This window comes from Pan troglodytes, chromosome 13, assembly GCF_028858775.2.
Source record: "Pan troglodytes isolate AG18354 chromosome 13, NHGRI_mPanTro3-v2.0_pri, whole genome shotgun sequence".
NCBI classification, from domain to species: domain Eukaryota; kingdom Metazoa; phylum Chordata; class Mammalia; order Primates; family Hominidae; genus Pan; species Pan troglodytes.
The window spans coordinates 124,431,087-124,575,265 of NC_072411.2; the positions used below are offsets into that span (position 1 = coordinate 124,431,087).

The 144,179-nt window shown below is 41.5% G+C and overlaps 2 protein-coding genes and 1 long non-coding RNA gene across 7 annotated transcripts; 1 reads left to right on the forward strand and 2 right to left on the reverse strand.

Moving 5' to 3' along the window:
• Nucleotides 1-20,005: 20,005 nt before the first annotated feature.
• On the reverse strand, nt 20,006-119,303 carry PAX3 (paired box 3). 5 transcript variants are annotated; one of them, XM_009444403.5, is made up of 10 exons: nt 118,140-118,607; nt 116,593-116,828; nt 115,145-115,274; nt 113,783-113,917; nt 51,357-51,562; nt 40,471-40,636; nt 39,389-39,603; nt 21,180-21,426; nt 20,642-20,672; nt 20,384-20,471 (listed from the first exon to the last, which is right to left on the reverse strand). In XM_009444403.5, exons 1-10 carry the CDS (start codon nt 118,222-118,224, stop codon nt 20,405-20,407), a joined length of 1,518 nt encoding a protein of 505 aa, XP_009442678.1. In that variant the 5' UTR covers nt 118,225-118,607; the 3' UTR covers nt 20,384-20,404. The 5 variants fall into 5 exon arrangements, with proteins under 5 accessions (XP_009442677.1, XP_001165390.2, XP_016806074.1 ...); XM_009444402.5 differs by having other exon boundaries at nt 20,006-20,672; nt 115,145-115,271; nt 118,140-119,303; XM_001165390.7 differs by having other exon boundaries at nt 20,006-20,672.
• Nucleotides 119,304-122,060: 2,757 nt separating this feature from the next.
• On the forward strand, nt 122,061-124,770 carry CCDC140 (CCDC140 lncRNA). Its single transcript, XR_008546711.2, has one exon. It is a non-coding gene; the product is annotated as a CCDC140 lncRNA (long non-coding RNA).
• A 12,110-nt stretch (nt 124,771-136,880) lies between these two features.
• RNF228 (ring finger protein 228) lies at nt 136,881-141,049 on the reverse strand. The gene has a single exon (XM_054679418.1). The coding sequence runs from the start codon at nt 139,724-139,726 to the stop codon at nt 138,686-138,688; it is 1,041 nt and encodes a 346-aa protein (XP_054535393.1). The 5' UTR covers nt 139,727-141,049; the 3' UTR covers nt 136,881-138,685.
• Between the last annotated feature and the right edge of the window lie 3,130 nt (nt 141,050-144,179).

Below are 144,179 nucleotides of genomic sequence, written 5' to 3' on the forward strand. Positions count from 1 at the left end.
AACAGAAAGCTTTTAGGGCAGGATTTTTAAACTGTGAATCTTGGCCCTTTTAATCAGTCCTGAAACGCATGTACGGGTCATGGCCGGCATTCTTTGAATGAAATGAAATGGATAGGATAGGAAGGGATGGAATAGAATAGAATAGAATAGAATAGAATAGAATAGAATAGAATAGAATAGAATAGAATAGAATAGAATAGAACAAGAATAGATCAAAGGACACCACATGCACACTTAGCAAGAACTACACACTTGTCCAAAAAAAAAACCATGCAACCAATTATTTGATCTTCTATTCACCTGCATCTCATTTGACTTTCCAGTAGGTGATGGTTTACCATAACAGGATGGTTCATGTTGTATACATTTTCAGTTAAGACATAGGAATTGAATATAAATAGATAGAGAAAAATCCCTGTGTCACAACCTAAAGCTAGTCCTCCCTTCACTGTCCCTTTTCTACCTTGTTCTCTTTCTTTAGATGAGTTTATAAGCCATCTGGGATACATAATACTACAAGGACCAAAAGGCCCATCCATGACCACTTACCCCATGGTTATTTTCGCATGTACTCAAGAATCTTGATGACGGTGTCATTTTTGTGTGTTTACATCCATACCTCCAGTCATATTTGTGTGCCTCCATTATTTGAAATCATAAAATTAATAAACCCAAATTTTCTTTCTCTTCTTTAAAATTCAGGTTTTATATATGAGATAGGAAAAAGAATGAAAGAATCTCCATGACTTCCATACATTTGAGTGGTTGCTAACTGTTATCTCCTATTATAATAAGATTCATATGAACAAGCACTTACATTCAAGTTAAATGACTTGAAATACTCAATCGACAACAAATATTTATGGAACAGCCATTAGGCTGCAGGAAAATTATCTCAGTTGTTTCTCATGACAACTTTTGGTGGGATAAATTAATGTCTCTATTTTATAGTTGAGAAAACCAAGACTCGTGCAGTTTAATGAGTTGCCTATTCAGCTAATCAGTGGGACTTGGGATTGCAAACCAGATCTTTTTGGAGTCAAGCCAAGCTGGTTCTTGTTACACTATTATCACAACAGCTTCCTCTAAGTGTGCTGTTGGCATTGTTTGTCAAAGGAAGAGATTGTAAGCAGCCTACTTCATTGTCAAAAAGGGAGTGGTTAAGTCAATTATGGTACATTTAATCAATTAAACACTAATGCAAGAACAAGAACTATTTGATATGATATAGAAAGGTCTCCAACATATGCTATGCAGAAATAAAATGACAAAATAATCCAACGATCAAAAAAGACAGAATAGTGTTTATTGAACGTTCTTATTTCAGTAGCAAAAAAAGGTTATATACATATATCCACATACACACCACATATGCTTATACATGAAGAGAACATTTTAAGCATGATATATGAGAGCCTGCTAACAGTGGCTGCCAATGGTGAGAAGGATTGAGGGTCTAAGGTAAGGAATAACATTACTGGCCAGGCATGGTGGCTCACACCTGTAATCCCAGCACTGAGAGGCCAAGGCAGGCGCATCATTTGAGGCCAGGAGTCCAAGACCAGCTTGGCCTACATGGTGAAACCCCATCTCTACTAAAAATACAAAAAAAAAATTAGCCTGGCATAGTGGTGTGTACTTGTAGTCCCAGCTACTCGGGAGGCTGAGGCAGAAGAATCAATTAAGCCCAGGAGGCGGTGTAGTGAGCCGAGATCACGTCATTGCACTCCAGCCTGGGTGACAGAGTGAGACTCTGTCTCAAAAAAAAAAAAAAAAAAGAAAGAAAGAGAGAGAGAGAAGAAAAAGAAAGAAGAAAGAAAGAAAGGAAGGAAAAAGAAAGAAAAGAAAAGAAAAGAAAAGAAAAAAGAAAAGAAAAGTACTTATTACTTTTCATTGTTTCCTGTGTGTGCTTCTAACCTGTGTGGTAGTCATGAGTGGCAGTTCAAATAATTTCAAATCTCTTCCCTGGCACATGGCAAGAATGCACTCCTCCCACCCTTTCTGAGGTTAGTCTGTGTGGCTTGTTTTGGTCAATAAAATGTGAGCAGATGTGAAATGTGTCATGTGTGGGTCAAAGTTTTAGGTATCAATGTCCAACTCACCACATTCCCTTCTTTTGTCCCAACCTCAGTGAAAGCATGTGTAGCGATAAAGCTTTCATCAGCTGGGGTCCCTGAGTGACTATGATGAGCAAAGCTCCGCTGCCAACTCATATCAGACACATAGAATGAGAAATAATTCATGTTGTAAATAATCCTTAGTGAAGCCACTAACATTTGGAGTTGTTTGTTTTGGCAGCATCACCCAGCCTATCCTGCCTGATAGAACATTACAAACCCAAGCCTGTAGTTCCAGTGCTTTTGGAGGTGAAGTGGGAGGATCATTTGAGGCCAGGAGTTAAAGACCAGCCTGGGCAACACAGCAAGATCCCATATCTACAAAACATTTAAGAAATTAGCGAGCATGGTGGCACGTGCCTGTAGTCCTAGCTACTTGGGAGGCTGAAGTAGAAGGATTGCTTGAGCCTGGGAATTTGAGGCTGCACTGAACCAAGATTGTGCCACTGTCCTTCAACTTGGTGACAGAGAGAGAACTTGCTTCTCTCTCTCTCTCTCTCTCTCTCTCTCTATATATATATATATATGTATATATATATACATGTTAGCTGGGCATGGTGGCACACATCTGTAGCCCTAGGTACTCGGGAGGCTGAGGCAGGAGGATCGCTTGAGCCCAAGAGTTCAAGGCTCCAGTGAGCCATGATCCTGCCACTGCATTCCAGCCTGGACAACAAAGTGAGACCCTGTCTCCAAAAAGATTTTTAAACAAAGAAATGCTAGGGAGTGCAAAGGAAATACAAATCTACAATTACATTGTAACATTTTCATACTTTTAAATGTTAAGGAAAAACATATGTTTTAAAATAATATATCAGTTTATTTACTTATTAAGCAAATATTTATTGAGGACCAAATATGTCCCAGGCACTACAGGCACAGGGGAAATACCATTAAAAAAAACAAACATGCCGGGTGCGGTGGCTCACGCCTGTAATCCCAGCACTTTGGGATGCCGAGGCGGGTGGATCACGAGGTCAGGAGATTGAGACCATCCTGGCTGACACGGTGAAACCCCGTCTCTACTAAAAATACAAAAAATTTGCCGGGCGTGGTGGCGGGCGCCTGTAGTCCCAGCTACTCTGTAGAGCCGAGATTGCGCCACTGCACTCCAGCCTGGGTGACAGAGCGAGACTCCGTCTCAAAAAAAAAAAAAAAAAAAAGATAAACAAGAGCCCCACTCTCACAGTTAACACAAATTAATAAGTAAGATGATATCAGGTAACGATGCAAGCTCTGATGGAAATAAAGTTCCATGATATTATCAGAAAGGACTGGGTGGGTAGTTGGTCAGAGAGGTTTCTGGGAATAAATGGCTTAAGCTGATGGTTGCAATTACAATACAGTGGACCCTTGAACAACATGGGTTTGAACTGCATGGGTCCACTTATCTGTGGATTTTTTTCAACCACATGCAAATCAAAAATACAGTATTGCAGGATGGGAAGCCCACATATAGGAAAGGCCAACTTTTCAAATGCATGGGCTTGAGTTTGCATGGATATACTTGGGGGTTGAGGGGAGCGTATACCGAGGGACAACTGTGGTTATAAAACCACAAAGAAGTTTGTTTAAACTTTTCCATAGTCTCCAAATTTTCTCAAGTAGGTCTATGTTTCATTTTAAATCAGAATAACACCATAAAATAAATAAATAAGAGTGGGTAAAATGGTGGGAGTAATAAAGTCCTCAGCTAGAAAACCCAGGCGGCCCAGCCTTCATCTGGAAAGTGAAGGACCATATTCAGTTACACCTGCAGATGGAACCGATAGAGTCATAAGTGGATACAGAAACAAACGTTGGCACCTCTCTAAGTGGAGGAGGACACAAATGGGAAATTTATCCCATAAAACATCAATCAGGATGGCAGTAAAAGGGGTGAAATGTGTACACACGTAAAAACAATTGAAAACATATTTGCCTAATTATACAGACAAGGATATCAAGATGAGTGCTGAAAGGGGATGAAAAACTAGGAGATATGGAATCTCTGTTCTAATGGAACCCAACTCCAAGGCTGGCAATATGGCCCCAGGGACAAACACCGCCAATTACAAAAACATTAAAGAGTTAATAAAGCTTGTGAAGTGTTCCCAAAGAAAGGAGAATCTGAAAGAAGCCACAATTCTGCTTTTATCAGCAATTACTCTCATATTTTTGTATCAAGCTAACTTTGTTAAATCATTCTGCAAAGGTCAAGTGGGATGTGTCTTTTCTGGACTATTTTCATATTTCATGACACAGACTAAATAACTGCATAGTATACACTGTATTTCCAAAGACTGGAAGACATTTACACCCAAATGCTGATTTCCTTTGGTGTGATATTAGTCACTTAGACAATGGGGTTTTATATGACGCTGTGTACGTACCGTCTCTCAGCCAGTTTCTTCTTTGGTGCCTGAAAATTTTCCAGTTACCAGCTGTCAGAAGTCCATTTTAACTGTTTCTCATTAAAATAAGACACCAGTTTCAATTCATCTTGAAAGCAACAGGGCATGATATCCTCAGGTTGCCATAGTCAACATGTTTCTTGAGCGAAATAATTTATTCAAAAGGCATGAAATCCATTTAGCTCCTAGGATAGTAACTTTTGAGCTGTCAAAGTTCTGTTAGTCAATATGCCTTCTTTTTCCTCATATTAGGGCAAAGTTGGAGACACTGAATAGCTGACCAATGCAAAAGAGGACCCCAATAGTTAAATTATTATATCACTCTTATAATTTTGAAAGTGGCAATGAAACAACAGAGCACCGTATTTATGCAGTATCTTTTACTCAGAAATTATGAAACTTTCTGCAAACACTATCTCATTTTCCTTTCAGCATCCCTAATGAGTGGGCACTATCAGATGTTATTATCCCCAGTGCAAAGAGGCAAAGAAAACAAAACATTTTTGGTGGATGTGTTTGGACTGTGGCTCTTTAATTTTTTTTAATCTTTCTACTCTTCTGTATTTTTCAGTTTTCTTTAATTAGTTATTATTTTTACAATGAAAATAGAATTTTAACATTTTGAAGCAAATACTAACAGATACATCTCACCCCATCGCATACTACCTAAAACATGGATTTAATGTCTTTTCTCTGCCTTATTGTCAGCAACCCATTGGCCTCTATGCCACACATGCTTCCTCATTAAGGAGCAGAGTGTCATACCCTTTATACCCACGAAGGAAGAAAAGACAATAACATCTTAGAAAGGTCACTATATGTGCCAGAACTGTTCTAAGACACATAAACTTAATCCAGTTAATCTCACCAACCTATGAGCTAAATATTCCTTAACTTTCACTTGGTAGATCTGAAAATGGCAGCTCAGAGAAGCTACAACTCAATGGTATAAGTCAGCCAATAATAAGAGATCCAATCAGGATCCAAACTCATGCCTGACTGAGTCTAAAACCAACATGCTTTCCAGTCCTAAACACGCAGCTCAAGTCTCTTCTTGCTACTTTCTTAGTGTTTCCAATTCTGCCTCCCTTCAATGCGTCTTCCATCAAGGATGGAAATGAGATAATATCCCTCTTCTGCTTGAAAGCCTTCAGACAAGCTCCCACTGCATATAGAATCAAATCTAAGCTCATTACTGTGGCCAGCCTCATCATATGCCACATTGCACCACCCCACCCCATTCAACCCCTGCACACCTGACGCAAGCACCTAATTTCAGTACCTCAAACAGGCAAAGCTCTTTCTCAAATCTGGGCCATCACACACACTGTTCCCTCTGTCTAGAAAACCTCTCTATTTTCTTCCCAGGGCTTAATTTCAGGACCTTCACTGACCAGTCGGCCTAAGTAGGTCCTGCTATTTTCTCCTCATCCTATTCCTTTCCTTTTAACACTAAGCATAATATCAAATTAGATGTTCATGTATTTATTAATTTATATCTATCTTCCCCACATGAGCTTCAGAAGCTGAGAATCAAGTCCGTTTGTTGACCAAAACAGCAAAGACACTAAAACAATTCCTGGCTGGTAGAAGATTTTCAAGAAGTATTTACCACATAAATGAATGAAAGAGTTAAATTTCAAGTCTCACTGACTCCCAGTTCACATTCTCATTGTTAACATGACTTTTTAGTGTTCATTCAAAAGGTCATTTGTCCTGCCTGGGTCCAACTCTGCCATCAATTAGTATTTGCCTTGCTTTCATCTTCAAGAGTGAGTTAATAGTATTACTGAAACACCATTCTTCTTTCTTTCTCCATCATTTTCATGAATTCCACGAGGTTCATCTGAGCTAAGCATATGGCTGCCATGTACCTTCTTTTCTTTTAGCAAAGAAGATAAGAATGGCCACTTGGGTGGTCAAAAAAATAAACCACTTCTTGCTGTGGACCATAGACCTGTGCCTGCAAAAATCCACTCACAGTTTCTCCCTAAAACTACAGATTTCTGGCTGGGCGCCGTGGCTCATGCCTGTAATCCCAGCACTTTGGGAGGCCGAGATGGGCAGATCACGAGGTCAGGAGATCGAGACCTTCCTGGCTAACATGGTGAAATCCCATCTCTACTAAAAATACAAAAAAAAATTAGCCGGGCGTGGTGGCAGATGCCTGTAGTCCCAGCTACTCAGGGAGACTGAGGCAGGAGAATGGTGTGAACCCAGGAGGCGGAGCTTGCAGTGAGCCAAGATCGCCCCACTGCACTCCAGCCTGGGCAACAGAGCAAGACGCAAGACTCTGTCTCAAAAAAAAAAAAAAAAACAGATTTCTGTAAAATTCAAACAAACAAAACTAGAAAAGTCTTTCTACCAGAGATTTTGATACTCCTAGTAACTGCTCCTCCAGAACTCTTATGTCACTCTTAAGAATCAGTCTTGCTATGGAGATATTCCTCAGCGTACAAATGCAAGGGAGGTGGGGAGGCTGGAAACCACTGCCTTGAACTGACTCTTACTGCACTTTCTCTGAGCCTTAGATACATACCTGTTTTCATGACTTAAGTTGCAGTGATAAATAAGCTACCATCAGTAAACACTCTTTGGAGTAGAGATAAGCTTATTTTTTTCCTTGTTTGTAGCTTTAGTCCCATTATTTTTGTAACTCTCTGTGATAAAAGAGAGTTATTTAAAAACCATGACCACCTATGGTGTAAAAAAGAAACTATGGATATATCTTCTCAATAAATTATGTTCATATGAAATAGATATTTTGTGGCTCACACCTGTAATCCCAGCACTTTGGGAGGCCGAGGCAGGCAGATTAGTTGAGGTCAGGAGTTCGAGACCAGCCTGGCCAACATGGCGAAACTCTGTCTCTACTAAAAATGCAAAAATTAACCGGGCATGGTGGCAGGAGCCTGTAACCCCAGCTACTTGGAGGGCTGAGGCAGGAGAATCATTTGAACCTGGGAGGCGGAGGTTGCAGTGAGCTGAAATCATGCTATTGCACTCCATCCTGGGTGACAGAGGGAGACTCCATCTCAAAATAAATAAATAAATAAAGCTATTTTGTGACTTCTTCACTCATGGTCATTAAAAATAATCCCGTCATTATTTTTGTAAACTGGATAGATTAATGTGTAAGTTTAAAAGCTCAGGAACACATTTTATAATCTGCATTTTATGATTAAGGTGATCAAATAATAATATTAATAGCTAACATTTATTGATTGTTCACCATAGTCCAAACAAATGCAAGATTTCATTTAATCTTCACTAGTGTATGATAAAGAAATCATCACCATTTTTCTTTCTTTACAGAACTGGAAATTAGACAATTTAGATAACTTATTCAAACTCACACAGCTAGCAAAACATTTTAAAATTGCTAATCCAGAATTTTAAAAACTAATCCTATCATTCCCTCAAAGTTTTGCTCTTTAGCACTAGGCTGCACAGCCTTGAGAATATCACGTTCAAAGCAATATGACATTGTTAAAGACATGGAAGGTAGAGAGGGGAGGAGTTGTCTCAGAAGAATGTCTCTTGTACATGGCATCCTATCAAGCCGAGCAGCTTGGGGTTCATTAATGGATCTGTGGAATCCTTAGGCAGAGATGAGGCCATCTCTTCTCTGGCCATTCAGTAGTTTCCATCTCATGTATTGTCACAAGCACCAAAATGCATCTCTCCAAAATGATGTTTTCAACAACATATTTTAGATTGTTTAGATTGTGTTTCTGTCTGCTTCAAAAGGCTTGTCTAGCAGCTTTACATGGACTTAGGAGGAATCCCTTATAATATCCCACAAGGTCCTACAAGACCCAGTTTCTGCCATTCTCTCCAGTGGCATTTCAATCATTTACTCCTTGCTTGCTGTGCTGGACATTGCCCAGAAATAATCAATCTAGTCTTCAGTCTCAGTCCTTAAGCCTGAGCCATGAAGTTCAACTGCAGAAAATCACTCCCTCCACACCTGGGTGTTCAAGGCTGTGCCACCATCCTTCCCTGTGTCCCAAGACAATGCCTTCAAGCAATGATTTTATTTATTTAGTGATTTATTTATTTATACTTTTATTTTAGATACAGGGAGTACATTTGTAGGTTTGTTACATGGGTATTGCACACCTAGGCAGTGAGCATAGTACCAAATAGGTAGTGTTTCAACCCACACCCATCTCCCTCTCTCTCCGCTCTAGTAGTCCACAGTGTCTATTTCCCCTGTTTATGTCCATATGTACTCCGTGTTTAGTTCTCACTTGTAAATGAGAACATGAGGCATTTGGTTTTCTGTTCCTGTGTTAACTCACTTAGGATTATGGCCCCCAGCACCATCAATGTTACTGCAAAAGACACAATTTCATTTTTTAGAGCTGTGTAGTATTCCATGGTATATATCTACCACATTTTCTTTATCCAGTTCACCATTGATGAACACCTAGGTTGGCTCCATGTCCTTGCTATTGTGAATAGTGCTATGATGAACATATGAGTGAATGTGTGTTTTTAGTATAATGATCAATTTTGGGGGTTGGGGTATATATACTTAGTAATGAGATTGATGGGTCAAATGGTAGTTCTTTTTTAAGTTCTTTGAGAAATCTCCAAATTGCTTTCCACAGTGACTGAACTAATTTTCATTCCCACCAAAAGTGCACAAGTATTCCCTTTTCTCCACAGCCTCACCAGCATCTGTTGGTTTTTTTTTTTTTACTTTTTAATAACAGCCATTCTGACTCTTGTGAGATAGTATTTCATTGTGTTTTTGATTTACATTTTGATGTAAATGATGCTGAGAATTTTTTCACATGTTTGTTGCCTGCTTGTGTGTCTTCTTTTGAGATGCCTGTTTATGGTCTTTGTCATTTTTTAATGTTTTTTTGTATGTTTGTTTGTTTTTGCTTGTTGATCTAAATTCCTTATAGATTCTGGATATTAGACTTTCATCAGATGTATAGTTTGCAAGTATTTTTCTCCCGTTCTGTAGGTTGTCTGTTTACTCTGTTAATAGTTTCTTTTACAGTGCAGAACCTCTTTAGTTTAATTAGGCTCCACTGTCAATTTTTGTTTTTGTTGCAATTACACTTAGCCAAAAATTATTTGTCAAAGTTGATGTTGAGAAGGATATTTCCTAGGTTTTCTTCTAGGATTTTTATAGTTTGAGGTCTTTCATTTAAATCTTTAATCCATCTTGAGTTAATTTGTGCATATGGTGAAAGGTAAGGATCTAGTTTTATTCTCCTGTCTATAAGCAGCCATCTTAAATGCTACTCCACCCCCACCCCATCACCATTACCCCCATAAACATCTGCTCTCAACTTTAGAAAAAATAGAGGCAGCAGAAATGAACTCCCTCAACTTCAAGCTTTCCTCTTCCACCTGCAAATGTGTCTGCATTCTTTCCCACTTCCTTTGTTTAAGTAGAAAATATTTAAAAGACTCATGTATTCCTGGATAAAGCCAGTCCTTCTGTATGTGCACTGCATCCTATTCATTTCCTTCCTGCTTTGCAAGGACTTGCTTGCTTCCATCCTTCGGCCCCCTTTCTTATAACACCTCTGTTAGTCCTCTGGGGCTGCCATAACAAAAGTACCAAAAACTGGGTAGTTTATGAAAACAGAAATCTTACTCTCACAGATCTGGAGGCTGGAAGCCTGAAATCAAGTGTCTGCAGCGTTGATTTCTTCTGGGTGCTCTGGAAGAATCTGCTCCATGCCTCTCTCCCATCCTCTGGTGGTGGCTGACAGTCCTCTCCATCCCTTGGCTTGCAGCTGCAGCCCTTCACTCTCACCCTCTGTCCTCGCATGACATTTTCCCCTCATGTTTCTGTGTCACTTCTCTTTTTATAAAGACACTAGTCATATTGGATTAAGGGCCTGTCATACTCCACTATGACCTCTTCCTCATTTACATTTTAATTATAGCATATCCACAAAGACCTAATTACCAAATAAAGTCACATTCACTGGTATCAAGGATTAAGACCTGAACATACATTTTTTGGGGTTGCAAAATACAAAACACAATAATTTCCCATGCTATCAACCTATTCCCCTCAGCCCACGAACATGGTTAAAGCTCTCCAATCTTATGAAAAAAAATACCCTGTTTCCCGAGCCATCTATGACTTTTAAACAAATATCTTTGGCCAGACATCACTTCATAACTTCAGGTTTATGTATCCAGCCACCTATTAGACAACTCCCCTTGGAGGTCTTAGGGTCACTTTACCACCTGTAGGTCATGCACAAAAAGAAGGCATTACCTTCTTCATGCCTACTCCTCCTCCTGTATTCCCTGTCTTGAGGAGTAGAATCACTGCCAGCCCATCACCCAGGAGAGAATCCTGGAAATTACCCTAGATTCCTCTCTGTGCTAACCTTGCACAAACATCTGTCAACAAGACCTATCAGCAGTTTACCTCTAAATACCTCCCAAATCCCTTCCCCTGCTCCACGGTGCTGCTCTGAGCCCTTTTCATCTTTCCTTAAACTACTGCAATAGTTTCTTAAATTAGAATCCCTGCCTTCAGTCAATCCTATTCAAACTGTTCTCCACAATGATTTTAGATACCACATCAAAGACAACTGTGTCCTGTAGACCAGTAAGAACAATGCTCACTTAGAAGCTTTGACACTTACTCTATGATTGTTGTTTTTGTAAACTACTGTAAGGTTCAGGAGGAAAAAATCCAAGAAGAGTATGAAGGTCTGCCTTTGGGGCAGCAGGACAGGAAAAGAGCTAGTCAGATTTCATCTTACCGGGCATCAAAGCTTGCCTGTTGTTTTAGGAGAGTACTTAAACTCTCTGAGCATGAGATGATATCACCACATTGTTGAGTTGCTGTGAGTATTTTTGGATAATATATAAAGTCCCTTTCATAATGCTGGAGAGGCCATACTTGTAAAAGCTCAGTAAAATACAACTATTATAATTATAGAGTTATTTTTAAATTGGCAATCTAAGTTGTCGGTCTTCTACTTAGAGCTCTTCAGTGGAATGTTTTCTTCTTTAGAATAAGATACAAATGTGTCAACACAATACAGCACAAGGCATTGTGTCACTGGGTCCTGGCTACCTTTACTGGTAAGCTTTCTCTAAAACTGGACTGTTGTCTTTATTTTTTAATTGGAATGAAATTGAATTGATAGAACTTTTTTTAAGAAAAGAAAGGTTACTACTATCAAACATATATAGTAACTTCAGCTGCCAACTAAAGAAGTGTTGCCAAACACAAATTTCTATGTCCTTTTAAAAAAAATACATGCCCTCTGAATTATAATTGCCATATAACTTTGTTCATTCATAAGTAGTTCTTCTTGTGATCTTGAAGACTTGACTTTATAAAGTACTCTTATTATTGACAGAATAATCATATTGACATCATAATTTTCTTGGCAAGTTCTTTATTTCTAGTATAAAAATTAAACTTTAGCTTTTATCATATAATCATACAAACTATATTTTAAGTTTATCCATAGATTAGAGCTTCTTGAATGTAGGAATCATGATTTGTTTTGTCTTTCTATCTCCCAAACACCTGGGATGTAGAGTAAACGCAGTGAATTCTATAACATCCTAAATGCCTTCTGTATTTTCTTCTCCAATTGTAATGGACCATCTCTTTTACATTATCAGAAAACCACAAAGACTAAAACACTCAATTACAGAATTTTAGTATTTAAATCAATTGCAGCTGAAAACAAGTAAATCTGTTATGTTTAAGGTGTAAAGAACTATTCATGTGCTGCATAATAATCAAGCATACATGGTAAGCAACAATTTAATTCCATTCAATAAGCATGTCAGACAGGTTGACAGTGAAGAACACAAAGTTGGAAATGCAAGAATGACCAAAACACTGTCCTTATCTTCCAAAAACTTAAACTATGGAGGAAATAGACAAATCTAAAACAGTTATGAAACTGTTCCTATGGGTAAGTCTGGTGTTCCAGATCTCCTGGTATGGTGACTAAAAAGGACCATTCTCACTTTCCTTTTCATATCCAGCTTCTTGTAGTGCAAAGAGCCATACTGCTTACTGATAAGAAGTACAGCGTTTGAACAGGTTCCTCTCCTCCAAACACTTCTGGGAATTCCTGAGAAAAGATTGTATCTTTCCTAAATCTCACTCTGTCATCTCAGTCAACCAGCTGACTTTGAATGGCTGCTGCACACAATGCTGCTTGCCCTCTGGAGATTAGCCTTCCTCCAGCAGCGTCCGTATGCATTGCATCATCTCTCCCCAACTTGGGCATGGATCCTTCCCTGAATTCCTTAGGATGATGGCTAAGGCTGTCTAAGCCTTTTTAAAGGGTTGGGTATAACTGAAAGGGACTGTGTTATAGTTCATTCAGGCTGATAAAACAGACTACCACAGACTGGGAGGCTTATGAACCACAGAAGTTTATTTATCACACTTCTGGAGGCTGGGAAGTCTCAGATCAAGGCGCTGGCAGATTTAGTGTCTAAGGAGAGCCTGTTTCCTGTTTCATAGATGGCACCTTCTCACTGTGTCCTCAGATGGCAGAGAAGAGGAAGCTAACTCTCTTGGGACTCTTATTGGTAAGGACACTAATCCCATGCATGAGGGCTTCACCTTACCGACCTCATCTAATCCTAATTATCTTCCAAAAACCCCACCTTATAATACCATTACCCTGGGGATTAGGATTTCAACATAAAAATTTGGGGGCAGGGTGGGTAGGGGACGCAAACATTCAGGCCATAGCAGACTGCAAAACAGAAAACTCAAGCCTAGGCATAAGCTGCAGACTCTCCCAGATCCTTCTCTGTCTTTCTCTACCTGGCTCTCTCTCTGCAGGGGATTGGTGTATGGAGCACACGCTTGACTCCTGTGCCCTCTGGTTCTAACTGGGTTCAGTCAATGGAAGCCCCAGCAGGAGTTGGGAGACGAGAGGAAAATTAGACCAGGACATTTGTCCCCTGGATCCCTCCCTTTGAGGTTTCCTCTGGATGTCTGCATCCCTTCCTCAGAGGTCACTGTCAGAACCACTTGTGCTACACGGCTCTTTATTTCCAGGTTTCAGTAAGCTCACCCTCCCCACTCCTTAGCTGTCCAACTATCCTCAGGTTTCTACATCATCCTTTGTGATTTCCCTCCACCACTTCACATTTGTAAATAGTCTCTTATTAGAAATGCTTCTCTAAATTTCCAATTCAAGTGTGGCGGCTGTTTTCTGTTGGGATACTGACTCAGCCGTGATTGCCAGAGAGGACAGCAGCTCTCCCAGACCCACATTCCTCTGCTCGAGTCCTCAGCCTGCCCCTGTGTTTCTGGGAGTAGTTTCCTTCCCTTGAGCAGGCCTCTACTCTTCCAAGCCAGAAAGAAGGAGTTGGTTTCCTACAACTAAATATAATCTGCAAACATAAAACTCTACCTACGAGCTTTGACATGCTCGTACAAAGCTGCTTAGCTTCTCATCATCTCTATGTGCATCTACGTGTAGTCCACCCTCCATCTCAGAGTCAGATATTTGCTTTCCCTTTACACAATCAAGAGACCCACTAGCGTGCTTGCAAAGGGGAAAAGTGCCCCAAAGAAGAATTTAAACTTGGAGCTCAAAATAGAAGAGAAAAAAAACCGCAGTTTTTCTTATTTTGACCCAACAAAGTTGAGCAAAGAGATCTTGGGGCCTGTCCTCGGCAAAGCGCCAGTTATACACAACTGGATAATTAGTAAGAATGGATCATCCCAGTAAGCCTGGAACAATCTGTAGAAGTATTGAGGAACATTGCAGCTTCCCAGGCAAATGCCAGGGACAAGCATGGAGCAGCTTCGAGACCTCCAATAAAGAGCTGTCCACCTATAAAAATGCAGCTGGGCCACTAACAGTGAGCATTACCCCCCTACCAAATTTTGGGGGTCAGCTTAGGAAGAGGATAATGATAGCAGACATATGTTCCTTCACCCATGAGTTAGTTTCTTTCTTTCTTTCTTTTTTTTTTTTTTTTTGGAGATGGATTCTCACTCTGTCACCCAGGCTGGAGTGCAGTGGTGAGATCTCGGCTCACCGCAACCTCTGCCTCCTGGGTTCAAGCGATTCTCCTGCCTCAGGCTCCCGAGTAGTTGGGATTACAGTGCCCGCCACCATGTCCAGCTACTTTTTGTACTTTTTTAGTAGAAACAAGGTTTCACCATGTTGGCCAGGCTGGTCTTGATTTCCTGACCTCAAGTGATCTGCCTGCCTCAGCCTCCCAAAGTGCTGGGATTATAGGCTCACCCATGAGTTTCTTAACTGGCCCTTGAGATTGAGACTCTCTCAATCTGTTTTTAGGAAAGAAAAAATTGCCCCACTGCGCCTCATCTCAGACCTTCTGGACCCTATCAACCAGGATTTCCCAGAAGGCTCTGCCTGCGGACCCTTCTGATTAGAGAATCAGTGGGGGCCAGCCCCTGTCTGATCTCCTGGCTCCTTTAATCTGATAACCTAAGAGCTGGCATCATGTAAAAGTGAATTGGCATGCCCTTTGCCACTGCATCTACCCAATAAATTTCCACTTATCCTTAGAGATTCAGCCCCAGGGCCACTTCCTCTGAAAAGTGCTCCTACGTCAGGCACGTTGGTTCTTATACTAACTTTTGCTTACATGTTATTTGTGTTCCAACTCTTTCCTGAGTTATCCAGCTCATTCCTCTGCCCTGGGGTCTTTCAACAGCAGGAACTGTGTTTTATTCACCGTTAGAGTTCCACTGCTCCTACTTGCACAATAGGAGCTTGGTTAGTATCCAATGCATTAAGCAATTAATTAGGAAATAACAATCACTGCCCATTTCCCTCAACTCTGCAAGCAGTGAAAAGAGTCAGGGTTTGTGGGGATTATTTTTGAGAGTCGGGAGCTCTATGTATGTTCAGCGGCATGGAGTGGGGGATGCCAGACAAGCAGAATGGAAAGGCAGTTAGGTTTTCAGCTCCATGCTTTACACTCTCCCAAATGCCACAGAAGCACATGAGCCTGGGGAAAAAGATGTCGCCACGCCTCTTGGGGAAGAGCTCAAGCATTCCTCATTTTTGCATAGTGGGGCTTTGTAGGCCTCCAGCTGGGAAAACGATGGGATCATAACACAACAGCAACCAACTTGGCATGACTCTTCCTCCTAACTCCACCCCTCTTCCTCATGCACCATGGCCAGAACTCCTGCCTTTCTATGTCTCACCGTCTGGCTTGAGAGGGGGTAGTGAGGTTTGTTGGGAGATAAGGCTAAGCTGTGTCCATATTTCTTATCTCAGGTGTGCTGTGGTAAACAGCCCTGACTACTTCTTCAAGCCCCGGAAAACTTACCTAGTCAGGTGTGGCCACGGTTGCAATGCAGCCAGAGGCTTCTCCCGGAGCTCCTGCTTTGCCAACTTTCCTGGCATTTGTCTTTGTGGATTCTGAGTTCAGTAGTCTCAATGGTCTCTCTCTCTCTCTCTCTCTTTGTTTTTAATGTGTAGATTACTAAACAGCCAGGGCTAATAGTCACTTTTCTAAGCAATAAACCAACTGGCTATTTCCCTTTTCTGTTCTAATCCTCCCAGTGGTGAATCCCACACATCACCACCTTGTATCCTCTGCTACAGTCAAAATCATCAGAAATATGGCTTTTGAGTGACTTGTTAGGCCAGCTGCCTCTCACTCCTTCCCTAAGACTTCATACCAATCTAACCTGGTGGCAATCTGTGCACCTTTGGTCATGCAAATGTCTCCCTGCTCAGAAGATCATGTAGCGACAGTATAAGAAAATCACTTTTCATCTATTTATTTATTCATTTATTCAACAGGCATGTATTGAGTACCTATAATGGATCAGACATGGTGCTAGGCACTTGGGACACCATGGTCAGCAATTCCAAACGGGGATCTATGCAATAAAGAGAACTAACTCATATCACAGGCGTCTGGTGAGAAGTCCTATACACAGCTCTGCTTTCTTCCTTTTCTCTCATACGTCATCTACCACTGACTTCCAGCTCCATGAGCACTTTTCTGAGGCTGAGGCTTGCCATGTGGAACTTTTTGCACAAATACTGCCACTCGTCACTTACTGTGCCCACCATGTTTGACACCGGCTTTCCTTATCCATGAATGACTTAACACCAAGACTCATTCACTCAGAATGGTTGAGGCTCAGGTAAATAGATTTCCTTTTTATAGATACTTTGGTTCTGGTCCTGTGTATTAATTTTAACTCTTAATTATGTAGTTTTCAGATAGATTCTTCCATGCCATATTCAGATAAAAGGCATTAATGAATCCATCTCCTTCTCCATTTAAGACTTCCTAAACTTATAGCCATGAGCCAGTGATCTTGTCTCTTACTCAGGTTCTATATGCCAGCACTAATGAAGATCCCTTCTAACCTAGGATGTTTCCCAAGCATCCAAGTGTGTATGAAAACACATTTCCAGACTGGGCTAAATCAAAAGCATAAAACAGTATGCTTGTTTCTGTCACAGATGTGAAATGTATGATATCTATTCCTAGAAAAATTGCTGCCAAGGAATGGCTCAGCAGCTGACAATGGTACATCCACAATTTAATAATTTGGGTTTTAATTTTCAGCTCTTACTTTTAATTTTTCAAATGAAATCAAATAACTACATGGACAAGGGGGAACCCCCCACATACAATCAGGTTCAAGTTCTGTTGAATGTCAAAGGGTCAAAGTTCTTAGGGCTGCTTGTCCCAGCAAATGAGGGTAGGAACTCTGACTGAAAGAAATCAGGTCACATTTCCCCAGAAATTGATTAGATATTTTAAGAGTCTGGAGAAAAAAGATCTACAGGGACTTTCAACATGAGAAGTAACAGCACAGAAATAGATTTCAAAGACATGCAGAAATAAGAAAAGGACACAAAGAAGTATATCAAAATAAGATATAAGCCATTCATGGCAAGTTCTGATATCAGGAGACAGAAAGGAAAACTGATCATGTAAAATGAGTTTCTCTTGTGTAATCTGAATCCTGGCAGCATTCCTCTCATGTATTGGGAGTGAATGATTTTTTTAAATGCCTGTTTGCAACTTGAGTTTGGCATGAGGATAGACTGATATAATTAAGTGGGTATTGCAAGCAGCATTTGGAAAGGCAAATAAAACAAACAGGTTCTGCCACATGGTTGCATAGAAGTCAAAGCCTTCTTTTGCCATTTCTGGCTATATGTAATGTTGGCCCAACTGCTTAACAGCTTTGGCCTCAGTCCATTCATCTATAAGTTTGGGTTAATAACACCCATCTTACGGGACATTGTGAGGTTTAAACAAGACAATAAAAGTAAATGTGCTGTAAAGATTAACTTCCTTTCCTCTTAAATTATTTTTGGAATAATTGTCAGAAGAAGAGCAACACATTTGATCAGAAAGATGAGTGTGTGAGCTAAAAAAAAAAATAAAGCATTTTACAACTTTGGAAAATGTTACCCACTGCATTTCAAGTTTTTGATATTGTTAAACTATGAACTCACGTGCATTCAATCAGCTGACCAGTCAACTTTCCTGTGATGTGGAATGTTCCACAGCAACAATCCCCAGTATGGCAGCTTCTGGCCCCATGTGACTATCGCACACTTGAAATGTGGCTAGTGCAACTTAGGAACTAATTTTGTCATTTTATGTACTTTTGTTTCTTTAAATTTAAATAGGGATACATGGCTAGTAGCTTCTGAATTGGACAGCACCCTTTTAGATCTTCCTGACTGTAAGGTTCTCTCACACCAGTCTTGAGGAAGCAGAAGAGCATGAGTTTAAACACCTTGGGCACTGAGATTGTACTAGGTTCAAATCCTAGCTCTGCCACTGAGTGATTCATGTAAGTTCCTTGAGCCTCAGTTTTCTCATCTGTACAAAAGGAATGGTAGTGACATCACTTGCTGCATGTGACATGTGGAGAGTAATAAATAAGTTAATACAAGTAAGAGCTTCAAAAGGTATTATGATTATTCCTTCTAAAATAACAGTCCTCACACTTTATTGAAACTATGCATTTACTTCTCTGCCTTCTCTACTAGGCTACAAGCACCGCTATAACACAAGTGCCAATCACCATGCCTGGCACATTTGGACTCTCATTAAATACATTCAGGAATAAGGGAAGGAGGGAGGGAGAGGAGAAAGGATCAGGAGAGGGAGGGAAGGAGAAGGAAGAAAGGAAGAATGAATGAAGTACGCAGTAATACCTTTCATGAAGAATAAAGTAGGCTGCTAAAATAAAATACATAAAATATGAGAGTTTTAAATAAAAATTTCCGTGGAGATGACTTAGAGATGAAGATGGAACCGGGTACTCCAGGGAAAACATATCTCTAAGTGACAGTAAAGGGACTGGATAACTCTGAGAGAACCAAAGAAAGATGAAGGAAGCTAAACTGAAGGGTTTTTCTAGATGCTACACTGATAAAAACATAAACTTCAATCCTTAAAAGTGTGTTCAACCAAGCTTCTTCAAGAGAATACAACTGTGGGTTGTGTGACTTTATTTGTCGACAGAATACTCTCATAGAAAGGGTCCACCAGAAGTGAAGTTCATGTACATTGGGCTCCCCATTGCCAAGTTTTCATTTATACTACATTCACCAGTTCCCCCAAAAAAGCAGTAGTGGGCAAGTTTTCATAACTGTTTATTCATTATAAATAGTAAATATTTACTGCACTTTTTACATGAAAGACATTTTTACAACACATTGTTGTTGGTTGAGGCTGCAAGACAAAGATAGTACTTCTCTTGTTCCATCACCCTCTAAGACCAATGCATGAACTAAATTCGGTACTATGTCTAGTCTCACTAACTCGCTACGTCATAGTTCTTAACTCTAAAAGGAATGTATTTGTGCCTACCTCATTCGTGGTTCCAAGAATAGAAAGAAATAAATAACACTGCCTTCCACCTTCTTGTTCCTCTCAACATCTCAAAAAGCAAATTTATTGACATTCTAAAATGTCACCACACAAACGTATGTAAACCTCAGTTCCTATAATCTTTTAATATTGGATATCATTGTATAATTTAAAAGTACATGAGAGCCATGTGAACATTTCTGTTCTTGCCCTGCCTTTCATAGAAAAGAGAAGAATGTAAACGTAATCAGTTTAAAAGCATAATTATCTGATCTGGTCTCTAATCAAAGGAGCAACCCGGGTGTTGGTTGTCCAGCAAATGGCAAACATCACTGCACTCTATCACTATGAATTATGGGCTGTGAAAATAAAAGCACCTGCAAAAATATACTTCTGATTTTGTTTATATCGCCTTGGGCATTGCCAAAGCATCCATGAGGTACACAGTATTGCACACTGATAAGCAGATATGTGAATGCATGTCACTTTCTCTCCACTGTGCCCTTCCTCCAACCCAGGTGGGCTACCAGATAAATGTGAACTGGAAAAACATCACACACCTCTCCCCACACAGGAAAGGGAAACAAGTCCTTCTTCCTGGTAGCCCATATCCTGTTAGCAAGACATGTCCGGGCCATTTATTGACAACTAGATTACAAATGAGGATACAGTAACAAATAATTTATTTAGGAGGTCCTTTACAGCTAGTCTAACTTCCTAAAAATGGTTGCATTTATCTTTATTTCAATTTCCAGTGTGTAAGAGTCAAGGATTCCTCCATTCTTGCTTCATGAAGTGAGCAGTTTTAAAGTTGTAGAAGTATCAGCATCGAACATCGACATGTTCTACTTTAGGGTATTCTATTATATTTTAGAACAGTCTGCTTGCCCAAACCAGTCTGGGTAAATCTCAATACACACACACACACACACACACACACACGCACGCATGCACGCACACAAGCAAATGGAATGTTCTAGCTCCTCGATGATCAGCACTAAAGAATTGGGATGTTTTGATATGTAACCACGTGAAACTATTGCCTTAAAATGTTGCATTTGTCTTTTATTGCTCCAGGTCTTCCTCTTCTCCACTGCTTTTGTCGAACGTGTTCAAAAGGATTTGAAACCAACTATTGGAGGAAGAAAATCAATCACTCTCCTTTGTCTCCTATTGGGACCACCGCCCCACCCCCCCCAACAAAAGGGTAATTTTTTTTGTTTTCAGAGCAGATTCTTCATATCTAGGCTGCGAAGACCAGAAACAGGGCCAGTTTTAGCTCCAAGTGGACAGTTCACTTATGCGATATCTGGCTTGAGATAATGAAAGGCACCTGTAAGGAAACACACGCAGCTTTTTAGGTCATGCTGGGACAATTCACAGTCAGGGGCAAGATCAGCTACAGGCTGACAATGTCATATTTAATACCGTGCTATCAAAGGCTTGAGACTAATATTTTTATTCCTGAGACAAGTTTGACACAACTTTGTGTCCCTGGGATTATCCCCCATATGATCCTGGAGCTGACCTCATTAAGAACATGTGTTTCTAATGTCAGGGATTATTTCATTTTGGCCAACCCTTGTGTTTTACCTAGTGGCAATCAGGTTTCACGTCTCAACAATTAATAACCGCAAGATGTTGTTGACATCAGTTAAGAAAATAATTACACAAGGAAGCCCCTGCTGGAACAGTCAGCTGGCTTTGCAAAAAAAAAAAAAAAAAAAAATTGATACCGGTATGTGTGGCTTAATCTTGCCTCTAATTCACCTTTCTTAAGGAAGAGTTGAGTTTATCTCCCTTCCAGGAGAAATTGCCCCCTAAAAAGTCCAAGGCTTACTTTGTCCATACTGCCCATATTGGTAGCCTGTGACAGGGTCCATACTGTAGCCTGTGGTGCTATAGGTTGGTGGACAGTAGGACTGAGATGTTGGCAGACTGTCCAAGCTCTTCATATGGTCTAGTCTCTGACTGCAGCTGGCCGACACCGTGGTGGTAGGTTCCAGACCCCCGGTGAGAGGGGAGAGCGCGTAATCAGTCTGGGGCTGATGAGGTACCCCACCGTGGTTGGTCAGGAGTCCCATTACCTAAAAAAACAGCCAGATTGGGAAGAGGTTAAAATGCAGAGAGATCCAGATTGCAGCCTACAGCTGAAAGAATAACTTGACAGTCCAGTTTTTATTTCTTTGGAAATCTGTTAAAGAGCTGTCCAGGAGACTATGACCCCAATTCTAAGTGGCAGAGATATTACATCATGCCCGACGATAACATCTGACTGCAGTTTCAGAAGAAGGAAATGGGGAGGGAGAAGAGGGGAGAAGAGGGGGAAGAGGAAAAGAAGGAAGGAGAAGAGGAAAGAGAGAGATTACACCACGTCCCTAGTGATAAAATCAGACTGGAATTTCAAAGAAGGGGAAAAAAAGGATGAAAAGAGGGAGAAATTGTATCTGTTCATATAGAAAAATGTCTATTCATACATTATATCTGGAAGTTTCACATGTGATTTTTAAACAGTCATTTGCTTATATTTTTAAAAGATAAATGAATCCAAATCAAGTTATTTTTCATGTACTTTGAGATCTCTGTGCCTTTTTTTTTTTTAAATAGTGTTCCCTCTCAAGAAAGCCCCTTTCCTTATCTTGGCCATCCTTTGGTAATTAGAAATATTTACTTATTTCCTGATGGTCTCTGGTACTTTACTTACCCCTCCCACTGTATATTCATTAGTTCAGTCACCTGCTTTGACTGGTGAGAGCTTTGAGAGGAGCAATCTATTCATCTTTATATCCCAGCACCTAAAGCAGTGAGTGCTTGATACATATTAAGTGCCGAATGAATGAAATGTAAATGATTCTCCAAGTAAAAGCCTCCATTACCTATTATTTTATTTCTTCTCTAAACCACCATTTCATATATATATATATATATATATATATATATATATATATATATATGAAGTGTTAAAAGGAAAGGTAAGCCTGAAATGCAAACATGGTCTTAAAAAGTTCAGTTTGTAAATAACCTGGAGAGTAAGACAACTTGGAAAAAAGAAAAATATCCTGTGACAGAATAACTTTCAGATCAACATGGTGAAGTGTTTCACCAACTCAAGATCCCTGACCCTTACAGCACCTTGTGGTGAAAGTAAGTGGATAATTAATTTTGCAGCTGGAAAACTGCCACACGAGAGAGGAAGCGATTTTTCTAAACTGTGTACCCTTCTGTGGCAGGGTTCAAAAGCAATTGCAAAAGAAATCTAACGCCAGGTCAAGAGCCCCCCCGAAGACACATCTACTTACAAAGTATTTAAATGCAGTATCCAACAATTCCACAACATTTCCATAACAGTCCTGTCTTATTTTAGGAAGTGTGAAGCCTATAGAGATTAAAGTGTGCAAATAAGAGAAAGAGGAGAGGGCAGAAATGACAACCAAGCCCTGACTATAAGCCCTCATGCTAACTGCAAAATAACTCTCATAATTCAGGCAATAGAACCCCGGATCTAGGAGTTCCAGTAAGGCAGGAATCTAAGAGGCAGGTCAGGTGGGGGGCGGGTCTAGTTTTGCTTCCCAGAAAGCATCTCAACTCAGATTCCAAAAACAAGGATCCCATAATTCCCTTTGGGAAGGGTTGTGTAATCCTTATGATTAAGTAAAATCTTCTTGAACTAAAGCTCTGAGCTGATCCATCTTCAGCTGGCCCCAAAAGACAGAGAAAAAGAGATCCACCTTCTGTGGATTATCAATTATCCTCTCTTCCTCCATTTTAACAGAAAATGTGAACGGATGTCCCTGCCTTCCCCAGAAATCCTGTTTTTCATTTTGTTGTCTCTCTTTCATTTGAGTTATTGTCTATGCACACACATGGGAAGGTGGGCCCGTGTGGGCAAAGCAACACAGCAATGCCCACATTTTGAAAGACATCCCAGGAATCTAAAATTTTTTGAGATATGTGGTAAAACATCCTTTTTTACAATTTTTAAAAATTAGTTATATTTTTAAAAAAACACACAAAACACCATTTGTGGCAGAGCCTAGTTTTGTTTTATTGGGGATTTGGAGAAAGTGAAAGTCACAAAATAAGCATCAATAGGATTGACAATTCCAGGAAGATGGAAAATCACTAGAATGTGGGTTCTTTTAGGGCCCTACCCAGCATTGTTTATAGCAATTTCTTCATTTCACTACTTAAAAAAACTTGAACATAACTAAGAATGCATTTAAATTAGTTCCTGGATATGTTTTCCATCTACATGGGTTCTTTTTGCTTTTATTTCAGCTTATATAGATGATTTCTATATAAGTGTATACTTGGAAAATTCATGAACTTCAATTGATACACTAGTTTATTATTTATGAAATTTCAGCCCAAATTAGACATTTCTTTTAGAAGAAAAGAGTCTTTAAGTTAGAGGTTGTTTGGTGCCAAACACACTCCTTTCAAATCAGGAGTACATTTTCGTGTGCGATCCTGATGGGTGAGATTGGACATGAACATAAAAACACTTAAAAATGTGATTTTTTTAATAAAAGGAAGTAATCGCACAGGGCAAATATTTTACCATGAATAAGTTGTGTTAAGCAAAATTCAAAAACTTAGAAAAAGCAATTTTGTAACTATATCAGTCCAGAGAGGAAAGATATCCAGTGGCACTAAATAAAAGGAAAATAAACTCTAAATTAATATTGTCCTTCATGAAGATACTTACTTGAAATTCAGTCAATGGTATGTCACTTTAAGGGAGAAATGGAGTGCTCTATGTACAGTTATACTTGATGAGCTCAGAGCAGAATTTTATTCAAAACATGCACACTTTCCCATGAGCTATATGTACATTTTTGTGATAAACTTTTTAAAAAATCCCCTGCCATACATTTTTTGTTTGCATAACTTTGAAGGCAGCAATAACTAATTATAGGGGATGGGGGAACCCAAGAAGGTCCTAGAAGAGAAGAAACATGTCCTTCCTATAAGCAAAAATCAGCTTATGATGTTGTTCATGAAGCAACTTTTGGCAGTCGCTGCGTTAGAAAATTCTTTAGGAAAGGATTTAACTCTTAAGACCTTGAAGTATATCTATTGAAGGGTGGAGAAGATACCCTGTTTGCAGAGCCGTATTAGGGCAATAGAAAGATAGTTCCTCAAAGGTTCCAGGGCTGAGTAGCTTTAAGACTTCCCAAAACATGATCAAATAGGAAGGACACCTGCAGGGTCTTCCTGTGTGTCACTATTGTCACACACAGAAAGCTAGTGAGGGCATCTCCTTTAGCCACAGCGCTCAGCACAGCAGCCCAATACTTGGAGGGGCTGATGTGAGAGCATAGAGGGGACCAGAGACCAGTTATCTTTTGTTCCTCTGACTTCCCTGATAGAACCCCCAAGACAGACATTCACAAGTTCTTATTTCCACTGTGATGGTCACATATTATAATCATAATCTCAAGAATCTTAAAAGGATGGGGAATACAGCACTAACATGTTCCTACATTTGGCCTGAAACTGCGATTAATAAATAATTATAATGTGATTTATTTCAATATTTCACACTGAGAAAACTTGAGAAATACACACCATTTTAAAAACCTACTGTTTTACAGTTTTTAAAAATGAGTGTTGGTGGGGGGAGTGAGGACATCAATAGAAAATGCATTACTCTCCCCTCACATAATTTGAAACCTCAAATCTCTGTAGAAGGGTTCCATTACACTTTCATGTATGTTTCTTTAAAAGCTATTTTGCGTTTCATATGGTTCAAGGGAAGCTATGGAAATTTCTTTCTGTGAACAAAGAAGTTGGTAAATGAACTTCTTAGAACTTATCCAATATGGTTATGGAATGTCTTCCAGTCACATTTTCTTTTTAAGAAGAATGTCAGAATTTCTTTTATGCACGCTTTTCTACACATTCCTTCAAATTTGTAATTCAAAGCCTAAAATCAAATCTTCATTTGTTGTAAAGTGGATTTTTTTGCCCTCCCCTTAAACCATTAGTAAGATATTTCTACTACAGGGCTGGCATTTTGTACCAATTTCTTTTTTTTAATTTGGGGTATGAGAGAAGCTTGATTGCCTAGTTTTGACAGACAATTTCAAAGAAAAAGAAACAAATTCAAGGCTACCCAGTTCTGTCTCCTGAACACTGATCACACTCATTAAATGCCAGGTAAATCCAGGAGATGCAATGACCAGAAAGAGTTTTTCTTTAATAAAGATCTCTGCTCTGTCTCATTAGAAAAGGAAGCAAGGAGAACTCTTTCTTTTTACTTTTAGTTGTGAACCATCTAAAAAAAAAAAAAAATCTGTTGAGCAGATTTCTAAATTGTTACCTCCGAAATGTGTTCCACATACTGTTTCTAAATTGTTCTTTGAACAGCCTTTAAAAACAAATTCAAAGCTTCCGAATTTATGTCCACGTTTCTTCTAGCAGCTCCTCCATCTTTTGCATTATTAGAGAGACATTTTCTGAAGATCTCTTTAAACTCATTCTCAAGTTTCAGAATTCCAAATAGGTTGTTTATATCTTGATTGGAAGATTATATGGTTCAGGAAAAACTAAGTCTTACAATTGCTTCATGCCATATTTCTCTTGAATTAATTTTCCTATTGCAAGATTAAATAAAAAAGATAAAAACTACGGGCCAAATTAAGATTTACCTTTAAAATGATATGTCTGGAAAATATTTGTCTTGGCACAAGCATTATGGTTTTCCCATCAGTTGAAAGTGCCTGAAGCTTATCAGAAATCTAAAATGATTCAGTAAATTATGGTGCACATCCAGGCGCTTCTTTTTTCTTTAGTAGGAACTCTTGGTTCACGTCTTTATTTTCTTTCTTGTTCTTAAGTAGTCAGATGTTCTGATTTAACATTTAACATACACATTTAGTTTGTTCTTTTTAAAAAAGAAATGTGAATTACAGCTTTGTATGACATAAAGAGTTTTTTTATTCTTCCATCCTTTCCTCCAAAAATCTACTGACTATATTTTTTTATTTAGATATAATTTATTTTCGGAACCAATCAAAAATGTTCAAATGTTTATCCAACTGTTTTTTGCCAATATGGGTGTTACTGGAGTCATCTAATGGTTAAATTTCAGTAACTGTATCTTTGAGGTTAAAAACCTAAATTTAAGGAGCAGAGACTTTCCTGAAAATGTCCTCAGATTCAAATGCCTTAGGAATTATCCTGCAGTTGATTAGCATCTAAATAATTAGATTTTGGGTCCTGTCTGTTTGAAAGCTGTAAGAGGGAAGTTGCCTGAAGGCAGAAGTTTCTCTTAAGGTATGTGTGGTGACCTTCTCACCCATCCTGAGAGTTAGGGAAAGGCCAAGACTGACCTTTACCTAACCAGATAGAAAACCTGTGCATGTTTTATTTTAATCCTTAGCCTACATTTTACAAGTAGCTGTGCTTAATGCATGATGAAAAAGTATGAGTGCCAGACAAGTGTGCTTCATATGCAGCATACATTTCCATGTTTTCATTGTAAAGAGTACAGTAAGTATCGTCTCAGTTAAACTCTAAGGGATTATGTATGTTTCATCTCCAGCCCTGTGACCAATCACAGAAATAGCTTATTTTTATCAACTATTTTGAATACCTATTGCTCAATAGAGCTAAGTGTTAAGTTTAATAGCAATATTCTTTAGGGACTGATGACTAAAATATAAATCTAGACAGAGAATTAGCGCAGAAATGAGTTGCATAACCATAGATACTTGTTCTTAACTAGGCAGATGTTCTTCTAATTTAACATTTAATATGCACATTTAGTTGTTTTTTTAAAAAACCATTGTGAATTATGATTTTGTATGATATAAGTGGTTTTTCAGGCTTCTAGCCTTCCCTCTAAAGTGTGTATATATGTATATGTGTATATATATATATACACATACATATATATGTGTATATATATATACACATACATATATATGTGTATATATATATATATATAACTTCTAGTTTACTTCTAGCCAGTGATGAATAACCATATCACGTCCATCTATTATCAGTAAAGCCCATTAAGAAAAAGTTCATTCCACCTAAATGAAAAAGCATGCCAGTTAATACCACTGGTATTTGACTATGTTAGACCCACCATGGGCATAATAAAATTCTCATATGTTTTAATTCATTTACGCATGCCTGCATTTAATATGCTTTGTGACCATGTCTACAATTAATATGATTTATGGGAAAAGAACATGTGCAATATTGGGGGACTATAGCAAATATTTTTTTTCTATGAATGAAAAATATAACAAAACGGCTCAGGAAAATTGTTGGCCCTTAGCATATTAAGAGGGACTGACAGAGCCCTGAGTAAACTTGGGGGAGTTAATGATATCCTCTTATCTGACCCTGACACATTTGCAGCATGTAATTTACAGAAGCTCTGTCCAGGGAATCTTGACAAATGCTCCTGAGGATGTCAGGGCAATGTTCCATTCTAATGTAAAACAGATGTGGGTCAGATACCCTCATTCATCACTTAACACACAGAGCCTCAAACTCTTTCTGGGAGGAATGACATTACCTGCTGTTAACTCTTCTCATTTCAGGAAATTTCTCACAACCACTGTAGCCCTCTAAAGCGCGTGTGCTCAAACCTATCACTGTTTCAAAATCCAGTCTGAGAACATGACTGTGGAAAATCAAACGTGTATCTTGGTTTCATTTCATGACTACTCTAGGATACTTTTGCTAAATATTACTTGACCCTTTGAGACTTGGGATTCTAAATATAGAAAGAGAAAAGCTCTATGTTTGGGCATCTCACAATACTTCAGTGATATGGCATTCAAAATTTTCTCTCTAATTGCCTGTAAACCAAACTTCCATGTAAGGAAATGCAAGGCTGATTCACCCTAATAACCATTCATAAATGCAAATCTTAGTGACCTTTAACTTCACAGTCCCATTTGAGACTCACAAATCACTTATAATAAACTAGAAATACTGCCTTTTAGTGAAAAGAGCTTCAACTCTGCCTCTCCCAAGCAGAGGAATGTTGGTCTATATATACTATATTCCCATTTCCCTAAAAGTTTCCCCTCTACCTACCACTCTAACAACATGTAGGGAAGACATTCTGATCTGCTAAAGGAAGAAAATGGTTGTCCAGCTCAACAAGGAAATTTCTTCTTTCTTTCACACTATGTATGATGTAAGCAAATATTTCTGTGGCTGCCTAAAGTCAATAGCATAAGATTGCATCTATGAAATGTCTGAAGACTACAGAAAAGACGCTTCCTTGCCCTTTTCTTGTGAAGGAAGGTACATCCTTAAGATAAAGAAAAGAACCAACTGAAAAGACCTGGTGATACTGATTTACCTGTGATACTGATGAGTAAATGTCAGGAAAGGTATTTCTGGTAATCATGGGGAAATGGAGAACAGGCTTGCAAAAGTCTAAGAATGAACATACTCTTTAGAAAACACTTGCTGGTCTGTTTCATAGGCTCTGTGGTAAGGCAGAATAAGCATTCATTTAAAATTCATGGAATTTGGCCAGATGCGGTGGCTCATGCCTGTAATCTCAGCACTTTGGGAGGCTGAGGCCAGAGAATGGCTTGAGCCCAGGAGTTCAAGACTAACCTAGTCAATACAGCAAAACTCCGTCTCTACAAAAAAAAAAAAAAAAAAAAAAAATTAGCTGGGCATGGTGGCATGCACCTTTAGCCCCAGCTACTGGGGGGCTAAGGTAAGAGAATCACCTGAGCCCAGGAAGTCAAGGCTGCAATGAGCCATGATTGCACCGCTGTACTCCAGCCTGGGTGGCAGAGTGACTCTCTGTCTCAAAAAAAAATTAAATTTAATCAAATTAATGGAATTTCTACCAACTCTACAAATGTGAGACAACATCTGAGAACACAGTCTCCCAAAAGCTAGAAACTACTACACCATTAAGCCAAAATCGTATTTACCTTAATTCTCTCCCATACCTAACTCCAGGGACACTGAACCAATAAAGATGCCGTGTTCTCTTTTCCACCTGATGACTTGTGCTTATGGTCATAATTTGGGCAGTGGTTATGTCTCCTACTGCACAGGCAACTTGATGTAGGCTGGCAACATACAGAACCTACTTTGATCTTCAGAAACTAATTCTGTTCCTGCAGATCCTAGCAAAATAAAATCTTTGTAATCTAGTGATTTTGAAAAATGCTCCTCAATTGATAAACTCAAAATCACTTAGATTGTCCCTTATGTTCCAAAACTTTTTGATGGTACATGATGTTTTAGCTACCCTTATCCTTGGCTGGTGAGAGAGAAGCACCACTGCATATCAGATTCCCCTGCCTTTGAGGCGAGTATCTTGCTTCTAATTTACCCAGTATCTATTGTTATAGAAGATGGACTGTATATTTTCAAAAATACATTCATTCATGTCAATATTATATTTCAATAAGTCAAAACTAGAATACAAAAAGAAAAACAACAGGATGACCCTCTCCCCTCCCTGCTCCTAGCCCCATGGAATAAAGGGTTGACTTTAGTTTTCATTATAGTGGGTTCTCATGCTATTGTAACCTGAATTTCTCAAATAAATTGATCTTAGTACATTATATTTCTGGAGACTATCTTATCCAGCCACCTTAGAGTTACTGCATTCTAAATGGACATCAATATGAATCCTTAGATCTTTGAAATGTCTAAGTAGAATACTTGAAAATACTCCAATTTACCAACATACCGCCTTTCCTTTGATGTCACTCAGTTTCCGTGTTTGCTTTATTTTTCATGGACAAGCAAAAGTATATTTTTGTCAGAGATTCACATAATTTTTTTTTCTGAGACAGAATCTCACTCTGTCACCTAGGCTGAGTGCAATGGTGCAATCACGGCTCACTGCAACCTCACCCTCCTGGGCCTAAGCTGTCCTCTCACGTCAGCCTCCTGAGTAGTTGGGAGTACAGGTGCAGGCCACCATTCCCAGCTAATTTTTGTATCTTTTGTAGAGACGAGGTCTCACTATGTTGCCTAGGTTGGTCTCAAACTCCTAGACACAAGCGATCCCACCTCAGCCTGCCAAAGTCCTGAGATTATAGGTGTGAGCCACCACACTTGGCCATACATGATATTTTTAAGACAACAATAATGAAACCCTGTTGCAATAGCATTAGTACTTTATCAAAAATCACTTAATGTTCCTCAGCCTAAGTCTACAAGACAATTTTTTTAGTATTGTCTAAGTTGAACAAGAAGGTACAGAAGAAGCTGAGATAGTTTAAACAGTTTATGTGAAAATGCACAGCTAGTAAGTGGCTAAGTTTGAACTCTATTGGTGCTGTCTTTAGATTAATGAGTTATACCCACACTGCAATCGGTTCATTAGATAGGAATTCTTTCTTTTCCTTTACCCCCTTATCTGCCTCATCCTAAATATTATTAGGTAGTTTATAGCCTCTTCTTTAAAATTAGTCTCCCCCTACTCTAAGTTCTTACACAAAGGGCTGACACTGTGTTGAGACAGAAGACACCATCAGACATTAATTAGAAAAAAAAAATTCACCTGTGGAAAAAATCAAGAAGCCATTTTAGAAACAAATGGATCAAGAGTTAGGTCTCCACGTGGGTTTTCCATTATTAGGTACATCCCAGGAAATGTTCCTTAAAACTTGATAGTTTGGTATTCAACAAAAGGGCTCCATAATCAGATTAGAATACACTGAATTAAACAAAATTAAACATGTTTTCATACCGCAAGACTTGTCAGGGCCTTTAGTAGGCTAATGTGCACTCGTACACTGAAAGGTAAAGGGATATAATTTCTGACTTTTACCAAATTTTACCTTCAGAATACTTTTCTCTCACACCACTGTTCTACAGAGTCTGCTTTGGGGAACAAGTCTTTATCATGAGGCTTGGTTTGGTTTCAGGGTATTCAAATAGCATCATTCCTCTAGAAGCTTATAATCAAAGGCAGTGGGGGTGTGGATACACTATAATAGAATAGAGTCTGGTATGTGTTTCAACAAGGTATAAATATAATAATGTGGCATCAATAGAGGCTAAAAAAGAAATTTTGCCTGGAAGAGTCATGGAAGGGTTGACATTGAGCTAGAAGCATAGAGTGACACAAATAGAGGATCATCTCTACAGCAGGTATTTTGAAATCTCAGGACAGATGCAATAGTTTAACTAGATTTTTTTAACGCAATCTGCCCAGAATGAGACATCAGTATTTTTGTGAGAAAAAAGAAGAGTTACTTCTTTAAGTAATGCTTGCTTCTTTCATTAGTTCGGTGCTAAAGGTTACCCGAACAGTCATCTCACAGCTAAGAAATATTCCCTTCAATGTAGACACGCTACCCCGTTATTCTGCAAAATGCACTGTCCCCAAATGTCTCCCAATTTGCCATCTGTTCCATTGATCAGCAGAGGTGCAATCGCTAATCTCAGAAACTCTAGTTTACTGAATTCGAGCTAAATGTCAAGAGCAATTTTTAAATATTATACTATACATTGAAAAAATACACCTCTGATGAAACCCAGACTGTTTTACAGAGACAGATTCTTTGGAAAAACAAACACACACACACACACACACACACACACACAAATAGTATACAACTAATGACTAAATCAAGTCTTCTGTGTCTGTAGTACAAAGCACACATTCATCCCCTAATTGAATAAATATGCAAGTATTCAGATTTCTGAAGATATTGCCATTTTGCAAATGCGATAATAAATTAAAAGCTTTACATCGCATTCCACCCACATATAAAAGGTTGATTCAGGCCATTGGCCCCACATAATATCTAGCACGGCTATGTATTGCTGACTACAAAGAAAAACTTTTTATCCTAGTTGCTTAGTTATAGACTAAGCAATGATGCTCATTTTTTTTCGACTCAAAAGCTGGAGGAATTCAAATGGGACTAAAAAAGAAAACACGAGGTTGTTGCATTTGATTTGTCCAATGTACAGGAGAACATAGCTGACAGAATTTCTATTTAAATCAACTCGGCAGACACAAAAATAATTAATTCAGCAAGGAAGGTTTTCTTTTGGTTCATTTCAGTGACATGATGTAAGATTCAGTCACTGGGTGCTACATTCTCCCTTTCTTTAAAAAGGAGATTTGGGCCAGGTTGTTGTCTCTTTCACAATTCGCCAAATTAAACTAACTCAAGAGGCTATGACTGGAGCTGACATAAACCAGGGCTCTCCTCATACTCTTAAGTGTAGCGACCACAGCCTTAGAGAAAAACCAAAAGTACCAGGTCAATTACAGCCTGCTCATTGATTCAACAAATGGATTAACAGCCATGTTTTCATCCATGAGCAGAACATCTCGAAAACCTAATATGGCAGAATGGAAACCTCCAAATGGCCAGTGGTTATTCTGGTGTAGCTGAAATGGGCTCGTTTATGATCATAAACATTCTTGAGCCTTCACAAACATCGAGGCTTCTGAAGCCCTGGCAATCAGCACACAAACTGCTTTAGAAAAGAAACAGAAAGAGGCTCAAGCCTTTGAGAGGCTGCCACTTTTGTAAAAAATATCTCTCTGCCCCCAGCTTTGTTTGACACCCAACAAATTTCTTTAATCAAAATCACTCCTTTCTCTTCTACAGATAAATTCCTGGAAAGTGTAAAGGGAAGAAAGCCCCTCCATTGGGAAATAGGTTGGTGTCAGGCTACTTGCTTGTCTGATTCTTCACAATGATAAAGGTAGGTCAAGGGCAGAGAATTTGCAACCAGTGTGTGAAACGAATGCCTTATCAACAAGACTAGCATCAGGTAGCTTCTGGATGCGTACCCAAAAACATCCCAAAAAATTAGCTATCTTGAAATAGAAGCTGGCTGTACCACCAGGGTGAACCTTATTGCTTTGACCTATATCAACAGCACAAGAGAAAGGCAAGGAATTACCAAGCCATAGTAGGAAAGATTTTAACGGCAACAAATGAAACAGAGAAGTACCCAATGCAACAATTTTTAATGACTATATCCCATCCACATAACAAGTCCTTACCCCCTGGATGAGCAAACAACCATCATTTTGCCTTGGCAGCTAAAGAATTTGAGATTATTGTTAGCACTGTGGTCCCAAAAATGACAAGTGAAATCAAAAGCAGTCTTGAGTTTTGTGTACACATATTAACACTTAAATGCTTCTTCCTAATAAGTTTCAGGATTAACAAATGTTTGTCAAAAGGAACTGTGCTGAGCAATTGAAATCTAATTTGAAATGGAACCACGATAGTCTAATACATATATGCATGAAACGAAGAAGCTTCCTAATAGGCGTAGCTGACACCAAATATGCAATTTACATACATTACACACTAATAATCTCAATTTTAATATTATTCTTTAAAAGCAACTGGATGGGTGGTAGAGTTAAAGGTTTGCTTTTGTAAAATGTGAATAAGAACAAAAAGTCGATCCTGGCATTTTATGCCATTAACAACAGTCTTATTAGTGTAAAGAGCTATCTGCTCTTTCTGGGTCTATTTCAGAGATGGTATCTCATCAACACAAGTCTGTGATGATTCAGCCGAACTTACTAGATGAATGGTGGATAAACTTGATGAGATCTGCAGACCTCCTCTTTGTTCCTGAGTGGTGCTGAGTGGTGGGCAAACATTCAGGCTTTTTCAAGCCCAGTACACAAATCTTTATGAGAATTTTTTCTTTCCTCAGTAGATTATCCATGAAATAGGACAGGTGTACTGGTTATTCAATTACATCTTACCCAAGACCTGGACAAAATTTGAAACGAGGCCTCACAGCATAGTTCTTACCATGGGGATTTATTAATAACAGTTAAAGGTTCTCTAAAACAAAACTATTTTTTTGTAATTTAAGCCTATTTTCTTATTTTGTCATTGGTTTCACTCATAAACCAGAAACTAAAATCTGCCTATCTGTTCTAAACATAAAATGTGTTCATAATAATCCAGATTTATACCAAATGTATTTGTAAGTATTGCTGAATTGAGAGGAACTCAAAATTTATGGGCTCTGAAGTTGCAAACAGAACTTCCTCTTTTCAGGGAGGAAAATGCTTAAAATGAATGTAGGAAAGGCTCAGAAAGCTTCTTGGATATCAAACAACTTCATAGGGAAAAAAAATGTCAGTGATATAAGAGTAAATGAATCAAAACCATATGGATCAAATTTTCCTTAAAATATACAGTTTGAAAAATTAAGGAGGAAAAGTGCTTGGCAAAAATGTGTTTTAGGTTTTACCAAACCCAAAACATTTGAAGAATCATTTGCAATGGTTGATGAACCCTAAATGCAGCCAAGTTGGCCCATTTTGTATACTACAAAACAATAGAAAAGATTCCTAGAAACAGTGTAACCCACTGATACTGTATTTCACTCAGGAAATCTTTAGAAACTGTTACCAAAGAACTGTGGAGTTTGTAGAAGTCGGGTGGGGGGTGAGGCATGAAATGATAAAAGTTTGTTAATTTAATTGGTCTTGTTTTGGGGGTTTGGCTATGTGTGTCTTGGGGGTGGGGGAACAGTCAGGGTAGTATTTCTTGCAAAGAAAAGTTAATTAGAAGAACGTGGGCCAAATGTTAATTAGCCTCACATCTTGAGCATATGGTAGTATTTCCTCGGTACTCCGTATTCCAAGGCAGCATTCCTTTTTCCTCCTGCATGTGTAGGAAGGTGCTGGTAATGTACTCTCTGGGGATGGAGGGGAAATAAATGGTCTGTATTACCCCATGCACTATATTGTCCTCACATCAACAGAACAGAAACTTTCAGAAGGATGGTACTACAGAAGACAGCCCGTGTTGCAGTGAGTTAAATGCTTTCCTTCCCAGAGTGTATTTTGTCATTCATTATAAGCCCCATCTCCAAAAAGGTTATGCAGTTCAAACAGCTATCCAGAGATGGTAGAAAATTTTGAGGTCATTAGCCTGTCTCCACCCTCTCACACATCACTGAGAATCTCACCTTAAATTCCCTGACACATGCAGCCTTCGATAGAATGAAAAGCCAAGCCCACCATTTGTGAAGCCATTCAACCATGGCTGCAAGAAAATTCAGCCGAATATCACTGGGGCAGCCCTTGGGAAATTTCTTAGGACATTATGCTTCCTCTGGTGGTGACCAGCCACTAAAATGTGTAATTTGTGTTCATAGAAGAACTAGTAAGAACTAGACAAGACATACAGTTGGCTCTTAACCCTGCCACTAGCTCACTCCATCAGTTAAATGATTGTGTTGCCTTGGCCTCAGTTTTCCAATAAGCAAAATGAAAATATTCCCCAGATATTGTTGCTGATTCCCTCAGAACAAGAAAAACTTGCCAATGATTAAATAATGCACAGACCCTTTCAGCAACTTGAGGAGGAATGACATCAGAGTTTCTAAAGGTTGCTGTTGGTATTCTGAGATTTAGGCTGTCACAAATACAGATCAGTCCATTGCCAAGCTCTGACCATCTGGACAGGTGTGACCTCCCTGAGACACTGCTTCACACCAGCCCCTCATGAAGCTGAGACCTTCTCTGAGGAAAGGACTGAGGGCATCTATGATGCGCCATTTGGCAAATGGCTGTAATTCCCAGCCTTTGCTCAAGGGAAAAGATACATTAGAGACACAAAACAAAAACCAACTATTGTACACATACACAAACACACACACACACACACACACACACAAACACACACACAGAGAGAGAGAAATGCTTTGGCTATCCTTATAGTGTCTATTAATTCCTTGATGAGAAACTAGAAAGCCCACTCTACAATCATTCACACATACTCTAGCTCACAATTTCCAAGTGTGGATGGCAAACAATACATCAATTTCAATGGCTCTAGGGAAAAAGTTGAATAAAATGCAGAAATATTTTTAACATGTCAAATAGCTCCACCAGAGAGATCTACAGTGAACTGATCACAGTGACTCAAAAAACTATAACCAATTCGGTGTAAATTGACAGATGGCAGAAGGCCTATGATGACACGTAAAGACAGAGAAAAGGCAAGATACAAAGTTGTATGCACTACTTTCTACTTTCTCAATTATGTTTCTAAAGGAGGCACAAGAACCTAAAAAGCTAGAAGGCAATATGCAAAGATACTCATGGTAGTTGCCTTGGGGGTTGTTTTTTCTACTTTACAGACACTTTTTAAGCAATTTTTTTTATTCCTCTACAATGAACATCCAATGCTTTTAATATGGGGAGAAGATAGAAGATCAATGGAAATTAAACTTAGCAAAAAGACCATAAATTGACTTGAACAGAAAAGTTTTAAAAAACTAGTCTCTACTAAATTATTTTATAATATGACTAAAACCTCCTGCATCTGTTTTTTTATGAAACCTGTTTTCTCTTCATTCAACTCTGGACTATAATGGACAAGATCCTAGACCAGGAACCAGGAATCCTAGATTCTAGTCTTAATTACCTCCCTATCAATCCTTTGGCTGGCAGAAGGTGACAATCATTTTGGGCCTCAGTTGGTTTTTCTGCATATTAGATAACCAGACAGAGGCAGAGGAAGTAGAAGAGTAAGTAGTGAGGAAAAGGAGAAATGGTAATCATAACGCTATTAGTTATTCTCAGTTAGCATAACACTGTCCGTGTTATATGATCCAATATATTCATAATTACTCTATGATAAGCAGTGACTTATAGGTCACAAGCCTTTCTCTAGTCTCTTCTTTAGTTAACAAGTAAACCAGGGTGTTAGACATGAGCTCTTTGCTTCACATTTTTCTTTAAAATATTTTTAAGAAAGCCAGACAAGCAAAAGTAGTGTAGGCACCTCTTGTTTAAATAGTGTCATTACAGAGAAGTGATATAGCCCAAAGTTTACAGAAATCTAAGTTTGAATCCAATTTTCCTACTCCACTGTTGCATAAATATGTTTGGCAAGATACTGATTTACTCATTGTCCTTTGCTCTTTAACTTTGCCTGAGGAAATAAGGAGGAATTTCATATTATTTGTCTCTTTTCTAACTCAGTGGGGTTGCTACAAAAACCAAGAGAACATAAATTCCTAGTGGTGGTTTGAGGTGGAAATATATGGCAGAAATGCAAAATACCCTGCATATTGCAATGTAATAAGGAATTACCATAATATGTAAGATATAGTAAAGAAATACAGGAAAAATGCCTATGGAATTTTCCGTTGCTTAGTATTAGAATGATTTTGCTCTACCATCAACTCCAGAATCATAGCCAGGCTTCTTGAAGTCAAGGATTAATAGTTGAGATCACATTCTAGCAATTCTACTTATATGATACTTATATAATACAAAAGAATACACATCATAACATACAAGATAATACACTTATACAAGAAAGTACCAGTTTCACTTATAGAATACAGGTTCTTATTAGTTTTATTACTATTGAATAAAATAAGGTACTAAGAAATGCCAATGGAATCTGGGATCTCACCTTGCAGAAGCAGCTAGGGCAGGAGTTTACTTTTATTAAAACTTTCAACCAAATCATGTTCATGAAAAGCTTTTCTACAGCCCCCAAAACTACAAATCTTAAAAAATCGTGGAGATAAGTACTTCTGATGTTACTTCTAAGATGTGGAAGAAGCTCATGTACCATGAATCTGGGTATTTTAAGGATGACTCTATCAATATAAGTCCATGATTTTCATGCAGAAATCACATTCACAAATGCCAGTACTTGGAAATAAAATGTATTAAAGTCCTGTAGGAAGCACTTTCATTGTTTTCATGTTGTTATTTTTCAGCTGAGGTTTAAAGCCACCTCATAATTTTTTTTTAATCCCAGGATGTGCTATAGGAATCTATGAAACTTAATTACATTTACTGTTACAAAAAAGGATTTATGAACTTTTGCCTTTAGGCGGAAATGTTTATTTCATTGCCTTTGCTATCCATTCTTTTCAACTCCTCCGGCTTTGAACTTTTCAGCTGCTCACAGTTATCACTGTCTTGCAGAGCCCAGGAATTCCACTCCCAAGACACACACCACAAGTTGAAGAAAACGAAGAGGCAAAGATATACGAGTCGTTATTTTGGCCACCCTTTGTGCCATTAAAATCTCATTTTCTGCCTATTAGAATGCCCTCTTGGTGCTTAGGCAGCGGTGATAGTCAGTGATTAGTGTGTAATTGAGTATAATTGTCTTTTCACTTTTCATTTGTGTCATTCTGAGCTTCTCTCTGTTTTTCTAACCACCAAGAGGAAAAAGGGGGTTGAGAACAGATAAAGCTGTTCAAACTCTCTGAAGAGATTCTCGATTGCAATTATAGATTGCAACCCCTTGTGACATTTCTCCAAATTTAGTGGGCAGCTATCCTTGCCACCTGGGCCAAGCACTCTCTAATAAAATCAAGGGATCTGTATTTAAACAACTGCTAATAATGTCAACCTCAGACAGATGCCACATGTAGGAAATGTAACCAACCCTCTCACATGCAATTATCAAGGCAATTTATTAATGTGATCTCCTAAGAAAAGCTCATAGTCCAATGCAAATTAGAAAAACAATTACAACATTCAAATATTTATATAGTCCCAAAGAGCAGTAATTCCCCTAATTTGTGCATTTATAACTCATTTATTCCAGAGTTCGTAGTCATCAGCTGGGTCTCTCTCCACAGGACTTGTTTGCTTCCTCTCTGATTGTTTTGTCAAAGCTTTAGTGTTTTCTTATGAGGTGCTTTTGATTGAAACCTCATCAATTTAAAACCTTATCAATTGATTGAAACCTTATCAATTTTAAATACAATTTAAAACAAAAAACCTGCCACTGTTTGCAAGCTTCTTAACCAAAGCCCAGAACTAGGATGGAGAAGACAAAACATGGCAAACACCTTCACAGCTAAATATGAACACAAAGTCTCCAAGATTATATCAAAAATCACTTGAATTTTAAGTCTAAGCTACAACTTTTGATGAAGCCAGTAGGAAGGGTGGAGAGAAAGGAAACCAGAAAACTGAAATCATGTGGCTTCTATAAAGAATACATTATGGTTTAAATTTGGCAATTCATTACACTACTGCCTCAGGGAATTGAGTATTTGGTTCTGGTATACAGCAAATCGTCTGTCTAGAAACACGGGACTGACCTGAGGTGAGAGGCCATTGCCAATGGTGGGGTTCATGGGGTTGGAGGGCCCCGACGGAGGCACAAAGCTGTCTGTATAGCTGGAAAATCCATGCCTGGTGCTGGGGAGGCAGTAGGCAGAGCTGCTGTCTGGGTTGGAAGGAATCGTGCTTTGGTGTACAGTGCTTGGAGGAAGCGGTTGAGGTCTGTGAACGGTGCTGCTGGGATCTGACACGGCTGAAATGAAAAAGATTGTCAACCATCGTGTTTTCTTTTAGGCCAGCAGAGAAAGTTCAGTGCAAAAGTTCACCAGCCACCAGGCCATCAGGAGCATCTATTGATCAAATCAAATGTTCACTTCAAACTGCGTTTCTTAACCTGCAGGTGTAGAATCACCCATAACAGATACAGTCACACCTATCTCTGCACATACTTGTAAGTAACATATATACTCTCACCGCAGGCTCACCCAGAATACTAATGCAGAAATCATATTAGCAATGCTAACAAGCATATTTTGGTAGTGAATGTTATTCACCAATATGAGAATTAACCAATATAAGGACTGCAAGTCTCAAATTTCTTATTAAATATACTTTTAAAGCACCTAAATATTTGTGTAATAATATAGTTTCAAATGCCTGGAATGCTCTTTCATAATCCAAAATAATCGGATCTTGCAATTTAACGTTATCCCATTCACCTCTGTGTGCTAACAAATAATGACTTTGTCAAAGCTTACCTTCTCTCTATTATTCCTACAGTTAGTAAGCATCATCGAATTCCAGTTAGTTGCAAACTGGAGTAAAACGTAGAGATAAAATTTTAACAAAAGAAAAGCAAATCCCATGGTTATTTGGGAAGGTTAATTTGTTTTAAAATACTGCAATTGAATTATATTACAGCATAGTTTATCTAGAGATATTCTGATACATCATAGAACAAACTATGTTTCTGAAATGTGATAGGTACGTTCAGGACAACCTGATGTATTACAATTAACAACATGGTGTCAGTACTGCAGAAGAATTCACTTGTATAAAATATCCACCAGAGAAATCGCCTGGAAGTTACTTTCTAATCTCCTTGACTCTTCCTCGGTACCTTGTGGAATAGATGTGGGCTGGTAAGAGGTCTCCGACAGCTGGTACGTTGGCAAGGTCGGCATGGCAGTGGGAGGGAACCCCCCGGGAATGAGATGGTTGAAAGCCATCAGTTGATTGGCCCCAGCTTGCTTCCTCCATCTTGCACGGCGGTTGCTAAACCAGACCTATGGATTTAATTTAAAATTTAAGGATTTCACTGATGAAATAATAGTACATTCTTAATGAATTTTTTATGCTAAAACAGATTAGAGGCTTCTTACTGAAAGGGCAAATAGATGCAAGAGTTCTCTGCCTTCTGTGTTGTTTGGGCGAATTGTCAGGAGTAAAAGAAGAGTTTAGTGTCAAAGGTCAGTAGAGGGGCTTCAGGGACCCACCATGGTCTTGCAACAACAGCCCCCGTGAACCTTATGAGGACCATGGGCAGGAATCACTGAGCAGGAGTAGGAACAACAGGAACTCCCCTCCCTACCCTCAACATCCACCCACCTACGTGTAGACAGCCTTCTGGGGAGGATACGTGAGCCTCTGTGACCCCTGCATGACGCATGTCCTAAATGTGGCCTTGCCTTTTACACCAAGCCTTGTATTTTATATTCTTATTAGTCTGTCTCTGTATTTCTGTGGTCACTGTGGGTATAGCTTCTGGATGGTCATATAAATTGAACAGAGGATAAGTGGAGCCATTTTTTCATCTCTTCCAAAATATGAAACATTGCACTGATCTCGGTGGAAATAAATGCCAAAGAGGTAAGTGTTTCAAGAAATGAAAGCCTTTTTTAATCTAAAATAATTCATTTGTGTCTTATTTATTTCAACAACAGCTTTAAGCTTCTAGAACACGCTGTGTCAAGCACTATGCTAACCAGGTACATTCAGAAAAACCTGATACAATATAATAAAATGCCCTCAAATAATTCAAAGCCCAAGTATTTTGTATGAGTCAATGGAGAGAAAGGGCAATCATGGCAGCAAGAAATGTAACTGAATATCTAAACTATTGAGAAATTGTGATATAAGGCCTTTCATGGGTCCTGTGCTCCTGCCCAACTCTTACATCTGCAAAGTTTAAATGTAGAACTTGGGGTGATTTTTCCACGGAGCACACATGATGTTTCCCCTAAAATGAGAGAGGATTTCTACCAACTAAAGATATTCTAATTCCTACATCAAAAGTTCATTGAAATTTTTTTTTTTTTTTTTTGAGACAGTCTTGCTCTGTCGCCCAGTCTGGAGTGCAATGGCGGGATCTCAGTTCAACCCAACCTCCGCCTCCCAGGTTCAAGGGATTCTCTTGCCTCAGCCTCCCCAGTAGCTGTGATTACAGGCACCCGCCACCATGCCCAGCTAATTTTTGTATTCTTAGTAGAGACGGGGTTTCACCATGTGGGTCTTGAACTCCTAACCTCAGGCGATCCACCCACCTCGACCTCCCAAAGTGCTGGGATTACAGGCGTGAGCCACCCATTGAAACTTAATATGGAGGAAAGCACTGTGTTTGGGGTTGGAAGGATATAAAGGGAATCAAGTAGGATCTCTGCACTCTGGTAGTTTGATGCCTTGTCCTCATGGGATTCACAGAGCAGTCAAGGAGACCAAAATAATTGCTCGCTAGAGGTAGAAACTCCACATTTGGAAGCACAGAGAATCAGGAAAACTCTAAAGTGGAAGCAAAAAGTTTCAGCTCATTTTAAAGTTTGATTCTAATTTCGACGAGCGATCGCTTGAGATGGAAGTGACATCCATCCTGTCCTACAGGGCAGGCAGATGCAGCTTGTTACAGGAGGCCAGCTTAAGAGAAGATGAGAATTGATTTCCTTACAGAGCAATGTTAACAATTTTGCAACTTAATTGTAATTCTTAAAGTCAGATCATTTAAGAGGGGAGGAAAAGATTTTTCTGGAGCAGGAGAGCTCAATTTAATAAATCCTTTGCCCAGGGATTTGCTCAAACTTTTGGTACTCACCCAAGCATTTGTCTGAAAAGAGTTTTGTCTTCTCTTGCCATTGTTGCAAGATACTGGTAAGGAAAGCTGTTTGAACTTCCTCAAAACATCAACATTTAATACTCCTTAGGTTTCCAACAGGAAAACGAGGTAAGTTAATATTTTCCCATGTTGATACATAATTGAATTAGAGTTTTACTTAACTTAATAAATTGCCACCTGAGGTAATAGAACCATGAACAGCACTTAATTTCAGGTCTGCATTAACTGTGCTTTCTCACTGCAAGTCTGAGTGCCTGTTACCACAGCTCCCAAAGGCATCAGGGTAAGAAAATCATTTTCAAGAAAGTTCTGGGAACAAACTGTGTTAGCTTGGGGAGGCTGAGGGTGGGAAATTAGGGTCATGTTCATGCCTGAGTGCACTGTACCATACCACACACTGTGGTTGTAGTTTATATTATAATATGTCAAGACTAAGGAGGTACTCCCGGCTCAGATCAGGTAGTCCTCTGCAACTATCTAGACCAGCGATGTACAGTGCATCTCCAGCTTTATATTGCTGGGAGGAGAACTGGACTTCCAAAAGTTTTGATGTAACTTCACTCATGAAGATTTACTATGCTCAATTCCACTGGTGAAACCCTTTATGAAGAACTCAGAAAGGTACGCTTCGGTTTTTGTCAGATTTGTTGGCAATCTCTCTGTGCCACCTGCCTTCTGTAACCTTTAGATAAGTAAACCCAGGGGTGGTGAAGCCTGATCTCTCCATCAATCTCAAGTTACTATTGACTCAAAGTTCATTCTAACTCCACCATAACCCAATTTTTAAAAACAAAAATGTCTTTGCTGAAATAATAAAGAAGAAACATTATGAGTTTCTACAAATACCTTCAAAAGACAGAATCCAAACAGAGTAAAAGTATAAGGGTTTGGGGGTTTGTTTTCATATTTTCTAAAATGATATAAATAGGTAACAAAGACATTGAGTAAACCCACCAGGAGTTGGATTAAAAAGTCCTTATATTTATAATACAGTATCTATTATATCCACAATAAAAAAATGAAGAGAAATTGTTGTGAAGCAAATCTTTACTGAAAAACAAACCTTCAGCAAGAGGTTCAAGAGATTCCCAAAGGAAGGAATTTAAATGTTGTTTAAATTTAGGCTAAATAAATCCAGAGGGCTATTCCTGAGAGAACCAGGGCTTAGTGAGGACTGGCCTGCCTGTCTCTGGCCATTTAACCTGATTTTTTATCATCTTACCATTGTCAGCCTTCTGCATTTCCTAGAACCAGCTGAATTTGCCAAAAGAAGTATTAAAGGAAAAACACACTAACTTTGCAAATTAAGAACTGGTCTTTGCCTTCTTTATGTTTTGAAACTCAAAACAGACAAATTTTCTATTTTTAGTAGACTAAAAAGAGTACCCTAGAAATGACCTTCACTTTCAATACCTGAACGAACCAAGCATAGTGATCCTAGGAGGCTGTTATCAACCCACATTTAACTGAAATTTTCTTGATACTCCTAAGTCTTAGATAACTCTTTCAATATTGTATCACTAATTCCTAACATACAATCAATGAATAATCTACAGAATGGCATGTGTGAGTGTATAACACTGAATAAATTCATCTAAAATATACATATTTATAACTCAGTAGTTACACTTTCTAGAAATTTCCCCTTGTTTTAAAAAGAATAGCAGTAGCAACAGAGGCAAACTGGCCTTTGACTGATGTTCTAGGAGAGAACAGAAATTTACCACCCAATGTTTTTGCCAGTAGGGTGGAAAGAACAAGACTTAGAAAGTTGGCTATACACCTTTAAATGAAATTCTATGATCTACAATTCAATGTGATTTTACTATCCCCACACAAGATTACCTGGCCTTCCACATCACACTTGGCATGTTAAGGAAGTGGGGGCAGAAGGCACAAATTTGTCAGTAACCTACTATACTATTAGACACAGTTAATTGTCTATCATTGCATGTACAATATTACATCAAAAGTCTCCCTCAAAGCAAGTTGTTATTTCATTTGATAAACTGCAGCCCGGTTCATTTTTATCTGCCGCCTGTACTTCCCAACTTGTATGTCTCTCTACTGAGTCCTTCCATAAAGCCATATTTCATGTCTTTGCAAAATGATCTTTACATGCATTTCTCTAGTAGTATAATGTCCAATGATTTTTTGAAACAAAATTTAAATTGGTTGAAAGAGCCTCATAACATCATGATAACTAGAAAAAAAAGATAATAATTAGAAAAGAAATTTTCATACTTTTTCTCTTTATGAGTAAGCAAACCAGTTTGTTCAGACTCTCAACATTACAAGTTGGGGGGTGGCGGGGAAACTAGTACTTTCTGCAGTAAAGATACAACAATACATCTTATTCACATGTGTGCAATGCAGACCAGGCAAAAGTTGAATCTCAGCTCCTCACTTATATTAATACTTCTGTGACCATGAACAATTTGCTTCATATCTGGGGGTCTCTGTTTTCCCATGTGCTAAATGGGGAATACAAAAACTACTTCACAAGATTGTTGTGACTATTAAAAACGCAATGCAATCTAAGCTTCTAAAAGAATACCAAGGAGATATTAAATGTTCAGTAAATGCTAGCTATTAAATAAAAAGTCTCACACTGACACTTCTATCTGAGAAAACCAAGAATTGAAGCTCTGTTTTGCTTCCTTCACTCTGTGGTGTCTAGCCAAAGCCTTTTGTGTCTGTGAGTAAACAGGAAAGTGCCCAGAGAACACCTCAAATAATTGAAAGCCGGTTTGACTTGAATGGAGGCTTAGGTCAAATTTGCTTCCAAGTTTCATGGATTAGTGCTAATTGTCCCATGGTGTCAGCCTAATTTTGCCCATCAATAAATTACTGGTTCACATTTTTGGTGGTGTTCTCAAAGGCAATTCAGCCTACATTATTCAAGACGGATTACTTCAAATGCAATTTGAAAAATGGGGAGAGAACATAATAGTTAATCCTTAGAAAGAGAATTCGCAACAAGATTGTAAAACGTTTGGTTAAATACTAGACTCAGGATGTCGAATGCTGACATGCCAAGTACAGTACTTTCCAAGTAGGGAAATTCAGGGCAAGCTGCTCATTTCCCTGGACCTTCTCCTTCACTCTCACCTCCTTTCTCTTTCTATAAAAGGTTCTCCCAGCCTTCCAATCACTGCTGCTATCCAACTTTGGCCACCATTTGGAGAGCAGGTTGGAAACAGGATGGGCAAGATTGAACAGGAGGAAGGCCACGCTCCCATGCATGTGAAAAGACCATGGACACACACAAAAGCACACTCAACTGCATCTTGATACATCCCAAAAGCAAACTCCTGCAGAGAACTTCAGGATGAACATATGTTTGCTTCATTATGGAGCTTAGGATATTCTATACCTATCTGAACTTCTGAACTATACAGATCAGTTAGACGGCTTCAAATCACCATGGTGCTTTTTTAGGAATTCCAAATTACTGATGCTATAAGGATTCTGCCATATTCTCATTCCCTTTCTCATTCCCAAGGGTCCTGAGAAATCATGCATTTGGGTCATTCCCAAAATGCATGATTTCTCAGGACCCTTGGGAATCACCATTGTTATTTTTTGGGAATCCTAAATTACTGATGCTATAAGGGTCCTGAGAAATCATGCGTTCTACTAGTTTTTAATTTGGGCATGGGTGAAAGGTATTTGAGCATATAATGAAAGCCTGAGGCCCTTTCTCTAGTTAACAGTTGTATATACACATACACAAGCAAAGGAGCAAAATTTTGTGTACAAATCTCAAATCTCCCAGATCTCCTGAAGTCCACCCATGATTATCCTGGTGGGGCATGAACCCCAGCTGAGATCATGTGATCTAACCAAGCCCATATTTTTTTAAATTAAAAAAATTAAAAACCTGAAGTCCAAAAGGATTCCAGCAAGATTAAGTAACTTGCTCAACAAAACACATTTGTCAACTGGGAACGAAACCCATATCATCTGACTCCTAGTTAAATTCTATTTCCCCTAGTAACTTGTTTCTCTGTCTTCCATTGTCTTCGTGGTAAAACAGGATGTTACTTGCCTACTTCATGGGATTCTTAGATGGAATATTTACTAAAACTTTTGCACATCATAAATATTTGGGCCAGGCATAGTGGCTCACACCTGTAATCTCAGCACTTTGGGAGGCCAAAAGATAGGAGAATTACTTGATTCCAGGAGTTTGAGACCAGCCTTGGCAACATGGTGAAACCGCATCTCTACAATACAAAAATTAGCTGGGTGTGGTGGCACAAGCCTGTAGTCTCGGCTACCCAGGAGACTGAGGCGGGAGGATCATCTGAGCCCAGGAGGCAGAGGTTGCAGTGAGCAGAGATCGCACCACTGTACTCCAGTGCACTCCAGCTCAGGCAACAGAGTGAGACCCTGTCTCAAAAAATAATTAATTAATTAATATTTGCAAGTAATTCCTCCCCACAAAACTTGGATGTTTGTCATTATTTGCATGATATTAATAACAGCTACCCTCATTACAGTTGAATTAGGCAAATCATCTTTTTTTAAAAAAAAAACCTTGTAGTGTTATTATTACTAGGCAAATAGTCATTAGTATACAACAGTTCTTACATTGTGTACTCAGATTTGGTTATGATAAACTCAACACAGCTACAGCCTAAATGAATTTATATAAAACACTGGCAGAGGCTAAAGTTATTATAGCTTTAGTCCCATCTCTATTTAGAAGAGTGTAGAAATATTTTTCCTCAGGAGAAAAAAAATGAAATGTAGACATGATTTGGGGTTTGGGGGGTGTTTCATGTTTGGTTTTCCCAGGTGCCCCAAATTAAACTAACTCACACTTTCTGGCTATCACTCAAACTGAGTTGACTTGGCTACTGCTTTCCCAGATCCTCTAAAAACTAAAGGATTTTCTTCTGGCATTTTAATCAGTGATTAACTACTCCCTTCTTTTTCCTGCTGGGTTAAGTAAAAGATCCATATGCTGGGTGTTCTAGGGAATTTGTTAGGCTATAGATCACAGCCGTGGTGCCAGCCATGATGTGTCTCAAGGGAACTAAAGAAGCCATAAGGAATGTCAAGAGTCACCGGGTTAAAGCCACATTAAGACAGCTGTTACGTTAATGAAGGCCCTGCTTCGAAGAGGAGGTCACTATATGGAAAAGTATGAACTACTGTTTATTGGTTTGATCCCATGTCCTCTGAAAGTTAATGGGCCATTATTATTATCCTTTGACATTCATTGAGCCAGATGAGAATGCTGGGTGCTGTACAAGCTACATGGGTTTGAAATATATTCTGTCTCCATCCTTAGTTTTGACAAAGGCAGGAATGAAAGAGAGCAACACCGAACACTCCTCAGTTTTCCATCACACTCCTTGTCTGATCTCTTTACAATAAATGTTTATTTTTCCTTACTCACATTGAGTTCAGAGCTGATACTCGGCCTATTTTAAAAATAGATCTAGTGCCAGTGGCTCACACCTGTAATCTCAACACTTTGAGACGCCAAGGAGGGAGGATCACTTGAGTCCAGGAGCTCAAGACCAACCTGAGCAACATAGCAAGACCCCAGCTCTACAAAAAAATAGAAAAATAATTAGCCAGACATGGTGGCACACATCTGTAGACCCAGCTACTCTGGAAGCTGAGGTGGAAGAATCACTTGAGCTTGGAAGATCGAGGCTACACAGTGAGCCATGATTAAGCCACTGTACTCCAGGCTGGGCAACAAAGTGAGACTCTGTCTCAAAAAACAAACAAACAAACAAACAAACAAACAAACAAAAAAGCAGATCTAGTAGGTGGGCTTGGCCAGTTACAGAGGACAGGTACCAAATCCTGGAATATAGTGGCCACTCAAAAGAGGCATGATTGGACCTCACCTAACATTTGCAGGTAATTGCAGAACTATAATAAAAGCAAAGTAGATTTGAAACATATTATTTATAACATTGTGATATATAATATTATACTATTATAATATGATTTAATTTGTCTGCCCATTTGATTGTGATACAGATTTTTTCTCTGCACTGTTATATTAATATGCATGTTAATATCATAACATTGATATAGTAATATTAATGTTATGTTAATATAATATTTATATAGTATTATATTATATAATATTACTATATCAATACTGTATTAAAATATTTTTCTATTGAAATATTATGACATAGTTAATAAAGGTTATTTCTACACTGTGTGGTGGGGAGAAACACTCTGTTTCCCAATGATAATAGGTTTCCCAACTTTAAAACACCAGCCCTGTGAACCTTGGTCTATCTACAACTCTTCCTTTCACTCACCTTCCTCCCCACTTCTAGATTACACAATCGGTTGCCCATTCTACCTCTGAATACCTTCACCACCGTCTCTTCCTTGCCATTCCCACTGCCACTACCTATCTCATGCCATAGCCCCCACTCCCTGTCACATCAAATGTGAGCTCACTGGCCTGAAACCCAAGACCTCCACAGGATATCCTCAGCCTACCTACCAAACCCTATTTCTTCCACCACCCTACCACTCCTTACATTCTAATCAAACTAACTATTCTCCCAATATGACTAGAGTGAAAAAGAAAGGTTATCTTACATGTGGCCCACCACTTCTACCTCTCTGTGCCTCTGCTCATATAATTCCCTATTATTAATATACTCTCCTTATGCACCTGGTCCAGTGAATATCTATCTAGCCTGGAAAGTTCATCTTAAATCTGCCCTCTGGGCCCAGCACAATGGCTCATGCCTATAATCCCAGCACTTTGCGAAGCCAAGGCAAGTGGATCGCTTGAACCTGGGAGTTCAAGAACAGCCTGGGCAACATGGCAAAATCCCATCTCTTCAAAAAATTATCCAGGCATAGTGGCATGCACCTGTAGCCCCAACTATCTGGGAGGCTGAGGTGGGAGGATCACCTGAGCTCAGGAGCTGTAGGCTGCAGTGAGCTGTGATTGTACCACTGTACTCCAACCTGGGCTATAGAATGAGACCCTGTCTCCAAAAAAAAAAAAAAAAAAAAAAATTAAATCTGCCTTCTTCATGTACCTCTCTTCATTCCTTCAAGATCTCATCCCTTGAGTTCATGTCCTTTGCAGGGACATGGATGAACCTGGAAACCATCATTCTCAGTAAACTAACACAGGAACAGAAAACCAAACACTGCATGTTCTCACTCATGAGTGAGAGTTGAACAATGAGAACACATGGACACAGGGAGGGGAAAATCACACACCAGGGCCTGTTGGGGGGTGGGGAGCTAGGGGAGGGATAGCATTAGGAGAAATACCTAATGTAGATGACGGGTTGATGGGTGCAGCAAACCACCACGGCACGTGTTATACCTATGTAACAAACCTGCCCCTTCTGCACATATATCCCAGAACTTAAAGTATAATTAAAAAAAAAAAAAAGGTTGGGCATGGTGGCTCATGCCTGTAATCCCAGCACTTTGGGAGGCCAAGGCGGCCAGATCATGAAGTCAGGAGTTCGAGACCAGCCTGACCAACATGGTGAAACCCCATCTCTACTAAAAATACAAAAATGAGCCGGGCCTGGTGGCAAGCACCTGTAATCCCAGTTACTCGGGAGACTGAGGCAGGAGAATCGCTTGAACCCAGGAGGGAGAGGTTGCAGTGAGCTGAGGTTGTACCACTGCACTCCAGCCTGGGTGACAGAGTGAGACTCCACCTCAAAAAAAAAAATCTCATCCTTTCCTCTTCTCAACTCCCATTGCACTTTTTCTCTTTCTGCACTTATCATGTCTGTGTTATTTTTAAATTATTTGTATGTTTATTTTTTTACCTTTCTTAGATTGCAACTCCTTGAGAGAACTGTCTTAATTGATCTTAGCATTCCTTGACTTTCCTAGCACTATGATGATCATATGGAAGTCTGAAGAAAACACTCTCTCTGACTGAGCTCTGCAGCCTGGAAGAGGCTATTTCTGTAAAATTCTGTAATAGGAGAGTTAATTAGCTGCATCTATGAACGTGTTGATCAACCTAGGGACCATGTCAACTGACTAGTCCACCGCTGAGTCCCCAGCCTGCAAGTTAAGAATCTGGAAATAACACACAATATTTGCAGACAAGGTGACTTAACTTCTAGGGTGGTGAGGAGTTCCAGGATACCCTAAGATATCTGCCATCTTTCAAACACTGTTTTACTAGCTCCAGGAAGAACTTCTTCATTAATGATGAAAACATTATTCTATACTCGATAGAAACATATTACATCTAAGTAGCCTTTCCAGAAGGTTCAGAGCACCTCTAAGAGTTCAAAAGATAATTCAACATGTTCTTTAAGTAATATAATTACTTGAAATGCTTCTTAATTATAAAATCCTTACATGAAGGAATTTCATGTTATGCACCTTTGCACATTTTCATAATTGAAAGGTCACAGAGATGAAGCGTATGGGATCCAATTATCTCTAGACTCACTTTGCAGCTATGCCACCTTGGGTAGTTACTTATATAGTCCAAGTCTCAGTTTCCTTATCTGTAAATGGAGAGTAGCAATCATGGTACCCACCTAGGATTTTAATAATGATTCAATGGGTTAATTCATGTGAAGCACTTAAAATAGTGGCTGGGACAGAGTAACCACTCAAAATTTATTTGCTCTTACTTTGTATCACCCCCAAAGTCCATATAGTGCTGGTGTACAATAAGGATTCCTGAAATGTTGAGTTAGTCACATGAAGTGGTGGACTTCTGTGTGTCGTAAATGATATAGTTGTATTCTGTCAGTAAATAATCAAAGTCCTAACAATATGCATCCCTAGTAAAGGGCCATTCCTAATACATTTTTGGCAGGGATTGACATATGTTTTAGATGAGAAGATGCTTGTTTGTTTCCTGTCTGGACTGAAGTAGGACACGGAGGTTTGGGCAACAGTACCTGTACTCGGGCCTCGGTGAGCTTCGCCCTCTGGGCCAGTTCCTCCCTAGTATAAATGTCAGGGTAATGAGTTCTCTCAAAAGCACGCTCCAGTTCCTCCAGCTGTTCTGCTGTGAAGGTGGTTCGGCTTCTGCGCTGTTTCCTCTTTAGTGGTAAATCTGGTTCAGAGTCAATATCAGAGCCTTCATCTGATTGGGGTGCTGAGGCTAAAAGCACAGAAGAACAAAACATCATAAAATGTGAATCAAAAAAATAAAACTGAGATTGAATCCAAGTTCTCTCTCCGACTGCAAGACCCCATTACAGTGGTCCCTATACCTAAAGTAAAATAAATGTGGATCAAAAAACAAGTCTAACCAATCCGTAATAATTCAAATCCTGGTCTACAGTGCATTCCCAATGTCTTCCATGGACACCAAGCACCCCGCCCCCATGCAGTCCTGCATCATTAAATAATATTTAATCTCTTCTCCTACTCTATCTTTCTGCCCCCTAGGCAGAAATAATTGCTCATAGCATCTGTCATTCTAGGCCAATTATGAGCTCTTAGAAAACAGGGACAGGCCTTATTCCATTTGTATGGCCCTATGCTTACTACTTAATGGGTGCTTCCTTCGTGTCTAATGAATGGATCACATTGAGTTTTGTTTCTGATAAATTTTCACCAACATTTACACTAGGAAATCTGTTAAATGAGATTTTTAAAAATATTCCAAACTTGACTTAGTACCTAAGAAGCCAGAAACAGTTAACTATTCCCAGATTCCTATATATTTATAGGCTCTACTGCTCCTGTAAAAAACTATATTTAAATCAGTATCTCATCACCAGATATGGGGAAATGCTTTAAAGAAAATGTATGTACTATTAAAATGTAAATCTCTAGAACTGACCTGAGAAGAAGCAGGCAGGCATTGTCTTGTGAACTGTCCCTAACTAGAGTCTGGGTCTCTGCTGAGTGGGCATCTGTCCAGGACAGCTGCTTTATTTAAGAAAGCCAATGCAAAAAAAAAAAAAAAAAAAAAAAAAAAAGTATGATCCCTTTTGTAAAAAAATATTATGAGTTTCAAGAAGGCAACAACAGATCATTAACCCAATCCCAGGGCCTTCTGAGTGTGTGGCCCTGAGCAACTGCATAAGACAAAAATGTCCCTGAAGCCACCGTGTGGTGGCCTAACACACACAAAACTTGTGTGTATTTGCCTGTACTCACATGTGTAAGGGAATTTCAAAATTGAGTGGGCAGGTACAGGGGCAAGAGAAGCGGGAAGTGGGAAATTTGATACAAATTACGTTAATGATACAAAATGGTTAGTACTCCTGTAAGAACAGGGTCTGAATCTGTGGCTGCAACTAGCAAAACTTGGGCACAAGTGGTTCCATTTCCAGGCCAGAATTTGATGAGGGCAGGGGTGGAGCAGGCATTTTCCCTGTTTCTGCTAGGAATGCATTAGGGATCCCATAGCAAAGTGAACCCTTACAGTAATAGAGCAACGCTGGCTATAGAGGGTTCTGCAGTGTGAGAGAGAATGCATCAGACCAGGGCTGCGGGCAGGAAGAGCAGCCCTCTCCCGAGACCCCAGATACTGGGGTAGTGGGCAAAGATCTATCAAAGGGTTATCAGGCCATAGACCCTGAGCCTAGAGGGGGAACCAGAGCAGCCTGGCTCTTGAACACATCAAAATGTGCTCTGAAAATTCCCCAAATAACTAAGGGATCCTGTAAAGAAGGGGCCGAGGTTACTGTCAGCAAATGCAACAGTAAGCCAGAAAATTGTAGATTATTAATGTCAATGTCACACTAACTCATTTGCACCCTCAGGCTGATAGGACCTGGGGAAATGAAGGTGGTGCTAGAAGCAATGTGAATATGTGTAAGTCCTTTACTTCTAATTCTCTTTTATCTTAAACTCCAACTTAACTCTGCCCTACAGAAATCTAAAATTTCATTCTATTTCAGTAGAAATTTTAAACTGCCCCAAATGGTACACATCCAAAATGAACCCATAAATGTGATTTTCAGTTTTCTAACATTTTACTACTTCCATACTTTATTCACATCTAAATATTATGAAACTAAGAGGCAATAGAGTAAATTAATAATGCATGTGATAAATTTTTTAAATATACCTGAAAACAAATACATGTGCATAAAACAAAAGAGAAGTATTAGATATTATTTTTGATTTTTCAATTATCTAATTTAATATAAAATTATTTCATTTAACATAAATCTTACATTAGGATATTTTACTACTAACTTAAAGAAAACTAGACTTTCTCTAGCTATGGCAATATTTTAAAGGACAATTAACATGCTAAAAAATATGCCATGCATTGCATTATAAACTCCAAAAGCTCCCAATGCAACTTATATACATGTATGATTGATAAATGTAAGCTAAACTAAATGAGCAATAATTTGTTCCGAGTCATAGAACAGTGTTTCATAAGCTTTTGGAGCATTAGGATGACCTGGAGGGCTTGGTAAAACATAGACTGGTGGATCCCCTTCCATGGTTTCAATTCAGTAGATCTGAGGTGGGCTCCAAGAGTTTGCATGTCTAACACATTCCCAGGTGATTGATGCTGATTCTAACGACCCCAGACAACATTGCCCACCTCTATAGAATATTCTAGATTAATTCTTGTCACTCTCAAAATTTTCAACTCTATAAAATATATCTGCCACAATTAACTGAAAGTCACTCCCACATGTATATTTTTAAATTGAGAACAATATGCTCCCTAAGAAACAAATTACGTATTCCCCTAAGAAGACAAATTTCCATAAAATATTTTCCTTCAGTGCTTCCAGTTTCTAACCTTTCTTTCCAAAGTGAATTCAGGTGAAACACTCAACAGCATTTAAAGACTGACCAAAAACTTCCTCTGCCCAAGAGAACCCTAAATCTTTCCTTGCACATTCTCTTACTATGATCCCATTAGGATAATAGTATGTGGAAATTTTCATGTTTCCTTTGGGAGTCTCTGGGGTTATTAAATTCTTTCAAGTAAATATGATGTGCCATGCACTGTCAGATCAATTAATCAAAATCATCTCTGGTTTCTGAAGAAAAAGACTGGTTAGATTTACAAGCACCAGCGAGAATTAATCCTGAGGGTCAAGACCATGGTGTTTCACCTTAAAAATCAACATCCCCCAGAATATAAACTGGGTGAGCTCAAAGCCCTTCTCTGCCTTGTTCACTGCTGGAACCCTTAGAACACAGTAGGCATTCAATAAGGACACGTTGAATGAATGCCAAGTGTGGGGCAAATTTCAGATTTGCTCCAACACTGATTTATTTGCCACTGTTTTACATCTTTATTCTTAAAATGGAAATTCTCTTATGACATCTCCCAACATCTATTCAGATGGGCTTTGGAAGTCTGTGAGGCCTGAACAATCATGTTGAATGTTTAGCAGGTATTTATATACCTGCATTGTTTGGAAGAATGATTACCAATTTTTTCAGAGGATTGTGGGCTTTTTTAAAGATGAAAACTAGCATAGCTAGTAATGAAAAGCCTCAGAATTTGGGACAGTCCACCTGTCAAACAGGAATGCAGGTATCCTAAGGTGAGTTCAGGGAGGACAGAAACTTCCAGTGGAGGAGAAGGGCAAAAGCTCCCTTGATCCTGACTTTGAGTATAAATATAGGCCATGAAAGCAGGGCCTGGTGATTCTTTAAAAGAAAAAAAAAAGTCCCAGAATTTAAGAGTTCAATAGGACAGCCGTTACCACCAAAAATAAAACTCTCTTTAACAAGCTTACAAATCACTACTCTTACTTCTAGACTGTTTATTCAAAAGCAATGGAAAGGTTGCATCTAACTGGGAAAACCGCCATATAGCATAATTTCAGAAGATGTTGAGGAAATGATTTGCCTGATTTTTCGGCTGGAAACTTATTTGAGAAACCAGATAATTTTTGGCAATATGAAGCCACAATCTTACAAGATAATTCTAACTTTTCCCCATCTGTAAACCCCAAAGGGATGTGGGCTTTAAAATATGTAAAGTCAGCAACCCAAGATTAATCTGCCAGCTAGGAAAAACTAGCTATTTCTAAACATGGAAATACTACTATTTCTTATATCATTCAATAGAAATAAAATTTATTTGTACAGCACTTGATTCACAATGATCACCTCAATTTGAATCATTTCATTTTTGTTTGTTTGTTTGTTTTAGAGACAGGGTCTTGCTTTGTTGCCCAGGCTGGTCTTAAATTCCTGGGCTCAAGCAATCTTCCCACCCCAGCCTCCCAAATAGCTGGGACTACAGACTCACACCACCTGGCAGAATCATCCAGTTTTTACCAAGAACAAAACTAAAACTTAAATCCCATTTTAAAAGCACATAGGAGGGCCATTTTTTTGGATTTCATCTATTTTACATACTCAGTTTTACTTAAGCTACTAGAATCAATTGGATAGTAGATACAAATAATCTAATTCTAAATATTACACAGAAAGTAAAAACAAGGCTTTCTTTCAGGAAGCTTAATAGAAAGAAATTATATCTTTTTTCTCTATAGAATATCTAATGCTATGATTTGGAAACCACAAATGTGTTAGCAGGACAGTTGAGTAAATGAGTTAATAAATTGCCAGGATACAACAATTAGATTAAATATAAACTCTTTGGAGTATTACTACTGTACAACTTTAATATTAAGGGAAGATTCTAAATTACACTTAAGTTGCTCAATCATATTTTACAGATGCCTTCACAAAGAAAATTTCCTTCATTATTAGAGATACTCTTCCCAAATGTGAAATTCCAGAATAGATCTCATAAGAAAATCCGTATCAATACATCATGCACAGCATTCTAAATGGAAATTTCATTGCTTTAAATTGCAAAAAAGATATAGATTTTATCCCAATCTATATTGCTATCAGATTTAGAAATTTTTGACTCTATTATTAAAACCCCTTTACAATCCATTATCTGGCTTACCCATTAGTTTAACTCAATGTCACCAATGACCCTAGAGCAACGCTTTCCAGGAGGATGAAGATTTCTCTTCCTTCCCCCCTAACTTCACAGCAACCCTAGGAATTAGATACTTATCCCACTGTACAGAAAAAGGAAACTGAGACTCCAAAAGATTGTTCAGTTCATACAGCTAAGGAAGCTAGAATTTGACCCAGATCTATGGGACTTCAGAGGACATGCTTGCTGGCTTGCTTCTAGCTTAGAGTATCTTAAATGAGTGTTGAGTCTTTTATCACATGCACATACACACACACACACACACACACACATAGTTCTTTTGAAGAGGAATAACAGAAATGAACAAAAACAGAAATTCAAATATCAATCACTTAGCTAATCACCACTATAGCTACCATTTATCCCAAATTTTGAAAAACTGCCCTGCATAAAATGAAATCTACAGAACTACTAGAGTTGGATCAATATTATACACCAATCCAAACGGTCTTCCAGTGGATTCAATTCAACAAACACTTATTTAAATCTTTGTATGTTTCCAAGGTATAGTTTTTAAACAACAATAAGGCACTAAGAAATAAATCAACTTTGCCAAGATATTAAATGGATTTAAGAAATCAAAGTGGTTCATCTGACCATTTGCAGTCTTTACTAAGAACCGTCACAGAGCATTGATATCTAGGGTCAGTCTGGAACCTGCCAATAATCATAAGCTGGTGAACTGATTATTCATTTTATATCTTTATTAAAGTTTTAATTTTGGTATTTTGTATTACAATGAATGTAATAAAAATATAACAAGAGCTAAAATGGTCTTCTGAAGCAAAAGTGCAGGAAGGAATAACTGGAAACATATCAGGATATTCTCAGGTTATTCAGCAGAAACTCCAGTGTGATCACTGAAAGCATCACCTCTCACCGAAGTATTTAAACTCTGTGCTTTATAAGAAAGTTCGATCTCAAGCTAATTTTAGATACAGGAGCCAAATTTTTAGTTATCCTGATGATCTCACATTAACTCCCAAGATTACACTTGGGAAAATGGACATTGTCAGTAAAAAGAAAGAAAGGATCAAGCACAGGGCAACTGTCATACCCCCACAGGATTACAAACTCTTCCTTCAGAGACAAATCAAACTGGGAGGAGAAGGCAAAAGTATTACCACCAGCGGGCTAACCATGAAGTTTAATTAAAGAAGGAATTACAGAATTAGAGAGTATGTCTTTGTCCGTTAGCCCCTTGTGACCTCCTCTGTAGCCTCGGGAAATATTTCATCCTAGTTAACACTATTATACATGAAATCTTGCCTCAATTTTATAGGGATTTAGTCATGTGGAATTCTGTAATTATTGGTGTTCAGACAAATATAATTCAGAGATGGGAGACAAGCAAAAAATGGAGAAACAAAATAATTCACAAGCAAGAATTTTGTACATTGTCTTTCTTCTCAGCAAGACGTTTCATTTGAATAATTAAAGAATCAAAACATGACAACCATTTAAACTCTATGTTTGCCCTAGATATAATACAACGTGATTTACAGACATGGGAGGAGGTGGAGGGATCTCTGGAGGCTGAATTTCCTAGTCATAATTTATTTACTATAAGATGGCCTCATACCAAACCCGATGGTCTTTTTGTCGGTTTTAATCTTTCTGAGCTAGATTTGTGAGCACTTTTACTCCCAGCTGTGTTTCACTGAAAAAAGAACAAGATAAAAATAAGAATCCTTCCTGAGAGCTCCATGAAGCCTTTTTATACTGCGAGTCTGATCACTTAAGGGTATTTCACAAGTATATTCCAGAAGGTCTTTAACAGGTCAACTCGAAGTTTGATGCACCTACTTGGCTAATTGCAGAAGGTCTCCTGCGCTTGTGAGTTTTGCCATTCAACGTGAAGGGTACAATGGGACAACTAACTGTTTTCTGATCTGAAGTAGCCCTTTTACGCTGAGAAAGATGTGAATGACCTCTCCCGTGTTTACTCGGGTGAAAGTCAGGAGGAGTGAAGCAAGACTGATATTCCTTTGCAGACCCAGAGTAAATGACAAATGACATTTTCCCTTTGTGATCTTTGGGATTTTTGTTGACTTATTTGGAGGCTTTTGTTGGATCCCAAGAAATGGCCTGTGGCTGAGGCCTATTCTACCGATTTCCACGCTCCATCTGTGGAATCCATCAGCAGGGCATTTACCCTCATTCAGGGTTCTGACACCTGCCTGGCAGGGCGCAGGAGACACAAAGAAAGCTGGAGTGGATGAGAAAGGGGAGGTTGGGGTGGGTTTTTTTTTCAGAGAGGGAAGGAGGGGGGAGGTTGAAATGGATACACAGTAGGGGTTAATCCAAGTCAGTTGAGAGACTTCAGCACCTGGAAGCTTCTCTTCCACATTAATTCACAAGCTAAGAAGTAATCAGCGATGTTATTTTTAAATTATTTTAAAATTGTATATATGTTGAGAAAAGAAAACAGATATGCAGGTGGAAAAAAAACAGAGATTTAAAATAAAATTTTAACGTGTAGCTAGAACTGTACATTGTGTAACTATCAAGCCATACATTGAACTTTCCGGAATTCTTAACCCAGAACTAGGGTCCGAGTAATTGTTATTTTGATAAACAATTGTTAGTTGATAAACTGGGAGGGATGGTTTATAACCTGTTCAATGGTCTATTTGGTGGTGGGGGTGAGGGGTAGGTAAAGGGGTCTCATTTTGTTTTTATTCCCTCTATCATTTCTCCCTGAAATGTGCCAGCAAAAGACTCTTTAGCAAGTGCAAAAAAAAAAAAAAAAAAATAGAAATTTTGGCAAGGATATGCTGAGCTTTCTTGAGCAAAGGTTCTTTCAAGAACACTAAATCTAATTAAGACCCTCCAGCCATTTACCTACTCTTGTTCCTGCGCAGCAGTCCCCTATTTTTTGGCTGGAGAAAAGTAACGCTATTCCCCTCCCTTCTGACCCAAGCCCTTCCCTCGGAAGCTGCCGTCTCACAGCACGAGGTCATTAGAAGGAAAATAAGCTCCTGCCAGGTTGGGGCTAATCAAAATAGCACAAATAAACCCTGACACTCAACAACTCCCCGAGTGCCTGCTGCCCTGGGAGGAGAGTACAGATTGGTTATGAATATGGCCGGCCACGGGGGCAGTACAGGAGGGCCTGGCCGTGTGCTCCGTTGCTCCGGAGTTATTTTTAATGCACAACATGGACTATTGGGTGTTTGTTTAAGATAAGGGCTGACAAGCAAAGGTTGGCGGCACGGCAAGCTGCCTCTGAAGTGCTGAGCTGCGCAGCCCCAAAGCCCCCCAATATCCTAAGCTTCCCAGAATTTTGAGTTTCAGGTGTGTGCAGGATTTCTATCCACATTTCCTTGAGGAAACTTTCTCTGGATGGAGTTCTGTCTCAAGCCACCACCTGACCATTGGTCATCGAAAAGTCCTCCTTTCTAACAGCAGCAAACAAGAAAGGCTTATTTCTCCTTCATTCATGCATGCAGCCCTGCTAGTGATTATTTTTAGTAGCTGTATTCACTGGTATGTTTATGTAAAACCATGCTGTGTCTTTTTCAACCACTCATACAAGCAACATTTTGCTTAAAGGAGCCACAAAATACCCACCAACCCGTACCTGTTTAAGCAACTCCTTTCAAAGGCTTAAAGTGAAGGAGGAATTTGTTATTGGCTTGAGAACCCTAACACTGACCCAAATTAGCCCAGTGGCTTCTTATGTGTGTATATGTGTGTAACAAGAATTCCTTTTACGACACGAATGAGATCGCCCTTTCCTACAGTCTCCTGCAAAAGATTTCTATTTGCAATTGTTTTTAACGGCTTTTTAAAACGCCATGGTAACTACCACCAAAGCATTTCAAAGAGAAAAAGAGAGGAAAGTCCACAAGAAAATGTGTCCCTATTCAATTAGGAAAACTGATTAACTAATTAATCAGCTAACAGCATTGTAAGAATAGTCTCCCATGATAACCACTTTCTCCCCACCTAAGAGCTTAAAAATCAGTCATAATTAAAATTAAGAGCCAGGGCTGCTATCTACAGTAAGGCTCCATGTCTCTAAAAGCAGTAAGCTAAGTTCTAGTTTACTGGGATTGGATTGCAAGGGGCGCAGAAAGGTAATTTGCACACTGAAGGGGAACAGGAAAACAGTAGTTCTCGTGAAAGGAAAAGGGCCAAGTGACTTTTATTTACAATTGCCAAGAGAGAGGCCATTATTGACCATATGTGCCACAATTGCCCTCTTATCGCGGGCTGGCCATCATGTCCTTTGGGAGCTGTTAATGAACTGGGTAATTGAGCTGCTGACATGTGTTACCAAAACAAAACAATAGGAAGAAGAGACAAATGAACATTTTATTTGCCAATCAGAGTAGGTTCAGCTTTTCACGGAGCTGCCGCTAAGTAACTGACTGAATACATAAAACAGTGCGTTGAAAGCAAGCAGATGCAGACACAATAATAGTTAACTGACAGCTTATGGCCCATCTGTGCTTAACATTTTGTTAAAGAAATTACTTGACTTGCTAAAGAGACAAATCATACAGCTGCCCCGAGTGCTGCATTATAAGAGATAAATCATTAGCTAAACTGTTTCATGCTTAAAATGACAATGCTTATTAACAGTTATGTTGGGACATTTTGTCAGCACAGCTTGACACAGTTATTACTTACTAAAAATGTGACAACTCGTAGATATTCAATGGAATTGAGTCAGAATGAAAGAACACTTCAAACAATTTGAAAGAACAATGGGCGTTTTTAATCTCTCACAATTAAATATGCATTTCTAAGATGTTATAAATGAAAATAATTAACTCTATGAAATAGGACATAAGATCATGTTCCCTGTAGTAATGATATACCTTTCTGTCATTTACATCTTACTTATTCAAAACTGCAGAATTTTAGAAATGCTGTCATTCTGGGTTGATTACTATGACAGAATAAAATCAGTGATCGAACAAAAAATAAGCAGATTAAAGTCATTGTTTCTAGCCATTTCATTTTTTCAACATATCTTCTTCTGTTGGAAACAAATATTTCTTTAATAGGGAAAGAAAAACCATGTTGTAAAAGACTAGTTTTATGAGGGGATTTCGCTTATGTTTTTGTTACTGCAACTGAATTGAAACCACGTTTTTTTTTATCCAAGTGTGTTTCGTCCATTGAACAACTTACTTCTGAAATCATAGCTATGTAAACTGGTTAACTAGAGGCAGAACACAGATCTCTCAAAGCCCTTCTTGTGATGGATTTTTTACCATTATGGACAAAATTAACTTAATAATAGTAATTATTATATAAGAAAAGCAGCTACTTACTGACCTAACAGCTTCTCCGCCCAATCCCTGTTCCCTGCGAAGTCCTTGCTGTGCATTTTCTTTCACCTTTAACAAAACCCTCTTTGGAGGGATACTGTCATCCCCATCTTACAGATGGGCAAAAATGAGGTCTAGAGTGATGTTACCTACCTGATTCATGAGAACTCAGAGAGGTTACCCTAATATAAAATCATATCAGCATTGTCATTTGAGAAATAGGATTGATGAGGGTTGAAGGAAAAACTGTGGCCAATATCTTCACTTCTTCTTTCTTCTTGATCCACTGAGCTAGGACTCAGATATCACAACCCTGTAAATCAGTTGTGAAAACATAAGCATAAAAGGTGAGTAATACTTTCAGTGGTGGTTGGTGTAGGTGGAAATTATGTTCTGTACAGTTACCAAGAAAGAACTTTGCTTATGAAATCTAAACCTTAGCTATATTTACAGAACTTTGAATAAGACATGAGTGTTCAATAAGTCTCATGACATAATTGACCAAGACAAAGTACTTTGCCTTCATCCTTATTTTCCACTATCAAATATTTTTGCTGTTGTGTGCATATGTTGTTTAAAAGTCAACAAATAAACAAAGGTTCAATATGTAAAGGAGATAACAAGTTAGTTACACAGAGAGCCTCTTGGAGCAGGTAGAAAACAAAAGAATTCTCCTGTCACCCTTATTAGGACAAAACTACCCAAAGATACACAAAACCTAAACAGCTTTATCCACAATGAAACTTTGCCAAGATTAGCATGACACGAGATGTTTGGAAAATAAAAGAAAGGCAGGTTTTAGAAGAAAGTTAAATACTACACTTTTTGTGCCAAAAGCCTATGCAAAGAAGTAAGAAGACAAATGAGTAGAGAATTGAAAATGCCAAGACAAAGCATTTACAAAATTGCAGAATCCTTGAAAGGAGCCCTGAACCAATCCCTTCATTATACAGATGAAGCCCAGAGAGAGCAAGTGAGGTTATCTCAAATGACACATCATGAAAGAAACATTTATTAAATGCCTGAGATGTGGCTGATACTGTCCTTTGCACTAGGGATGCAAATATGAATAATATATGGAGCCTAAACTCAAAAAGTAAAACTCTCATTCCAGTACTCTTTCCACTAAGGCAAAAGAAAGTGTCAGTGTACATAGGAGTTAATCTAGTCATGCCTTGTGGCAACAGAAAGATTAAATAGCCCGTCAAAGCTGAAAAACCTAGATATGTTATTTACTAAGAAACAGAGGCATAGATTCTGTGATCTTTAGTATAAAGATCAAAATAATACATAAATGCTTTTAACGACACTTCCCATATGGCATTTCAAGATTGTTTCTTTGCTTCCCATCTTCTCTTGGGTTCTATAAAAAAGAAAAAGGGTAGCACAGGAAGCTTGTTTTGAAAATCCAAATCTTATCTGGGTCAATTATTGCTTGTTGGAAGATTGAAAGAGGTAATAACTGAACATAGGAGAAAACTCTTTTCCTGGAGGCAACAGAGAAGGCTGAGCTTAATCCTTGCTGGCAAAGGAATTAGCAGCAACATCAAGGTCATCATCAGAAATCATGCTTGGGATACCTACTGTGCAAGAAGTACTTCCCTAGAGGCCGTGAAGAGGGGATAATGAATGAGAAGAGAGTGTGATTCCTCCCCTTCATCGTGCAAAAGTATAAGTCTCCTGTCTACAAGGTGGTCCTTCAGATTAGTGTCACATCCAACCAATGGACCTAGGGGAGGAATTGGCAAACCAGTCAAAATGACTAAATAGATGATGTAAGTGATTTATCACCAGCCTTAGGTAGGGACAGCTGCTTTTTGAAATTTTGTCTTTTTGTATCTAAGCAACAGTTGCCATTGAACTTAGAAGAGGTGATATCAAAGGTTTGGGCAAAGGAAGTTTCATGTCATGGTGATGTGTCCTACAGCTTAGGAGAGAGGCCAAACTACTTCAAATACCCCGATGGCCCCTTCCTCTCTGATTTGGGACAAGCTTATTAACCCTCTGAATCCATTTTCTCATCAGCAAAGTAGGGTTTAAAACATCTGCTCCAAAGACTGGTTTTTAAGGAAAGGAGATAGTTTGCAAAACATAACACAATTCCTGACACACAATTTATCCTCAGCAAATGTTATCCCCTCTGCACCTATTCCCCTTCTTGTTAACCAGTCCTACCAGGCATAAGGGAATAGCATGTGAAGAATGTTCCCTACATCCTAAGACTGAGAGAGAAAAATCACCACCAAAGCTTTGCAGGTATTTGTAGAAGTCCCCGAATGTGTACAACAAGCATGATCCAATCTCCCATCTGCTTCCTCTTCAGAAGAACCCGCCCATAGTCAGACAGTATATTGTTCACCAAAAAAAAAAAAAAAAAAAAAAAAAGATATTCAGCTCTTGCTCATTCCCAATTCCCTTAAAAATCCAAAACAAAGATCAAAGTTACTCAACTTCACCTAACCCAGGACCTGTATCTGTACTGTGAGATCAAAAATTAGGCCGAGTGTGGTGGTGCATGCCTGTAATCCCAGCACTTTGAGAGGTTGAAGTGGGCAGGTAACTTGAGGCCAGAGGTATGAAACCAGCCTGGCCAATGAGGCAAAATCCTGTCTCTAATGAAAATACAAAAATTAGCTGGATATGGTGGCGCACGCCTGTAATCCCAGCTATTCAGGAGGCTGAGGCACAAGAATCACTTGAAACTGGGAGGCAGAGTTTGCAGTGAGCTGAGATCATGCCACTGCACTCCAACCTGGACAACAGAACGAGACTGTCTCAAAAAAAGAAAAAGAAAAGAAATAGAATAAAATTAAGGTAGCTATGAAAGTAAATAAATTCAGTGCTCCCAAATACCTCAGGGCCTAAACAGGAAGGCCAAGCTTAACAAAAGTCAGGCAACCAGCCTAAAAGAAATTAAGCACATGCCAACATTTAGTTTGATTTTCACGGGGAAAACCTGAATATGTTTGCTTGGAGGCAAATTCTTGTCTTCTCTATGTCTACTGATATGGATCTGCACAGGCAAAACAAAGTATAATTGTGAGCAATTCACCATCTGATCATTTTTATTAGTGTCCACAACCAATGTGAATAGGTCAGGTACCCAACACCAGAAAAAAACAAGAATTTCTTCAGTAGCAGGTTTCTGCATGAATTATTGGACAACTGCCTTTCTTTTCCACATTGCCTTTTCAGGGACAATCTTGCAGAACTGGAGGGAAATGAATAAGGAAGTGATATGTGGGAGAGAGTAAAGGAGGGGAGGAGAGAAGAGAAAATAACTGAAGAGAATAAAAGAGGGGAGAAAGAAGAGAAGAGAGGCCGGGCACTGTGGCTCACGCCTGTAAACTCAGCAGTTTGGGAGGCCAAGGCAAGTGGATCACCTGAGGTCAGGAGTTTGAGAACAGCCTGGCCAACATGGTGAAACCCCATCTCTACTAAAAATACAAAAAAAAAAAAAAAAATTAGCCGGGCGTAGTGGGGCACACCTGTAATCCCACTTACTCCGGAGGCTAAAGCAGGAGAATCATTTGCACTCTGGAGGCAGAGGTTGCAGTGAGTTGAAATCATGCCACTGCATTCCAGCCTGGGTGATAGAGTGAGACTCTGTCTCAAAAAGAGACAGAGAGAGAGAGAAGGATCAACTTTCCTTTCTAGCAAAGAAGGAAAGAAAATAAAGCAATAGGTGGTTTCAGAGTCAATGGGTTCACCATGACCACTTTTTCCCCAAAATTCTCCTCTGACAAGCCTTTCTGAGTTAGGAAAGCCTGCTCTGAGGGACTGAAGTTGAGGCTGAGGATCTGACAATGTGTCCTAATCCCTGGCAACTTTAAATAAATTAAAGCTTTTCCTGGGTAAAAACCAAAAGTAGCCCCACCCGTTCTTCCCACCCACACCAGCCCATGGTTTTAACTGGAAATCATCCCATCACTATGTCAAGACAGATGCCAACATTTAAAGAGACTACTGCCAATTCAGTTCAAACTCAAGCACATTCTTCACCCAATTTACATGTTCGTTCCTAAGAAAAGCTTTTTGAGCAAAATATGTTTCTTATTTCATTGTGCGTTTTTGTTTTCATACTACAAAAGCACATTACATTATAAAATAAAATTTGAGCAATGTCTAAAAATAAAAAATAATGATAGTCCCAGAACCAAAAAGAATTGCTATTGATTTTAAATTACAGAATTAGATTATACAGATGGATGGGTGGATGGATGGATGGATGGATCAATAGATCAATAGATAGATATAGACAGATCCAACTCCTTTGCTGTGTTTCTTGGCATTCTTTTTTTCTGTGTATATTATTAACAAAATATGTTTTTAAAAACTTTCTTAATTACACATTTAAAAGGTAAATAAAACTCTTTCCTCCAGCAAGTTTTCAAGTGAATTTATCCTTGTTATTTTAGCAATAGCACAAGTTGCTTGGTTATAGTATTGTTTATATTTGAAAATTTAACTTTCTTAAAGTTGTTTTCTGAGATTATAAAGCACTACTCCTTCTGATTTGTTCATATTTACCTGTGAATGCATTTGGATGTCCAGATATGAAAATTTGCCAATTTCTCTATATGAGGGCTGAGACAAATGCACATATATTCTCATTGTCGTTGTATAACTCAGGTGTCTAATTCATCCAAACAAACATTGAACCCACTTATACATCTCTCCTTCTATTCTCACAATAAGTTAGCCACAAGTTTAAGAAAGCTTGTCCAGGGCTGGGTCATCAGAGATTGTTGTCCTTACAGCATCCCTCCCAAGTCCATGTCTTTATTCCTATTCAGGCCTCAATGAAGTAGGAGGCGGCTTTTCAAATATTTTCTTCTTTCTGATAGAAGAAGCTAGAGCAGGATGAGAGTGTGAATGGCTGAGTTTAAGCCTCTGCACAGAGAGAGTGACAAGAGAAGAAAACCAGTGGAAGCACAGGAAGACAAATCCCAGGTAACTAACAACGTAACTAAACTGCAGGGAGAAAATTAGAAATAGATAGTTTTTAAAAATTTTTTCCCACCATTTGTCAGAGATGTTCATGTTTTGTGCTAAATGTGCTGCTTAGCATAGAATTTTAAAACCTAGAAATCACTTTAAATATCAGCAGAAAACTCTTTACTCTAGATTTGAAAAATTCAAGAAACAAAAACTGAGTTTCAGAGGAATGAAATGATACCTCCATCATCAACTGGCTTGGTGGCAAGTTAAATTTCAAACCTATATCTCTTGAGTTCTAAATTCTGGCTTTTTTCACTTTATCACATGATCAACTCATTTTTTTCTGTGGATCTATAGGTGAATTTACTCCTATTTTCTAATGGTAGCTAGAGTCCTCCTACCACCAACAAACCCACTGAATCTGAAAATTAGTGGAATGAGGTGGACTCATAATTGGGCCCAGAGAGGAAAAAAAAAATTTTTTTTAGCATCTTAACCATTCTATTTACATCTAACCATTATATAACGCTGTTTTGTTTCTGATTTTTAAATTCTCACTATATCTCATTATATCTACCTCATTACATCTTTATAACTACTCTGTGAGTTGGATATTATCTTTGTTTTAAAAATGACATTGATAAAAGAACCTGCCCAAAGTCTCAGCGGGTCAATTACATGTCAGAGCTTCAAAGATAATCATCAGTCTTCACTCTAAATATGCATAAAAATGTCCTCTGGATCATCTATTGCTTAGTATTATTCACAAATTTTTTTCACTCAAATAACATGTATATTCAATTACTGATTAATAACCAATTTTATAAGAAATAATAATAAATTCCAAAGTAAATTAGCTATAAAATATAGAAAACTAGTAATTAATGTGAAACTGAACACGTACACAAAAATCTGCTAGGAATTCACTTTATGGCATTTAAAGTTTTCATTAGAGTGGAACAAAACGACTTCCCAGAATTTCATGTGCTTGCCAAAATGGACCAACTGTTTGTCGTAACTTGGCTCCCTCATTGTCTGTGCTACCTTGAATACCTTTCTGCACATCTTCACACAATGCCACATGCAGGTCTCAAAGCCCAGTTTCACAAAGCATTCACTGAACCTCACAGCCATCAATGCCCCTCCCTTCTCTGTACTGCAAAAGCATTTTGTACTTTCCATACACACCGTGCCTTTCCTTGGTAATTAAACTATTGACTACAACTTGCAGGTCAACTCTTGTTGCAACCGCACTTATTTCTCTGATTGACCACTTCCTTGAATTCGTATCCATTTAGCTGTGTGTCCCAGCAGTACTTTTTCATTTTAAAGGGTGAAATAGTCAGAGGTCAGCAAAGCAACTAGTAAGTTTATACAGACAAATCTAAAAAATGCAAACATTGCCTTACTAAAAGCAGGTTTTGAGGGAGCTTGGTTCTTTGCTTGCCTGTTGAGTAGTTTTGTAAACAAAAAATTAGAGGTCATTTTAAGAGAAATGTCTTTGTGTGTTAAAGTTTAGTGGTTATTTTGACTGTCACAATGCTACAAAAAATCTGAGGAAAGGAGGAAAAACTGGCTGATGGTATGATACAGCATTATCCCAAAATAAGGAAAGTGACTGAGGACCATGTGATCAATTCTACTTCAGTCTTTCATAGGCTTGCAGTTAATTTTGGAGGCATTCACAGACAGTAGACAGGGAGGCTCTTTCTTGGTTTCAGTATTTACCAATGGAGAAAAAAACTGTGAACGTGTTTAGTAAACTGTAACATTCATGTAACTTACATGTTTTCAGCAGCAGCAGCACCCCCACCAGACTGTTATTATTACAGTAGATAATAAAGCACCAATTAAATAAACTTTATTAGCAAGAATTAAATTGAAGAGGCATTATATTAAGACTTTCAGTTTCTACAAAAAATAAAAACATAAGAGTATGAAGTCATTTTCTCTGATCAACTAAATACACTTGCCCCTTTTTTTCTCAAATGTCGTGATTCTTCTCTTTGAATACAAGAAGACATCAACAATACCATTCCTCTCTCAGCTCAGACCCTTTCCTTGAGTAAATCTTTCCTTTTCCCATTTTCATCTTCAGTCTTAGGCCTTAGGAAGGGTTTACTCTTCAACTTCCAGAGTCCTACATATTTGTCAACAAAGAGGTTTTTTTCTTCTCCCCTTTCAAAAAAGGTTTGAGTAAATCCTAGCCCAAAAGTGCAGTGTTAGAAGTAGGTCCATGTTTTGCAGAGGTCTGAAGCTTTTCCGATTTGGGAAGATCCACTTTAAGAACACAAAACTAGCTTTCTTCTGCATAGTCTACAAAAATCACATGACCACGTGACACATTGCAAGGGCCCTTTGCAGAGATTCAGAAGAAGCCCTTGCCCCCGGGGTCCCGCAGTTCTCTCCACTGTAAATTCACTTCTGCCCATGAACCTCTGGTGAAGCCAGTCTTCAAGTGAAAGACACTTTCCTTCTATGTCTGCCCTTCCTGCTAATGACACAGTATAAAATATCCCTAAATAACAGTAACGACAGCCCTCCCCGATCCCCAAATAGCAGGAACAATCAAGTCAATCAATATACATGCTTATAAGCTACCTAGAGTCTTTGATAGGAGAATAGGGTTTCTTTCCCAATTCCACTTGAAATCAACCTACCTTGACTTATGAGTAAATGGAGACATATAGGTCATGGATAGTTCAGAGAACCTCATGAATAAAACTGTGGTTTTATTTTTTGCTTTATGTCCTACCCTTAAAGAAATGTCTTGAGAATCTGGACTTTATCACAGGTAGGGGGATCTTATGAGCGTGATTGCACCCTTCCCATCACTCTGTTTCCTCCATGTGCATGTCTTTACACTCACTAAGCCTCAGAACACAGCTGAAATAGTTTGTGAAATTCTATTATGAATGTATCTTCTGTAGTGAATATGTATTACTTTTGTGCAATGGAAGTAGTTCCATTATTGGGAAGTAACCCCCAAAAAGCTTTGGTATTTTCATGAGAATTTGCAAACAACCTTGAGTCAATTCAAGATTTTAGCCAGCATGTATAATCTTTTTGTCCCTAAAAAATGATACGGCTAGTACCCTCCCAAACTTGAAAAAAATCAAATACCACTAAAAATTCTATGCATGTCAATTCACTTTGTAACATCTTGCAGAGGAAATACCTTCACCACAGAAACTTCGAAAAAGGTATTATGAAAAACGGAACATGGGCCAGACATAGGCCAGACTTAATACTCTAGAAACTGAAGTGGAAGAATTGGGGCAATTAGAAATTTACAAGAAAAAAGAATGTTTTTGGTTAGATTGGTTGGTTATTTCAAGGACAAGGGCTTTAGAATTTCACTTACCTAAATACTATCTTATATTTCTCCTTTATTTGCATCCAAAGATGTGGCTTTATTCTCTTCTGAGATTTCTTAAATTCTAAATATGACACAGGACCTCATGCAGTTCTGCCCCAAATGATTCATTAGAAACTAAATTTCTCTACATTTCTTCACACTTCCAAATAAATAAAACACAAATTTTCACTTATCTCAGCAGTTTCAACACATGATCATTTGAGGGAGATTTATTTAACATAGAAGTTTTGGGCTGACTGCCACTGCTCCTGGATTATAAACAAAATTGAAAATGCACATTTGCATTTAAAGAATTATCTCCCCCAACACTTCCACTGTCCTCTAGTGGTAACCACTTTGTGGTCATAACCACCCTCACGTGAAGGGGGAACACTGTCAATACCCATCACAATACATTTTTATTTATTTATTTATTTATTTATTTATTTTTATTATACTTTAAGTTTTAGGGTACATGTGCACAACGTGCAGGTTTGTTACATATGTATACATGTGCCATGTTGGTGTGCTGCACCCATTAACTCTTCATTTAACATTAGGTATATCTCCTAATGCTATCCCTCCACCCTCCCCCCACCCCACCACAGGCCCTGGTGTGTGATGTTCCCCTTCCTGTGTCCAAGTGTTCTCATTGTTCAATTCCCACCTATAAGTGAGAACATGTGGTATTTGGTTTTTTGTCCTTGTGATAGTTTGCTGAGAATGATGGTTTCCACCTTCATCCATGTCCCTACAAAGACATGAACTCATCCTTTTTTATAGCTGCATAGTATTCCATGGTGTATATGTGCCACATTTTCTTAATCCAGTCTATCATTGTTGGACATTTGGCTTGGTTCCAAGTCTTTGCTATTGTAAATAGTGCCACAATAAACATACATGTGCATGTGTCTTTATAGCAGCATGTTTTATAATCCTTTGGGTATATACTCAGTAATGGGATGGCTGTGTCAAATGGTATTTCTACTTCTAGATCCCTGAGGAATCGCCACACTGACTTCCACAATGGTTGAACTAGTTTACGGTCCCACCAACAGTGTAAAAGTGTTCCTATTTCTCCACATCCTCTCCAGCACCTGTTGTTTCCTGACTTTTTAATGATCACCATTCTAACTGGTGTGAGATGGTATCTCATTGTGGTTTTGATTTTCATTTCTCTTACCCATCACAATTTCACCATGGCTTTCTGAGATTGCCTTGCTACATAACCAGAATTTACCAACAGAACTCTAAGAAAAATCATCACAAACATAAATGGAGTGCTACGAGACAAAACAATACCTCCAAATCGAACATGTAACAGACTATTCCAAAGGTCAGCCAAATGTGATCCATTGCCTCTTTTTACCTCTGAGCTAAGGATGGTTACTACATTACTTAATGGTTGAAAAAGAAGAGTAACATTGACACATGAAAATTACACACAATTTTAGTGTTGATAAAGTCTATTAGAATACAGCCGTGCTCATCCATTCCTATATTTTCTATGGCCACATGCTACAACAGCAGAGCTGAGTAGTGGTAACAGAGGCCAGTGGCCCCAAAAAGCCAAAAATATTCACTATATGGACCTTGACAGAAGATATTTGCCTAGTCTATATGATAGCCAACATTTTATAGGTGCTTGCTATGCACCAGGTGCCATGCCAAGCATCTTTACTTGCTTTCCCTCATCCAATTTTCAAATCAACATTATTATTATCCCCCATTTTACAGATTGAAAAAACGAGGCTCAGAGAGGTTATATACTAATAGCTAGTCTGTAGTGAAGGTAGAATTAACATTCAATCTCTCTCATGCAGAAGCTTGTGTTTATGAATTTTGTGCCAAACTTCATCCCCACATTCCGTTACCACCAAAGGCCATCATCACTATCACCATCTAAGACTCAAAACTCCCATTATCCACAGCATAATGCAAGTCCCAATCCCTCTGCCATGTGGATGGAGGGATGCCTTGCCCTATCTCGTGTTATTCTCCTATGTTCAGACATTAATGAATCCAGAGTTGTGTGGAACTTTTTTCCCATGAGGGCCCAGGTCTCTGTGATGTTACTCAACCTTATAGGGCAGGTGTCCAACTTAATTTATGAATTAATTATACCCCAAAACTGAGCTATTGCTCAGTTCATAAAAAGGGTGAGAACCAGGAAACTCTTTTTAACAGGACAGTAGTTTTCTAAGTGGCCTGGAGTCTTGGTGCTATGATTAGTTTAGCTTACTGATGATCATTGCTTTGACTTCAGACTCAGTGACCTCTGACATGAACCACCAACTACTCTCCCAGAAATGCTAGAACCAAAGTTGTCACCTTGCTCCCCAATCCTATGCCCTGGTGACCCATAGGCTACTTCTATCATCTCCATCTAAATGGCCACCACCAGAGCAGCAAGCTTACCTCCTTAGTAAACAAAGAAGCTAGAAGCAGCATGAAAGAAAGAACTGTTGTTCTATTCCGAGGATTCTGTTCTCAATCCAGATGATCAGTTGAGTGAGCTGCCTAAATGGTATGGCTCTCAGATTCCCTGTCTGTGAAGGAGTACTAACACTCCACAGGTAGCTCTGAGGAACAAATTTACAGGGGTATCAACAGACTTTGGAAAACACAGAGTGCTTGTAGAATGTAAAATACAGGTAAATTATAGTGTTGAGGTATGAAATGCATATCCTGGTTTGACATTAGTCTGTTGACTTTCTCAAACCCTAAAGACATTTTAGGCATTTTAGAGTGTGACTTAGCATCCAAAACTTCATGCAAACTAAGACTCTGAATAAACCTAGGTGATGCACCACAGAAATAACAGTAAAACAAGTTGTCAAAGATATAACCAGAGTCCAGAGAATAGGACACAACCTACAACATACATACATTTAGACATATGTTTTCTTTCCCAAGAAAAAAATAAGTCAAAGTTTTAACAACCTCACTACAAAATTTTTCTTTTTTTTTTTCTTTCTTTTTCTTTTCTTTTAGAGATAGAAGAAAAGAGCCTGTTGCCCAGTCTGGAGTGCAGTGTCATGATCCTAGCTCACTGCAGCCTCAAACTTCTAGGCTCAAGTGATCCTCCCACCTCAGCCCCCTGAGTAGTTGAGTAGCTAGGACTGCAGAAGCATGCCACCACATCCCACTAATTTTTTTTTAAGAGATGAGGCTCTCACTATGTTGCCCAGGCTGTTCCCAAACTCCTGGGCACAAGCAATCCTCCTGCCTTGGCTTCCCAAAGTGGCTGGGAATATAGACATGAGCCACCACACCTGGCCTTTTTTTTCTCCAAAATATTTCTTTAAATTTACATTCATTTATTCACCAAATACTTACGCAGTGCCTACATTATTTCCAGTTATCTGCAAAGCAGCGCATATAAAAAGCTGAGCAGAACAGAGCTCACAGTACAGCAAATGACAAGGTTTTTTTTTTAATATGACATCCAATCTCCAGGAAATGCCTATTGCAAATTTTTTTTTAAACAGAAAGTTTCACTTTAAGTATTCAATCAGACATGTTAGATGGTTAACCAGATAATATTTGGACTTCTAATCCCATTTTGTGTTCAGTTGATATGTTATTTGCCTGGGGAAAGGAGGGTAGCTGTCACAGTGTTTTTTCATCTTACGTTTTGTCAGTCTTTTCTCACCTTATATTTAGATTGGTCTCGTTGTATGAAATATGCTCGTCTGTTCGAACATGCTTCCTCTTGCAATAAGCGTTGTCCAGTGCATCGCACATATAAGGTTACCCTAAGGGTCTGAAATTCAGAGTTTCTTAGATGACCAGGAAGACCTTTGGAAATTTGGGTTTCCCACAGTCACTAAGTATTATTTTATCAAAAGCATCTGGCAGACCCATCTCTGGATCTGCCCTAAACTGATGTCTCCATCAGTGTCATAATTACTTAGGATGCAAGAGAACATTGTGGCTAGCTAGAACTACCAAAAGATCCCTTAGAGAGAGTTAATGAGTGATTATTTCATATTGTTTAATGTTTCTGATGATACTCTACAGTATAAGCATATCAAAAACTCAACATCAACATGGCGTTTATCATAGACTCTCATATATTTAAGGCTCACTATTAAGCTTTACATTTTCTATTCTTTTCTTTTTTCTGAGACTTAGTCTTGCTCTATTGGCCAGGCTAGAGTGCAGTGGCATGATCTCATCTCACTGCAACGTCCGCCTCCTGGGTTCAAGCAACTCTCCTGCCTCAGCCTCCCAAGTAGCTGGTATTACAGGCATGCACCACCACGCCTGGCTAATTTTTGTATTTTTAGAAGAGATGGGGTTTCGCCATGTTAGCCAGGCTGGTCTCAAACTCCTGACCTCAAGCGATCCACCTGCCTCTGCCTCCCAAATTACTGGGATTACAGGCTTGAGCCACCGCACCTGGCAAGCTTTACATTTTTAACTCAGGAAGTTGGCAGGGCAAGTTGCAGCATTAATACAAAACTGAGATTTTGTTTTGTTCAGGCCACATTCATTTACAGATTTCACTAGTGGGGAAGAGAATGTGCAGCCTTCAAAAATGTGAGTCATGGGATCTGATTTTGATGCTGAATGAGGTCATTCCACTATGGAGGCATGTGATAGAAAATGCCTGCCATGCCTAAATATGGTGAAGGCTTCAATGAGATAGGCTGAGCAGTATAGAGACCTCCCAGCTGGAGAATGCCCACTAGGTGATCTCATGCAAATCATCTACCAGCACCTGCATCAGAATCACCTGAGCTGTTTGTTAAAAAGGAAGACTTGGGGGCCCCACCTCAGTCTGCAACATCAAAATCACTTAAAGTGGTCCCAGAAATGTTCTTTTTAAATAAGGGCCTCAAAAATTAATTGTAATAATACTGACACCTATCTAGCATCTACCATGTCAGCCGGTCAGTGTTCTTGGCATTTTACATATAGGAACTCAGGTTCTCTTGCAGGCAACTCAGATACCTTGATGTTAGGAAAGTACTGACCTACCTAGATTTTGAAGGAAGATGCACATAGAGTGAATTCCGTGATCTGTCATATTTAGCAGCGTGGCCATAGCACATGCTATTTCACACGTCTGTAATAGAATAGTAACCGTATGCCCAATTATATTCTTTTTTTTTTTTTTTTTTGAAACAGAGTCTCACTCTGTCGCCCAGGCTGGAGTGCAGTGGCACAATATTGGCCATTCTCCTGCCTCAGCCTCCCAAGTAGCTGGCACTACAGGTGCACGCCACTATGCCCGGCTAATTTTTTTATTTTTTTTTTTTTGTATTTTTAGTAGAGACGGGGTTTCAGCATATGTTAGCCAGGATGGTCTCGATTTCCTGACCTCGTGATCTGCCCGCTTTGCCCTCCCATGGTGCTGGGATTATAGGCGTGAGCCACCACGCCCAGCCCCGATTATATTATTTACTCAAAGTTGTTAGCACCTACCTTGAGGATGAGCTTTGTTTTGTACCAAACCCTGATCTTCGAAACCTTAGAGTCATGGGCTCCTTTCTTCCTCTGCTATTTGGAACGTGCCAGAATCAATTACATTCCAAGGAGGTAAACTGGCCGTAAGGCAGATCCTTGTAAGTGTTTTCAGAATTTGCAGGAAGATTTTCTCTGTTTACAAAAAACCATTCTTCCCTCCAGCCAGCCCTGCAGACAGTGCTCACCATCCTCTGGACGACGCCTTGATAGGAGCAGGGCGCCCTCTCATCCCAATAATGCCATCCCTCCCTCTCAGAGACCCCTGCCGTCCTTCCTTGATCCCTTGGGCTCACACTGAGGCAGGCACTTCCTGATCCTTCCCTCTCCCTCTCCACTCCCACTGAGACAATCCCTCAGGCACAAAGACCCCCTAACCTCCTCCAAGTCCCTCGGCCCCAGAGACTCGGAAACTGCTCTTTGATTTCTCTACTGCAAGGAATTAACTTTTCATTACCAGCAGTCTGGAAGTCTCATTTTCTCATGAATGCAAAATTAAATACTGTATATAACAGCATTTTTAAAACTAATACTCTTTTATTTTCTCTTCCTAAACATCATAAAGTGAATAATAATGCAGTATTTTTCATGTTATGCTTCAATGACACAATTTGTTTTAGAGAAAGTAACCTGACATCATCTCAGAAAGCAGTCATTGCATTTGAAGAACTCGCTTTCCATTTTGAAATTCGACAGACTGGCCCAAAACTTATTCTACCTCTAAAAAGACAGATAGTGCCACCTACCACTAAACTCTAAACTTTGCTTCCATTGTATCATTGAAATGGACCCTGTACTTGTGAGATAGTTTTGTATAATAAAGCTAATTTGAGACAATAAATATAATCAATACGTAGGTAAAATCTGGGAAATAGTCACATAATGGGCACACACAGACACACCACACCATGGGCTCTTTTATGGTAAGGGAAAATAGTAGTTGGGGACAAAGATAATTTCAACACAGATATATATTTTACAATGTCTATGCTTTGCTTAAATGTCTCCAGGTGCCTTGCTCTTAGCAGGGACACAGTAAACATCCGCTGCATAAATGGCTCAGCATTTTTTTTTTTTTTTTGACCTTCAGATAAGTTTCTGTTCCTTCACACTCACTTACTATTGAAATTTACTATTATGTTTTTATGCTGTAACAATTCAAGATGTATGTTGTTTTCATGTCTTTTAACTCATAGAGCCAAATATGAAGGGCCAATTAATAATGTACTTTTATGTTTTAAGCATAGTACTATGCTAGAATGATTATTTTTCTACCCCAGCAGCTACAAAAAATTTGAAACTCCATAGCTAATGAATGCTCAAAAAATAATTATTTGCTGTTTTGCCATGCTAATTATTGAGACTTGTTCTCAGGGACTTTCACTGAGATAGTGCCTGTTTTCCAGACATTATTTTAAACACAACCTTCATTTTGTGTTGAAAAAGTCATCTAAATTGACTACCTGTCTCGATTCATCTTTTCAAATGCCAGTAAGAATGCATGTACCGGTCACTGTATGATATGTTCTCCCAGGGAATTATGCTTAAGAAAATAAAACAATAAAGAGTGATAAAGACTAGAGGGCCCTTCGCATCTGACAGCAGGGCAGAAGTCAGAAGTTGGGGCCTCCTGAGGCTCAAGGCAGCGCATGGCTGGGCAGGAAATGGGGCTGTTTTGTGCCCACCAGGGCCTCCCCACGGTCACCCCCACGCTGCTGACTGCATCGTCCCGGCTCAGGGAGTTCCCACACCACCTCTGTGAGAACATCCAGGCAGGGCACAGAGGAGCTTTGTAATAGGGATGGATGGCAAACCCTTCTGGGGAAAAAGGAAGGAAAAAAGAACTGCTCCAAGAAAAGAGGAATATTCTATTCAAGAGATACCCTTCCATTCTAAAACTTAGTTTTCTAGAGTGCTTTCAAGTGTGTCTATATTTTAAGTTAAATCCAATTAAGATGAATCCTCCAACCCTAGTGGAAACAAGTAAAAATAAAAGCAAACCCGAAAAAGATGAATCCATATTACATCATCCAGCTTTTTCAGAGGGAACTATAGTGGTGGAAAAAACAATATATTTGTCTGCGTAAAGGAAGCAGTCATGTTTTTAAGCCTCAATTATTTCATCTGCATAGTGGGAATAATAATATTTACCTCATAGCATTGCTGTGAGGATCAAGTTAGGTAATGTGTGTGAAACTTTATTATTATTACCCATTATTAGATTATTATCAGTAAGAACAATTTTCTGATTTCATTATTAAATAATACTTAGTAAACCTAATAGGGTAATTTGAAAAAAAATCTGAATACATTACCACAAATTTATTTAAATATGGAGCTTATATTCACAGCCAGAATGATGACACCATCACCACCACCACCACCCTGCCCCTGCCTTTTTGTTGACCTAGAGATAAACTTTGACCTGTTCTTTGATAATCACACTTTTTCTGAAGATGCCTTGTTCGTTTTAAGAACAACAGCCTCACCCCAGAGTCTGGAAACTGACATGCATCTATATGCTTCTCCCCTTCCTCTGCAGCTCCCTAGGAAGAACCTTTAAGCTTGGGACTTGATTTCCCAACCTTGCATACTGTTTGCAATTACAGAATATATGGCATACATGGAGGACTTTCTTAATCTGAGTTTTATGGAGTATGGATTATACCTTTCTAATGTTCTAATGTGTGGATCTGAAATTCAGTTCTTAACAACAACAAAAAGTCTCTTATTGGTGATGCTGAGATTTCTTTTTTTCCTGAGTCTTGTTCTCTAGAACCAAATCTGGGGTTGACTGTGTGGCACTGATTTAAAACACTTTATACAAATCCCAAGCCCTGAAGCATACTGTGGAGTGAGCTACTAAGCCAGCGTCAACAAGAAGACTAGAGTTAGGAAACTCCTTCCTGAAGACTTTTTTTTTTTTCAAAAAAATAATCTTAACATTTCAAGTTTCCTCAACTAAATTTATTCTGTATTTTGCCACATCTGCAGCAGCTGAGATCTACTTTCCAAGAGTGGTTTCTTGCGAAAGGAAAAACCTACTTTTACTACCTCGAAATGAACACCTACCACAAAATGAGCACACACACGGAAGCAACTAACACAACTTATCCAACAGAACATCATTGTTTGAATAAGCCCATTCTCCACTTCCTGATACATTCTGAGATGGAAATTCTTAATTCCTGGAATCATATGACATTAAAGGCAGGAATCACATTGCTTCTGCCTGTTTTATTTCTGGATCAAAAGGTAAGGCCAAGAGATTGTACATAACAAATAAGCACTTTACAGGTAATACATGATACATATCAAATATAAAGACTAGGCATAGCATTCTACCAATCAACATCTATTAAGAACATCAAAATCAAAGGGGTTTATAACTAAACAGAGAAGTGACATTGGGAAATAACACTGGTTGTGTTTAAAGAAAGAAAAATTGAAGTGTCCATATTTTTTAAACATTTCAAAGCCAGAGTTGATGATACAAAATTTAGCATTCTTACCTTTTTTTCATCTTGTCATAAAGGAAAAAAAATTAAAACTTAATAACTTTTGCCTCAGGATCAGAAATTCAGGACTTTGAAGTCATACTTTCCCTTTTCTAACAGACATAGATAAGAATTTGCTTTACCTAAAAGTAAAATGCCATTTCAGATTGTTGTGAGAATGAGGTTATCATCTTGATTCTGCTACTTACCAGCAGTTACTTACTAGTGAAGTTAGCTTCATTTAACTTTTCTGATCCTCACTTTCTTTTCTTTTCTTTTTTTTTTTTTTAAGAGATAGGATGTCTCTCTGTCACCCAGGCTGGAGTGCAGTGGCACAAACATGGCTCACTGCATCCTCAAACTCCTGGGCTCAAGTGATCCTCCAGAGTAGCTGGGACTATAGGCACACACCACCAGGCCTGGATAATTTTTTAAAAAATAAAATTTGTAGAGATGAGGTCCAGCTTTGTTGCCCAGGCTGGCCTGGAACTCCTGGCCTCAGGCATTTCTCCTGCCTCAGTCTCCCAAAGTGCTGAGATTATAGGCATGAGCCACCATGCCTGGTCTGTTTATCTTTAAGATGGGGAACTGAATGCTATTCTGTTGCATATCACAAGATTGAAGTGGCAAATTAAGACTACATGTGAAAAAAAAACTATAGAAAAATAAGAATTGCTTGAGCCTGGGAGGTCGAGGCTACAGTGAGCCATGATCATGCCAATGCACTCCAGCCTGGGCAACAGAGCAAGACCTTTCTCAAAAAGAAAACAACAGGAAAAGAAAGCTTCATAATGATCACTGCTGGATGATCATAGTTTTACTGTGCTATTTTTCTATTTGTTCTTTAACTAAAAAATCAAACTCCCTTTCATTTATACATGTCTCTATTTCAATACCATAAGGTCATGGTTGAGGAATGAAAAAACAATTTCAAGCAACACAAGTTTTTTTTTTTTTTTTTGAGGCAAAGTCTCTCTCTGTTGCCCAGGTTGGAGTACAGTGACATGATCTCAGCTCACTGCAACCTCCACTCCCCAGGTTCAAGCAATTCTCCTCCTCAGCTTCCTGAGTAGCTGGAATTACAGGTGTGGACCCCCATGCCTGGCTAATTTTTCTATTTTTAGTAGAGACGGGGTTTCGCCATGTTGGACAGGCTGGTCTGGAACTCCTGACCCCAAGTGATCTGCCCTGGCCTCCCAAAGTGCTGGAATTACAGGCGTGAGCCACTGCACCATGCCGCAACACAAGATTTTAAAATAATGCTTTCCTTAGAACCACTGAATAATCACCTAGAGTCACTTAGACTTTTTACAAATAGTTAAAATGGACTCAGGCTGTGGCCAGAAGCACTCAGCACCACATCCTTCAATGCAGTGAGTGCAGTCTCAATGGAGAATTCCTAAAATTACTATACTGATAAACTTTTTCCTTAGATATTCATCTCAATATACAGTTTTTTCAAAGTAACCTGAAATGCAGACTTCATGTAACCCAAAGTTCCAAAATTATATCAGCAAACAACGATTTTGTCAGAGCTGCCATGCACGCAGTGGGCTGCCAGGATATCCATAGCCACCGACCGCTAACAGCCTCCCTCAAAAAGCCAAGGGTTTCACAGGCAGCCTCAGCCAAATTTGAGGCTCACTTGCTGAATCCTTAATTATATTTTAAGCTCATTTTCATAATGCTCACATTGACTTTTTAAGTATTAAATTTTAATCCTATTTGAAATGTTAGCAAATGGCTAGGAAAAAAATCTAAATACCTAGCACACATGTCAATTTGTATGGAACACTACAACACAGCGTTCAAAGTTCACTGGAACTATGCAATGAAATTCTACATTAGGAGGAAAAGATACGAAGAAGATTGTAATATTTCTCTAATTGTCCTCTTCTGAGGCAGAACAGAGGGTGGGTTTCTGTCTTCACTCAAGCAGAAACAAGAACAACAAAAAAAAAAAAAAAAAGAAAAAGAAAAAGAAACACCAACTTCTTACCTTCTACTTCCCTTCCCAAGTTCCTGATATTGCAGTTTTTAATGCATGAGTCAGAACATTGGCCTGCAAACCTTATAACATTGCACATTTGCAAATGCTTTTGAGAGGACCCAAATGCTTACAACTATATAAATTAAATAAATGATATAAAAGCCATGAGGAGATTGACCTTTTCTTTATGAACGTACGTTAAATGTTTCATGTTTGCCTTCCTGTTCTCTGAAAATAATTTTGAGTGTTGCTTGACAAATTAGTAAAGCAGTTTAAACAAGCATGACAGGCAACCAGTATCCCAATGGGTTCCCAAAGCAGAACTTTCCCAGCACCCCAAATAGCTTCTTTGTGCCTCTTTGGTCAGTTCATCTAAGAGGCAGTTACTGTTCTAATTTCTACCACAATCCATTGGTTTTGCATGTGTTGGAATGCCAGATGAGTAGAATCAGACAGTATATGTAGACTCATATGTTTGGCTTCTTTTGCTCAACATAACATTTTTAAGATTCATCCATGTTGTTGCATATGTGAGTAGTTCATTCTTATTTTATTACTGAACAAGACTCCAATGTAGTGTATATAGCACAATTTATTTATCCATTTTATCAATTCTTATGTTGGTGGACTTAGGGATTATTCCCTATTTGCACTATAACAAATAAAGCTACCATGACCATTCTTTTTAAAAACAACAAAACAAATAAACAAAAAAAAGCATGACAATTCCATTTTTTTCTGGTGTAGTTATCATACTTTACTCAACCCCCCTCACCATTTTACTAAAACTGAGCACTTGCATAGAGGAAAAATTTATAATAAAATGACATCCTCAGTTTGGCAGATAATTTTATTAATTGGGTATGTAATATAAATAGATTCATTTTTTTCATCACTCTTTGATTTCCAAAACTCTTTAAAACCAATATAAAACAACTTTTGAAAGTAAATTGTTCTCAGAAGGTTTTTTTTTTTGTAGATACAGACAAACTAATTAACAAATTTATGTGGACAAACAGAGGACTAGAATAGCTAAAAACAATTTTAAAAAGAATAAAGTTAGAGGAATCACATTTTTTGATTTTAAGAATTATTCTGAAGCCACAGTAATCAAGACATTGTGGTATAAGGAAAGACACAGATATATATATGGAACAGAACAGACAATTCAGAAACAACCACAAAAATATGGACAGTCAATTTTTGACAAAGGTGCAAATGCAACTGAATGGAGAAAGGAACGACTTTTCAACCAACAGTGTTGAAACAGTTAGACATACAGATGCAAAAAATACATTAATAAACCTTGCCCTAAACCTAACACCACCACATACAAAAATTAACTGAAAATGGGTCATAGAACTAAATGTAAAGTCTATATTTTCAGAATATTTTCAGGACCAAGGCTAGTCAAATAGTTTTTAGATGTGATCCTTAAAAGCACAACTGATAAAATAAAAAATTGACAAATTGGACTTCATCAAAATAAAACTTTCATTCTGCAAAAGCCATGGTTAAAAGAATGAAAAGGCAATGTAGAGATTGAGAGAAAATATTTGCAAATCACATATCTGACAAAAGACCTGCATTGAGAATATAAGAAGAACTTTCAAAACTCAACAATATGAAAACAAAATATTTAACAATTTTTAAAAATGAGCAAAAGAGTTGAATAGACATTTCACCAAAGAGGATATATGTTTGGCAAATAAGGACATGAAAAGTTGTCCAACATCATTAGCCATTAGAGAAAAATGAATTAAAACTGTTGTTAAATGTCACTAAGAATATATTAGAATGGCAAAATAAAAAAATATTGACAATACCAAGGGTTGGCACAGATGCAGAGCACCTGGGAATTTTGTGTATTGCTGTTGGAATGCAGAATGATAGAGTCATTCTGTAAAACAGTCTGGCAGTTTCCTATAAAGTTAAGCATACAGTTAACATATCACCCAGAAATCACACTTCTAGGTATTTAGAGAAATGAAAACTTGTGTTCACACAAAACCTCTAGACAAATGTTTATGGCAATTCTATTCATAATGACCAAAACAAGGAAATAGCCAAAACCCTCAACTGGTTGTTTTTCCTCAACAGGTGAATGGATAAACAAACTGTGGCATACCCATTCAGTAGAATACTACTCAGCAATACAAAGGGGTGAAATATTGACACACGCAATGACTTGGGTGAATCTCAAAGTAATTACACTGATTGAAAGAAGCCAATCTCAAAACGTTACATACTGTATGATTCCACGTATAAGATATTCTTAAAGAATAAAACTACATTGATAGAGAACAGATCAGCAGCTTCCAGGGACTAAGAGCAGTAGAGAATACAATTTCAAAGCGAGGTTTTTGGGGTGATGGAACTGTGCTCTATCCTGGTAGTGATGATGATTGCATAAATTAGCATGCGTTAAGACTCCAAAAAAAGATCAAACACAAGTTCATAGCAGCACTATTGATAATAGTCAAAAGGTAGACGCCCAACTGTCCATTGTAGAAGAATGGATAACCAAATTAGGATATATAATACAATGGAATATTATTCAGCCATAAAAAGTAATGAGATACTGATGCATGCTATAATATGTATGAACCTCTAAGACATAATGCTAAGTGAAAGAAGCCAGACACAAAAGATCGCATACTGTAGGAGTCTATTTTTGTGAAATAACCAGAATAGTTAAATCCATAAAGATAAAATGCAGATTGATGATTGCCAGGAGACGGATGGGGGATTGGGAAGCAATTGCTTAATGGGTCCCAGGTTTTCTTTTTGGGTGATTAAAATGTTTTAGAACTAGATAGAGCTGGTGACTGCAATATGTTGTGAAAATACCAAATGCCACTGAATTGTTCACTTTAAAATAGTTAATTTTGTGTTATGCAAGTTTCACCCCCACACAAAGTAATCCAAAAAAGTCTATTTTACCATGATAATTTCAAAAAATAAATTAAAAATCATAAAGAGAAAGAAACCAGAAAAAAAATAATAATTTGTAACTCCATGCTTAGATTACCTCCTTGAACAAAGCACAAAGGAAGAGTTAAGTTGTTAAATTCCAAAGGACTTTCCACTTCAGGGCATCAGGCTCTGTTCTTTCCCAAAATGCTCCTACAAAATGGTCACTCGCAGCTTTTGCCTTTGAAGACTGAGGCATTCTGGTGACAGGACCTCTTGTCTTCAACTTCTTGCCATTCTCACTTGCACCATGTGACCATTCCATACCTTTGCCCATGCTGTTCACTCTGCCAGTAATACCATTTATTTTTTGCTTCTTCAGCTCATTAGTCATCCTCTAACACTCAGCTCTGAGATCTTCTCTTCAAGGAAGCATTTCCTGAACTTGGGGATGGCCAGACGACCATCCCCCGCATTCCCACAGTGCCCTGGACTCTAAAAAGTACTTAAACACATGAGATTGTTGTGATCTGCTCATGTGACCATCTTCCCCTCCAGGCTATAGGTTCTGGAAAAGAGAGAATATATCTTATTAATCGCTATTCTCTCCAGTATCTAGCATAGAGTAGGCATTCAAGAGTGGCTTGTTTGTATGGATTTTGCTGTACATGTCTCATAAAAGGCTCTAACTTGGTTTCTGGGCAACGCCTAGTTTCTCCTGTTACCCTTACTTTAAAATAAACTATTATTCCCTAGGTTCTACGCTTTCCCAGTAGTTCTGTTAGCCTCTTGTGTATCCTTAATACTTGGAGCAAGATTTTTCTTCTCAGCCAGGCCTGTAATCCCAGCACTTTGGGAGGCCAAGGCGGGTGGATCATGAGGTCAGGAGATCCAGACCATCCTGGCTAACACGGTGAAACCCCATCTCTACTAAAAATACAAAAAATTAGTCGGGCGTGGTGGTGGGCGCCTGTATTCCTAGCTACTCGGGAGGCTGAGGCAGGAGAACAGCGTGAAGCCTGGAGGCGGAGCTTGCAGTGAGCCGACATCACGCCACTGGGCGACAGAGTGAGACTCCATCAAAAAAAAGAAAGAAGGAAGGAAGGAAGGAAGGAAGGAAGGAAGGAAGGAAGGAAGGAAGGAAGGAAGGAAGGAAGGAAGGAAGAGAGAATGATTGATTTTGATTTTTCCTCTAACCTTTTCAGGACACTGAGAGTTAGAATATGTAGCAAGTCGACTTTTAACAATTCCAGAATACGATGATGATTTTGACCTCTTTAGTTTATGCATATACACACAGAATCTGACAGAACGGCTAGAATTCTTGTTCACACCTGTGGGTGAATCAAACTCTTAATCAACCAATCAGCAAAATGACCAAACTCCTACATCCTGCCAGAATCTGGCTCAGGGACACTTGTAGAAGGGTTTGAAGGCAGGGCTAATCCAATAATGTGGGGACAGCCAGTAGTTGGTTGATCCAGGTTTTGCAGAGCTTGAAGCTTCTAAAATTTGGGAGACTTTCTTTTGAAAAGAATATAGATTTACAAGTACAAAATCTGGCTTGAAAAGTGAATATTTGTTTAGAACGGGAAAAAAAAAATCACAACAAATTGCTGGAGCCTACACGGAAACATATCCTGATTGCATCCTGGTTTCCCCTCCTCACTTAGAACACTACAGCACTCAACAAACCCTCAGCACACTCAGGAATTCGTATGTGCAAGAGTCCCAAAGTTTAGGCTCTGTTAGCTTCCTGGGAAAGCCCCCTCTGGGCCAGGCCCTACAAATAAGATTAACAAGAACAATACCTGATGCTTATTGAGAAGAACTTGGCACCCCTGTATATTCATATAGTCTTTATCACAATTTTATAAGGCAAATACTATTATTGGCCCCACTTTATAAAGCTACCAGCTGCAGAGGCACTAGACCCACTCCCTGAAAGTAGCCCCCTCCTCAGTTATTTCTTAATACCACTTGTCTTCCCAGAAGGCACAAGCCAATCACATAGTGTGGCAGTTAAAATTGCAGGTTCTAGATTTGCGCAAACCTGGATTCTGAGCCCAGCTCTGCCCCTTAACAGCTGCTACACAATCTCTCTAAACTTCTGCTTCCTTAGCTTTAAAATTAGTACATTATTATTTCTGCTTTGTGGCTATCTGCCTGGCCCTTGAAGGGGAATGCCTGTCAGATCCAAGAAGAAATGTATGTCCAAAGGAGGTGGGAGAGAAAATTCTCTTCCCCTATGATTTCAGAGAGCCACTGAAACCATGAGATCCCAAAGATCATACAGATCCCAGGAATTCCTTATGTACTTCTAGGAAGCAGCTTAGGAAATAACAGAATCAGTTTGTTGCATTTGCAACCTATGAAATCACGTGGCATTGAACCTGTATACAGCAGGTGCTACAAGTGCAATAACTGTAAGTCTGCTCTGTAAGCTAGATAGAGCCACTTCAATCCAAATTCACCAAAGCATAAGTAGAACAAGTGACCAGTTTTATCTTGATAAATTTATTCACAGCCACACTCTTACCCGGAGATTGCACAAGATTCTAACTTATAGTTCAAGAAGGTGGGAAAAGTTAAAATGGGAGACAAAAAGTAACTCAAAGTGTTCTCTCTCACCACTGTCCCCCAGCCTTCACTCCTCATAGCACACATTTTTGAGTTGCATGGAAAAGGAGTAAGAAAAAAGAGACTAGAAGGACAAAAGTTGATGAAAATGTGCAAGTCACCCAGGAGGTGTGAGGAGGAATACAATTAAAAAGTACTCCATATTTCCCTTCGCACGTCACTGATTGTGAGATACAAGGTACACCAATATTTTCAGTATTATAAGATGATGGACATTTCCTAATCTTTCCAGATATATGACTTTTAGTCACCCTTTCAAAAGACATCAAAATATGCTATGTATTTTTTTAAATAAAACACTTTTTCAAAATTATTGCAAAAAAAGAAATCTATTCTTTCTGTAAGTGGAAGAGTTACTGCTTACTATTGGTAAAAGTATCCTAGCGTATTCTATTACTTGAGTTTCCCCTTATTTTATAATTTACTTTAAATTACATTTTTATTATTATTTGGGACATTTTGTGGTACTTTTTTCCCAAGACACCTAAGGAAATTTGCAATGCCACCAACTTGATTCCTGTTTAGTTAAGCAGCTACTGCTCTATTGACTGTCTCTGAGATAGTGACACCCCCTAACCATTCAAACATTGTTCTGTTGTACCATTAAACGAGACAGAAGGCATAATTTATTGGTTGATCCTACTGAGTAGCTGAAGTTGCTAATATGTTTTTTAAAAATCATATAATTTGTGATTCATCGTATTATATACGACTTACCCTGGGTGACTGGCAAATTGGAATTTTTTAAGAAAAGGAAAGTTTTCAAGCATCAGTATATGACTGTTTTGTTAAAATGCAGAGCAACTGAGTACTTAGTTCAATAATGGACTTTTTACAAAGGCCATAACTTTTATATTAATAGCTACATTCTGTAACAGTATGTCAAAAAGCTGCATAACAGATCCTTTAGATCTATTACTGTCCCTCCAAACAAAACCTGTTATGCACAAATGCAACATCAAACAACAATCTGTAGCAGCCCATATTGCAAATAATCTGAGCAGAGTCCTGGGGGCCTCTTTAAAGGCTGGTCATGTTTTGCAATTACAAACACATATTCGACCTATCTGCAGACATTTATGTGCGTGCCTGGGTTCCTCCTCCCTTACCCACACACCCTTGGGGGAATCTGGAAATAGTTTTTCAACCGGTTTGCTCACACTTTCAAAGAAGTGCTTGGCTTCTGTTGTTTTTTTGCTTTTTATCATGACCAATAAAAGTGGAATCCAAAAATATCCATCCTAACCACACTAATAGAAAGCAATCAAATATCCAATCAACCCCCCCAGCCCTACCTACTATCCGCCTGCTCTCTAGGTAACATATGCAACTCGCTGCGGCTATGCGGTTACCACGGAGGGCTTTCCGGCTGCCTCTCCCCAAGGGTGTTTCAATAACCAGGCACAATGGGGAAAGCTAAGAGCTGAGTTTCCTACCTCACTCTGAATCTCCTCGTTTCCACGGGGGGGTTAGGGGGCAGAGGGGAGTGTTCGCCAAATCCTTCATATTATTTGAGCACAGCTCTTGCAGGCTATTTTATTTTTTCTCAACGAGAACTTTCCTAGATGAGTAAACGTGTTTGTCTTTAAGAGTTGTTCCAGGAGAGATCATGCATATTTCAGCCAGCTCCAGATGAAACGAGTTAAGCAATTCTCCAGCATGCTAATGTTTGAAAATACCATATTTGTGCCATATTCAGACGTTTTACTAGGAACCCGACTTCAAGGCAGTCTCCGAGCCCCCAGCCCCCTTCCACCCCCTCCTACTCCTTTATGTATGTATGTTGCATAATTATGGAGCAGTGAGTATTTATCACCTTTTCTGGGCAGTAGGCAGAAAGAAATACAATACCATTACTTCCAGTTACTGCTTTTCCCAAGATAATTAGGTAACACGGTGGAGGAGCCTTGGTAAGCCTAACGCTGTTCAAGTTAAGTGATTGACATGGCTCTGTCTGGCTGCTCTATTAACTGTTTCATTTTGTTGCTATTTGCAGTTTTCTTGGCTAATACTCCGAACAAATACAGACTGTTTCTTTAGCCCCTTTTTTCTCTTTGACCTTCTCCTGCCCATTTTCTTTGACTCACTTCAAACTGCCTTGAAAAGGCCTGTTGAATGCGCACAGTCCATCAGAGGCCCAGGTTCATCCCTACCCTTGCCCTGAATGCCTTACTTCAAAGATGGCCCGCATTCTTTAATTGCCCTTTGAATTAATATCAAAGGGTCACAATGCGAGTGCCAAAAGAGAAAGGGGCTTTAATGAAGCAAAGAGCTGCCATTCATTTGCAGATAAGCACGTTTTTATGCCTGAACGGTCACCATGGCTAAAGGCTTCGTGAAGAGGAGGCTGGCCTGTGACTTACTTTTCCTTAAGTAGTGATTAGTGCAAACAAACAAGAGTAAACAAATTTTTTTTTAAAGTCTACAAACAACGACAACATAAAATAAATAATAAGGCTAAATTCTCAAGCTGCACATTTCTCTCCCACCTTTCCATAAAAAAAAAAAAGTCGTATTTAATCAGCAAATCCCTTCACCATTTTTAATACCATATTTCAACATTTAAATTCCAAGGGCAAAGTTCAACAATATGCCGAGATAAAGTATTTTCAGTTTGAAATTGTGTGCCGTGGGTAGCACAGAGGGAAAATGTGATGACTTTAACATAGAAGGAAAAAATGCCACTTTCACAAAAAATGTCCTAGTGAGCTCAAGACATAATTACTTTTGAAATGAACATTTGTGGTTAAACACTTAATTCTTTTAGTAGAAAGAATTTAGTTCGAGCCTAAAATAGTAAAACTGTATCTATCTATCTACACATTTAGACAATATTTTTCCATTTCTTACAGAGAAATCACCATGCAGTGGCCACTGTCTGCATTGTCCCCTTGCAACACTGTAGCTGAGGCTATAGAATGAGCAAACCAACAGCACCAGAGGTCAACACAAGGTAAAATACAGCTCAAATCATAAATGATTACAGAGTGAAATAGTAAGCCCTGTTTCCCCTCTTCATCATTCTCCTTGCAGAGAGGTTGATGATTAAAGAAGGATTTCAGTCCTGGTGAATTATCATCTTAGCTCAAGCTCCGACTAGCATCCTTGGTGCTCAGCTACAAACTGAACTGTTGGCCTCCTGGTAGACATAACATTCAGACCATTGTCAGGGCTTCTCTCCCCTCACTGGATGCTTTGGTAAACAGAGTTTATGTTACCCTCAATGACGTACAAGGGAGGTCCTTGTTCAGATGTTTCCATCAGTCTCCAAAAGTGAGTTGCCAATTTTGCATTCATGCAATAAAATTGTCGCTGCTATGTTAAAAGAAAGAGAAAAAGAGAGAGGTTTCCCTTATCTTCAGGGAAATCAAAAGCATCTTCTCCTCACTGGCCTTATTTTCCATGAGCTTATCCATCTGGTTCAGAGTTGCCAAAATAGAGTGAAAAAGGGCAGCAAATAAATGTCAGAGAGTCAGCCAATCTGCATAAATCTCCAACTCCTTCCAGAGAAACTCCTTCCTGGCCTGCTGGGCCTTCCAATCTTGTGACATGAGCCAACAGACATCAGAACAATGTGAAAATCAAAAGACTTATTTTGCCCAAATCCAAACCTTTAAAAGCAGTTTCTCCCATACTAGTCTTTCACTAGATATGCAGCGGTGTGCTGCTTTGCAATAAAACAATGTTATCCCAGCAACTAGGTCCCTTATGTCCTAGATATAGAATTAGTTCTGTCTATTTTAGACTGACCACAGGAAGATCCACTTAATCCTTGTTAAACTGCACTCTGAGACAGCAAGAAGGCAAATCAATCAGCTACCAAACCTTGTTTCAATGAGTACAAAAGCAATCAACAGATTCTAAGTAAATAATACTTTATATTTGCTCAGGACTTCTGATGTGTTCGCGGTCACTAACACAACAATCCTTTGAGGTAGTGGAGCAAATATTATCGCCTACATTGAAAAGGACTCCAGCTCAGAACAGATAGTGACTTTTCCATGATCACAACTATTCAGAGAGTGAACCAGGAAAAATCTCTTAACCCCAAAGCCTTTCATAAAGCCATGGTTATATCTGGTGCAGAACTAGACCTGGGCAGCCTGATGTCCTGTGGATTCTTTACCAAAATCCGTAAGTGGAATAAACTTCAAGACCTCTGCAAATCCAGCTCAACAAGACACAAGAAAAATGTTTGGAACACATATTGCAATGCTTCCTCAGGATGCTATGGTCATGTAAATATAACTGTGACAAGTTGCATCCCCAACATAGTAATAATGGTGATGCTGATGATGATGGTGCTGGTGACAGTAACGATTATATCTTGCAGTTGTCTAGGGCTTTGCACTTCCTTTTTTTTTTTTTTTTTTTGAGATGGAGTCTTGCTCTGTCACCCAGGCTGGAGTGTAGTGGCACGATCTTGGCTCACTGCAAGCTCTGCCTCCCGGGTTCACGCCATTCTCCTGCCTCAGCCTCCCAAGTAGCTGGGACCACAGGCGCCCGCCACCATGCCCGGCTAATTTTTGGTAGTTTTAGTAGAGATGGGGTTTCACCGTGTTAGCCAGGATGGTCTCGATCTCCTGACCTTGTGATCCGCCCGCCTCGGCCTCCCAAAGTGCTGGGATTACAGGCGTGAGCCACCGCGCCCGGCAGGCTTTGCACTTCCTTAAGTATTTTTACACTCACTATTTGGTGTACCCATATAATTCTTTGAGTTGAGGGAAAAACCTTTTTTTCACTTTAAGTGTCAAGGAATAAGGCAATGTGCCTTGATGCCAAAGGAAGTAAAGCATTTTGAAGTTTTTAAACCTAAATAACCTAGTCATTGAAGCTACCTAAGTAATAGGTTTCTTATTTCCTATGTAATTCTCAATAAAGCTGAGGGGTATTTGATACCCAAGTAAAATTTATATTCCCAAGGGACAAATCATTCATGACAGCATCCTCCTCCTAGCTACCTTCCCATTGGCAGTTTGAAAAAGATGCTTCTGAAATTCAGTTCCACATGAAAGAAGCCTTCTAAAGCTTAACCTGCAAGCTGCAAAAATGCAACAAGAAAGGTGTTCCAACTTCACAAGGAGCTGTTTTATCAAAGAATTTTCCTAGACTTAAATGAAAGCCTTGTCCAGATGCCTGCTGGACCTCTCTCCTGAAGGTTTCACTTTCTTCGCGTCACCAAGTCATGACCACAAAGCTGATCGTGTTGCATGAAACCGTCCTACCAGACAACATTGACCTGGGATCTGATGAATGTTTAGTTCAGGAAACACTGCATAGTAGCCGCCACTGTTTATCCCAGTTAGGAATCAGAGGCACACTTAGAGGAAACTCTCATCTTCAATGGAAAAAAGAAAAAAAGTGCAGCAAGCCGTTCTGAAATGTGTAGAGTTACAAAAGTTGCATTAGCTTTAGTTCTTTAAAAATGTCATTATACCTCTTCTAATCTTGCTGCCCCTTCTCCCAAGCACCAGCATGTTTCCCAAGCATGGAGTAAGTGTTATGTCAACTAAAGAGGCTTAAAGGGGAAGAAAATGTGATCTAAACAAATCTCTAGGAACAGACATCCTGCTGTAGGCTTCAATGGGTAACATTTGTTATGAAGTAATAAGAATTTGCATAATTTTGGGGAAGACTTTGTTTTCAAAGTAATTCTCTTTTTCACCTGCTTAGGCCTTTACCGTGTATGGCTTTGGTTAAGTTTTGTTGATGGAGGCTCATGTTTAACCAACTGTTTTTAATTTACAAATTAAACTTGTCAGAAGTAGAAATCCTTCCCTTGGAACTCTTCCAATATGTCAAGAATTAATTCTAATGAAAACGGCATTGCCTAAATGCGGGATGGCCAGTCACTTATTTTATTTACACAAAGTCCTTCTCAGTTTCTTTGATAAAAGCAGCTAAATCTTTTTCCTCTTTCATGTTTTGTCAGCACTTGATTCCTTTTGTCCCTTGGCTATTTGCCTAGCTGTGGACAATAAGGCAGGAAGAATAGAAGCAGATTGTTGGAATGGCCCTCAATAAACCTAATTATGACATGTTGACTGCCCTCACCATGACACAGTCAGGGGACCCAGGCTTATTCAATTACCCTTGCCAGGTTTCTCTTTCAGACCTAAAGTTATCCTTTGACTGTTTGTATTTCTGAACCGTATTCATGTTCATTGTGAAAGAAAATCCCCTGGACTTTGAGGGGTTTTTAAGTTGATGCTGTTATTGTAGCTAATTTTTATTAACTGAATGATAACATGATAAAGAAATAGACTTTTGTTATGTAATAAGAACAAATCAGTGTGTGCTTAAAGTTACACCTTTCTTTCCTTTCTCTTCCAGCCAGCCTGGCAGGACATGTAACCTGAATTAACAAACAAAATAATTTCTTCAACCAGCATGTTCCTTACAACATGATACTGAATCTAGCAGTATGGAACAGGGTTGTGGCTTCATTGTGACTCTTCTTAACTAAAAAAATATAACCACATGATTTTCGGGCTTGTGTGTGTGTGCACACGCGTGTGTGTCCATGTGTGTTTAAACACCAGGAAGGTTCTTTGCTCTATTAACACGAGGAAACATAAGTTCATTGGTACCTTTATGCCAACAGCTATTTCTTCTACTGTTTAAGGTAGACAGGATGGGCAGTACTTTATTAAAACTCTGGCTGCTTGTTGGAAGGACCCTTTCCTCCTCAAACAGATTGTTCGGAGATCATGCCAGTGATTCCTGCAAAGCCAATGTATAAAAGCTGTGTGTCAAGTGAACAAAAGAGTGGAAAAATGAAGGAATGCCAAAAATCAGCTCCTGATCCATCCTAGCTTTTAAGTCAACTAGGTCTGAAAGAATTAATATTCAATTGTATTTAAAGCCGCACAAAGCTTAGCAGAAACGATTGTTATTTAGTTGCAGCATTTTTGGATCATTTCCCTTTCTTTTTCTTTTTTTTCCTATTGAGAAACTCATTGCTTCCTTTAGGTAATTTGATAGCTCTTAGAACTATAATCAAATAAAAATTCAACTAAAACATGGCAAATTCGGTGCTATGATTTTTTAAATTTGCTCCTCAATTCATTCTCTCCATTAGAAAATGGCCATCATTTGAATAAAAGCAGGTATAAATTGTAATCTGTTCTGCAAGTAAATTCGGAGTTTGGTACTTATTTGGTTCCTAGAAAAATTAGTGTTTTAATCCTAATGTGAGAAATTCACTTTACAAAGGACTTGTGCAATAAAATATACAGAATCCTTAATATGCTCTCTCCACTGTGCTCTGTTCTGCAGCTCCCTCTCCTCTCAAATGCAACAATTTCATTTTCTCCAAATTCTAAAAGGATATTTTTAATCTCAAACATCCAAAATGAATTGTACAACAGAGTCTTTAAGCCCTGTTATACATTATTAATATAAGTAATTTTGACAAACTATATATTTGTCTTCTTTTGTAGAAGTCATTGTATAGTTTCATTTTAGCATTTGTTGATTTCAGTTCCCTTAAGGAATATAAATTTATATTTATATTTATATTAAAATCCCTCTGACCAACTGTAAAAATAATCATCTTCGTACTTTAAATTTTTTAAAATCTCTTTTAATAGAGAATGGAAAATAGTAAATGTCTCAACGCTGTAGAGTTAGCGTTCTTCCTAAATGTTCAAATTATTTTAACCAGCAAACGTAACCACCTCTATAAAGGAAGTTTTTTGTTTTTTTTTTAAAGTCTGCTTTTGCTACTTTAGAGTGGAAATGTTTTTAAAATATCCAAGATGTCTCAATATTTTAACTTGAAGCATATGTATTTTCGCATTCCCTAAAATGTTTTAATGTTTTTATATAGTTAAACAGAATAACAACTCTTCTTCGAATCTCAACTAGCACTTCCCTAAGAAAACATGGAAAAAAAATAAGTAGAGGAAATCAATACTCAGATGGAGTACTGCTCACCACCCCAAGCTTGGCAAAGCATCATGAATGCCTGCCATTTTAAAAGCTATACAGTTATCTTGCTATTCAAACTATATTAAACAAATTCACGCCATATCTCTCACAAATTCAACTTTTTCAAACCTGCTAGGACCCAATTCATGTGGCAGAATCAGTCAGTTTTGTCTGTGGATATGGAAAAAGGAGTCAATAATTTGAACTGTTTTGATTTGTATGGAATTACTCAACAAAAATCCTAATGTTAGCTAGAAGTGAAGTGGCTAAGATCAGATTTCTTCTTTAATCTAAAGGTCAAGTAGTGACTTTCTCTCTTATTAAATAAAAATTTTAATTTCGATTCAAAGTTCAAAATTGCAATATATTTGATCTGAGTACAGGATAATCACTAAGAAAAATAGAGACAAACTCATATGGTAAATAGCAGGGCTTATTATTCTGAATGTACAAAGGGTATAGTTCCTCTTCCTAACATTCTCGTTTTATAATGTTTGGCTTCTATTTTAAAAGATTAGTAAATATTTTATGGCAATATTTGCTTACATGTGTTTCCACAAACCTATTTAAGATAAACTACAATAAAGCTTGAGCCATAGATATCAGGTACATACAAAAAATTATGCATGCAAATATTAGTTTGGATATTTTATATGCTCTAAAATTGTCTAGAACAAAAAAAAAAACCCACCGCATTTTCAAAGTGCATTTTATGTTGTTAATTTTACCATTCAGTCTTTGCAATTAAAAAGTGTAATATTTGAATGAATCATTGTCTACCTTCAGAATATATAGCTGAAAAGTCAATATGTTGTGTAGATGATTTTTGAAATAATTTTCCTCCACAAAAATAAAATAGTAAAAAAATGGGAGGATGAAACTTAGTAAAATCTCCTCTTGATAGGCTATGACATTTTGCTTTGGATTGTCTTCAATATAACAAAAAAAAATTTCTTACATTCTTTCCAAGTTTTTAAATGCTTCAATGTTCTTACAAAAACAACAAAAGTTTTCAGATTTGAAATGCTCTCCTGTTTAATCTTCATGAGTTTTCTCTGAAACTCTGTTTGGCATTGAAAATTTTGATTTATTCAAATAAGATTTTTAAATATGTGAGTGTATATGTGTGTGTTTTAGTTAAGAGCAAACTCTTGTTTGCCCCAATCAGTTGGGACAACCGCTAAGTGTGAGCCATTAGGGCGTTAATTTAAGATACGACTTAGAATCATCTGAAGTGAATGCACTATTGTCTGAGTCTCCTTCTCTTCAAGACCAGACAGCTTCTAGCTTTGTGGTCAGTAGCCAGAAATCCTGTGTGTCCCTTTCTGGACACAGGAAGAAATTGTCCAGGCATAGACGAAAGAGGGAATGTCACCCTCCTGTGTAGCAATTCTAACTTCCCGGCAGAATCATGTGCAACCCATTGAAAGTGAAGCTCTCAAAACAATACCCAGAGGCCTTTCCAGCCTCTTCTGGAAGCCACAGCTTTGACAAGAGGTGCAAGAAAGCACGCATCTCCCTGCATGGATGGAGAAGAGCCGGTGTGTTCACCTGTGATACTGCACAGAAATGCTTCTTCCCAGCAGGCTTCATTTCCCACCTCCTTCCAGCACCTAAAGGCATCTTTCCCCTCAAAGACAAGGCAAGGTAGGAGTTGCTCACCTTCTAAGATATGAAGGGTCCCGGTCCTCTCCATCCTTGCCCTGATTCCCTGGCTGCCTGGGGGCCCCACGATTTCCTCAAGCGGCTGCCTGTACCTTCTACAAGTCTGCTGAGAGGTGGATGGGGCCACAGCTGCCACAGCCTGCTAGAGCTGGGAGAGACCGTGGCCTTCACCTCGCCCAGAGCTTCCATTTGTCAGAGGAGGGGAGAATGAGGTCCAGAAACGGAAAGCAACCAGGTCGCAGTAATAGTTTCAGAGACCTACAAGAAACATCTAGAAACTGCCTAACACAACCTTTACAGCTAAGGGAACTAAGCCTCCCTGCATCCTCCAATTAAGGGTTTTGCCCACCTGCCCTTATGCAGTGAGTGGATATTTCTCATCTTCTTGTGAGGAGTCGGTCCAAGATCCCCCCTAAGGGGCTCCCTACAAAGACAGAGGATGCTGTGTAGAGTAAGAACCATATGGGTAAATTGCTAGTCAAACCCAGACTTTGACTTCTTGAAGCAAACAAGATAAGGCACAGGAAATGAAGAAGCACCCTGCGTATTCTAAAGTGCAAGACACAAGTTGGCACTGTTAGTATGTGGCTGTTACATGGTTGTGCTGACTCACACTTTACACACAGAAGCGTACCATCTCTCCCCACCTCTGCTGAACAAGGACAAGGGCAGATGCGGTTTTGTGGGACCTGAAGCTTTTACAATTTAGGGGGCTCCTCTTGAAAAAAAAATACAATAGGTCTTAATTTTGCAATATTTACAAAAATCTAATGACACAGAGATGTTTTTAGGTGATCTGTCATAGATCCACTAGCTGTGGCTGGGGGTTGGGGAGGCTTCTGGCCAGGGAGGGCCAGAGGCTTAAATCTCCAGAGACTCCTAGACTCTCAGTCTTGAGACTCTTGAGATCCTCAGAAACAAATCACAGAAACAAACCTCAAAGGTGAGATTCCCATAGGTTCATTAGCTCCTTGCTGAGCCCACCTTTTACAGGAACCCCTCCTGGGGAGACGTGGACCGTTTTTCTAGACGCTCATACTCCCTGTCATTATCTAATATTTATAAAACACAAATTAAGCCTGAGTGCCCACTTTGACAGTCTAATAGGAACACAAGATCATTTAAATCAAGCTTGTTCAACCCATGGCTCACGGGCCACATGCAGCCCTGGATGCTTTTGAAAACAGCCCAAAGCAAATTCATAAACTTTCTTAAAACATGAGTTTTGGCTGGTCACAGTGGCTCACACCTGTAACCCCAGCACTTTGGGAGGCTGAGGCAGGCGGATCACGAGGTCAAGAGACCGAGACCAGCCTGGCCAACATGGTGAAACCCCGTCTCTACCAAAAATAGAAAAATTAGCCTGGCATAGTGGCACGTGCCTGTAGTCCCAGCTACTCGGGAGGCTGAGGCAGGAGAATCGCTTGAACCCAGGAGGCGGAGGTTGCAGTGAGCTGAGATCGTGCCACTGCACTCCAGCCTGGCAACAGAGCAAGACTCCATCTCAAAAAAAAAAAAAAATTGAGTTTTTGTGTGATTTCTTTTTTTTTTTTTTTAGCTCATCAGCTATCGTGTTAGTGTTAGTGTATTTTATGTGTGACCAAAGACAATTAGTCTTCTTCCAGTGTGGCCCAAGGAGCCCAAAAGATTGGACACCCTGATTAAAATGGTCCATGAATACACTGGCAATTTCTGAATCCCAGATATCATTGGTGAACTCAATCCCAGTTGTTCCACTGAGACCCTTTTGGCTTACATGCTCCAAAGTGATTTGTTTCTAAGGATCTCAAGAGTCCGAAGACTGAGAGTCTAGGAATCTCTGGAGATTTAAGCCTCTGGCCCTCCCTGGCCAGAAGTCTCCCCCACCCCCAGCCAAAGCTAGTAGATCCATGACAGTCATCCTTTGTACCCCAGTCCTCTAGAGGAGGGGAGTCTCATTTCTTCAGACCTCTGACAACTGTCCAGGAGCCACTAGGGATTTAAGAGCTCAGCCCAGACTTCTGCTCCTTGGGGAAGGCTGTGAGTTCTAAGGTGAGATGAGCCCCACAGTTCCTTCCTAGTCTATGGCTCTTGGCCAAAGAGACCCTTCTTGTCCTTCTGCTTTTTGCCAGGGAGCCCAAGGGACAAAAGCCAAGGCCCTTCCCTGGCACTGAGGAAGTGAGGGAAATCCACTTGTGGTGGAGGGATGCTCTTGGTCCAACCTGGCTATGTCTCCTCCTAGACAGCTCAATGGGGAATTGTGCCCTAGCAGGTCCTGCCCACCGGGAAGGAGCTCCTTCATAGCAGAACTAATCCTGTCCTTTCACAGTGAAGACAGGATCTGCTGAGGTGTGATTTTAGGGGCATCAGGAACCTATCTTCTGCCCCCACCAAACACGGACACCTGAAATTCTACCTTTAGGGATTCATTCCTTCATGCTAAGTTGTCAGCTCTCAGCGTCCTTTAGAAAAGAGCAAATACTTTCCATTTAACCAGTTAAAGGCCTAACCAGTTGAGTTTCTTTTGTTTTTGTTGTTGTTGTTGTTTGTTTGTTTGTTTTTGAGATGGAGTCTCACTCTGTTGCCCAGGCTGGAGTGCAGTGGTGCGATCTTGGCTCACTGCAACCTCTGCTTCCCAGGTTCAAACAATTCTCCTGCCTCAGTTTCCCAAGTAGCTGGGACTACAGGCACCTGCCACCAAGCCTGGCTAATTTTTGTGTTTTTAGTAGAGACGGGGCGGTTTCACCGTGCTGGCCAGGCTGGTCTCGACCTCCTGATCTCAAGTGATCCGACCGCCTGGGCCTCCCAAAGTGCTGGGATTACAGGCATGAGCCACCACGCCCAGCCAACCAGTTGAGTATCTATGTGAATGAGGTAGAGCTGAGTGCAAGCCTGTGCATGCGTGCGTGCGTGCGTGCATGCGTGTGTGTGTGTGTGTGGTGTAGTAGTAGTAGTAGTAGGAATGTACAAGGCAAATGGCAGGGACAGGGATTCAGGAAAGGAGAGGGAACAGCACCCAAGACTGACTTCACTCTTTTCACCTAAGGTCAGCCCACAGGGCCCTTTATGGAAGGAAAGTGGGGAAAAACATTTTCAAAGGGTTTGGTAGAGGAGGGTTAGGTGGTAGGAGAATTTTCAAGCATGCCTGTGAAAAGCCTACACTTGTTCTGGTAACATCTTTTCCTATAAATTGTAGTCTGAGTAACAGTTCTTTTTATTTTTCCTGAAGTTTTTCCATAAGAATTTTCCAAGCACCAGAAATTTCAATGTGAAAGATAGTCATTGTCTTACTTAATGAATTTAACTTGGGTTTTCATGTTACAAAAAAATAGAAAGGATTCATTTCAGGGGAAAAAATGTTAGTTTAAACTAGTAACATTAAATTATAGTAATTCAATAAAATTATGAAAGTTAGCCAACAAAGATTCAGAAAAAAAATTGGCTCTCTGTGTCATTTGTATTTTATAATAAAGAAATGGTTGGTCTCCTTATCTGACCAAGGTATATACTGGCACCCCATTAGAAATAGAGTCCAAGGCCAGACATGGTGGCTCACACCTGTAATCCCAGCATTTTGGGAGGCTGAGGTGGGTGGATCACCTGATGTCAGGAGTTTGAGCCCAGCCTGGCCAACATGGTAAAACCCCATCTCTACTAAAAATACAAAAATTAGCCAGACGAGGTGGTGCACGCCTGTAATCCCAGCTACTCAGGAGGCTGAGACAGGAGAATTGCTTGAACGTGGGAGGTGGAGGTTGCAATGAGCTGAGATTGTGCTGTTGCACTGCAGCCTGGGCAACAAGAGCGAAACTCTGTCAGGAAGAAAGAAAGAAAGAGAGAGAGGGAGAAAGAAAGAAAGAGAAAGAAAAGGAAAGAAAGAAAGAAGGAGAGAAAGAGAGAGAGAGAGGGAGGGAAGGAGGGAGGAGGGGGAGGGGAGGGAGGAAGGAAAGAAAAAGAAAGAAAGAGAGAGAGAAAGAAAGAGGAAGGAAGGAAGGAAAAAGAAAGAAAGAAAAAAGAAAGAAAGGAAGGAAGGAAGGAAGGAAGAGTCCTGTGCAATGGCTTAGTTTCAATTTTCCTAAAAAGGACAAATAATATAAGACAAAGGTATGCCGGGAAATGAGTGAGTACTTGCTTTGACCTCCACAAGAGTTGTATTTCCCTACTTTTAACTGACAACTCATTGAGCCTCTTACAAAAGCAAGATGAGATGGTCATCCCACTTATCCATTGGTTTTATGTTCAGGAATGCCCCAAGAAAGACCAGCTGATACTTTCCATAGACAAGGAGAAGACCCAGAGGAGCCAAGGCCCAAAAAGTTTACTGAGAAGCCCAGAAACTGAATCCAAAGTAGAACAGGCCTTGAGTTCCCATCCTGGCCTCCTACTTGGAGCGAATTGCTTGTATAATGGGGACTTGCCCAGTACCCAGGCATTCCTCTAACCCCTGCACTCTTAAGCCTGGCTCTTTGTAGTTTCTGACATGATGCTAAATCCCCAGCCTTCCATTCGACTTCTGCTCTCAGACAAAAATTCAGCAAGTATTTAGAGCTTGGCAGGGCCAGTGACCACAAACAGACACTGGCTTCTAGTAAGAAACTGTAAAAGTTGCCTTTCTGTTGCCCTCTGATAAATGTGTGTCATGTACACACGTGCCCCAGATGTGCCCTGTCTGCATAAAAGCCAAGCACATCTACCACCTGGAAAGTTTCCACGCTGGATCAATTCCCAAATGATATTCTGCTCTGGCATACTGCTAGTCCACCGGGGGCACCATGAGGAAACCACCATTTATTTGCTCAACTTGAAATGGACTTTCAGCTTTCTTTAGAAATGGTCTCAGAGGGTATTTTAGATGACCCAGAACTTCCCAAAATGTAACTAACAATTCCAGATCCCATCTACTTGGGAATCACGAAATGGAAAATTGAAACATTTTCCCCAGATGAATTTATGTTCCACTTCCTATTTTTAAAAACTTGCACGTTTATAAATCAGAAGCAAAGGGGCTGCTCTCCCCAGAAAACACCTGCTCTCTGACATTAAGCCTGGAGGTTTAAGTTCCCTGGAGGATGGCTCTGCCTGCCACTTCCCTTCACCTGTATGGATAAAAGCAGTGTGATGATCTGTCAGTAACCTAAAGCTTGGCCACTATGGGCCTAGAAGCAAATTATTTTATATGGTCTAAGTGTTTGTTGAGAACATCACAGCAACTTGAGGAGCAAATGAAAATTTTCCATGTTGATATTAATCCTCTGTAGACTTTCCTTCCTGTGTGGAGAGCTGCATACTTTTACAGGTAGTAATCAGATACCACAAACTATGAGCCTGATTCAACCCAAATTATGCAGAGCAGGGAATTTTTAAAAAGCTGCTTTTGATTTTTCTTAGCTCTTTGTAGACACTCTTAACGCAGGCCTGTTTCCATCCCCTAACTGACCCCTTTAGATTTCCATAGGCAAGTCAGAGAGAAAGCAAGAAGGGAATTGAGGGCACCTTGCTAGCCGTCTTCCATCTAAGCACAAACGAAAGTTCTAGAATTAAGAAAATGCATCCTCCTGCCTTACTGGCACACTACATCCTGCACATTCTGGGCCTGGCAGCAAGAACAGTCAAGAAAGAAGACGTGTTTTTGGTTTTTTGTTATTTTTTTAAAACCAAATCAAGATTTTGATTTCCAGAAATAAATCCTTCGCCCCTAACTTGTTCTCCTATTTCTGAAAGGCCCATTCCTAAGAAGAAATGACTTGAAACATTTGCTCTATAATATTCGTTGGCAATCATAGCTCCAGTTTTCTCAGGAGGGTTTTGAGGGGGTTGTATTTCTCGTATACTTGGAGCAGAGTCCTTTCTGGCTTATTTCACAGGCTGAAACGTCTAGCTTAGGTAGACCAGGTTTTCAGCAGGACAACAACTGAATTCCATAGCATCAGATTTAAGGGAAAATAGACTGAAATGATTTGGGGGAAGCAAGGTTTTTGAAAAAACATAAAAAGTCTTTTGTGCAGAGATGGGCATGGATATATACTCTCTAAAAATTTACAAATTAAAAGTCAGCCATTCCCAAACTCAAGAAACCGCTAGAGCATCCGGCAGCACTTCTGAAAAATAAATACAAGACCATATTTTCTTATTCATAAACCACTCTCTTACTAGTTCAACCCTAATTTGGTGACCTTGGAGACAATTTTTCTTTTGTAAGTAAATAATTATAATAAGTTGCCTCTAAGTTGTTATAAAACTACCCACAATTTTTCTGGCTTACAAAGAAAAATAAAAATGCTTAACATAAAGAGACTACTTTTGATGGTGCCAAACTTAAATAAATAATAATTAGGGAAAAAGTAGAATTTTTAAAAAGGAACCAATAAGTCAAAGAAAAAATTTTTCCTTGTATTTAGAGACTGTTCCATTTGAAGAAGCAATAGAATATTGGAGGAATGTCCAGTAGGTAGTCATTGTTAGCAGAACAACTCTAAGCAGTAATTTTGAAACCTATGTTCCTACTCAGATATAGTGATAGGAGAAAACGTATCATTTTTCTTGTGCCAGTGCCCAAAGGCAAACACACTCCTGCACCGTGATTTCTAAGAACTTCCCCACCATTTGGTCTCAATGCAGAAGCTAAATTCCACCAAAGCTACCAGAATTACAAATGTCATTCCTTTTGTCCTTACCAGGGAGGAATTATTTTACAAATAAACTCACACGTGTGCCAAATGGTGCTGTCAGATTGAAAACAATCTACATGTTGTTAAATAAGTCATCCTTTGCCAATATGATGGAGTACTATGCAGCTATACAAACAAGACATTATGCAGAATAATTCCTGAGATATATTCTAAAGTGGAAAAAAAAATCAAGGTGCAGAAAAGTTTGTATTGTAGGTAGGCTACCATTTCTGCCAAAGGGGGAAGATAATATTTTTAAAAAGAGAGAGAAATGTAATTGCTTGGTTGGCATAGAGTGTCTGGAAAAATAGACAAGATACTGGCCACTAGCAGGCAGAGGTGGGAGGAAAACTAGTCACCGTACATCCATTTATATCTTTTGAATTTTGTGCAAAGTGAGTGTTTTACCCAGTCAAAAATAAATACGATAATTTTTTTTAATCTGACAAAGTATATATTTCACTTGAATGTTTGGGTCAACAAGAGTGCAATCCTCAGAATAAAAGAACATTTCCCTTTGGTGGCTGAGAGTTGGCCCCCATAATCCAGGAGTCTTCTTGCATCTAAAAGCCTTCAGGGGGCCAGGACTGTCCAGAAGGAAGGCCCCATGGCTCACCAGCGAATTTTTATCAGTTCACTGGGGGCCCGGCTGGCCAAGGAGCTTCGGCTGCCTGCTGCGAAGCCTAAGCCGCAACAGCTGCATAAACTGGCTGTGCCCCAGCCTGACCTATTTTGGAGACAGGTCAGACCAGTGCATGCGGGGATAAGAAAACAACCTTCCTTGCAGCCAGTGGCTGCACTGCCAAGCTGCGCCAGAGGGAGAAACATGGGGGCAGGAGCTCTCCAGCTCCTAGGAGCCTTACTAGCCAGGCTATTTTCTTTTTCACTCTCACACTGCACCCCAATAACACAGGAGCCCCCAACCTTTTGGGACGTAATGGAGGCAAATGGAACAGAAAGGTCATTAAAATGTATCCTTCAGCTTGAAGAATGCTACTTTGGAAGGTGTCCTTAAAACTTCTTAGCTCCAGTTTTAAAGGAGAGGGAATTAAGAAGAATCATGCACAAAGAAAAAAGAATGCACACAACCTCACGTGCAGAGCTATAAAGACCTTTAAGAACAATGAAGCAGGCTGAAGAGCGGATATAATGAGAAACTGTGCAAAAACAGTTCCCCAAAATGAAAGACTATAACAGCATTTTAGGAATAAGAATGGATGTATGAGACTCGTTTTCAAAAAAGCAACGTATGTGTCAATTCCTGATCTGCTGAAAAAACTTGTGCCAAATACAAAGAAAAGTTTGAGTAGGAGTTTCAAAAAAAGCCAAGTTAATCTAAAAGAGAAAAGTAACCTTTTAAGCTGGGAGGAAAAGTAATTAAGAAGCATGTTTTGACATCTCAGCTAATGGTTTTAGAATTTTATTTTTTATACCCATTATATCGAAGTTTTTTACATTTAATAGTTGCTCATAAACTCAATTTTTTGACTTGGTGAAAGCAGACTTAGTGGTGTGGGGTGTGTGTCTGTGTGCGTGTGTGTGTGTGTGTGTGTGTGTGTGTTTGGTCTTCATTGTTGCTTCTAAGCCCTGAATTAGGCTTTATCTGCCCTTCGGCAGAGCCCATCTGCTAGTTTGTAGGCTGGTCACTTTCTGAGTGTTCAGAGATTTTTCCCCCCGACCAAGACTTTTGAGTTTTGCTGCTAGGTGTAATTTGCACATAATATGCACCTTCTCATTTCATTCTCACAGAATCCTGGAAAGCTGGTATGCAGTTCCCTATCTTAGAGATGTCAAAACTGAAGTTCAAAAGGTCACAACTAAAATGTGCTTGGTCTCAATTTTAGAGCAAAATTGGTGATGCAAGAACAGACCACTTTCACCTTGGGTACTGTGTTTTTATAAGGCAAGAAAGATCTGAAAAGGTACTTTGGAGGTTGTTTAAATCAAACAAGACAAAAAGCATTCAATTGCTTTAGTGAACCTCAATTGGGAAACTGGCCAAGTGGGGATTCATAAAGAAGAAACCTATTGCTTTTCTTATAATAAAATGAATTGGACCAATTAATTTTCTTTAGTTCAGGTTAAGCTCAACCGTGATGATTGAGACACACACATGCACACATGCTTTGGCCAAGATTTTCTTAATCATCATATTACATTTGAATATTGGAAGAATTTAAATATATGTTTGAAGACAGATTCTATGAATCTATATTCATTTAAAAATAAAATGCCTTTGAAAGAAAGAGGTAGTATGAAGGAAACTAGGAAGTTAGTACTCAAAGGCAAGGGCCAATGAACTGGGTAAGAACCAAGAGCCTGTGAACTGGGTAAGTTATGCCGACACTAGAGTTTGCCACTAAAAGGGTAGGGGGCGAAGAGGGATATGTTTAAAAGTCATTTTTATTTTCTGTATATATGCACATTTAGCATATCTGTGTGCCTGTAAAAATCACAAAATAAAAATGTAGACTTTCTATTTAAAATGCAAATGTGTATGTGACCGTATCAGCATTTACTATGAGAGTACACAATAATTCCATGTTGCAATACAAATTTCATAGCAATTAACTTTTCTTTCTTAATATTCTACCCTAACTTACTTATTATTTCCAACCATTAACACAAGACCAAATACATTTAATTCTACAGTTGTTTCCATAAATTTGCCTACTTTTCAATTATAAAAATTTTGAAAATCTACATTTAAGTTTTGATAAAACTATACTACTTGAATTATCCATATGATCCTGTAAATTTTTAAATGCTGAAAATCAGTGGTATTTCCTCTCCCTCAATCCTATGTTGGTCAACCAAGAAAAGTCTCCCATCCCTGTCACAAAGCATTTTGATCAGCTATTTTTTTTTTCCTGAAACGGAGTCTCGCTCTGTCATCCAGGCTGAAGTGCAGTAGCACGATCTCGGCTCACTGCAACCTCCGTCTCCCAGGTTTGAGCAATTCTCCTGCCTCAGCCCCCCAAGTAGCTGGGGTTACAGGCGTGTGCCATCACACCCAGCTAATTTTTATATTTTTAGTAGAGACAAGGTTTCATCATGTTGGCCAGGCTGGTCTCAAACTCCTAACCTCAGGTGATCCACCTCCCTCGGCCTCCCAAAGTGCTGGGATTACAGGCGTAAGCCACCGCGCCAGGCGGCTTGATCAGCTATTTTTAAACAGAATATGTTGGATTAGGTCCAAGATGCGTGGGGAATTGGCTTCCAGAATTCAGTTGATATTCACATACTATTACAGATACAGTAAATATGGCCAAATAAAAGTACATAAGAAAGTATAGTCAAGGAATTACTGAATGAGTTTAAGGAGCCAAACACACAGCTAGTTTAATAGTTGCCTATCTTGAGTTCTAATCTGTTTTGCTAGGGAAGGTAATTTATCAATCACCTCAGTAAGAGGTGGACATAAAAACTCAGACTACTTCGATCAACTTACATTACCACAAAGTGGAGGTGTTTTGTTTTGTTTTGTTTCACTTAAAAAATCCTGCAGCAAAATGTAAAATGGTACGAACTTTGCTGTATGCAATGTGCAAGGCAAAATGCTTTCTCAAGATTTTCCTTTCCCCTAGAAGAAATGTGCATCAAATCAAATTCTTAACACTGTTGCCCTTATTCAATACAACTTCATTTTCAAAGACAAGTGGCCACTTCAACAACAGAAATTACCTGTTGGTGGTTTTTAAAAAGATTTATCAGGAAGGAAAGAAGGAAAAGAAGAAGATAAGAATTTATAACACCTATTATTCCTCAACTGTCTTCAATAACTATATTTCATGATTTTCATATCTCCCTTTGACAATGGTGAACTTTCTAATTCTTCTCTCGTGAATTGATGTTTTATGATGTTAAACAGGCATTTTGATAACTGTGCATATTCCAACTAAAACTTGGAAATATACATATTCTCTTCATTTTGGAGCATGATCTCAGCTTAGATATTTGAAGAAAGCCTTCCTAAAGGAGAGGTGTTCTGCTTCCAGCAAAATCTCACAAAGCTATTGGAGCTCAGTATTTCCCAACACTGTAAGGTAGAGCTAAAAGCTGAGTTGTGTCTTGCTCTACCGAAGACTGGTGTGAATGGGACAAAACTATCTTTCCCAATAGGGCAGAGGATGGCCATTAGGGGATTAGTCTTTTCAATAACCTTTATTAGGAAGGAAAGAAAGAAAATAGGTATTGAAGGTAAGAATTTATAACACCTTTTATTCACCTATTATAGAATTATAATACCTATTGCTGCTTTGGTGTTTATCTTCCAGAAAGATGACAATACCTGAATTTTCTTCAGAAATATCTGAAATTCCTTTTCAGAATTCCCCAGCTAAAGGCAGCCGGTTCTTGGGTCAGCAATTTTGAGTTGGTACTAAGATCAGACCCAACTTGGAGCTGGAAGCTGCTGTCCCTGGGGCAGTGTGTGAATACACGGCCTAATATCCAAGGAAGAAAAGTTACTTGAACTCTGTATGTATACGAAATATACATTTGAAATATATGACAAAGAACTATCTAATGCTATATCTGGACCCAGGACATGGGAACCATAACAAATCTGAGCTAACTGTAACTTCTAGCTTAATCTATTTCAGGCAGTTGTTCTACACTGCAATGTTTGGTAGTAAATATTTTACATCAGAGAGCATTTGAGCACAGATGGATTATTAATTAATAGGAGGATTATAATAGAAAATATTAGATAATACCCACCAAAATTCTGCTCTGTATGTCAAGATTCATCTTGCTCAAGAGTGAACAAGAGTAAAAAATAAAACAATAGAGCCTCATGCACAACTTTTTAGTACTGAAATGAGCACAAAGAAAGAGATTCGAAAACCCCACACACAGGCAGATCCATGATGCACAGTTACATATCCAAAGCCTAAATCTGGCATGAATTTTACAACCTCAGTTAGTGCTATTTGTTGGAATTTGCAAATTAAGCACAGAGATAGTATTTCCAAAAGATTCCTTTGCAGGATTTTTGCTTTCATAATAAAAGAAAAACCTATGCAAATATATTGAGTTCTTAAACAAACAAACAAAAGTCGAATAGTTCATCTCAAAATCAACAGTTTAAAAGAGTCATAAAATGATTCAAGGAAATATTTCTCCTGGCATTCAACAACTGGGAGGCTGTGCTGTTACCTCAGTTTCTGACGACTTTAGAAAGTGCAATCGATAGGACAAACATATCTTCATTTTGTGCAACTAAATATAGTTTAGTGCCAGCATAATTCTTAGTGTAATAAATAAACTCTAACAATGCACATACATACACGTAAACACATATCTATTCCTAAATTATAGAGGATTAGAAATATACATGAGAGTCGTCTAACCATCTATAAACACAGAAATTATGGAAACACGTGTAGAGAGATGTAGTCATTATAACTCTCAGAGTCCTGTGTATTTAATTATTCCCCACCTACTTTTACATAAAAATCTGCTATGTTTTCATTAAATAATTCCAGCTTGGAAGACAATTTTAGGGAAACTTTTGTATTTAGAAATTTTAGCAACAGGCAGATAGTAGCTGCCATGCTTTCTGCCACACACCCCCAAAATGAGAATCTATTTGATGATAAATTCACCATCATAGCCTCAGTTCTAAGTAAGAAATCACGATAGGATAATTAAAAACACCCTATGAGTCTTCTCTACAAACCTACAACATGTAACTGGTTTCAGTTCCTATTTCTTAAAGAGAATTTGGTCAATTCCTCCTTAGAGATTTCAGAGGAAAAGAAGGATTTTCCAGGACAGATAAATTGAAATGATCCTGCTTTGATCTCTATGGTTAAGAACCCCTCACAATGGAAGATGACCACTGAGGGGCCGCGCTCCAGGCCTTTTAATGTGTAACAATGGTATCAACAAACAGCTACTTAATCAATATTTGGCCAGAGCTGCTGAAAACTTCCTTTTCAGATTTTAATTCCTACTTGTAAAACAACCCCAGAGCAGCCAGTGAGATAAGACATTAAACTGACTGCTTAATTGCCTTTTAGTGTCTTGTTAGTTATATATGTACATTCTAAATGGTTCTTTAATCTTTATTTACCCTCATAGATAAGTTACCTGTCATACAGAATCCAATCGAACGTAAAACATTTTCTGTTCCAGCCCAAGCCAAACTCTCATTTCTCACCGTTTGTTTGTTGTTACTGTTGCAGCTTTTCATTTTCATTGGCCATCTACTTATGTACAACTTAAACATTCAGTCTCATAGGAAGAATTTTTTGTTGTTGTGCTCAAAATATATGCATTCATGGATGCTGAAGCCATTCGGATTTAGCGGCCACACTCCTATTCACGTGATCGATTTCTGCATATTCCACTCGCCTAAACCGCCGCGCGCTGACTGGTTCCGCCTCACCGCCCGGGTGGGTTTTATTGCTCAGCCCTGGGGACTTTTAAATGACCCTTCAGTAATTATTACTCAGTGGAAGCCCCTACGTCCTGGTTCCGGTGCTATCAACAATCAAATCAAACCCCAAAATAAACATACGATTTCAAGCATTAATTAGAAAATCTGCATGTTTTCAATAAAGCTCTAGAAGGTAAGCACACAGCAGTCAACCAAACCAAACAAGCGAAAAAGAAAAAGCTAGGAGCTGAACTCTGGTGTTTCCTTTCAAATCGTTCCAGCAAGAAAATTGTTACCGCGACATTAATAAATAGAACACGGCGTGGTGTTCTAATAGAATTCAAGTTCTGATACTTCCAATATTTTTTAAATGGATGATATTTCTTTGCTGAGTTTTGCAAGGACTTCAGAAAATATGAAGTTTTCTCTAAAGAATCGAAACGACATTGAGGTCAAATTCGTGATCTTAACAAATGGACTTGGAAAGTGGGCTGGTCTGTCCACTTGAATAAAGGATCCGATGCCATAAACCTATGATCTTATACCCAATGATTTTAATCTATGGGAAAGTTCGTCCCCCGCCTTCCCCTCCTCCCAACCTTGGACCAAAATGGCCCTTCCTGCTCACTAACTGGGAAAGAAACGGCCCTTCGTTTTCCTTGATTTCAGCAGTCCCTTAATGATAAGAGTGCTCTTTTCATGATTTCACTGGAAATAAAATACTCCAAATACCTTTAATGCTTTTCTGCGTTTTAAACTGATTAATCTTCTCCTACCTCCCCCCAAAAAAGCTGAAGTCGTCCTCGTTAACTTTACAAAAGCTGACAAGCTTACAAATAAAATGGAAACTTGAGCAAAGCTTTCGTCACTTTTACTTTCTCCAATTTTTTAAGAAAGCACTCTTTTTTGTAAACGTCAAATAGGAGGGAACAGATAGGAAAGGAATATAAGCCCCCAACCGACCTATGCTTGAGATCTCTTAGGGGGATCTTTTAAATTGTTGCAAACCTCCCACGCTCACTTGTGATTTTAAAAGGGAGGAAAGTCTTATGAGAGTGTATCGCCAGTCCCCAATCAAAACATCAATTTGGCAGTCTGGCCTCTCTCACCCTGCACTCCGGAGCTGCCACTTCAAAGCTGCTACAACAAGTCAGTAATTGTAACTTTGCATCTAAATATTTAAGCGAGAGTCTTGCAGTCGCGTGTCCATTTACAGTCCTCAACTGTCCTCTAATTCCATTACTGCACAAAGCAAAAATGTTTCCCAAAACTCACAAACAGGAAAAGCGTCACCCTGCTGGAGGGGGAGAAGGAGGGGTGGAGGAGGAGGAGGAGATGATGAAGGGGCAGTTTCTATTGATTAGTCACCGCTTTTGTGTTAAGGGCTTTCTTTAAAATAAGAAAAAAAATGGGGGGAGGTTGCAGAAATTTCACTAATGTGAGCCTCAGGCAAGGGAGGAAAAAAAAAAGAGGAGAAGAAGGGGGGAGGCGGGCTGTGTCTAGATGAAAGTGAGAAGGACATAAAGGAGGCAATTGAGTCGGCTGCAGCCCGGCGAGCTAAGCTTCGAGCCGGCCAGAGAGTAGGGGAGGGGGCGGCGCGGCGCGGCGCTTTGGCGCAGAGCACAGGAGTGGGGGCCCAGCCCATTGTGGCGGCGCCCGCGGGCTCGCTAGGCCGAGCCGGGGGAGGAACAGAGGCGCCCATTGAGCGGCCGCTGCGCAGGGCCGTGCCCACAGCCCCGGATGCCTCGGCCAGGACTTGGCTCCCCCGGCTGCCTCTGCTCCAGTCTCAGCGCGGGCCAGGGGCTAGGGGGATTGGGGATAGCGGGCGGGGCTTGTGTTAGTGAACCGCCCAGCCCTCTCCTTTCTCCTGGGCTACGGAGCTGGAAGGATGGATCCAGCAAGGGTGCATCATGCTTAGCGCGCGCCCGTTAGGGAGCGCGGGCCTGAGCGCACCAGCACCGCAAGTGGCTCAGCTCTTGAACTGAGCGAGGGAAAAGGGAAAGTTGGGAAAGTTAAGAGGACCATCTGGGAGAAAGCCACTGGAGAGAAGAATGAGGTGATTCTGACCTCATTCAAGGTGGCTCAACCCTTTTGTCCTAGTGTCTGCCAAGCAGACCTCAGGCCAAGGATTCCCCTGAAAAGCCAGGCTCAGCAGCACCCACCAGACCCACTAACTGGAAAAGGGCAAGACTACACCACACTGGTCAGGGGACCCCAAAGTCCCTCCTCCCTCAGCTTTCTCCTCCCCCTCTGCCAGGGCGCTAAGAGCGCTTTATCAACATTCATTCTATTTTACAAGCGGGCAGCCTGGGATTTTTGATGCCCGAACAACAGAAAGGAGTTTTTGAAGTTTCTAGACTTCAAACTGCACCTCACTCTGTCCTTTCTCTGGGCCCCTCTTGTCCTCCGAGGCTCATCTAAAAAGGAGCTAGAGATGCTGAAGAGACAGACACTGCATCTTCCTTGACAACCCCAAATTAAATCAGGCTTCAGCCTCCAAGGTGTGTGTGTGTGTGTGTGTGTGTGTGTGTGTCTGTGTGTGTGTGTGTGTGTGTGTTTCCAACAGCACAGCCCCCACTGGGGAGAATACTCTGATTTTAAAAAATGTAGCAATTGCCCTTGAATAGCAGCCGGCCCAGCTAGACAGCCCAAAAGACTAGAAACATTTTGTAGGTGAAATGGCCACTTTTTCCACGCTGAAGAGTCCATAAAACTTCCCGGCGCAGCAGCTATTGGGGCTCATTGAATAATTCATCCCTCATTGCAAGCCCATAATGTCTATTCTCAGCCTTTTGTGGTGCTGTTTTCTCTTCTTTTCTCCTTGAATTATAAAAAGGTTGCCTTCCTTTGTTCACATCAAGCTGCTCCGAGCTGGAGCTTTGTCTGGGCTGAGCTAAAGTGTGAGTTTCAATGGACTCTCCAGGCTTTGTCTCCCAAGTTCATCTCCAAGTGTAGATTGTGTAGAGAAGGCCTTCTTTGTAAAAGCTGGAAAAGTTGTACAAATGTTTGACCAGCTCATTTGGGACGTTTTGTCTACTGGGCCTCAGTCGCCTGTACTGCGAGAGAGCAGCCAGTCTGCCAGCGCCGGAGCCTCCAGCAACAAGTAGCAAAGCCGTGAGTCCCCAGCCTCTGTGACTGCTCTGGGCTCTTCTCCCCACTGCCCACAGGAGCACATTTGGTTTGGGGTTGTCTGACTCCCTGCCTTCCTCCCTTCTCAGCACCTCTATTCTGCAGTTAGGCCTGGGATAAAAGCCAAGGTGTCTTCTCAGAGACCAAGGCAGAAAAATGCACCTCTCCAAAAAGAGGATTTAGACTGAGTCCATAGGAGGCCTCTGTCATAAAGCAAAGGAAGCATCTCCCTGCCCAACCTGCTGTGGTTTGACATGTCTTTGATTTCTTGTGTGCATCAGAGTATCTATACTTGTTTTTCCCTCAAATCAGCCATTTGGATCTGTAACTTCCAAATCTAAATGTTCCTTCCAGGTTGTGTGCAGATTTTGCATTGCTTTGTAAAGCAGCTGCTCAGGAGAGCCACTGGCTGCCACAGAGTTGGGCAATGAAGATAAAAGAAGTCCCACTTGGATGCCACTCTGATAAGGGCTCGGACCCAGCTAGTCACAGTTGGCAACGGCTGTGAGCCCACCTGGAAAGCCTCCTGTCCCTCTGGCAACTCCAAAAGTAACTTTGCCCAATGAACTCCAAGTCCCAGGTGAGGAAACTTCAGGCACAAGTGGGGCCCCTGGCCACTCTTGACCATTTGTGCATTTGAAGAGGGGCAACCACCCCCAAGGCCAAAGCCACTGAGACACAATCCTCCCCTCCCCCCCGCCGTCTCCTGCTGCAATGATCCTTTCCTGGTTCAGCATTTCTTTTCCTTTCTTTCTTTCTTTCTGCGTTTGTACCCTTAAAGTTTGAGGATGGCTTGCGGCAGGTGAAGGGGAAGCAAGCTGCACTTCTGTCTCCCATGGGGGAGATTTTTTTTCTTAGTGCCGACAGTGCACAGCCGAAAAGGAATGGGGATCTGTACCCCTAGAAGACAGAGGGTGCCAGCACTCTAAGAACCCAGATCCCTTCAATTTGTAACCCAGAGCTTGGGTTCCTTTCAATTCCCAGGCACACACAGGTTAAACCCCCTCACATTTGAAAATCAACTTCAAACAAATCAAACCAGTCAACACACACACACATTTATAAGGCAGCCAATGTGGGGGCAATTTTGGAGGGCCGTTGCCCAAAAGAGTACTCTCTCTCTCCTTTAATGCGAGGAAACTCCGGAGACCAGGGCCTTTCCTGAGGGCATAAAAGCTACTTCAACTTCTGAAGATTCAAGTACCCTCTATCCCCAGCCCTACAATTGCTCAGAGATGCCCAGTCTCATACATTTAATGGCAAGAGAGTGACAGCTTCCCCTGCCCCCTACAACGGAGCACAATTCACAGTTCTAGAATCCCAGGGGCTGAAAGTGGTAAGAAAGAAAGATTTACAAAACAGAAAAACTAAGCAGAATAGAAATGTTTGTTTTGATTCCTAGTGTCTCTCTGGTCTTTCACTTCCATGACGTTACTCAGGCGCAGAGACACCGCGCATGAAGGGACCTTGATCCGAGCTGGGCTTGGCTGCCGTCAGATCACCAATGTCAGGTAGCCGATGCCCTCCAAGTCCCCCAGCAAGTGCGCCGCCCAAGGCGCCACCGCTTACCTCGCTCGCTCAGGATGCCGTCGATGCTGTGTTTGGCCTTCTTCTCGCTTTCCTCTGCCTCCTTCCTCTCCAAGTCGGCCTCCTCCTCTTCACCTTTCCCGAATTTACTTCTCAGGATGCGGCTGATGGAACTCACTGGGGGCGGGAGGAGGAAGGAAGCAAGGGAGTGCACATGGTTGAGACAAGCGGGGCTGTGCGGGAAGGACCCCCCACCCCCAAACACCAGCCAGGGCCCTAGAGCTGCTGCCCTGCACTGCTCGCGGGTGTCTCCTCCTGCATCTCTGGACATCCTCATCCTTCTCCAGCCCTCTCATCCTGCCACTCAAACCCCCCTCCCTATTATCTGTATCTCGGTACTGAAAGACGGAGGCTGGGAAAACCGTGCCTCCAAGTTAGGGCCGGATGCCATCTTTGTCCCTCGATTCTGGGCAGGAAGCATTTCCCTTCTTGGACTCCGAAGACCGGGCTCTAGGTCTGCAATCTAAGAGAATTCTCCCACCAGCCCACCGGGTACCCTCCTTCCTCCCCACCTGAATGCATGGATCCTGCGGTTCGCCTTAAGGGAGGAAGAACCAAAGCCGACTTGTCCGCGCCCCCCACCAACCCCCCGAAAATTAAGTTTCTTTTTTTTCCTTTCTTCCCTTTTTTTTTTTTTTTTTAAGGCTATAAAGGGTTTAAATTTCAACTGCAGAATCGTTTCCTATTGTAAAAATCAAAAGAAAATGCACTCTCTCCCACTTATTTTTTCCAGATTCCAGTCTGGTAAACAAATCCATGCTCTGAAATATGTTTCTCACAGAGGGAAAAAGGGAGTTTCCTTTTAATTAAAAACAAACCCTCCCGTGCGCCCTCTCGCTGGCCCCGTGCTCGCCCCTCTTCTCCCTCCGCCTCCCCCAGGCTGCCGTGGCGGGGGGCTCCGGACCGTCCCTGAGACTCTCGGAGGAAATCGGGGCCGTTGTGGAAGCCTCCACGGCTTTGCGCACACGGCAAAGTCCCTCCCGGCGCGGGCCCCATCTCCCTTCGGTTGGGGTTACCAAAACATTTGTTTCTCTTTAAAAGGGAACATCAATATTAATAAACGCTCTGCCTCCGCCTCACGTTTCCTGCCCTGCCTCCTCGACAGAAATCTTCTTTGGGGTGTCCTCAGCGGTGGTCTCGCCACCCTCCGCCCCCAGGACAAGCAGCTCACCCCTCCCTCCATAAAGTGCCAAGAACACCGGGTTGGCAAATATTTCAGGGCCTCGGGAGAGACCACCTCCCAATAGCTGAGATCGATAATTGGGGTGATTACGTCTGGGTCGACGTGCCGGGGTAATAGCGACTGACTGTCGCGCCTCGGGGAGAGGTTAATGGGCCTAGTACCTGACGGCACGGTGTTTCGATCACAGACCGCGTCCTTGAGTAATTTGTCTCGGATTTCCCAGCTGAACATGCCCGGGTTCTCTCTTTTGTATTCCTCAATTTTCTTCTCCACGTCAGGCGTTGTCACCTGCTTTAAGAGAACAGGCGGGCAGGCGTTGGTACCCGGTACCCTGGGCCAGGTGGCGGCGGCCCCACCGCCTCTGGGCCTGTCGGGATGCTCCTCGCTGAATCCTCTGGGACGGTCTCCCTTTGTGAGCAAAAAGACCTGAACTCTCTGAGGCACTTTAGAAAGGGGCAGACCAGAACACATCCCATCCCATCCCGGAGCAGCCTGGGAAGCCTCTAACTTCCCCAGACAAGCACCAGACAACCGGGATAAATTCAGAAGAATTATAACATCTTGATGGGGGTAGGGTGGGGTTATACTTTCTCATCCCTGGAAATAAGGCAACTGCTTACACAGAACCAACATGAAAACGAAACTAAAAAAGCGATGTTTGAAAAAGGAGCTGAAAAATCAAGTTAAATCTGCAACTTGTGCTTTTCCAAAGGGATATTTATGCTAAAGTGAAGACTGAAATGTAAAGGTATGTATTTGGGTTTTTAAAACTTCGAGTCGATAACAAATATTAATTAAGAGAGACTCACTCTTCTCTCTACCCCCAATATATATTTTTTAAAAAGAAAAAGAAGGTTCCAAAGATTCTTAGAAAGGCTGTGAAAGGGTTTCAGTAGGTGGGAAGGAAGAGGAGGGTGTTTGGAGATCTTCGGTTTACCATAACCCTCTTGATTTTGCCCGGCGGCAACTAGAAGAAAAGACAGACCTTGTGTAATTCCCTCCCACTCAGCCCTAGCTGGTGTGACTCTTTCTTTTTAAAAACAGAACCAAAAATAATTTAAGGATAGCACCAAACTGCTTATTTTTTTTTAATGGAGTCATTGGCTTATTACAAAGAAAACTGATCACCCTAGTATTTGACTCATTGAAAACAATTTGCACTGGGGGAGACTGAGGGCGGGGTTTGGGAGACAAACCATTATAAAACCTGAAGAAGTTCCTTACATTCGTTTTGGAAAGGACGGTGCCATGGGTGGGAGCCGGGAAGACACTTAGGGAAGAAATCGGCAACAGGTGGGCACATAGAGCTTGCCTGCTTTAGGTGTTTATCCATTAAAATAATTTGATGAGGATTGCAAGGCTTATGGGCTTTAAAAAACAGATGTTATTTTTCCTTTGCAAAAAGGCAAGAGCTTTCCCTAAGTGTTCATCAAGAAGTGTCCAGGGCGCGTGCACACGTACACACACACACACGCCTTTACGCACCTTCACAAACCTCAGAAATAACTCATTGAAGAGCCCCAGATGTCAGCCGTTGCCCCCCGCCCCGTCTTCCCCAACACAGGGGACCACAGTCTGGGAGCCAGGAGGGCAAGGCCCGCCCGCTCACCTTGGGCTTGCTGCCGCCGATGGCACCAGGACGTATGGAGCCAGTCTCCTGGTACCTGCACAGGATCTTGGAGACGCAGCCGTGGGACACGCGCAGCTGGCGCGAGATGACGCAGGGCCGGATGCCGTGGTGGGCCATCTCCACGATCTTGTGGCGGATGTGGTTGGGCAGCGGCCTGCCGTTGATAAAAACGCCGCCGAGCTGGTTGACGCGGCCCTGGCCGAGGGGAGTGGACACTGTGGGAAGGTGAAAAAGAGAAGCAAGGGAAAAGTCACTGGAGGAAAATAAAAAGCAAAGAACAGCAGCACGTAATTTCGCAGTCTTCTGGCCTATCCTCATGTTACAGCACCGACGCTGAAACTGCTCGACATCGGACTCCCAGACCCAGACCTCCTTTCAATCACATTTGTTCAAATTATTCAGCAATATAGCGCATGTAATCTTGTGTAAAGACAGCAAGTGGGGCAAAATAATTCTCCCCGGAGAAAGCGTCTTCCCCTTCGGGCCCGGGGAGTGGCAACTTAGGAGACCCTGCAGCTGGTAGAGAGTCTAGCTTGCTCTAGAAACAGCCTCCTGGCGAAGAGAAGTTCACCCAGGAGCTGGCCTTGATGAACTCTGCTCCCACCGATCCCTGTCCAATTGGGATCTCTCCCTTTCTAAGGGACTTGGGCCAGCTGATAGCCCTTGGGGTTTCTAGCCAAAAGTGCAGCAGCCAAGGGTCAAAGAGGGTCCAGAAAGGAGGCCCAAGCAGCAGTGCCTGTGTCACCTGTTACATCTTGGGACAGAGACCACAGCAGCGGCAGGGCTGCTCCTGGGCCCCCAGCCCCCATTCTTGCTCTGGGTGTTACATTCTACTCTAGGCTGGGTGTGAAGGGAGTGGGTGGGGGGGCGATGAGCATCTCTGCTGGGGCGCCCTAACCTGGAAAACCATTGAAAACGGCTCAGGCTTGCAAGACTTCCTGCCTCCCCGGGATTCCCAGAATCTTCAAGTGGACGGAAAGGCGATTCCTAAACAAGTTATAGAAACTTCTAGATGCTATTTGAGATACATAGAATTCTAATTTATTTAATTATTCTAAAAATTCCAATCACAATGGCGCGGCGTTAGCCACCACAACTTTGCAGGGCAAAAAAAAAAATTCCTGAACTAACATATGTTTCACAAGTGTGGGCGCAGCCGGGACAATTTCGAGACAACTTCAAGACAATTTCGAATGGACAAATTGCGGAGAAGTTGCTTCTGCCGCTCAGAAGCCGGTTCACCTCCTTCTCCACCGCGGCATTTCCAAAACAACAGGAACAAGTCTCCCCGGCTTGCTGCAGGCCTGGCCGCCCAGCTCCGCCAGGATTTGCAGAGAGCAGCGCGCTCCATTTGCAGAAAGGAAATCGAGTAGGTCCTCGCCCCCGACTGGTGCTTCTTGGGGTGTGGGGTGCCCAGGGAATGGGCTTCCTGGAAGCACCAAAGGAGCCTGCGGAGCCTGGGGATGGGGTGAGGCAGCCGGTCCCAGGCCCTGGGATCCAGGCGGCGCGCTGAGGCCCTCCCTTACCTTCCAGCGGGAACCCGCTGCGCGGGTAGTTCTGCCCCGGGCCCGGCCGCATCATCCTGGGCACAGCGCCGGCCAGCGTGGTCATCCTGGGGGCAGCTTCGCTCGGAAATTATATCCAGGTGAAGGCGAAACGGAAAGGCGAGCGAGGCGCGGATGACCCTCGGGAACTATCCGGAGCGTGGAGAGCCCCTCCCCAAAACGGCTGGAGAGAGAGGGAGGGAGGCGGGGAGGGGGGCTGTCGGTTCCTAGTCCAGAGGCCGGAGCTGGAACCCGGGAAAGGGGAGGACGGGGAGGCCCCGGAGTCCAGGATCCCGAGCCCAGGGCGGAAAAGTTTGGTACGAGTCTGGGCAAATGTTCCAGCGACTGGGGTCCCTGAAAAGGGGGCTCAGAGAGCCACGGCGAGCCGGGGAGCCTGGTGAGGCGGGAGCGCGGCCTGCCTGAGTCTCCTCCTGTGGTGACACCGAGTGCGGGGATCCGGGCTCGGGAGCATTTATTAGTTCTTTTACCCAAAGCTTGGTCAGGAGCCCTGAGCTGCGATTGGCCGACGGGTAGACCGTCCCGGGTGGCGGAGACACGCGCTGATTGGGCAACAGCGACCACTTTCTCTTCCCATCTCTGGTGGTGCCCAGGCCTCTGCTGGCCCCGAGGGGGACCCGCGCTGCGCCCCTTGCCCAGGAGAGAAGGTTGGCCCGGTGGAAACTGAGAGAGACAGCCCCAGGGAGATGGCAGTTGCTGAGGGCGGAGAAGTTCCTGTCTCTCTGTCTCTCTGTCTCTGTCACTCTGTGTGTGTGTGTGTGTGTGTGTGTGTGTGTCTTTCTCTGATCACTCTTTCCTTGACTTTCTATTTCCCTCTCTGTCTCTTTCTGTGCCTCTGTGTGTGTGTCTCGCTCAGCCTCTATTCCTCTTGTGATTTCCTGTGTCTCTCTCTATGTCTCATTTTTTCTACCTGTAGGTCTCGCTCTCATTTCTCTTGGCTTACTGCCACTGGATGGGGCACAATTCCAATAAGAAGGCATCTGGGGCCCCAGACATATTTAGCTTTCCTTCCTGTGGTCAGTGCCCCTTGGCCTAGGCTTGTTAAGGGGTCCTCCCGATGGGGTTCCTCCCGGGAGGAGTCCAGGGTGCGCTGATGTTCTTTTGTCTTCTCCGTCCGCAAGCGGGGCTAATGTGAAGCACAGGCAGCCGTCGCTAGGCCCAAGCACTCGTTAGTTGAAGGCTGGGGGTATGGGGGAGGGTGCAGAAAAAAACCTGGCTCCTCTTCTTGGTGTAAAAACCGCTCTGGCAAGCTGCTGTTCTAAATCTCTACGTATAGATCCCCGATGCGTCGACAGAGATGTGTCTGTATGTTAAAGTTTTGCCCGGGTTCAGCGTTTGTTCTCAGGAATTTATTATGGCATTCAGACTAAACTGCTGGAAAAATAAAAGGAACGAAGTCTTGGCTAGGAGCTGAAGTGTCCCCAGCAGGATATGACGCCAGGAGTGTTGTAAAGACTGTCTGTCCTTAGAGAAGGTACCATTGTGCATAGCCTTTTATTTATAACTTGGTAAGTGCCAGCGAACTCGCCTCCTTTACACCCCCGAGTGCCAGCCCCGCGCTCTGCACTGCGCTTTATTCGCTCGAGTCTATTCAGGGACTGTCACTCCGGGGCCGCGAGGTATTCAGGGCCTTAATCAATCAAAAGGATGAGAATCGGGCAGGTTTTTCCCTTTGAAATAAAGGAAACAATGCCTTCTGGGCTTCAAGTTCCCCCTTTTCCTTTTACGATTTTTGAATTTTTCCTGCCCCTGGAGGGAGTTCTCCACTCCTCTCTCTCTGTCCCCCTCCCCCACCTCCTTTGACAGTTTTGACGTGAACTCGGGCCCCCAACCCTACTTCCCCATTCCCTAATTAAGGCAAACTCAGAAGGCAAGATGTAGGGGGGTGTGGGGTATAGCTGCTCAGCAGTCCACAAGTTGGCCCTTTAAAAACCCACTCACCATTAGGGAAACCAGGCAAGCTTTCAGCCTGCCTGATGCCAGAAGGCTTGGTTGACCCTCAGAGCCACGGAGACAGGTCTCAGGAGACTCCCAAAAATGTCTGGACCCATGAAGGAGGCATGTGCCTTGTTTAACCTGGTTTTACATTAAATGATTCAATTTTTCAAGGGGAAAATTTTCTCATTTTCTTTTTAAGGCGTTGGGGCCACCAAAGCCTGTGTCCGTATGTTTTAAGCCACTTCTCAGCGATAGTATTTTGAGAGCTAGACTTTTTCCAAGTTTTCTTCTTCCCAAAGGTTGAGCAGAGTCGACAGAGCACTTTCCGGGGTCAGCGGTAATTGCTGCGTGAAGGAGGTACCCGAAGTGCAATTTCAAGAAGGCAAAAGTAGGCTCAACTCTCAGCTAAAATAAACTATTGGACCCCGCGAGGAGTTAAAGAACATCTAGAGCTGAGTCTCATTTGTTTTTGAGCCGGAGGCTTGGTCTCCAAGCCCTCCCAGCGTCCACCCGTCTCTCTCCTGCCGGGAGTTTTCTCTCCTAAGAGCCGGCAGATGCTGGAGGGAGGCGCTTGCTGCAAGATTCCTTCTCCCGGTCCCGTAGATTGCAGAGTCCGCGGGACCGTTGAACGGAGGTACTGCCGGCTGAGCTGGGTCTTAAGTGCCCATGGGGGCTGGTTCATAAACTAGCTGTCACTTGCTGTAAACATGTACAAATGGAGGCCACAAGGATGTGGGGGTGCTGGGGGCCTAAAGCTCCGGAATCAGGAGGCGACTCATTTTCTCTCCTTTCCGGCCTCTTTCTTTTCTGCCGAGCGCTCTGAGATTCATATGTACCCAGATGATCAGCCCGGCCCTTCTCCACCGGCCAGTGGCCAGAGATCCCTGGAGACCCGGAGAGGGGTGGGAGGGCACCCTTAGGCTCTGGACAGCTGGGCCACATCCAAAGACTTAATGAATCTAAATTTCTTGTGGCCTGTGTCCCCGAAGTCCGACCTGGGATGGCCAGGACAGCAAAGTTGGCTGAGGCTGCCTGGCCTAGGGCGCCCGCACGCCGCCAAACCTAACCCGGCTCAGAGCCGTGACTCCGCAGAACAGGGCGCAACAGGTCTCAGGAATGCCGGGTGATTCCAGCCACTCTTTCTCTGTCTCCGAGTCTTGGGCCTCCCCTTTATTTCTTTCTGAAGTCTCTCCGGAGCCCAAGCCACCCCACACCCAAACCCCGCAGCTGGATGGGAGTCCAGGCCACTTCCCTATCCGCAGCCGGTGGGCCAAGGAGTCCTGGTGCCAAATTTGGCCGCGGTACAGGCGCTAATTGGTAAAGGGATGACCCAGCGGTGGAGCTTGGAAGGCGAGGGCCCGCGCCCTGCATCCTTGAACCCTGGTTTGGGAGGCAGTGACTTTTCCCTGGGCTAACAAATTACCCAGAAAGCATCAGTGGGACTCTCCACAACGGTGTTGTGAACGAGTGTAGCGTCCACTCACGCTCTGTGCACGTTCGAAATGAAACGGGAGCCTTGAAGACGATATTTGGATAATTTGACCAAAAAAAAAAAAAAAAGTGGGCGGGAGAGATAGCTTCTGTTGTCCCCTCTGCGCCTCTGCCCCCAGTTTCAGAGACACTACAGGTGAAAATAACAGCGGGCTGGCTGTCCAGGCCTGAGTGGAGCGTGCCCTTGTTAGCTTGAAGGTTCTCCCTCGCAGCCCGTTTGGATGCGTGCGTCTACAGCCCAGTCGCACTTTGGTGACCGGCCTGGGCTGTGAAGCACCCTTTAGCGAACAGCCTCCGCACTTGGGGACACTGGCACAAGGGTTTCATGGCCCGTGGACTTCTCAGGGCCTCTGAGGGTTGACTTCATACTCAGCCAGACACAGGTCTTAAGAGGAAATTATGATCTATGCAAAATAATGTCCCTGACCTAGTGGGGAGCGGGGGTGGCGTCTGCCACTCAGACCTTTTTCCTGCCGTCTGAAGGGCCGAGCTCTGGCAGGCTGACGTGGTCGAGCAGAGAAGCTCCTGGCCACCCGCCCGGCCCCAGGCGTGACTCTCAGGATGCAGTAAAAGTTGGGCAAACGCCGAGAAACCCTCAATCCCACAGAAAGGCTGCCGGGGGCTCAGCTCACGGGGAGGACATCAAAACGCCAGGTTCGTGATCATGAGCTTCCGGTCCGGATGTGATGATACAGGATTGGTGAATGCCCGGGTTAAACCCGTGGTCCTTCGCAGCCGCTGCCTCAGTGACCGTCATTAGGCCCCCCGCAGTTATTTGTCAAAAGCATTGGCGCCGCTCTTCTCCCCATCGAAAAATCAGTCGGGATGAGTTCGGATTAAGGGACTAGATGAGGATGTGGACATCTCATTGAAACATGGTGTAGGCCAGCCGAAGTGGGTTTGCTCCTTCAGCTGCGGGAGCCCCAGGGAACGTGTGAGCGGGTTTACGATAAGGAACATATGGTTTGTGGGAAGATAGGAAGGGAGAAGGAAAATAGGAAAGGAAAAAGAAAAGAGGAAAAGAAGAGAGAGGTACTTTTTTTTAAAAGGCAGTGAGGGAGGGAGAGAACTAGTTCATTTGGGTCTGAGAAAATTATTTTTAGGCAAACAAGGAAGACAAGATTCCGCCGCCCGATTCTCCAGGGCGGGAAGAATAGGATGTCTTGTAAAAAATAAGTGAGTCCTGTCTAATCTTCCAAAAAATGTTCTGCTCAATTCGGTAAAAGTTCATGGTGGGGTGGGGGTGATGTTTAGAAGAGAGATTCTTCGGTAACTGCTCTTTGGTGTGTGTATTCGGGGAGTGTGTGTATTCGGGGTGTGTGTGTATGTGTGTGTGAAAGAATCTGGTGTGTGTGAAAGGGGTAAGGGTTGAAGGGCCTTATTTAGCTGGGGGACCGTCTTGTATAGGGAGCGGGCAGCCTAGGCCTTGGAAAGACCAGAAAATCTGATCTGTGCGGAGGCAGGTGAAGGCTGTGAGTGAGGTGGGGGCGGGAACAGAGCTGGAGGAAGTGAATAAAAGAAACCTTGGGGTCCGTTGGTTTCCTTGACTCGTGGAGCAAAAAAGTAGGCGAGTGACCACTCCAGAAACTCCTGCCTCCGGGCGCCGGTACATAAAGATCTGGGGCTGTGTGTCCTGCTCTTGGGGGAGGAGGGTACTGGGAAGGGGGAACTAACAGGTCTTTCTTTCGCTCGGATCAGGACTGGACTCCTTCTGACTCCACGCGGCCCCAGCTCCTGAACCAGCGCAGTGAGCCTCAGCCGCTTCTCAAACTGGGTCTCAGAAAATTTCTCCTCGAGATGGATTTCAGCGGCAGGAAAGAGGGGCCAGTGACGCGAGGAGCAAGAAAAGAGTAACATGGGAGATGAATGTTCAAACCCAGATCTCCTCGCTGAGCCTGGAAGCTCGCCACCGTGGGATCACGGGAACCAGAGGCAAGAGGCTGCGAATGAGTCCAACACCCGCGTTCCTCGAGTTTTAAAAGCACACCTGGGGCCAGAGACTGCACAGCCAACTAAACGGAGTAAACGCAACAGGTGGAGGAGGCAGAGTTGTCAGGGGCCAAGCCCGGCGCGATCTGGCCAGTTCTTGGGGAGCGCGGACCTGGGACTGCAGAGAGGCGTTTTGAAGAGTGCTGCGCGCACCTGCCTCTCGGAGATATCCAACTCCACCCGGGCGTCTCCTGAGAGCGCACAGTCCACAGACCCCGGGAGGGCTGCCCGCCCTAGGACACGTACTCTCCCGACCCCTCACTCTTTCAAAATTGGGGAAGAGGCGGAGGAGATGAAAAAGAAGAAAGAGAGAGAGAGAAGAAAAGAGAGAAAGAAGGAAGGAAATTTTAAAAAATAATAAAAGGAGGGAAGAATGGAGGTAAAACGCGGGGGAGAGAAGAGGGGAGAAACTCTCATCACCACAACCAAAGCAGGAGGCCTAAGCTTTCTGAATTTCTACACATGACTTACATTAAGTTCCTTCCTAGACCTTAAACTTTTTCATCTCCCGTCACCCAAGAAAACACCCATTTCCTCTTTTAAATAAAGTTTCTTTTTCTGGAGATGAACCTTTAAACAAGTCGTACGTTTGGGAGCGAGGGACAGGAGAATAATTTTGATCCAGAACCTTGGAGATTGGAGAAGCAGGTGGAAAAATTCTAAAAAGATGAAAACTGACCATCTCCGACACAGAAACCCATCGAAAGGGGCCACCGAGACCAGTTGATTAGCTGGAGGGAGCATGCGGCAGAAGTGCAGACCCCTCGCTAACCCGCCAACCTCCAAGAGCCCTCTTGCAGAAAGCTGCCCGGCTCCCCACGGTGGCCCTGCGCGCGCACCATCCTCGCGGTCTCGCTTCTTCGCCCCGGAAAACTCTATGAGGGGCACCCCAGCCTCAGCCGGGCCAAGAGTTAAGACAAGTAGCCCCAAGAGGAAGGAGCCTCAGAGAGCCTTTCTTCCTGTTCTTCTTCGTCTTCTTTTTTTTCTAAACGAAATCTAATACTATCTGGCTGCAAAAATATATTATCACCGGCTCTCAGCCTAAGAGACTAACATTTGGATATGTAGGAAATGTAATCTGCATGGCTAATTGATTCTCAGCGTATCAGTTTAAAGGATAAAGATCGATATCTACATGATGGATATTGTATTAATAGGGGCATAAATAAAGGCCGAAGAGTCGTTACCAAAACCTTTGAAGCCGCTTTTCGGCTCTCGGGCCCTCCACGCGGCCAGTGGGTCTCTCCCACCTCCCCGCCCCCAGCTGCTGCTGGGCAGGGAGCATTTGCTTCCCCCTCCAACCCGGGACCAGGGTGGAGGAGTCTATGGTTAAAGCCAAAGTGTTTCACTGCGGCAACCCTGGGGAAAGGAGGTTCTTTTTTCCTGGGCTGCAGCAGGTGGACAGTAAGGCCCGAGAAAATGTAGTATTTTAACAAAACGCACCACTCCCCGAAACACACGTATACGACCCACACAGGGACACAAACAACCACACATGTACACACACACACACACACTCACACACACACAATCACGCAGGGCGGGGAGGGTTCTCAGCGTTCCCTGAGCGCCCTTTGGCCTTAGAGACACGGAATAAATTCTTCTTTCCATCCCTCGGCCCCCTCCCAGAGGGCAGCGACGAAAGCCCTGGCCGAGCACAAGGATCGGTGATCTGGGCTCCTGGAGGTTACCCTCTAGATGGGGTAAGGACGGGGAAGGATCAAGAGGTTCTGCGGGAAGTGTGCGGGGCTGGGGGGCGGGGGTGCCCGCCAATGTCCGCAGAAGGCAAGGAGGCCCACTCGAGGAGGGCTGGGTGGAGACAGACTTGAGTCGGGCCCTGAGCCCCAGGGAGTGCGGCCCGGTAGATCTCGGGGCGAGGGGAACAGGATCGGGTACACTTGATCCGGAACAAGAACGCCTCGGCCTGGCGGTTGCCCGTTAGTCCCGGATCCCAGCGGCCGCTTCACCACTGAGCCCGAGCCGCCGAGGGAATTTTCCAAATGCAAATCAAACACCCTTGGCGCCCCCCTTCTTCATTAATTAAGAGGAACGTTTCGACAAAACCGGCGTAATCTTTATTAATTACGCAGCCCTTAGCGCGCCGTTCGCATCAATCACGCCCAAAGCGAAAGTGCAGGGGGCGCCTAATCCCTTCCCAGAGCGCGTTTGGAGAAGGAGCCGCGTGGCCGGCGTTTCCACCGTGACTTCCACCTTTCTGGGCTCGCCTGGCGCTGGCTGCTCAGCCGGCGCGCAGGGAGGCCTTTCCGGAAACACCGGCTGGCTGCGCGCTAGCAGGACCGCTCTAGATCCCCTGACAGGCCGGAAAATAACCCCCACTCACTATTTGGGCACGCGCTCGTACGCAGAAACTCGCACAGGGACTCGCGTGGACACTTTATGGCCCATTTCCTCCGTCCCCTCACCCTCAGGCTCAGTGGGGACCACGCGGTTCTCAGTCCTCCTCTTCCCTAGGACCCTCTAAAAAGGAGCCTGGGGCGAAGTGACAGAGGGAGGCAGAAAACCTCCTGTTGCCCCAGGACGCCCCGAAAAACTGCTCTGGGGGATGGGGCGGGGAAGACCTTAGAAGTTGTCAGGGCGACCAACTCCTCCCAGGTGACCAGGTTGCCATAGGACCAGCACACTGCTCAGGAGTGAGTTTTGGGGAGAGAGAGGGATCCTCCAGTTATTGCCATAGAGAACCAGGAAAGTTCGCAGCCTCCGGGTCGCAAGTGGGAAAGTTGACTGGAGATTGCGGTTAGAGGGGGTGGGTGCAAACTCAGGTTATTTCCGGGTAGCCCCGCAGCAGTCTTGTCCGCTGAAGGCAGGTTACCCTGGGCTTTCAAGGGAAAACGCCTTGGGGCGGGGTGTCCTGTGCGACCACCTCTCTCAGCAAAGCAGGGTTTGACCTCTTGGCCTGACCTTGCTCCCTAGTCCCACCCTATACTAGTAGGTCCTAACCTTTCTGCGCTTTGAGCCTGGACCATCGTCCCTTCAAGAGATTCTACTGGATAAAAAAAAAAATTATAAAAGCTGGATCAAGCTTGGCGTCGGAGGTCTGGCCCTCAGCTGGTTCCCACCCTAAAGGACTGGCCTGCCCACCCTCACGTCCCCGGGCGCCCTTGGCTCGAGGGCCTTTCGGAGCCTCCACGGGAAGCAGAAAGTCGCACCTCACACTGAGCCTTTCCTTCGAGCGCTCTGCCGGGAGCTACTGAGCCCCAGCACGCAGCCTTGGGCACCCGGTGGCGGGCGAAGGAACCTGCCCCATTGTGCTGCTTGGGCTGCACTAGCGGAGACGAGAGTGCGTGTGGGAGTGGCCCACTAGCACCACCCGCCAGGGTTTAGCAGCGCCTGGAGCACCTCCCTCTTCCCTGCTGTTTCCTTAGTGCTGGAGCTGGGCACACTCCGGTGTCCGGCATTCTCACATTCAATCATTCATTCTCCCTCTGAAAGTTCTCAGGCTCCTTTGCTCACGGGTCATCTCTGGACCTGAGACACCTGCGAACCTTGCGGATCACCAGATTATTTTATTGTTCCTCTCTTCCCCCACTGAATCGTCGGCCGGGCTAGTCTTCCAGTTTCACCTGGAGTCGATCGCACTCTGGCGCACGTGGCCTTTCAGTTATTCCACATATACTTATTGAGCTTCTACTACGTGCCATTCCGAGTGCTGGCGCCACAGCAACGAAACAGACCAAAGTCTTTGCCCTGGCAGAGCTGATGGTCTAGAAAATAGCAAAAAATAATATAGAAATGCACCCTGCCAGGAGATTGGTTGTAAGACTGAGGCTCAGCTCTGGAGAAGCTTGAAAGACCAAGGGTGGGGTAGTGAGTGGGCGGGTAAGAAAGGCTGGGGTGCAGTTGATATTTCAGCAGGAGTGGTCTGGGCAGGCTCTACGGAGCTGTAGCTCCTTGCAGAGAAGGGAGAGAAGGAAGGAGTGTTGGCTGAAGGAAAGGCAAGGACAAAGGAAAGTGATGAAACCATGTGGTCCACAACACTTTAGTGAATGCCTACTGTGCTGTGGCAGTCTGAGGTCCTGGAAAACTCCTGGCAGGGCCTGGGCAGCCAAATCTGCAGATATGCTTCCCTCCAAAAGAGGTAGTGCTTGCCTCCTCTGCGGGCCCAGCATCTCTCTAGATATTTCCCATTGTCTTCTTTGGGAAGATATTTCAAAATGGCTATGGGAGGGGTGACGGGGGACTGAACCTTCTGATGGACCGGCTGAGGCTCCCTTGAGCTCTGTTCCTCTCACCACCTCCAGGGGTAGGGTAGCTGTCACTGTTGACATGACAGACGTATGAGCCTCCTCCCTTCCAGTGATCGTGGCTCAAAAATCCAGGATGGACCTGGGCCTCTTCATCTAGCCCCCATCGGCTGAAAAGTGCATTTTTATTTGACAGAAAATGACAGCGCGCCTTCTTGGTGTCCAGATCCCCACTCTACAGGACCTGTCACTCCCATTTCCCATACGAGAGGAAACTCCCTCCAAGGCAGGGGAGATGTTGGGAAAGCTAGGAGTGCCCTGCTCCACATTGTGGCGGCAAGTCTGTGTTTTCCTCCTGGGTGATTTGGAGGAGCTACTACCACTTTGGCAGTGGGAGGGGTGTGGAAGACTCCTCTTTCCAGATAATCCAGAGGAGCCCAAGGCCCTAAAGAACTAGTCATCATTCCTTGGCTGGTATTTCTGTGAGATAAATGGAAAATAAACCAGCAGGAAGAATTCAGGAGAAAATATTTTCACAAGGTTTCATAAGTTATTACAAAGTCTTTGAACACATCTTTGAAAGTCTAAGAAGTCTGGGACCAAGGAATGCAACAGATGAAGTGGAGGCAACAGTGTGTTGCCCTGCAGTAGAGGCTTGAAAAAAGTAGAGGCTTGAAAAAAGACAATGGATTTTCTTTCTTTTTTCTTTCTTTCTTCTTTCTTTCTTTCTTTCCTTCTTTCTTTTGTTTTCTTGTTCTTATTCTACTACTTCTTCTTCCTCTCTCTCTTGTCTCTCTCTCTCTCTCTTCCCCCCCCCCCCCCCCCCCCGCTTTACTTCTTGAGATGGAGTCTCAAAACTGGTCTTGAACTCTTGGTCTCAAGCCATTCTCCCACCTTGGACTCCCAAAGCCACTGTGATTATAAGAATGGGCCACCGTGCGCACCTGACTACACTACAGGTTTCTCAGATCAATATGCAGAAGTGCTTCACAGTCAAAGAGAGCGGTACTTACTTATCACAAGAACCACTGATAAAGTAAAACCTACGAATAAATAACTTAGAGCTGCTCATCAAGGAAGTAAACAGAAACCTTCACCGGTGGAAGAGGTGAGAAGGCCCATGTTGAAAGGGAATCTTCATGGCATCTCCAAACCTAATCTTCGTATCTCCAAAGGAATCCAAAGAGGTTCTCAGAAAGACCAGGTACCTCTGTCATAATGGGGACATGAGAACCGTGCCTGTAATAGAAGACAATCTCTGGTCCCTCAGTACAAGGTCACATGATAGGGGCTTTGCTCCACTCTTCTGCTTGGTGAAGCAGTTTGACTTTCAGAAGAGCAAACTGTGTGGGTTTCACTGGAGGAGGATGACTCAGGAAGGCAGGAGCCAGACCACGGGACATTCAAAAGCAGGGTGGCAGGAAAATTCAGAGAAGCTTTCCAAGCTCAAAAAGCAGGAAAGTCCTAGGAATGGATAATCTTAGAGACAGAAAAAAGGAAAAACTCCTGGAAAAAAGAGAAGATTGCTCCAAATTGAAAAGAACGATGGAGGAAGAGAGAGAGAAATAGAGGGAGGCATCAAATATCAGAATATAATTACTAAGATATTTCTGATAAAATGAATCCTAACTGATGTTCTACATGGAATCCAGGTGGTATATTACACTAGGCAACAATGATCATTGTCAATTGGAAGGACACAGTTGCACTGGGAGAACTGATCTGCATCCCCAATTCACTCTTCCATAATAGGGGAAAAAGATATTAGAAAGGAAAATGCAATATTTATGATCCTATCATGGGCTAGACAAATTACATATACCCTTACTTTGTACTGACTTAAGAAAAAACCTATTTGTTTTGCTCCCAAGGTTTTAAAATAAATCGAGTTTGCACTTTGCCTGCTCAAACCTTGCAAAAGTGCAGAAAAATAGGAGAAAAGGTGAAGGTAAATATATCAAATACTTGGAATAAACCCTTTTAAAGTAGAAGTCACCAAAGTGCCAGGATGGGAGAATCAGGGAAGAGGATGCCACTATGCCCTGCTTAGCATTACAAACTGCTAAGCCATCTCACCTTTCACCTGTCTCAGTCTCTGTCTTGGGGACGACACTCTTCATGAGATTTCTCGGAGGACATTTTGGTGTCTTGGGGCTGGCAACACGAGAGCTTGGAGGGCCTGCTGTTTCTTGGTCCTGCTGCGGGGGGTCCCCATCCAAATAAGCTGAATAAGGTATCTCAGGAGAACTAAGGAAATCCACATGTGGTGACGATAGTACTTGATAATGGTGAATCATAAAAGTATGTGTTTATTGAGTGCTTAGTATGTAATGGTATTGTTCTCACTATGTTACAAAGATTCATCTACTTACTGCTCAAATCAATTAGGTTATATCTAGTTAAAATGAGAAAAGGAGGTAGAGATAGGTTAATTAACTGGCCCAAGGACATACAGCTAAGAAGCCGCTGTGTTAGGGTTTAAATCAGGACAAGGTTATGTTACCAGTCCTGGTCCGTTAGAAAGTACTAGTTTTCTACTACTTTGATCAGCCCCGGAAAGCACGAGGTCTGGAAGCTACCTAAATACTTCATCTTTCATTGTTTGCCTTGTTGTGGCAGTAAGTAAATGTCAACAAAAGTTACCTTTAATACCTTCAGGAGACACCACACTAACTTATCTCGATTGGAAATAATTTAGAAATTTACTTCACCTCATTTCCCTTTTAAAATACATCAAATAATCCCACTTTAAAGTGCTTCCTTATTTGATTGATTGATTGATTGAGACAGGGTCTTGCTCTGTCACCCACGCTGGAGTGCAGTGGCCGGATCATAGCTCACTGCAGCCTCGAACTCCTGGGCTCAAACGATCCTCCCGCCTCAGCCTTCCAGGTAGCTGGGACTACAGGGGTGTGACACCATGTCCGGCTAATTTTTGTATTTTTTGTTAGAGACGGGGATCTCGCTGTGTTACCTAGGCTGGTCTGGAACTCCTGGCCTCAAGTAATCCTCCGGCCTCGGCCTCCTAAAGTGTTGGGATTACAGATGTGAGCCACTGTGCCCTGCCTAAAGTGTTTGCTTATTTTAAACAACTTTTTTTTTCTTCCCGGGGAACATTTATTAGCCTATATTGCCATGAGGAAACAACTTGAGACACTTCAGCCTCAATCCTCCGCCTCTAAGTCCGTCGGGACAATGGCAGGCGGAAGATGAAGATATAAAGTAAGAATTCTAAGCTTCTCGCCTTCCTGTTACAGCCGATCTGCTCTGCATTTGGAATGCGGCGTCTTTGCGGGCGTTCTGAGTCATTCCTACTCCGCTGCAAGCCCCGCAGAGAACCTCGCCTTCTTCCCGACCGCCAAGTCTGATTGTGCAGACTTCGTAGAAGGTCTGGGATAAGGACTGTGTTGCTGCAGAGGCCGGGTCTTGGGCCCCTGGGCGTGAGGACGCAGGCTCGGCCCCTGGGAAGAAATTTACTAACGCACCTCAAGACTCCTAAGGTGTTTCCAAGTCCCCCCTCCAACTTTCGTGTCCAGGTCACGCTGCCCCGCCCTCGGACAATGAGAGGGTGTGTCAAGATGCTCTTTGCGTCTTTGGAAGCCGAGGAGGAAATAGGAGACTTTCGACGGGGAGCAGGTTTTCCGGAGTCGTTTGGGGCTGAGATTCTCGAACCCCTGCTGGGGGCCGAAAGCGCCGGAGAAACCTGGGACTAAACGAAGGCGACTCCCCGCAGGGCGCAGACACCGCACCCGGCGTTTGTTTTATTCTTAATTTACTTTTTTGGGCACCTCTGCTATTGTTACAAATAAATGCGAACGCGGAGCTTTCGGGCGGGCTCTGGGAGCGGCCCGTGGGCATCTTGGAATATTAAAAACGTCATCCGATTGTAAATAACCTACTCCCCAGCCCCTGAAATCCGGGACGTCACGGGTGAGGCTGAATACCAGGTTCGCACAAAGGCAAACCAAACTCAGCCGGGATGCCGAGTGATGGGGTTGGCAAGATAGTGTGGCCTCTGGTTCCCTCCACGCGTGATAAGTGGGATCATGACAGCGTCCTTGTGCCTTCGATTTGTCCCCGAGCCCTCCTCTGCCTTTCCGATCTCAAACTAACCCGTAATGGAGCTGGCAAGTGGGACGAACGGGACAGCCTAAAGCGTCGTTGGCCCGGCCGAGAGGGGCTCAACGCCTGTCACCCCGGGCGGCCTTGGGTCCTTTGCAGTCGGAGAGGCTGCAGGGGAGGAGGAAGACCCAGCCAGCTCCAGGGTGCAGGATTCTGCCCTTCCACCCGAGAGCCTCCCCCGGTGTCCCAGTGGCAGTGGCTGCCCCGGGCCGCGGTCGCAGAGTAAGCAGGGGCTCCAGTCCTCGGTCCGCGCGCCCTGCCCCTTGGGCTCAGCTGCGAGCCACCGCCGGCGTGCGCACCCACAAGGAGAGAAGTGGAAGTAATCCCCCGCTTCCCACCGACTGCCGGAAGCTCTGCCTCTGTGCAAACCGAAGTATACCTGCACCCAAGAGCGTGGAATTAATTTACACGCTGAATGGCTACTATTAAAAAGGATCTTTTTAACAGCTCTCCTGGCGAGTATTTTAAAACAGGACTCTGCGCTAGATCAGCTCGCCCGTCGGCAGCTGTCAGCGACCAGCCGACAAGCTGAGATTCCCCTTTCAGCTGTCACTGGCGATGACACCCACATCTATCACTGGCGATGTTTTGTTAATTTAACCTCGAGACTTCCCTGATTATCCGCATAATCCGTCCTCAAATCCCCTCGTTGTCACTGCATTTTGATGACACGGGGGACTTGGAAAGCACCTATTTTGTGGGGGATGGGGAAGCCCACAGAAAAGCCCCCTGATGGGGGAAGGAGCAACCGCCATCCCGCCCATGTGAGAAAAGAGCCCAGCAGCCAAATGCCGATGCAAGTATTTACTTAACCTTCCTGAGAACGCAAAGGTAACAGGAGTGTGTGTGTGTGTGTGTGTGTGTGTGTGTGTGTGTGTATGTGTGTCAGAGAGAGAGAGAGAGAGAGAGAAGCAACGTTTAAATAACCCTCCTTTGGTGATCCAAGACCACTTCCAAAACTCAAAATCTAAGCATTGCCTCAGCATCTCCCAATCGGTTTCTAAGATAGGGCACCTGGTGGCGTTTAGTTCATTAAAGTGAGATTAGGAAGACAGTCGCCTTTCAGTAAATACGTTAAATATAATGGCTTTCAAATTTGGCTGCACAATAATCTCACATGGGGTGCCTTTAAAAAATACCGATGCATCTCCTTCTCCGCTGCCCCAATTAAATATATGTCTCTGGGGGCAGGAAGGGTGCTTCTGTAATTTCTTTTTAAGGATCTCCAGGTAATTCTAACGTGCTAATAGGGTTGAGAACCTCCATAAAGCTCACGTCAGTGGATAAATTTGCTATGTGTGAATTTAATAGGAAATGAGCTTCTAGGGACAAATCATTTGCCTTGCGGAACTTGGCCCTCCAATTTTTTTCCGAGCAAAGACTGTCTAATTCTCACTGGAAGGTAATTCTTCCCCAAACTTTGCATCAGATCAACCTGCTCTCTACCTCTCAAATTTGACTACAAAATATTTTTAAAGTCATACAGTAGTGACACAAATGTGTTATTTATATATGATGGAGAATACTTGTTTATGTGCTATGAGATAGCTGAGTGGACCACATATTACCACAGTTCTTGAAATCATAGTTGTTGAAATAAAATTGTTCTATTCTTGCAGTGATTAAACATGCTCTCTTCCGTTTATTTTGTGGTATGTTTTGTAAGATTAAAAGCTAAAGGAACTTTTTGCATATTTTCTCCACTCTCTTCCTACTTCAATATCCCCCACTCAACCCCATGGAGATGTGGTATTTCTAAACCAAAGATAATCCAATTTTACATGCAAAGGCAGCTTAAAAAAAAAAAAAAAAAGGAAGTGTGCACATTCTTCCTCAGCTCCTAGGAATATTCTTGGAAATTAGGCATTGAATATTCTTACTTCTCCAACTATATTTTATAATCAGAAATTATTGTGAATTCATCACAGAAACAAACTTGTTTTTCTTTGGCATATTTCAGTCTGCTTAAGAGTACAGAAGGCTTAGAATCAAAACTGATTGGATGAAACAATGCCAATATATATTACAAAGCTTATCTTATATGGAAAATCAAAAGAGATCTCTAGCAGAGGATAAATTCAATTTCTTACACTTTCTTCATTCACATAACTTCAAACTAAGATCTGGCTGCAGTCATTTCTAACATTCATTTCAGAAATAGATACTACTGTAAATATTAGCTGCTCCTCAAACAAACTTGCACTATAACAAATACAATAAAAAACATATGATTTCAAAGGAAGAAGTGTAATGCATATTTAGCAAGCATGCAGTTCATTGTCCATAAAGTGAATTTCATCATCTTTGTATAATAGCAGAAATGTGAAATACAAATATAGCTAACAGGAATTAAATGATTAAAGAGGGTACGAGTTGAATCACAGAATAACTGGGGGATTACTTATTAAGATCATAATAACTGGGAAATTGCTTAGTTATTAAGATCATAAAATTAGCAATTCTATAAATAACGATTTATTAAAATGGCAAAGATCGAATACTTAAGAAAACAGGGAGTAACAAATAGTAAGAAATTTAATAGATCTTTTTCTCATTTTGGAAATTCCACTGCAATGTGCTTTTCTCCCAGTTACGCAGGTGCTGCTAGCCTTGGAGGCGACAGTGTAGACATGTTCACAAAGATACCTTAAAATGTCACACAATGCAGAACTGATTAAAAATGGAGGCTAAATGTCCTTTAGTCTCTCTAGCAGTTCCTATCGCTGAATATAAAACAGTAAGAGTTCCACTATTATAGTGCTAATTTTTCTCAAAACTCAAAGTGCTTGCCATAAGTAATTTTTTTTTTTTTTGCCTTTCAAAAATTCTTATGAAGTAGAGAAGGAAACTATTTACCTAAGCCTCCCAGGATCTCAGGAGTTATGGTCAGTGTGAGTCTGGAAAGCCAAGTCACTTAAGATTAATTCCAGAGTGTCCCTTCAGCAGACTCAACAGAACATTTATCAGCCACTCACTATGTGCCCAGAACTGGTTAAGGCTTCGCAGATCAAATGGATGACCAGATAGACAAAGTTCCTGTTTATGTCTTTACATTCTGCAGGAGAGTGATGAAAAATGCAACTGATAACTAAGACTACTGCAAACAGTATAACACATATTATACAAAGTAAATCTCATTAAGAAAGTAAAACTGGGATAGATACCCACTGGGAATAGAGTGGCCAGGGCAGACCTCTCTGGGGAGGTAATATTAGACACTTGGAGACCTAAATAAAAGCAAGGTCCATATAGGGCTTTAGTTTCCAAAGAATTTTCATGAATTTACCCTCTTATGTGTACAAATCTTCACACCAACTCCATGAGGTAGGGGGCGCTGATACTCCCCACCCCTAATTTTATAGATAGGGAGCCTGAGACTCAAAGGAGGTTAAATGATTTTTAACGGTCTTTCCGACTAAAGAGAGAACCAATGTTCAGGCTTACACCTCCTGCCTGCAGATACTGACCCCAAATCCAATGTGCTTTCTAGATGTGCCTGTTGTTCACTAAATCATATTGTATTCAGAGACTGAATGTTTAATTCACCACCTGCATCATGAGTTTCTTTCACCTGAAATGTAGATCCTATGAAAGCATGATGATGAGTCTAACCTGTAGCCCTAGAACCTAGGCAGAATGTGGCCCATGGGGACCAGGAGTTTCCAAGCAGGTACAGAGACCAGACCAGGCCTGGCTTTTTGTAGTGACTCTACTGGTAGTAGAGGTGTCCAGGATTGAATCAAGCTTTTCCGAGATGAAGAGTTGCCATGGGAAGGGAAAAAAATACCACTTTCACCAGGAATCCTCCAGACAACTTACTTGCTATTTCAACAATTACTTCTTAAACTCCTGCTTTGTCTAAGGTGCTGGTGTATAGGTGTTTCCACGTAAATATAAATGATTAAACCCAATCTGCTGAATGGAGAGAGGGGAGAGAGACCTGAATGCCAGATAACCACTAGAAACCAGACAGATATTTTCCATGACCACATCCTGCCACTCAGTTCCTGATGGCAAAATCAGAAATTAGCAATAAAGCATGGTAAGCCACAGAAAATCTCTCTCCATGTTTAGATACTGATCTGCTAAGTGTGTCTCTTTGACTTAAAAGTATTCTAACTCAAATTTCAATTACATGAAATTTACACGTGCAATCTATAATAGAAGCAAAATGTGGCTTTTGTTGCCATCGAGGTGATTCAAGAATGTATCTCTCAGTTATGAGGAATCTTTTAGGTTACATTATTGGCATACTTCTCTGGAGCACAAATAAACTCTAAAAAGAAACCTGGTGCCCAAAGTAACCTTAGACAGACTTCTAGGTTGCCAGTTTAGCACACATAAAAAACTCATGTGTGTGTACACATGTACAATGGTTACAGCCACAAAGCCAAGTTGTTACCAGTATGCATATATTTTATACATAATATATCTTTAAACATAAACCTAATACATACATATATACATGTGTAGCTGCACTTGTGCAACTCAACAGTTTTTAGAGCAAACAGAATCTTAGTAATGGAGGTAAATAAAGAATGAATAAGAGGTAAAAATGGATATAGAAGTAAAACACAAGACATGGGGGTATAAATAAATTAAAACTAAGTTCTGAAAAGTGATTTTTAGTAATAGAAACCTAAAAACATTTCATAGAAGGCAAGAACAAAGTCTGACAACAGAGTTTAGTTTTAGTGGACGTTGTGGTAGTAAATATGTAAGTTGCTTCTCTCTTCAGAATACAACAGATCTCACTGGGCCTTCCAGGGTCATTATTCCTAGAAATAATCCCACTAAATGCCCATCTTAGCAACGCACATTTCCATGTGTGAGTTATTTCTCTCTCAGCCCCATTTAAAAATGTGAAATTTGGATTTAGATGGGGACATGTATTTAAGGAAGAGAAGTGCCACACAAATAATGGAGCAATTTTACCATGAAATTAATGTCATGAAAATAGATATTTCTATAAATACCTCTTGTTTTTATTATTAAGACAATGCAGACATAAAACACTTCATACTGTAGTTTCTACATTGCAGCCAAACCACTTATCAATGGCCAATAAATTGCTTCACTCCTATGATAGATACAAATGCTCGATTCAAGTTCAATTAATAGAATAGTGTCAGGATATCATGCAGACAGCTTGCATAAATACTCGAGGAATAATAGCATACCTTCAGTAGATTCTGTGATTTTTAAGCATGAAAACTTTGTCTTATTCCAAATTTCAAAAGATGGAATAAAGAATGTTTTCATATAAAATACATTTGGAACAGTTTTCCTTCTTAAAAAAAAAAGGCATCTAACCCACTTGCAACATATACTGGCAATTCATCTTTGTAGCTACAAAATCAGATAGATATATATTCTTTTTCATCTCATGTGACTGTATGTGAACATTTCAGTAATTCCAACAATATCAAACAGCTAAATTCAAAATCATATAATACTTTCTAATAAGTGTATACGATATATATCTTTGTAGCCAAAGGCAGAAAGACCTTCAGTTAGTTGATTTCAACTTTGGGCACTAGTTTATATTTTATCAGATAATTAAAAGTCATTAGTTATTTCACAGTATAAAATATTGAATCAATTACCAACAGGCTTTTATTTTCTGCTCCTAATTTCGAAATGTATTTGGACTCGAGGTATGGGAATAATGTCACTGCTTATCAAACAATTTTCTGGAAATCTTAATGCACAAAAATTTCCAGATTTATATATTCAAAAATAAATTATATGTTAAATGAAATTAAGAAAAAAAGGCGAAGGGAAGGAGAAAATCCAGTTTATATTCTGTGTGAATAGCTTTCAATATCTTCCAGGTGGGGGCAACCGTAAGCCACTTTTGAGAGAAGGGAGAACAGGCTCTTTAAGCTCCCTGAGTCTAGTTACAGAAGATGAAATGACTTCCTGGCAGTAACACCGTGAATAAAACAACCACAAGCTTCCAGGAGATGAGACTTCTGGGCTCTGCTCCAGACAACACCCGGCCATGGGCAACAGGGCCCACCGCCCTGGGCGCGCCGCCGCCTCGGCCACTCTGAGTCGGCTCCGAGCGCGCACGCGCGCCGTGCACCTGCCCCATCGCGCCCAGCTGCTGCCTGCCTGTTCTTCCAGCAGCTCAGGGCACGCCCGCGCTGTGCCGGCGGGGAGTGTCCGTCACTCTCAGCGCTCAGGATCTCTCCCTTTCCAGGACCGCTAGGAAGCAGGAAACCCTTTTCCTCTCACGTTTACATCCCATTCATTCTTCCTCCGGGCAATTCAAGTCCATTCACAGCCGCCACAGATGCACGTGTGCACGCGCGCAGCTGCACCTTTAAAGAAACTCTCAAGTCCTGGCGGCCAGAAAACCAGCTTTCAGGCGGGGCGGTGGGGCTCCCCCTCCCCTTGCTTCGTCTCTGCAGATCTTTGTGCTCTAGGGAGGGATGGCCGCACATTCTGACGAGCTCGAGGGTGGTGCATAACGCGGAGGTCAATTTTGCACAGTCCAGGCAAAAGAGACCCCCCCCCCGACCAACATCCCTTCCTGTTCAGTTTCCCTCTCTGGCCCAGCGCGAAGGGCGAGGGGCGACAGAAGCCCGAGGGACAGAAAACCGAGGCTCCTCAGTGGCCGAGTTGGGAGAGGGTGTGAGTTCAGGAGAGCCCGGGGGCAGCAGGGAGAGGGTGCAGAAGCTCGAGCGCACCGAACCAGAGGCCCCCTCTTCTCCCGCCGCGCGGGGCTGGAGGTGCAGGCGCCAGTTCCGCGGCGCGGCCCGGCTATGTGTCGCTCCTCCGCGCGCCGCCCGCCGCAGCCCTTGCCCTCGGGCCGCCGCCGCCGCCGCTGCCCCCCGTCGAGCCCGCGGCCGCACCCTCGGGCCGATACTTGAGCCAGCAGATGACCCAGGTGACAACGACCGAGAAGAGTGCCAGGATGCTGGCCACCGACAGGCAGATGGGCCCCACGGGCGAGGGCGAGGGCGACCCGGTGGCCGGTGCCTCGCCAGGGGGCGCCCCGCCTCCGGGGGTTCCCCCGCCGCCGTAGTGGTTGACGAAGATGAGGCCGGTGAAGAGCAGCACCACCATGGAGAGGAAGGAGAAGACCACGCACACGCAGCCGGCGGTGAGCGCCGCGCGCTTGCAGTTCTGGCAGCTGTCGTAGGCGCCCGGGGCGCGCAGGCCGGGGCGGGCTCGAGGCCCGGGGGCCGCGTCCTCGGCAGGCGGCGGCGGCGGCGGCGGCTGCGGTGGGGCGGGGGAGGGCGGCGGTGGCGGGGCCGGGGTGGGCGGCGGGGCAGCAGCGGGCGCTGGCAGGCGCGCGGGCAGCGGCGGGAGGCGGTCCTGGGGCAGCGGGTCGTGCGCTGCGCGCAAAGCCAGCGGGAAGGCCTCGGCTAGCTTGGTGTTGTTGGGCAGGCCGTGCACGCGGCTGTCGGGCAGCGGCGTGCGGTGGCGGCACACCGGGCACGCGATGGCGCCGGGCGGGCAGAGCCAGGGCGGCGGGCGCGGCGGGCGCTCAGGCGCGGCGGCAGCGGCGGCGGCGGCGGCGGCGCGGAGCTGCAGCTGGCTCAGGCACTCCTGGCAGAAGGTGTGCAAGCACGCCAGCAGCTTGGGCGCGCGCCGGTCCGCGTCGAAGTAGTTGTAGCAGATTTTGCACTCGTAGTCCTCAAGCGGAGGGAGGCCGGAGACCGTCTCCGCTGCGTCCCGGGCTCCTGCGTCTCCGCAGTCCGGGGCTCCCTTCGCGGCGACCCCAGCTCCCTCCCGGCTCCCGGGGCTGCTGCTTGGGCTCTGCTGGCTGCCGCCGCTGTCGCTCGCCGGCGCTGCCATGGCATGATCCGCCCCTCATCGGGGGCAAGGTGAGGTGCCTTCCTCCCCCTGCACCGCCGCCTGGGCTCCGGGCGGGGAGGAGGCGCTTCTGCCTCCCCCCTCTGACTGCTGTCGCCTGGCGGGGGAGGCACCGCTGGCTGGGCCAGGCGGGGGCGCAGCAGCGACCGCCTCCCCCTCCCGCCTCCCCGCCCCCCGCCCCCGGCGCGTGAACCACGGTCCCTCCCCGTCCCTGGGCTCCTCTGCAGTCCCCCTCGGCCTCCTCAACGCAGCTTTCCCAGCAGCTTAGGATATCGGTTTTTGTTGGACTTGAAATTGGGAGTTGAGGGCGGCCTGGAGGCGCGCGGGAAGGAGATTTGGGGTGCGGCTGCTTCATAAAGATGTTGCCTTTTACCCCAGCAGTCCCCCGCCCCCTACGCGGGGTGGTGGCAGGAAACCGGTTCCTGAGTTTTCCTTCTTTCTTTTCCTCGACACGACCTCCCCACCAGTGTGTTTCTGTTTATCCTCCTCGCCCGGGGGCTGGGTCCCTGGCGAAGCCTCGTTTTCACCCACCCACCCCCAAGCCAGAGCTCACCAGTGATGTAATGCGGGACCCGCGCGGGGAGGGGAAACGGCAGCCTCAACCGCCTGGCAGCGGCGGTTTCTTCTCTTCGTGAAAATCGTGATCTCATCTCTCCGTCCAAGGGCGAAAAAACAGCCATCACCAGGCCATTCACGCTTTGTGCTTTTGTTAGCAGAGCCCAGGCAGCCCTGCAGCCCACATCTAGGGTACAAACGGAACGGCGGCGTTTTCCTTGTATCATTTAGAGGAAATTTTTGAGCTGAACAGTATTTTTTTTCTCCCTCTCTCTCTCTCTGAAATATTGCTGAGATTTAAAGGAGGACGAAGACAACAGATTCATAGCTGGGTCTTGCTGTTTTGCTGACGCTGACCACAGCGGATCTAGGTGGCTATTTCGTTGGTGCACAGGCGTTCACAGAGGCAGAGAGGGGAGAAAGTTGTCAAACAGGTTCACAGACTGTCAAAGTGCGGCTTAAACCGAGTTCCTGGGCTCCCTCACTGGCTTCGTCCACTTAAACTTTTAACGTACACATGTAGAGAGCTGAAACTCCAGGGGTAACATGGGACAGGTCCTCTTGATTTAATGAAAACAGAAGATCAACTGGACCGGGTAGCAAGAAATAGGGCTTAAGAAGCACTGGGTAGGTGACAGGAGTGGTGGGCTTGAGGACCAACTGAGGGGTGGTGTTCAGATACTCCTAACCAAAAAGTCTGTCCCCCGATTTCTCCAGGTTGGGCCTCACCCTACGAGCAGGGAACCCACCTTCCCCCTCAACAAAAGAAAAGATGACTTTGGAATGTTCTGGATTCCCACAGCTGGGAATGTTCCTACTTTTTTTTCAGATTCTCTGCAGAAGACAGCAAGATGCCCCCAGGGAATGTTTGTGAAAAAGGATGACTGGATGGGAAGCAAGCTGAAGAAAAAGAGGGAAAGAAAGAGAGAAATCAGTAAATCACCACACAAGAGGTGGAGAAGAGGACTTATAAATATTGTTTCTATGACATTTGAAAATAAATGTTTTACTCCATGCTAATAGTGAATGTGGTGTCTTCAGTTTGAAGGGCTTTAAGTGAAGCTCATTAAAACCCACTATTTTCTATTTCCTAGTTTTTAATTTTGTAATTATTACTTGGGGTAATAACATTCTTTCAATTTTTTAAGCATTTCACTTAGTGATGGGGTGGTGATCAGAGAGGGTGGCTTGAGGGGACATCCTGAGAAGGCCTTAGTCTGGCCTTGGAATATTACAAAGTGACACTAACCTAACTATAGGAAGTGGCTTTCTGTCCTCTTTCCCTCATTTAGTTGTATGATTGGGAAAAGCCTGAAAATGCTCATTTATGCAGTGTTAAACTGGGTTCTTGTGCTTTAAGCCTTGAGTAGCTGTGTGCTGAGAAGAGACGTAATGCTGATGTAGGACATATTTAAAACAGAGTATCTGGGAGAAGAGAAGCACATGAACAGGAGGGCTAGTGTGGCCTCCATACCAAGTGACTAAAAATAGTTCTGAAGGTCTATATGTTTGAATATGGTGTGCATATGGGCAAAACTCTTAAGATTTTGAAGCTTCACTTTATTATGCATTCTCACCATTGAATGACAGACTTGAGGAACAGAGTATAGGATGACACTGGGGTTTCTCAAGCTCAGCATAATTGACATTTGGAGCTGGATAAGTCTTTGATGTGGGGCTGTTCTGGGCACTGTTCAATGTTTAGCAGCATCTCTGGCCTCTACGCACTTGATGTCAGTAACACCTCTCCCCAGTTGTGACAACCAAAAATGTCTCTGGTTGAGGACCATGGAGCTAACCACAAAGTCACAGATTTGGTTAAAGTGAAACCAAAACCAGTAATATCTTACAGCTCCTAACTAGTGTAAGATAGCATTCTCAAAGAATTTAATGACTACAGGCATTTCTTCCCTAGCTCATGGTCATTTAGATAATACTGAACTCTCTTTGAGAGGTCCAGTACAGCTTTTGTCAATAACACATCCTGTTGATGGAGTCATAAACAATTGCGAGAATTTGGTTAACCATGGTAAAATTTACTGTCTGAGTTTGGATAGGTTTTTCAGAGGAGCCCAAATCTTCAATTATTTTATATCCTAGAGTCAATCATTCATTTTTAGGACTCATAAAAATGCCATGTGGGGCTTCTGTAGGTACAGGGAGGAGGCGTGACATTGCTAAAGAGTTTGTGTGACACAGGCCATAGACACCTGCCTTAATAGACTGTCAGGCCAGTGCCAGTGTCACCTGAAGGTTTAAGTAGTAAAGCCTGGTCATTCATGTAGGAATTAGAGTTCCACTTTAGAGAAAGATGTATTGAAAGGGATCAGAAACAAGGAACTCGGCATAAGTTGAGCATCCCTAATTTAAACATCTAAAATCCAAAACTTTTTGAGCACCAACATGATGCCACAAGTGAAAAAATTCTACACCTGACCTCATGCGATGCATACATAAATTAATATAATATTAAAAATATTATATAGGCTGGGTACAGTGGCACAAATCCATAATCCCAGCACTTTAGGAGGCTGAGGCGGGTGGATCACTTGAGATCGGGAGTTCGAGACCAGCCTGGCCAATGTGGTGAAACTCCGTCTCTAAGAAAAAATACAAAAATTAGCCAGGCGTGGCGATGGGCGCCTGTAATCCCAGCTACTTGGGAAACTGAGGCAGGAGAATCCCTTGAACCCGGGAGGGGGAGGTTGCAGTGAGCCAAGATCGCACCATTGCACTCCAGCCTCGGCAACAGAGATTCTGTCTCAAAAAAAAAAAAAAAAAAAAATATATATATATACACACACACACAACACACACATATATACAGAGCGAGACTCTGTCTCAAAATATGTATCTATGTAATGTATACATATACCATTTTTATATATACATATGTGTATATATAGAGAGGGAGAGAGTATAAAATTACCTTCAGGCTATAGGTATAAGGTGTATACGAAACATAAATGAATTTCATGTTTAGGGTCCCATCCCCCAGCTCTCTCATTATGTATATGCAAATATTCCAAAATCCGACATCTGAAACAGTTTTGATCCCAAGCATTTCAGATAAGGGATATTCATCCTGTATTTATGTCAGTATTTGAACTCGCTTTGCAAGAATCTTGTTCATGCTTGAACATATTAGACATCCACTATTTGCTGAATTGTTTTATTTTTGAAGATTTGTGTATAAATGGGAGACAGCCATGGTCTCAGGCAATCTCTTACATAGATTTCCTCTACTGACCACCTAAAGAGAGAGAATGCTTTAGTTTTGGGGTTACTGTCTCACAAAGGACTTAGTGGGGAAAAAGCATTAACACAGGGTGTGAGTTGACAGTCCTGAGTCCACATCCTAGTTCTGCTGCTCATCATTTGTGTAGTATTAGATGTGCTATTTAGCTTCTCTGTGCTTTAGTTTCCCAAACTGTAAAATGAGGATAAGGGTGGTTACTGCATAAGTCTGTTGTGAAGATTGAATATGCTGTACACATAACACACAAAGACTCCTGGGCTGCTGTTAACACTCAGTATTATCTATGTCAGTGGTTCCTATACCTGATCTCAGTAATTCTTATGAAACCCTGTGAGAGAGGCTCAGAAAGTTTATGTAATCAGCGCAAGGTGACACAGCCAACAGAAGCAAAGTAGTTCTCATGCATCTCTTCTGTTATTTCAGAGATAGAGATACAGGTAGTAGCTCAGTCAAGAAGACCAGGCAGAGGCCTGACCTATGAATTTAATCACACATTATTGATCTACTACTTGCAATAAATAAAGCCCTGCATAAAACATCAGGACAAAGTGAAATCTCACTGTAGATATTGGAGGAATATATATACATAGGCAGATCATGCCACTCAGAAGCAGGTACTAG

What these genes read in the sequence shown, in the direction of transcription:
- PAX3 (XM_009444403.5), bottom strand. Translation starts at nt 118,224, where the DNA reads ATGACCACGCTGGCCGGCGCTGTGCCCAGGATGATGCGGCCGGGCCCG. An exon ending in TCACCGAGGCCCGAGTACAG is followed by an intron (nt 40,637 to 51,356) that starts GTACTGTTGCCC and finishes TTAAATCCATAG; the next exon opens with GTCTGGTTTAGCAACCGCCG. An exon ending in GCAATGGCCTCTCACCTCAG is followed by an intron (nt 21,427 to 39,388) that starts GTCAGTCCCGTG and finishes CTGTTTTTTTAG; the next exon opens with GTAATGGGACTCCTGACCAA.
- RNF228 (XM_054679418.1), bottom strand. Translation starts at nt 139,726, where the DNA reads ATGGCAGCGCCGGCGAGCGACAGCGGCGGCAGCCAGCAGAGCCCAAGC.